The sequence below is a fragment of the Lepisosteus oculatus genome, chromosome 21, assembly GCF_040954835.1.
Source record: "Lepisosteus oculatus isolate fLepOcu1 chromosome 21, fLepOcu1.hap2, whole genome shotgun sequence".
Lineage (NCBI taxonomy): Eukaryota > Metazoa > Chordata > Actinopteri > Semionotiformes > Lepisosteidae > Lepisosteus > Lepisosteus oculatus.
The window spans coordinates 8429903-8574081 of record NC_090716.1 but is presented as its reverse complement, the minus strand read 5'-3'; the positions used below and the strand labels follow the sequence as shown (position 1 = coordinate 8574081).

The 144179-nt window shown below is 36.4% G+C and overlaps 8 protein-coding genes across 19 annotated transcripts in view; 3 read left to right on the top strand and 5 right to left on the bottom strand.

Annotated features, from left to right (window-relative positions):
• The window catches only part of LOC138224445 (uncharacterized), an 8135-nt gene extending 6422 nt beyond the window's left edge, over nucleotides 1-1713 (bottom strand). The window contains exons 1-3 of the mRNA XM_069181764.1: nucleotides 1400-1713; nucleotides 393-589; nucleotides 1-134 (exon numbers count right to left, since the gene is read on the bottom strand). The exon at nucleotides 1-134 is cut by the window's left edge and continues 4 nt beyond it. Of these exons, the coding sequence (XP_069037865.1) occupies nucleotides 1-134; nucleotides 393-589; nucleotides 1400-1519 (451 nt within the window). The 5' untranslated portion in view covers nucleotides 1520-1713. The remainder of the gene's footprint in view (nucleotides 135-392; nucleotides 590-1399) is intronic.
• A 4199-nt stretch (nucleotides 1714-5912) lies between these two features.
• LOC102682472 (uncharacterized) lies at nucleotides 5913-20662 on the bottom strand. 3 transcript variants are annotated; one of them, XM_069181453.1, is made up of 16 exons: nucleotides 20528-20662; nucleotides 17587-17712; nucleotides 14373-14460; nucleotides 13889-14082; nucleotides 13308-13445; nucleotides 12497-12635; nucleotides 10875-11052; nucleotides 10288-10431; nucleotides 9905-10046; nucleotides 9616-9774; nucleotides 9477-9535; nucleotides 9139-9314; nucleotides 8530-8930; nucleotides 8222-8318; nucleotides 7394-7595; nucleotides 5913-6635 (listed from the first exon to the last, which is right to left on the bottom strand). In XM_069181453.1, exons 3-16 carry the CDS (start codon nucleotides 14415-14417, stop codon nucleotides 6508-6510), a joined length of 2202 nt encoding a protein of 733 aa, XP_069037554.1. In that variant the 5' UTR covers nucleotides 14418-14460; nucleotides 17587-17712; nucleotides 20528-20662; the 3' UTR covers nucleotides 5913-6507. The 3 variants fall into 3 exon arrangements, with proteins under 3 accessions (XP_069037554.1, XP_069037553.1, XP_006642681.3); XM_069181452.1 differs by lacking the exons at nucleotides 17587-17712; nucleotides 20528-20662 and having other exon boundaries at nucleotides 14373-14535; XM_006642618.3 differs by lacking the exons at nucleotides 10288-10431; nucleotides 17587-17712; nucleotides 20528-20662 and having other exon boundaries at nucleotides 14373-14532.
• Nucleotides 20663-20765: 103 nt separating this feature from the next.
• far1 (fatty acyl CoA reductase 1) lies at nucleotides 20766-45145 on the top strand. Of its 6 annotated transcripts, none has more exons than XM_006642510.3 (12): nucleotides 20766-20871; nucleotides 29004-29226; nucleotides 29575-29750; nucleotides 30234-30413; nucleotides 32114-32291; nucleotides 32965-33009; nucleotides 33679-33806; nucleotides 34168-34235; nucleotides 35979-36150; nucleotides 39594-39723; nucleotides 40748-40875; nucleotides 42001-45145. In XM_006642510.3, exons 2-12 carry the CDS (start codon nucleotides 29038-29040, stop codon nucleotides 42161-42163), a joined length of 1557 nt encoding a protein of 518 aa, XP_006642573.1. In that variant the 5' UTR covers nucleotides 20766-20871; nucleotides 29004-29037; the 3' UTR covers nucleotides 42164-45145. The 6 variants fall into 6 exon arrangements, with proteins under 6 accessions (XP_006642573.1, XP_069037557.1, XP_069037559.1 ...); XM_069181456.1 differs by lacking the exon at nucleotides 20766-20871 and adding an exon at nucleotides 20948-21479; XM_069181458.1 differs by lacking the exon at nucleotides 20766-20871 and adding an exon at nucleotides 21880-22298.
• A 7527-nt stretch (nucleotides 45146-52672) lies between these two features.
• On the top strand, nucleotides 52673-67202 carry LOC102682878 (ovochymase-2). 2 transcript variants are annotated; one of them, XM_015338071.2, is made up of 24 exons: nucleotides 52673-52784; nucleotides 53173-53270; nucleotides 53643-53740; nucleotides 53916-54088; nucleotides 54515-54610; nucleotides 55426-55577; nucleotides 56152-56347; nucleotides 56712-56741; nucleotides 56965-57055; nucleotides 57477-57610; nucleotides 57691-57831; nucleotides 59146-59276; nucleotides 59691-59784; nucleotides 60131-60262; nucleotides 60602-60682; nucleotides 61374-61557; nucleotides 62057-62132; nucleotides 62230-62422; nucleotides 63430-63572; nucleotides 64218-64383; nucleotides 64662-64766; nucleotides 65720-65819; nucleotides 66097-66236; nucleotides 66746-67202. In XM_015338071.2, the coding sequence occupies exons 1-24, from the start codon at nucleotides 52700-52702 to the stop codon at nucleotides 66883-66885; spliced, it is 2979 nt and encodes a 992-aa protein (XP_015193557.2). In that variant the 5' UTR covers nucleotides 52673-52699; the 3' UTR covers nucleotides 66886-67202. The 2 variants fall into 2 exon arrangements, with proteins under 2 accessions (XP_015193557.2, XP_015193558.2); XM_015338072.2 differs by having other exon boundaries at nucleotides 52675-52784; nucleotides 65738-65819.
• A 376-nt stretch (nucleotides 67203-67578) lies between these two features.
• cyb5r2 (cytochrome b5 reductase 2) lies at nucleotides 67579-73175 on the top strand. Its single transcript, XM_006642622.3, has 9 exons — nucleotides 67579-67621; nucleotides 68815-68973; nucleotides 69205-69277; nucleotides 69704-69810; nucleotides 70005-70134; nucleotides 70937-71020; nucleotides 71277-71362; nucleotides 71999-72098; nucleotides 72956-73175. Exons 1-9 carry the CDS (start codon nucleotides 67607-67609, stop codon nucleotides 73126-73128), a joined length of 927 nt encoding a protein of 308 aa, XP_006642685.2. The 5' UTR covers nucleotides 67579-67606; the 3' UTR covers nucleotides 73129-73175.
• An 872-nt stretch (nucleotides 73176-74047) lies between these two features.
• Nucleotides 74048-76227, bottom strand: rep15 (RAB15 effector protein). Its single transcript, XM_069181861.1, has 2 exons — nucleotides 76137-76227; nucleotides 74048-75428 (listed from the first exon to the last, which is right to left on the bottom strand). The coding sequence occupies exon 2, from the start codon at nucleotides 75389-75391 to the stop codon at nucleotides 74627-74629; it is 765 nt and encodes a 254-aa protein (XP_069037962.1). The 5' UTR covers nucleotides 75392-75428; nucleotides 76137-76227; the 3' UTR covers nucleotides 74048-74626.
• ppfibp2b (PPFIA binding protein 2b) lies at nucleotides 76137-137995 on the bottom strand. Of its 4 annotated transcripts, XM_069181859.1 has the most exons (32): nucleotides 125142-125223; nucleotides 119850-120055; nucleotides 109609-109695; nucleotides 108472-108585; nucleotides 103502-103633; nucleotides 99103-99294; nucleotides 97113-97205; nucleotides 96675-96803; nucleotides 95162-95273; nucleotides 94419-94451; nucleotides 93492-93553; nucleotides 91122-91197; nucleotides 90697-90803; nucleotides 90522-90589; nucleotides 89221-89286; nucleotides 88309-88369; nucleotides 87587-87628; nucleotides 87107-87251; nucleotides 86134-86166; nucleotides 85671-85703; nucleotides 85298-85433; nucleotides 84157-84285; nucleotides 83140-83290; nucleotides 82674-82785; nucleotides 82451-82539; nucleotides 82181-82303; nucleotides 81041-81193; nucleotides 80506-80694; nucleotides 80120-80305; nucleotides 78019-78084; nucleotides 76810-76958; nucleotides 76137-76208 (listed from the first exon to the last, which is right to left on the bottom strand). In XM_069181859.1, exons 1-31 carry the CDS (start codon nucleotides 125203-125205, stop codon nucleotides 76896-76898), a joined length of 3252 nt encoding a protein of 1083 aa, XP_069037960.1. In that variant the 5' UTR covers nucleotides 125206-125223; the 3' UTR covers nucleotides 76137-76208; nucleotides 76810-76895. The 4 variants fall into 4 exon arrangements, with proteins under 4 accessions (XP_069037960.1, XP_069037961.1, XP_015193768.2 ...); XM_015338282.2 differs by lacking the exons at nucleotides 76137-76208; nucleotides 76810-76958; nucleotides 78019-78084 and having other exon boundaries at nucleotides 79437-80305; nucleotides 81041-81166; XM_069181860.1 differs by lacking the exons at nucleotides 76137-76208; nucleotides 85671-85703; nucleotides 86134-86166; nucleotides 94419-94451; nucleotides 96675-96803 and having other exon boundaries at nucleotides 76614-76958; nucleotides 81041-81166.
• A 2214-nt stretch (nucleotides 137996-140209) lies between these two features.
• On the bottom strand, nucleotides 140210-143381 carry olfml1 (olfactomedin-like 1). Its single transcript, XM_006642625.3, has 3 exons — nucleotides 142909-143381; nucleotides 141993-142278; nucleotides 140210-141716 (listed from the first exon to the last, which is right to left on the bottom strand). The coding sequence occupies exons 1-3, from the start codon at nucleotides 143032-143034 to the stop codon at nucleotides 140917-140919; spliced, it is 1212 nt and encodes a 403-aa protein (XP_006642688.2). The 5' UTR covers nucleotides 143035-143381; the 3' UTR covers nucleotides 140210-140916.
• Between the last annotated feature and the right edge of the window lie 798 nt (nucleotides 143382-144179).

The following is a 144179-nucleotide window of genomic DNA, read 5'->3' as shown; positions in this document are numbered from 1 at the left end:
TCGCCGATAGCATTGTGGTAACTGGAGATCTATTGAGCAGACTTGAATCAGATCGATTTCCCATATCCACATGAGTCAGCAGCTGCCAGTTTGATGTTCCAAGAACATTAGGGATCCAGCAGCAGTCTGCAGCCCTATTTCAGTCGGAAAAGAAATAATGCTGCATTCAGTAATACGAGTGCTTGTTCCTAGAAATATTCTCTATAAATCTGTTCATCATCAAACATTTGAATCAATGTAATTGACTTTAATAGACAGGCTATCTATGATAATTGATTTGTTACCAGATTCTAGAGTTTGGTAAATTAGTATGTTCAAAATAAAAATGCCCTTCAACTAGTTCGCCATAATGAAAATTCTTTGTTTTTTTTACATTTTCAGGATCTGCTTACCTCAATTCAAATGGCTTATCGCTTGAGAGGTTTCTTAATATGTATCCTTCTGATTGGCACCATTGCCCAAGGTTAGTATCCCTGGCTACATCCACAACTGCAGCATCAACAACCTCCCCACAGTCTCCATTCTGGCAGTTCCAGCTGTGCTCATGGTTGCAGGACCCATTGGAGGTCTCCTTGTAACGGAAGTCCACCTACAAAGCATGTTGGGGTATTTAACTGAAAGCAAATGCGGTATTCACCCACTGATATGTTCGTTTGCTTCGCATTTTCCATGTATTAAATTTTCTTTTAAATGTTTAGCCATATATCAAATATGCCAATGATCCAGCCAAAATTAAGAAATAAAAACAATCTTTTCTGTTACTGTCCATGAATATGAAAATGGTGACCATTATCTGTGTTTTTGTTCCAGTTTCTATGTCTAATTATTCTGTTGTCTTGGAACAATAATTATTGTTGTGTTTTTTGTTTAAAGAAAGTGTGATTTATTTATGTCTACAGTTTTTGTAAGCATTTGGAATCAACTCTGTAAAGCAGTCCATCTTTGAGTGTTAAGGCATAAGACATTTCACAAAAATTTTGTGCAATGAGCAGTGAAATACATACAGTATCCCAATCATTAACTTTTTCTTGTTATCAGGAAATATGGGGGTCATTGGACTGTACATGTGTATTTTCAGAACAAAGTAAAGAATCTTGTGTACACAACATATGCATTTTTTTAATTAAAAATTGAAATAAGTATTTAGAACACTGTTGAAATTTTTCATATTTTGAGTGGATGACAATTAGTGCCTTTAATATTTGAATTTAAGGGCTTATGTTTTTTTAGTACAATTCTACATTGTCCTGTATCAGTTTCAAAACTCAATTCAAAATGACTGATCAAATAAACAAGAAACTTTCTCACGTTTCTCACTTTCTCACGTTCTCTGCCTCCCCATGTTAAATTGAAACTTTCCTTGTCTCCATATGTAGTACACATTATGAATTTAACTTACCATAATAGAACCATCAGGATTTTTTCTAATGGGCATAAAAGTCATTAACCCGCCTTGCATGTGTCCTGCAGTGCCTACAGAGATCAAGAAACTAAAAAGCCATAACTCGTAAAGAGCCATTGTTGCTTGATGTCTCTCCTTCAGCAACTGAAAAGATAAAAAATCTTGTCCTTTGCTTTGGTTGTAAAATGCCCTGGGCTGACAGGTAAGAACAAAAGAAAGAAATATCACGTGCTATGTAAATATTCACAGCAATGTCTTCCTGCTATTCAAACATTTTTCTGACTGATCATTTTCATTTCAATTTTGCACTTGTAATTTACCACATAGGGACTCATTGTTCCTATTAAAAGAGCTTTGTTAATGATTTTTTAATGAAATTCTAAAATTGAAATGAAAATGAAAGTCTCCAAAAGTTAAGAATGTAGTTTATATAGAGGTAACTTCAGAATGCTTTCCAGACAAATGCACTAAATGCATTGGTTGACAAATTGTAAAGTGATATTTGTGCGAGACAGAAACAAATTAATAAATTCTAAATGTATTCAACAGATGAAATGCCAAATGAACACACACTTGTCGATGCTGAGTGCATTAACTGTGACAAGACTGAAGTAATGCTTATTGGCACCCCCCCATCAACTTCGTAAAGCCAGTCCTGTAAACCTATCTGTAGATGGTTTTGTAATTGAGCTTCAATCAAAATTGAAAAACCTTGGGGTTATATCCGATTCTGGCTTAACATTCGACCCACATGTGCAGCATACTGTCAAAACATCTTTTTTCACCTTAGCATAGCCCTATGCTATCACTAACTGTGGCTGAGAAGCTGATCAACACATTTGTGTTCTCTCGAATTGACTACTGCAATGCTCTACTCGCTGGGGTATCTAAATCTACTCTGAACAAACTGCAGTATGTCCAAAATTCAGCAGCCAGAATCCTGACCAGGTCTAGTGCAAATGATCACATTACTCCTATCCTGGTGTCCTTGCACTGGCTTCCGGTCAAATTCCATGTGGACTTTAAAATCCTCATGCTCACCTATAAGACTCTGCATGGCTTGGCACCTCAGTACCTGTCTGAACTATTATCACCCTACTCCCCACCTCGCAACCTTCACTCTTCTAATTCTGTTCTCCTTACTGTCCCCCCAAGCCCGTCTACATTGTATGTGTGACGGGGCCTTCTCCTGTTATGCCCCCAAGCTCTGGAACTCTCTCCCCAAGAATATTAGAGAGTCACTTTCTCTAAACTCCTTCAAATCCAGACTCAAAATCCTCTTTAGAAAAGCCTTTACTTAACTGGTTCCATTCTTCACCCCTCTGCTTTTCTTAGTACCACCATCCACGGTTTCCTCTATATATTGTAATTGTGTTTTATCTTGTGTATTCTTATTTATTGTTGTCATCCTGTAAAGCGCTTTGAGAAGCCACCTTTAAAGGCGCTATAAAAAATAAAGTTTATTATTATTTTAGTTCGTCCAAAAAGCTGCAGAACAACCAGGAACAATTACAAAAGGTAGGGAAATAATTAAAAAGGGTAGGGAAATAACAATGGCAAGATTAAACTGCTGACAAACCTGTCAAGTATTATACACAAACACCTATGGTAACTCATCTGTGTGAAAGGCAGCTGATGCAGAAACAAAACCAAAAGCAGATACCAGAGCTGAAGTCAGACCTGAAAATGACCCTTGACTTTGACTCGGAAAGCAGCCACCCACTGCTCTTTAAAACAAAGAGGTAATGAACTTTTACAATGGTTTTCTCATTGTTTTGAATGATCAGAAAGTGTTTTCTAATACCTAAAATGTAACCTATTCATAATCAAAATTGTAATTGTAGTTGTCCCCGTTTCCTTCCTTTTATCTTCCAGTTTTCTAGTGCATTTTTCACACACGAGATTTACTTCTTAATATACAGTATAAAACAGACACAGTTCAGACATGAAAACAGCTCCACAGCCAAAACGTTGCGTTTCTTTTCTTCTCTTTTCAGCATGGAATAAACCTTTACTTCTTCCATAAAATAGACATACTGTAGATGCCATCTATAAAGTTGTGTGAAAGTACCTTGTCTGCCTTTTCTCAGACATCCAGTTCCACCCTCAGCACACCAGCAGGCTACAAAAGGAGATACATACCTGGAGTTAAGTTCAAGGATGCCTGTTTTTTGTGATAAATCAAGTGCATTGCATTTAAAAGCAAATTATTTAGCCTGTGGATAAAAAGAAAAGTTTTAATTCTGTTTGAGTAAATTACCGACCTGTTTAGATAAATATTGCATAGGCTCAATGACAAAATTACTGTACTGTATAAATGTAAAAGTAGTCAAATATGTCCAAACAACTTTACTTCTGCTTATTGTCAACAGCTTTGTGTTTTTCAGCATAGCTGCTCTCAGGTGTGGATGAGGAGAAAGGACTTACTGAACCCTTTGCTTTTATTGCAGATGGAAACCAGATCTCACAGCTCCACCTAGTGACAATGAAATGCCTCCTCAGATAACAGCATTTTTCATCATTTTTATTAGGTTATTAGTTATAAGTGAGGTTGTAGTACCTATCAAAATTCTTAAACTTTTCAGCCATGATGTGATGTGGCTTGCTGAAACTGGAAGACAACGTAGTATTGCGTTTTATAAGGAATCTAATGCCAGTGTTTTGAAAATATACCATCTTGTATTTTCTTAATGTGTAATAAACTTCACATTAAAGAAAAAATAATGAAACCATAGCAAGGAAACAAATGCTTTCCCCTTGCTCTATAAGACAGAAAAAAAAGACCTAAATTCAAATACTGTTTATTTTAAACAAAATGTTATCACTTTGAGAATACAAACATTTGATTTGGGTAATTGTCATAGGTCTAAAACTTTTTTGTAGTTTTAGCCCCCCTTTGCTATACTTCTATGTTAGCCCTGCCTTTTAAGAGAACATCTGCATGTGACGGGAATGATGGAACAATACCTCAGGTGGACTCACATACACTCAAGTCCTCCTATGTGATGACTCAAGGGTTTGTCAGGGAGTCCGTCTTTGTACAGAACACCACTCGATAGGACTCAAATTGTGATACTTTGAATCCTGTTGTCCAATCACCCCAGACCTCCACCTGGAGTGATTGAAAGCAACCTGGCCACACCTTACCAGATAGATCACATCCTTCCAGTGGGTCCGCCCTGCCGTGGATATGCCCTCATATTGCTTGTATAACATGCTTGCAAGACAAAGGTGTGGATGCCCAACTTACCCAACTTGAAACCTGTTAAACATTTCGGACAAAAGCGAATAGGCACAAGCTTGTCTAGGTTCTTCGAATGGTACGATCACCGTAGAACAGCTCCAGTGCACTGCAAAAATGAACACTTTCCTACTAATCTTTGCACTTGTAGAGAGTACTTTCCTAACATGTCATGCTAACAGCTTTGCAGAGTCTAGTGTCTTGGGATTCATGGGAGTCACTGTTGCACTAGAAGCCTAGAGAACTTTGTCTGACTACTCCCAACATTAGCAGTCCTTTATAAAATGAGCCTGTGGGGTCCACTTTCTAAGGAAGAAGAACAGAGAGGCAAGTATTCAATAGAACTGTATACATAAAAAATAGTGGAATTTTACGGAAGCGCATTACTGCCCCCAAGAAAAAAAAATCCTCGCCCTTATCTCGGAATTACGAGATAGTAATTCTAACATACTTTATGCGATTGCATGATAGCACAATTGTCATATACACTACTACCTATATCAAGTAGGTACCTGCGTCAGCATGCATAGGCTGCAAAGGAACAAGTTAAAGGTTTATTCCATGCTGAAAAGAGGGTGGGAAAATGAACGTTTCAGCTGTGAAGCCCTAACAGCCAAAACATTGTGTTTCTTTTCTTCTCAGCATGGAATAAACCTTTAACTTATTCCTTTAATACCTATATCACTACGAGCAGAGTTACAGTTTTAAGTGATTGTATGTATAACTGTTCATAATGGAACCATCATTGCTTTGATCTCTAAATCCCACAAAACTGGTCCTCATGCTTGCAATGATTCTTAAATTTGTTAAAAATTGCAAGATTTCATTAGGACTAAACCCCAGTTGAAAGTAAATTAAACCGAAAGTGCCAGCCAAGTTCATGGTAGCTTCTACATGCATTCAGTGTACAACATAACGGGTTGTACATACACTGACGTAAGCAATGCTATCTGGTAATTCCAAGATAAGGCGGAATTGTTTTTTCCCCTTGGTGGCAGCAATGCGCTTCCGTAGAATTTCATACTAAGCCAGGAAAAGTCACAACTGACAATATGGTAGCTGAATCTTTGACACCTTAGCCTCCAACTTTAAAAGATAACCCCCAGTCTTTGAAGATTTCAGTCTGTGGCAATTTCAAAGAGTCACAAGCTGATCATGCACAAAAGCAGGCATGTTCCTGCTAGAACAGCTAACAGCTTAAGTGCATTTTAAAATTTTTGACAAAACAGAATTAAATAAATGTTTCCATCACTTACAAAGCGACTGCCATTTGACTCATTCTACCCCTTTATTCACAGCATAACATTAGTTTTCAGATAGATGACAATTCATTATGGCGTTTTAGATAAGCTACTGTATGTTGACTTTTGGGATAGAGAAATCTGTGCATAAGACATTATCAAGCCATTACGCAAATACAGATCATCCCCATTCTGTCTATGATGAATTACATGGATCAAATATATTCTAGAGATGAAATTAAGATGTTGCGCTGAACAGCATCATTCACATCTTCGTATTAGGTGGCCAAGTTCCTGGATTGCTTATGTTCCAAATGTCTGCAGAATGAATGAAAGAAAAGCAGTGGTGGGGGAGAAGCTCTACCCATACTTGTTTTACAAAAACCAAACAAAATGTCTTGTGTGGAGACATCTGCAAGCATCCAAGGCACTGCTAAACGGCAGCATTGAATTTTGAAGCATAGAAAGATGTGCAGGCTGAAAGAATCCATGTTTACCATCTTCCCATCTTTTACTTATCATAAAAGAAGAAAGAAGCCCTTAAAATCTGCAAGGACGACTTCCACAGCCAGTAAACTGAGTGAAAGAAGTGGCATCCAATGTCAGTCCATACTGGTTTCCTGTTACTGCAGCAGGTCGTATCGAATGGCCCTTCTGGTTTTGTAGATGACTGCACCACACACCATAGCAGTGGTGCCAAGAACAGCCCCAGCGACGACCACGGTGTTGACGTTCACATTCACTGCGAGATCTGCAGTGAAATTAAAAAAGTGGGAGAGAAAACTGTTTACTACTGCACTACAAAAGAAAATGTACTCATTATTAAATACATTTGGAATCACCAGTAGAGTATATTCTCAGCAGCAAGACAGTCATATCCTTGAAGTACAGGACCCGAAGGCTGCATCCCAGCTGTTTTCATTTTGAAAATAAATGACTCAGCATAAGTGATTGGACAGATAACATACAACCTAATGGATTAATTCCTTAATTGATTTTAAAAGGAAGGCTTCCTGCCATATGGAATGCTTACAACTAATGCATGGTCTTTGTGTAACCAAGTATGCAAGTCTTGACAAAGGCTACTGAATGTGGACAGCATTTAATACATTTTTTGGAGTACAGAGAGTGTACATCAAGCTAGTTTTTTGGTTTTCAACAATTTTTGCTGGACACCAATAACTCGGGTTGTGCATTATTTTTGAAAGCAGACTTATTAAAATTTCGGAATATAAAAAAATATGCAAAAAGGCCAGAGTAATTTGGGTTATATTAAGGTAACCATAGATTTTTCTGGCCTATAATCTCTGAGATTACCTTCTCAAGTGTCAAAATACAGGCCTATTAATCCATGATCTACTGTTTAAGACAGAAACTCTGATAAATTAACTAAACATCTGGTTGAGTCTTATCCAAGGAGGTTTTTAGTTAAGGAATCTGTCACATGACAATTATCTGGTGTTTTTGAAAGTTTCATCTGCACTTTTTTGCCATCAGGCCTGTCTTTACCTGAATTATCTGTAAGATTCCTATTTATCTGCACAGGTCCCTGAGAAATGTAGTGCCTCTCCGTTTGTATGCCCAAGGATCTTCTGTTCAAATGGCTTAGCCCAAGCTGAAGGGAGGAGGATGTGCTATTTATACAGCCTTGAGCACAACGAGTGTTGGGATTACCGGCTAGGCACAAGATAACAACACAATTGATATACACCTGTAACAACACATGGTGGCAATTAGTCAGCAGGCAGAAGAGAATTCACTCTGAAACAATATGCATCTAGAGAACAATCACTGCGGCACAGGGACCACATAACTCATGGACTCACTATGATACTGGAATAAAGCTGTTGTCTGTTGGTGAATTAATTTCAATACATTTAAATAATAGTTTACAGCAGAATTTCTTCAACTTTGTAACAGGGATGTATAACTTAATCCATAGTGAATTTAATATTTATTAAAGTTAAAATGAGTAAAGACAGCAGAGCATTTTCTGAAAATCCCCAAACTAAGATACTGTATGCCCATTTGAGACCCAATCGCTCATCATACTCTCTGTAGCACAAGGCAGTTGTCACAGATGTGGCATTCTCACTTCGTACTGTATGGGCTATTTCTTTTGAAAAAGGATTCTCAGCAGTCTAAAAACAAAATTCACAGTGAAGCAACACTTTTGATTTTAAATTATAAAAAGTTTATAGCAAATGCATACAGTCTTTAAAACAGGTGGTGGGGTAAGGGAATCGAATTCTGTTATGATCAGGATCTTATTTACACACATCTGTGATTAGCATCCAATTTTAAAATTCTCCCTCCCAGTAAATCTTGAGGTTTCACCTGGTTATACTCCCCAATGAAATTGAAAGCTTTCATTCCAAAGCGATAAACCGTCTGGTTGCTTGGGTAGACCACTAAAGTTTCATCAATTTTGCACCTACAAAAAAAATCAATTTAACAACAATTTTCACATGGGATGGATAGAGTTTAGTAGGAAGAAGAGAAAAAAACGAGAGTAGAAACAAGTTGCACAATGGTACTTGACAAGATTCTGGTAACAGGCAGTGTAGCAATTATGAACATTAGATATATTGACAAATACAAATAGACTAAAGGCCAAACACATCTTTAGAGAATAAATTACGTACCCATTTTTTATTATGTCATAATATATTGGATCATCTGGGTCATCATGAGGGGTTGCTCTGCAAGACTCCACAAAAAGCTGGGTAGTGTTCAAAGACGAGCGTACTTGTATACTCACGTACAGCATCTCTCCTTGTTCAGCCTTCACTGGGTAGGTGCTGGGCTTAATGAGCTCTGTGAAAGCACTACTGTTATAGAACTCAAAGACATAGGTGAATCTTCCAGAGCCTGAACTTGTGAATGTATCAACTGTCTTGTGCACAGTGAAGGAGCCAGATGTCAGGAATGTTTTGGGAAAGGAGCAAGAAAATGGTATCTCCAGAACATTCCCCCTGGTGATGACATTATGAGGCGCATCAAATGATGTAATTTCATTTTTGAAAACCAAGGAATTCTCCATTTCCTGAAAATACATTAAAAACATTATAGGGCATGTGGGAAAAAAAAACTTCTTTGGAAAGTCATTCATAATTGGTAAATGTATAAAAGGATCTTGTTTTTTTTTTTTTAATATGCAGTTTAACATCTTTTCTGTATGCATTAGGGAAGACACTGTCTAGAATGATGTGCAAATATTCAAGGTCAAAGAAAGCAAAAAAGAGGGAAGTTACCTCAAGCTCTGTCCCACATGAATTTAATGAAACTGAGGCAATGAAGTGGGATTTATTGGATGTCACTTTGCAAGATGGGTCATTGAGCCGCAAATTATTTTCATCAACTTCATGAATGGAAGACTTGTCCACAAATACGGACATTGTGCTTTCAGAACACACAACTTCGGCTTGTCCTGTTGATTACGTAATTACTTACAACATTACACCATTCAACAATTTAATTAGTCTAATACAGTAGGTGTAAGCAGTTACTCACTCATACCTAGTTAATAGCACAATTAATGCAGACGGCAACTGAAAAAGTAATAGATGTATATTCATTTGAACGTACTTACTCGTCTGTGTAGCAGCAGTTCCAACCAACACTACTATACATCTTAGGTCTGACTGGTACCTAAAAAAAAGTAAATTACACACTTAATTTTAGAAGTTTAGGAAATGCACAATAAGTAATAAATAACCTTAATAAATTACCCGTCTCTTGTTTCTGCAATAAAACACATAGGAACATGGAGCCCAACATCATTGTCTTGTGGTGTCCACTTTGCAATTATCTGCCCGATCTTACTTGTCCCATTGTAATGGAATGTTTTAGTAATATTCAGAGGCCCACTGACTTTGATATCATATACCCTTCAACAAAAAAAAAGGAAAAGATTTTTAGGTAGAACATAAGGTTACAAATAAGTGGAGGTCAGGAAAAAGTTAAATGAATGTTAAAGATGCAGTTTACATCACTTGAATGAATTTAAAACCATCTTACACTGAAAGATTTGCTTGTGCTGCGACAGCGAGCTGGAACTCGCGGCCAACTGTAGCTTCTCTGAAAGCTCCCCGAGGAGGAGTGGGCAAGAGGAACTGGGGCCTGAATTCTCCAAACTCACAAGAAGGCACTGGAGGATTAACTGAAAAACATGCAACAGTGTGATACTTGCACCTTCCAACATTAATAGAAGTCCAATAGGATTTTCAAATGATCTCTTCAAATAAAGTGTCGATAAAATTTAAACTATTAATCAAAATAAACAGCAATTAAATCACAAGAACCACATTAAAAATTCAGCTCCTGCAAACAGTAACTGAAATTGTAATGAGAAACTAAGTAATTGGATACAATAATAAGAATAATTAATAATAATTGCTTACACTTATATAGCGCTTTTCTGGACACTCCACTCAAAGCGCTTTTACAGGCAATGGGGACTCTCCTCCACCACCACCAATGTGCAGCCCCACCTGGATGATGTGACGGCAGCCATAGTGCGCCAGAACACTCACCACACATCAGCTCTCAGGGAGAGGAGAACAGAGTGACAAAACCAGTTCATAGATGGGAATTATAAGGAGGCCATGATTGATAAGGGCCAATGGGAAATTCAGCTAGGACAATGGAGTTACAGCCCTACTCTTTTTAAGAAACACCCTGGGATTTTTAATGACCACAGAGAGTCAGGATCTCGGTTTTACTTCTCATCTGAAGGACAGTGCCTTTTTACAGTATAGTGTCCTTGTCACTATACTGGGGCATTAGGACCCACATGGACTGTAGGGTTAGTGCCCCCTGCTGGCTCCACCAACACCTCTTCCAACTAAGCAACCTTAGTTTTTCCCAGGAGGTCTCAAAGGTCTCAAATCCAGGTACTGACCAGGCTCACACCTGGTATACAAACCTCAATGCTAAAACTTTTAAAATTTCTACCAGATCTTAATGTTTACAGAATCACAAGTCTCACCTTTAAAAACAAATTGCAAAGGAATTTTGCTGAGTGGGGAAGACTGCTGAGGAGTTCTATTGGAGGAAGTGCCATCTGTGTAGGTGAGGTTAATGTCTTCCCTTGGAAAGTCCTCCAGTACTATTTCAAACACATACACAAGCCACAAAGATTCAGAAAATAATAAAGTGCATGTTCCCTAAAAGAAAAAAAATCCAAAATTTCAAAATCTTCACAAATGTAAGAACGATCATCTGAATATCCTCAGTTCCATACACTAGGCTCACTTTTTCTTATTGCATCCATAGAGCATTACACGTTGCACACAATAAGGCAGGAGAAGAAAAATAAAAAATAAAATTTCAAAAGGGTTCAACATTTCATTTATCATAAAAATAAAATCCAAGATTAAAAAATAGAGTTTTTCTTAACTATATTGCTCGTTTAGTTGCTATTAACTTATTGGTTCAAGGTCTTCAAACTGTTTCTTGAACAGTAATCAGTTTCAACAGTATAGACAGACAATTTGCGCCACAATTATTTTAATCAAGAAGTAAACTACAGCACATTTTATTCTCAATTATTTTCGGGCCACCACTTTTTTTAAGGACTTAAGTAATTTAAATAAATGCTGAGTTAAGTTATTCCTTTTCTAAGAATACTCAAAACATATTTACATTCTAATTGGGGTTGCATATCTGAATTAAGACGTTCAGCATCACTACTGTCATAACACATTTTGCAATACAGTATATCCAAACATTCTGTTTGCTTTCTACATGTCTGGAAAATATTGCTTTTTAGCTAGACTGTCTCTTCCATAGTATCTACAATTTAATTTACCCGTACATGGTCCTTCCTGTTATTGTTTGTAACGCCTAATATGTCAACATAGTCCCATATATTCCAATTTCAGAATGAAGTGCAGATATCATTCCCACCATCATCATGCTCATCTTCACCTCATTTGGTTTTGCCCCATTTGCAAAGTCAACAAGTTTATAAGCTCTGTAAGTGTCTGGGCAAGGTTGATATACAGTACATGGAGCCTTCAGTCACGTACTAAGCCTTTTAGAACTGTAAACCTTGCCACTCTCCTCTTACAAATACTATTCTCTATCTTCACATTCCCAGTTTAGGAAAACACACTCCTAAACAAGCTGAGCTTAAGGAAATAACATCACATCTTAGGTTTTAAACAGCTCAGGAGCAATCTTGGATTACTTTTCCAGTACGAAAACAGTTTCTAGTCAGTTGAAGAGAAATTGATAAAATATGTTTACATTGACCTACAGTATAAGAATCCCTAAAACATAATACACACTGCATGATCAAAGTAATCCAAAAATGTGAGAATTATTGCTAACAGTTATAAGTTTACTTCTAGTAACAGTCTGTGATAGTTATTTGACAGTAGGCATACTTACACGCATTTTGAAATGAGAAACATTAAAAAGGCTGTAGGAAACCTTGAATCCCTATTATGTTAACTACAATATTAGGCATAAATGCCCAAGTGCTGTTTTTAAAACAGGAGTTCTAAATAAACATGTGAGCCAACACAATCAATTGTGAACTATAATTATGCTGTAAAAACAGCAAACCTTATACATCATGCAGATCTGTACGATAATTACCATTACCTGATCAAGATAGAAACCTGGATGTTGACTACATGCAACACACTCTGAATTGCTCTTCAGTCCATATCTGCATCTAACATGATCTCCATCTGGGTCATGAGCCAATAGATTGTATGTAGTTGGGCAGTTCTGAGGAGCCCTTGAAAAGATGAAACCCAAACAAGCTACTGTCTAGTTTTGATTTTCAGTAATTTAATCATCCAGAGTACAATTACTAAAACACATTAATGCATTCTAAAAAAAACATTCTCTAACCAAAGATTTACTCTATTTCTACATCATATTATAGTGATGTGCATAACCCATTTGTTGATAACATTCCATATTGCAGAACACTTAACATTAAAAACTGGATGCTAAGAATGGGATGACATGAGAGGTCTCTTTACCCAGCACCTTATGAAGGCTAAATGTCAGTAACAAAGTTAAATGCAGTTGATCACTAACCTACAATACGTTACATACGTTTTTCAGTGTGTTATCAGATTTGGAACACTTACTGCATGCGTCACTTTTGAAGTGTGACAGTCATGTCAAAAAGGGAACAAAAACTACCACTTTACACCATCTTAGGAAAGAGTTAAACTTCAAAGAAATCACAACCGAAAGAATAAACTAAATGATAACCATCCCGATTAGATGAATGATTAAGTTAAATAAGGCAGTATCTTCATCATAACGTTTATGAAGCAATTGCGTTTTACCACAAATATCCTTTACCAATAAAGAACAGTACCTAAGGCTATACAAAAAGAAGAGGCGTTCTAGGATTATAAAAATAAACTGACAGATGGAGATCTGACAGCAAAACCTTATTTCTGGCAGAATCGTTGTTGTTGGGGATCTGTTGGAAGACCGCGTGTCAGATCTTGTTCCTAAATCCACATAGGTCAAAAGCTGCCACCAATTGGCATTAGCTGAATTATTAACCCAGCAGCAGTTGGTTGCCCTGCATTGATGAAACAAAAAGAAGAATCTTAAAAAATGTAACAAAAAAAGACAATCTTAACTTTCTGGCCTTGAACATGTAAAGCAGTAGTAAATTTAGGATAAATAACTTCTCTTCAAAGGAATGAAAGAGAAAATGGTCTTGAACCATACAGCCACTAAACCTTCACTGCCACTTATGAGTTCTTACTTCAATGTCAATGTTGCACAGGGGAATAAGTCTTAGCATATATCCTGGCTTGTAGGATTCCACCTATAAATGACAGTCTTTAGATTTAATACAAGTCTCAAAATAAGACTATATAACTCCATAGCAAAAGCTGAATTCATATATTGGTATGCAAAAACAAAAAAAATCCTTAATCTGTACAAATAATGTGTGCTTGGCTACCCAAACAATTTAAATATTTCATATTCATCATGGTGATTTGAAAAGTAACTCACCTTAAAACAAAAGGTTTATCGGTTGTAACGTCAAAAGACATATACCCTTCTGCTTGACACCAGTTCCCTAAAATGTCATCGTCTATCTTCCCAAATTCATAATGCACGTTTTCTCCACAGGTACCTTTAAAGCACCTCAGATGCAATTCAGAATGGCATCCATTAGTGAAGGATTCTTTAACCCAATAGTCCACCTGCAAGTGACGATAGAAATTCTCCAATAAAACAGTGCTTAATGCAAAATAAAATAGTTTTCCAAGAAAAGAAAAATGTACTCATCCCCGGTGCATATTTAGAGAGTACGATTGATAATGATGAATTAATTTTATTGACACTGAACAAGCATGTAAAGTAGTGAACAATTTAGTGATGGATTACTAAACGTTTCCCTCTTATCGGCAATTTTTGGCTAGAGAAACTTTTGCCTGCATTTAAAATATTTAAACGCAGGCAACACGCCTTTAATTGAACAAACATTACTTACTCTAAACGTATCATCAGGATTTTTTCCTCGTGGTGTGAAGTACATAATCGCCCCCAGAATATGAGATGAAAAGCTAAAAGAAATCAGACTGCAGAAACGACACAGTATTAGAAGATTCATCGTTACTCTGACTCTGACAGTATGTTGAAAGTCGAGAGCGAAGCGTTCTTTATAAACTACGATTGCAGATGCTCGTTATTAGAATAATTGTTAATCAACTGATATATGAAAGGGGGGAAACTTAAGTTTGTACTCGTACATAGTGTTAAATAGACTTCTATTTCTTACAAATAAATTGAATTGAAAATAATCAAACTTTGTTGTGATTTGCCAACAAGCGTTCGCTTCCTGTCTTAACTATTCTTTATTCGTGATAGTTCGTAGTCGCAAATGAGATTGTCTTGAGCGCTAACACGATAATTTGCCCAAGATAGTGCACACGCAAAAGACGAGAAGCACGCATGATGTCATATTGTATGTATTTTGGAACACACTGGTAATCTCTTCCTTAATGACTGTCAATCCAGTTTGCAACATCACCTGGTAATAATTTAATTATCAGGGCCTGATCTTTTAATATACTCCAAAGCAGTGTAACGATCACAAAATAGAGCGAATTAAAGAAACTAAAAATAATATTTTTGAAAAGCCAAGGATTTATGAGCAGGATTAACACTGCTAAGTATACAGTTCATTCAGTACAACATTCAACTGAACCAGTTTGTCAGAATTGTTATTGTGTTCTTGTCGCCCTATTTCAGTTTTAACTGCTAATTTGGTAACTTGTTACAGGCTCCCAATTCCCTTCTTAGAAACATGGTCTTTCTCTCGGATTGTATTGTTTCAGCTTCCATGTAATAGCACATTGTATTACTGGAGCTGTCGTGCTGATCACCACAAAGACCTTTGTGTTAGAGAGAGAAAAGCGAGCTTCACGACGAACTGTACAGATTTTCCAGAGTGCAAGTGGGTCAGTCATTCGTCTGAAATTATTCCAATACGGAAAATCCAACTGTGCAACTGGTAGCAAGATCCATTTGTAGGTGTAGGGTTTTAAAAGATGATGTGTAAAATATTGCTGCATTTGTTTCCAAATACATTTTATTAAAATAAACTAAATATTGCTGCAGCTTTAAATAAGCTTTTATTAATGCAGACACAGTTTGGGGGAAAAAAACTTCAAAACTTTAACAGATCAGGTCGGAACTCATCAATATGATTTGCTTAACGATTGTGAGTGTACAGTCAATACAGGCAAAAAGGCATTGTATGAATGCACTGTAAAATGCACACTTGTAATTGACAATCTTGGTGCATTACATTTAATATATTTTACTCTGGGGAGAATGTGCATTCTGATCACCAGAAGCTCTGGGTCTCCTAGTCTATGAGAAGTATGAGGTGCACCTGAGAGCTGTCCTAATGTTAGGGTGAAATGATGTCATTTGTCAGGTTTTAAGTGGAAGTGTCTAAAGACGTTGTTCAAATATGATTTGAAAGGAGCATCTCCCAACTCATTGAACTACAGCACTTGTACTGCTGCTACAAAGTCTTAACATGGAATAGTTATGCAAAATGGATACCTATTAAAGGAACAAAACAAAAGGAAAACCCTTTATGATGCTGAGGCCAGGCACAATTAAAGTGCTGAAATGCCAAAAAGCTCTATGATTTCCTTATACTGTATACCTATGACAGCTCGTATGTGTCAGAAGCAGCTGAGGCAGAAATGAAACCAAAAGCACATGATAGAGCTCAAGTCAGACCGGACAATAACCATTGATTGAGTTTGACTAAGAAAGCAGCACCCCCTGCCCACTTGAACTGTTAATGAATTCAGCACTTCTCTACAGTACTCATACTGTACTAACACCTCTCTTTGGAACGTTTAGTTAGCTAAATTTACAACATATTGTTCTAATTAAAAAATGAGGTTCCTGGGGTTTTATTCTTAATATATAAATGCAAATAAGTTTCACCTTTAAAGTTTATAAAATTACCTTGTTCAGCCTTTTCCAAAAACCTGGATTTGAAACCATACTGTGTATTAATAGTTCAGAACTGCAATTAATAATGATCTCCTAAAAATTAAATATAGCTATAGAAAACAATACTAGTGTGGGCAGCAAGTACAAGATTGATCACTGACCCATGTAAAAAAACTTTTAGAAAAACATTTTTCTTAAATGTGCCTCTAAATATTAGATCTTTTCAGGCTTTGTAATCTATAAAAGACCTGTTGTGTTGCAGACACACTTATTCTCACTGATACAAACACCTACACTGTGACAGCGCACTAACTAATGCACCCTATGACACACACAAGGACATTGACACGCTTACTCACTGAACACAGTTCTCACATTAGAATGTGCAAGCATGCATCTACATACTACTTTAACTTAGGAAGTCAATAGTTTACAAGTCTGGATAACGTGTGACAAAATAATATTGATCAGGAAAATAATTAGTAACTACGTAATGAAACTGCTCCAGGTCTTGGGGTCAGAAATGTTGAACCTCAGAGCGTAATGTCTTTCATTTTAATAACAGGTACATAACAGTGATGCCGGTGGTGTATTTTCTAATATATGATGGATTGAACCAATTGAAACACTAGGTGGCAGTATCTGAAAACTTATAAAACACGGTTTGTAGTCCTGATGATTTCTGAAGTCCATTTCCTGATCAATTGCAATGCTTTCATTCTGAGCCTCTGGTAATTAACCGCAACAACAGCTTTCTGTATGAGTGATTCAAAAACTAAAACGAAATCAGTCATGCCGATGCTAGAAAGCATTTCTGGCTGCTCATTTAATATACACTCAGGATCCTCCTTGCCACATATCCTGTTGGGTGTGGTTGCTGTGAGCCTTCAGGCTGAAATGCACTATCAATATTATTATGGTCTATGACTGAATCTCATAGACAGAGTATATCTATCTTGACAAGAAGCAAATTACTTTGAGACCCAGAAGATTGTTTACAAAATTGTGCTGTACATAATCAGATACTGTACCTTATAACACAGTTCTATTTCAACTTCCCAAGAGTGTGTGGATGTCATTAGGTCCTATCAGTCATCTGTGAGTTCATGGAATACTTTCATCCTCGACTGTGAAGGATAGCTGATGAATGCCACAGCAGTAACTGGTAACATAATTTGTTACTGTGATGTGAGATACATTTTACAATAATAATTATAATTTCTTACACGTATATAGTGCTTTTCTGGACACTCCACTCAAAGCGCTTTACAGGTGATCCCCTCCACCACCACCAATGTGCAGCCTCCACCTGGATGATGCGACAGCAGCCATAGTGCGCCAGTACTCATCAGCTATCAGTGGGGAGGAGAACAATAGGATCTAGATAAAACGTCTCTGAGAAAGTGGTATATTTCCAGTACATATAAACTGCAAACAAGATTTTTTTGTAAAGCAGAAAAACAAAAAATGTTCCACATATGTAATTAATTCAGTGCTATTTAAATTTAAAAAGCTTGAGATTGCAAAGCTGACAGTTATGTAAATACATTGTAGGAAGATAATGTGATTCTGCTTTAGTTTTGTAATTGAACCCAATCCCAATATACCACATCTTTAAGGAAGAATAATAATCAACCTATGCCTCTTTGGGATAATCTACATCTGGATTTCATTAGACCAAAGAAACTGTGTCACATACTGAACATGTACAGTATATCCCTACAGCAGTTGCTTGAGGCCATCCAGGAGCAATTCTGGTGCTTAAAAGTGGTCTATCAATTTGGTGTGTATGTTTTCACTTAGCCACTTATGAAACCTATCTTTTTGCTTCTTGAATACCAGTTATCTTTTGTTCATGGGTTTAGTATTTTCTCACTAATCAAATGCTGCTGCTGTGCAATGTTTGGGTGATGTTTCCAAAAGAGTGGCAAGAAAGAATAAATATTATTATGATGTTCATTATGTTGATAACAAAATCAAGGCACAAAACAGCAGGGTGTTTTGTTTTCTTAATCTGCCAATTTCAGCACCTGCTCATGTGTCAGATTCGGTGCGCTGATTTCTTTATAAGGCTAGTTAATGAATGAGGAATTATATCTTAAGAAACTGGTATCTTAGAATGTAGAGTGTTTTAAGAACACTCAAAATGGTGTGACACAATGTAAATAAAATATATTCATTGAAAAAAAAAATATGATTTTAGAGTTTGATTCCTGTGGTGGCTGTTCAAAGAAATTGACATTGAGAGTTGAATGTTTAAAGTTAATGATTCACTGATAATGTAAGCTTTTGACGTTCTTTCAGGGACAGGCTTGGCTACCCATTGAGCTACTCAATCAGACCCACTGATATAAATCCATGTAGGGTTTGCCCATGGAAATACCTGAACCATGGAGTATTTCAAGCTAATACATATTGCTGAGGATTTCAGTTAATTTAATTTAATCTGACATGCTAAGAGTATTTCAGAATGTATCCGTTCCCTAGGAGGATGCATTGAAATTAGAGGGAGACATTATGAACATGATTAGGTGTAAATTCACTTCATAACTTATTATCTTTAGAGTATGACGAGACCTTCTGCAACCTTTTGAATTTAATAATAAATCACCTTACAGGAGATTTTTCCTTTTCTCCATGAATAATAACACGGAATTGATGCAACCTCCAGATAATTCTAACTGTGCAAACAGTCTTATTCATGCAAACATTTCTTACAGCATGAGGGTGGTTCCACAAAGAAACTGCATTCTAAGATTATGCAGAGTTACAGGCTGTATAAATGGCTGACCCTGAGCTTTTCTCTCCCTGTCTGTGTGTCTGTGTGCCTGTGTGTCTCATGGAGAACAAGCTGTGGTATGCGAAAATTAAAAAATTCTAATGCAAGAAATTGTAGATGGCTAATAAAGTGATGTAACAATAGCAAAAGTTGAAATATAGCCAAAAGAAGGAAAGATAGCAAAAAACAAGATTATATGTTTTAGGAAATTGAAAATAAAAACTGTTCAGTTGGTGGACATGGGTATTGAAAAAAAGGTGTTTTTATCTAAGTAGTTAAAGGTAAACTGAACTGTAAATACCATTCAATGCATCAAATAAGTGCCAGAAAACAGGAGGAAGTAGAATACAGTTTCATATACTGTGTACTGCCTAACATTGCTTTCGTTTTTTAAATTAGAAATTTGGATTAACAGACTTATACAAACTTTAAATGTTTTATGATCCTATGTAGAATTTTATATAAAGCTGCATTATGAATTGATAACAGCAACAGGGGGTGGGGGGGTGATTTCTGCATTTGAAAGGCTTAGTATTACTAATTCAGTGAAATGGTCTTAATTGTGGGCTTTAAAATGTAGTACATGTGTCCTTTCTATATAGGGATGTGTATTGGTTTAAAGATGTAAAGCATGTTTGTGGAGCATTTCTGTCATCCATTATCGCTAAATATCACTTAGCAGTGCATTAATCCACCTCTACCTCATGATCTGAGCAGCAGCATGTACAGTATATCGCTGGAGTTGGGTGATCTTTGTAATGTCCTTATTCATAATCGCAGGCTGTGCTACTTTACACGTAAGGTTTATTTCTGATGAGCTTAATATAGGGCCAAACAACAATATTAAAACATTCAAGACAGAAAAGATGTTACAGATTCTGAGGTTATTTTTCACATTTCTGATTCATGCATAAAAGTACATTTCATTATTAAAGATACAGTGTATCGTGTACCATCTCATGATGTTTAGAAGTGCAGTTCAAATACTGCATGACTAAAACCAGCAATCATTGCTTGTCCAAACAGATAAGATCTAGTTCACTAGATAGTGATTAAACTTGTTATGCAGGTTCGTTTCACTCAGAAATAAACTTGAACTGTCATAGATAGAGGGGGGTTTCTGCTCGTTGACTTCGGATTTGAAGTTGTATGACAAGAAAACATGTTTTTTTTTCATTCTTAAAATGGTGTTGCTGCAGTTGTTGTTGTTATTCGTTAAAATAAAAATGTATTTATTCAACGAACAACAACAGCTGCAGCAGCAACAAAATATAACACCTTATAACATAATAATAATAATTATAATAATACAATATAATAACAATAATATCAACAATAACATTAACAATAATAATAATAATAATAATAATAATAATATACAACCCCACCTTACTTCTGTAAATGCTGTGTACGTTTTTACCAATCTGATATATTCATTTTAGTAGTGATTCATGAATCCTTAAATATTATCTCTGAATTACACCCCCTCTTCTCCAACCAACCAGTCTAGCCGGAGCGTGCAGAACACGAAGCTCACAATTCGGCAGAACGGCGCACGCCTCACGGGCGCATCGATGAGACGGGCTCGATTAAACATCCTGCACAGAGAGCGGCGTGGCCTGATCATCCGCTGGGCGGTAAGGCTTGTGTTACAGTGCGGGGCTGACAGCAGTTACAGCGGAAAAGGGAAAAGGGAGAAGTAACACGGAGGAGGACCGTTTTTTTTTTCCAGGTACAATACTGCGGTTTTTTTTACGATGTTGTTTTGCATTGTGTAATGCGTGGGTTATATTTGCAAGGTGCTTCTCCACTCTTTTGTTCGAAAGAGGAAAGAGGGTATATTTCCAGGAAGTGGCGCTCGTCCGCGGCGCATTGCTGGGTTCATTTGCTACTTTTTTTTTTATTCTTGAATTCTGCATGCGTTTGAAGATGGCGTATCCTTTAATTTAATATCGCGAAAATATTTTTTTGTTGTTGTTGTTATGCGGACCTACACAGAAAGAAAAAATACATCTGTACAGAATTCTTCAGGGGCGCTCCTCAATAAGTGCGGTTATATAAAAAATCGATGCGTTTTGTCTGGGTTTTATTAAATGAGTTATGTATTAATCATGACCACTTACGAGCCAGAACCTGAGAGGCTGTCTTGATTGAGGCGAAAGGGGAAGTCACAAACACGATTTTCTTTCGCACCTTCGAGAGAGTGCGGGGAATCTTGATATAATTTGGAAGTTATATCGAGGGACAGTGCTCCGAAGAGACAAGGTTGTTACTAGAGGTGGATGAATTCAGCATGGGTGCGACAGTGTTCCTGTTTTCTGGTAACACTACAGTAGCTACGTAAGGTTGCTACTGTAAATGTTGGGCTGAACTTCAGCTGAATAATGGCAGTTATTGTTCCGTTAAATGGATGCACTTTTTTAAAATGAAAACCATCTGTGAGTGTCTGTTTATTTGAAATCAGAAGCTTATTGAATGTTTAAGAGTACCAGGCTGAGACAGCTACGTTTCTTGCTGCTTGTGATAGTTCATCTCCTTTAGTATTACAAGTTATTTGTACTTATTTCTTAATTTTGCATTAGAAAATGAGAGATAGTTGAATATTTCTGGGGTCCTGTTATATTGTAAACAGTAAATATAAATATGACAATACTCCGTGACACTGTCATTTCACTTTTGTGTATCCGTTGCTCGGATCTGAGGTGCGTCAGTTCTGTAATTGTAGACTAGTTCTAAAATAAGTATTTCTGACAGGAATGTGTCCTAGCTTTCTGTGTCATAATCTGTTTTCAACGTCCTTGAAATTTGAATGCTTTTAAGATTACAGTAGGATACACATCCTAGAAGCTAGTGTTCGAGTTAAGACTTACTTTTTTAAGATAGTGAATGTCAATTTAAAAGTGAGAAGCTTGTAGATACTGTAGTGAGTTATGTTGTGTATATAATGCAGCATAAGAATAATTGTCACAGTCTTATCCTTCAGTAGTTTAGAAGCACAGAAAGAATGGTGGAGTGATAATGATGGCACAGCCACAGTTGCATAGAAGTGCAATGGTGCTTATTGGGAGGAGCTGCGTTTCCAAAGTGCACACAAACAAAAAACACTGTGAAAAAAGAAATTAATCAAAGGAAAAAAAAACACAAGGAAAAGAAAATGGTGTAGGTAACTCTATCTTAGCACTACTCCACAAACTTCCTCCTATCTTATTTTTTCTTTTTCAGAGGGGCTCCCTTTTTAAGTAAAACACCCCCTAAAAGGTTCTGCTATAATCCAAAAATTAATTCTGACATAAAACTTTCCCATTCACAATTCACAATTAACATATTATTGATAAAATCAAAATGCCAATAATCCTTTTATGTATGTTTTTGTTTTTATGAAAATACTACCCCCACACAATGGTATCTTCTCATGTACCGAACCCTGGGACAGGCACTACTAAGCCAGCTCCTGTTGCTCTGTCATGGTTTGGGTTCATTAGAAACACGTGAGTTAACTAAATGTCTGTGGCTAAATTGGTGTTTTATTTCACTTATGATAACAAAGGATACAGTTGTATGATTTGAGTAAATATTTAATTTTTGATCGTACTTGAATTACCTTACTTTGCTCTGTTTGTGCACCCACAAAGGAAAGCAAAGCTATCCCTGAGATTTCAGACCAGTTAAAGTCTGTATGTGTTTGAAAACAGTTTTATCACCTTTGGCGATGAACTGTTGGCATATGTGTGTGTGTGGATACCTCACAAGTGCCAGGTGATGTGGAGACAGAGTCTCCCAGCACAGTACTAATATTAGCAAAACTATTGAACTCTGTTTTACTGATGAATTGGCAAATCACTTGAAACCCAGAGATATGCAAATACTACATTATGCAGTTGAAGAGTATGTGAGGTAATGTATGTTAATAGTCAGTTGCTGTTATTAAATGTGGTAGTGCAGAATGCATGATTCAGAGTTCTAAAAGCTCTCTTAATATTTAACTTTAAATTATACGCCTGAGAGATGTCCACATAAAAATACAGATTTACCCAATATTTACACAAAAGGGGAGTGTATGTTGTGAAGCTCACTGGTAAAAACTATATAAGAGTTTCCTACTGCAGGGCCACCATCATCTTTGGAGAATCAACACAGTGTTCCTTTGATTTGTTGAGGTTGTACTGTGCATTTTGTTTGCTATCCTGTACATTCCTAGTTTTGCACCTTATTATATTTACATATGTATTCCTCTTCCATACCTATTTTTAGGTTTTTACTTAATAATACAAATCAAATTTCTTTTGGTTGATGCTTCAGTCTAAAGATTCGGGTGGAACAGGAGTGTTTCACTTTGGATTTGAACCCACAAACTTCTAGTTTGATGTCCAGAACTCTGACCACTGCTCCACACTGCTGCCCCTGACCATGTCTCGTCTTTTCATTTTCCAGATTTAGGCTAAAGTTTGTGTTGTATAGTGAACTGTCCTAGTCTCAATGCATCTTAATATTTGCATACATTTTCTTAAAGAGCATTTCATTTGTTTAATTTAGTTTAAATATTGCAGTGATAAAAGTCCATTCAGTGGTAGTGCTGTCTGGGACCATTACCAATATCTTGATTTTCCTTTTAGGAAACCATTTCACTAAAAAGTTACACATGCCTTTGGAGAAAAGGCATGGCTAAAACTTTTTGAATTTTTTTTTCGTAGTCACAAGATTTTGATTTCATTACCGCCAGTCTTATGACAGACCCATTCACAAACCTGTGCCTTTCGGTATTAAGAATAGCAAATGAGGTTTGTTTGGGTGTATTTTAGAGACTCAAAAGCTCTAGGTCTGTCTGTGTTTTGTTAGGAATAGTTGTGGGTCCACACACTCTGTGTCTTTGTGTTATTAGTGTTGTACAGTAGAGATTTTGTGAATATGTATCTCAAAACTATGCATGTTCAAGAAACATTTTTATTTATAATAAAACTGTCTGGCATTAGAAACCTCTTCGTCAGACGAAGTAACAACAACCTCAACAACCTCAACCTAACGCTTTTATTCCTGTTTGTTACAGCTGGTATAACAAACAGTTATAACAAAGTAGTAGTATGGCAGCCTAAATTCATTCTACTGAGATCATTGTATCTGATCCTATGACACTTATGCTAGCATTTCTGCGCAGGATTAGATATTGATGCTTGATTTATTGTTGTCATAAATGATTTATTTAACATAATGTATATTTGAGAATACATATATATTGTACCACTTTCATTGTGGAAAATGTTGAGCTGTTGTTCAGTGTTTTGTAATGTGAAAATGGAAATGAAAAAGCCATTCTTGGTGTGGTCAAGTCCAGATCCCAAATGTGAGATGCAAATCTAAATTTCATTACATTTTACTGTATTATTGCAGACCAGGTATAGTCTGTGTGCACTCACAATGTGCTGACTTTGTTTTTGTGGTGGAGGATTAAAAGATCTCTATTTTTTACTAAACTAAATGTTTTCCTATGGAGATTCTTTAGAATATTAAAATAACATAATTAAATGTACCTTTTTCATATCGTAAAAGGACAGAAATGGACTCTTTCTAAACGTTTAACATCACTTTATTAACCCTTTACAATTTCTTGCATTAGGAATTATCTTTTCACAAACCCTAGCTTGCTCTCCATGAGACAGACAGACACACAGATAGGAAGAGAGCCTGGGGTCAGAGCGCAGGGTCAGCCATTGTACAGCACCCCTGGAGCAGTTGGGGTTAAGGGCCTTGCTCAGGGGCCCAACGGAGTAGGATCCCTCTGCCAGCTGCAGGATTTGAACCGGCAACCTTCCAGTCACAGGCGCAGATCCTGAGCCACAGAGCCACCGCTCCGCCCGAAATTTAAAAGAGTGAAAGTGGAAAGTCCCACCTGTTCTGCTAATTGTCTGCACCATAACTAGATAAATAACCTTTTTTGACTAGATATTAAATATTATTCGACCCAGACTCCCATTTCAGTGCCAACCAAGTAAATTGAGAAGATAATATGGAACAACAGTTGAGAAAAAGCTTGTCTGAATGGAAGAAACATGGCAATATTCAATTTATATTGTTAACTGGTACTCCCTTTCTTGTCCTCTAATAGTATAGAAATAAAATATGAAAATAAAGGTTCCAGGGCTTTTCTGATATGTTTCATTACTGCCTTCAATGAAACATTTATTCAAATAAGATGGGGGGTTCAACTGGAACTTGCTATGGTGTTATCTAAGGATTAGCGATTCTCCTACTTGCTGAAACAACATGCAAAACTGAAGTTATTTAAAAGAAACGAACCTATGTTGCATAGATCCTATCCATAGAATAAGTAAAAATGCATTAAATATTTTTTGTGCTTAAATTAAGCCCATACTATATCTTTCCTGTTCTGTCACCGTTTTTTAACAGGAAACTTATGTATTTTTTTTTGCTTTCCTCAGCATGGAAGCATCAGTATTTCAGAAGCTACTGGAGACAGCTGGAAGCAGATTCTTTTTGTGTGTCTTTCTCAAGTTCTTGTCTCCCCCACTACATTCACCATACAGGTTATTTCCCATCTGGAATAACTGCAGCATATTTCTTGGGAAGCACACACAGCTTCAAACCGTTGGCAGGCAGAAATAACTAACTCTGCTCTCCACAGCAAAGACATAGCTGCTGTCAGCATGAAAGTCCCGCAGGATGTACTCTTTTGCATATTTTGACACCACAGCCAGTTGTCTATTGTGAGTCCATATAAGTTGGATATTCCTTTTGCTTCTGAGCCAAAAGGTATGGCTTTCAAGGTTACTGGTCTCGGCAAACAGCACACTGTTTTTATTTTTCCTATTTTTCAGATTCCCCTGCAACATATGGTTCCTGTTATACACTTGGCATTTAAGCCTGTATTGAATTATTAGTTTTAACATCAGGGCCGGGGTGCAGGGTTGGTGGTGGTGGGGTCATTAATAGTCCTACATTTCTAAAATATGTCTGAATCATACTTAGTTGTTATTTGTTTATTTGTGTCTGTACATAGGACAGTTGAGGTGGAAAAATTTGTGAACAGAAGGTGGAGTTTTAAACTTGGCATTTCTTCATGCCACAAAAGCATGTATATGATGCGTATTCAGGGTAGGAATCCAGTGAAAGAAGAATGTGCTTCACCATGACACACAAGGCACTCCCTCTAAGTCGTCTTGTAGCATTGAGTCCATTTACAGTTCTGCCCTGCTTAAAGTGTTTACAGACCCCCTTTAGTATTGTTTGTTATTTTGGGGGATAATTAAATGTCTCTTCAGTTACTACACCACCATCGATCATTAATCGCCTCTCTCATCTTTAGAACAGTGAAAATCTTTTGAGGTCTTAGTTATGTAAAGAATTAATCTCATGTACTGGCCTACATAAACTGTACAGTGCCTTGCTACAGTTGAATTGTCACCAGACATTGAGTTCAGGGGCCTAAATACTTATACCATTGCCATATTTCATTTTCTGTTCTCTTTAGGTTTTGCTGACGTACCGTAACATCTTGTACTGTTGGACGTCTTTAGTTAGGGCATTCAGGTTTGAATAAAATATTAAGTTTAAAAAATGTGTATGCATATGTCACAAATGCATATGTTTTAATGTCACAAAATTTTGACCATTGGAAGGGCATAGATACAGTACTTTTGTATGGCACTGTACATATTTCTGGAGAAATCGTTCTCTCATGACTGCTTATAAAATGTTTGGTATACAGTTGTTGTAGACATTAAATGATGTTTATCTTTTTTGCATGTTTCTTGTAAACTCATCCCATGTACTGTTTGGTGAGTTAATTTCTACATTGGGGTGTGCTTTGTTTGGTTTACAATAGGGTCTGTTTTATTTGGCTCCAGATCTGCTTGTTTTAGGTTCCTACTGTTGTTGTAGCTTGGCAGAAAAGTTATGCATTAAAGCATTGACTACTGCCTCCAACAAAGTGGCACTGCTAAAATAGCATTACAGTACCTGCAAACTGCTGCAGTATGTAAAAGAGAAATGTAAGCAAAAAGTATTTTTTTATTCCAGGATGGTTTCTTTAGTATCATAAAGTTGAGACCAAGTAAGTTTTGAAATAACAAATCAAATTGACAGAAGTAAGATATGCCTGCATTTTTGAAAAAATGAAGCCTGCATCTTTAATAATATCACATTCACTATACAGTATAGTGAAATGATAACTTCTGATCAGTCTACAGTGACAGAAGCATGAGGGTTTCCTGGCAAGGGCAAAACCTCCTGACATTTTACTGTGCTTTTCCATGCAGATGAACAGGCTGGGAATCGTGAGCAAACAAAAATATTATACAAAAATATTTAAATATTACTAACTGGTTTTGCCTTTCAAGACTTTCTTGCAGTACTTAGGGTCAAGCAGGTTTCTCCATAAGTAAAAAAAAAACAACTCCTCTCCTGGGAGAAGTGTTAAAGGGATCCACTTAGTTTTTAACTGGATCAATTTAATCCATCTCCACGGCCGTCAGCTGTTTGACTTGGAGACCTAGAATACTTGCTGGATTCTGACATTGGTGGGAGCTGTGGGCCTACACCTTGTCACATCTAAAAGCTATTAAACTTTAAATTATTATTTATTTTATATATATATATTTTAATTAATATTAATATTTTACAGATGCGCTTCAATTCAGGACAGTTATCTACTACTAAGCTTTTATCATCCAGATACATAATATTTATATTTTATATGGCTTGATTGGGTCTGAAAAAACTTTCAGCCTTACTTGTTATCAGCATTTGCCTCTTCAGTGAAACTGAGGTTATCTAGAATCAGATTAGTTTGTCTTTACAGGGTAATAATTAACACAACTGCTGATTGGGAGCATGCAGTATCTGAGCAGGATACTGACTGTCCTATTTTACTTGCTGAAAGTAGTTGCACGTTCGTAATAAAAATGTTTGGACTTTTAAGATAGTATTATACTGTTTTTTAACTGCTTTTTGAAAATGTTCTCAGTCCATTTTATGACTATAATTTTTTGTTTATAATGCATTTAAACAATAGAATATGTTTCAGTGGTCTTTTAAAGAATTTATTACATTCCATCACTTTGTTTAAAACCGAAAAAACCTACAAACCTACAGTAATATTTTTTTCCTTTTTTTACCTTAATAATAATTGCTTATACTTATATAGCGCTTTTCTGGACACTCCACTCAAAGGATTTTACAGGTAATGTGGACTCCCCTCCACCACCACCAATGTGCAGCCCCACCTGGATGATGCGACGGCAGCCATAGTGCGCCTGTACTCCCCACACACCAGCTATCAGTGGGGAGGAGAGCAGAGTAATGAAGCCAATTCATAGATGGGGATGATTGATAAGGGAGAATGGGAAATTTGGCCAGGACGCCGGGGGTACACCCCTACTCTTTTCAAGAAACGCCCTGGGATTTTTAATGACCACAGAGAGTCAGGACCTCGGTTTTACGTCTCATCCAAAGGACAGTGCCTTTTTACAGTATAGTGTCCCTGTCACTATACTGGGGCATTAGGACCCACTAACACCTCTTCCAGCAGCAACCTTAGTTTTCCCAGAAGGTCTCCCATCCAGGTACTGTTTTCCCAGAAGGTCTCCCATCCAGGTACTGACCAGGCTCACACCTGCTTAGCTTCAGTGGGTTGCCAGCTGTGAGCTGCAGTGTGATATGGCTTCTGGCAATTCATACCTTACACTTCTGTGACTATCCCAGGGTTCAGAGAAAAAAACAAAAACTTTCCATCACTTCACAATTGCATAAGAAGCATGTACATGACAATGTTTTGTTTTGTTTGTATAAATGTATGAAATGTATGAAATGTTGAGATAATGCTAAGTTGCCATTCTGCTTTTATTCCTTCAGGGAGATACACTTCAGCAAGGTTGCCACGGGCACAATGGTTTCAATTCCTAAATACTACGAGGGGAAGAATGTCCTCATCACTGGCGCCACCGGATTCATGGGCAAAGTCCTGCTGGAAAAGCTGCTGCGCTCCTGTCCCGCTGTGAACGCTGTGTATGTGCTGGTGAGGCAAAAGGCAGGGCAAGCCCCCAAAGCACGGATTGATGACATGGTGAACTGCAAGGTAGGTTCGGGAATGGAGATAACCAGCTCATGATTTCTTAACAGAGTTATCGGAGCACTGCGGAAAATTCACTTTTCATTTTGGTTTCCTTCTTGAATGATGAGACGGGAGGGGGTCACCATGTGTCTTGCATCAGATGTACACTGTACTTTCACTTCTGTAGTTGCACCTGCCACAGTTGCTGTTCATGCTGTGGTTAAGAATCCCGCATTGATTTCACTCTGTCTTCACTCAAGCAGAAATAAAAAGCAAACACTTCGATGTGATTACTCCCCAAAATTCAAATTTCTCTCTTCTTATTTCAGTTTTATTGATTTTTTTTAAAGCATGTGTCCCTTCTTTCCTCAGCTGTTCGATAGATTGAGGGATGAGCAGCCAAATTTTGCAGACAAAGTTATTGCTGTGAGCAGTGATCTGACGCAGTCTGAACTTGACCTGAGCAAAGAGGACCAAGAGAAACTTGCCGACTGCATTCACATTGTCTTCCACTGCGCTGCCACTGTCAGATTCAATGAGCCACTGAAGTGAGTAATCGTAAGCGGTTTCTGCTCTGGTACCATTTTGCAGAGCATGGAAAGACAGTGCTATGAGTTTGCCTGTAGCTAATGTTGCCACCCCTTTGACTGTATTACAGGCATTTTCCCTTTGTAGATCTTGCCCATCAGTTCTCTCACTTCACTGCCCCTTCATCAGGCCACTTCCCTTCAGAGTTTTTATTGCTGTTTATTTGAAGAATTCCAATTGTTGTGCTCAAAGTGATTTAATTTAATTACAAAATTGCATTATTACACAATCACTGCAGTTACACAATTGATTGGTCTGTCATAGTCCTTAGCTATCAAAGGTTCAAAAAGGCTAATTTCTCATGAATGCATTTCTGCCAGCTAAATCTGCCTGCATGTATGTACGTGAATATTTTGAAGCCGCATTTTTTTAATACTTTGTTATGCACTGAAGTCCACAGCAGTACTGATGTTTCCGTTTCTTATCACTGTTTTCTTTTCAAGGGATGCAGTGCAGCTGAATGTTCTGGCTACCCAGCAGCTTATAGCCCTGGCTCATAGAATGAAGCAGCTTGAGGTTTTCATCCATGTTTCAACAGCGTACGCCAACTGCAACCGCAAGCTCATTGAAGAAGTAGTGTACCCACCTCCGGTGGATTATAAGAAGCTTATTGACTCTTTAGAGTGAGTTGTAATGGTGTTCTCTCCACCTTGTTCGTTGAAGAGATTCTACCTGACGTTTTTCCATCTTGCCCTTGTTTGGTCATGTTCATGAAATTGTTCAGCTTTCATGTTGCAATCATGCGTGGAAACATAATACAATACTGTACTGTGCTAATTTTTGATTTTCTAAAGGGCCTTTATTCTTGACCTAGATATTGAAATTAGCAATAGTAGTATTAGCATTAAAACAAGCATTTTGTTCTAGAAAATTATTTTAATTGCCTGGGCCTTTATTAATTCTGTAAAGTAGCACTCAATGTTTAGTAGTCATTTAGTTGGTTATAGTGTTGGCTGACAGGAGACTACTACAATAACCTTTTATATTAAAAGAAATTAAATTAAATTGAGTGGTTGCTGAAAAAGGTTTAGGGAGCTTAAATTATCTCAGAACTGTAGCTTTATTACATGCTTGCTTTAATATATTTTGTTCTATAGTTAGTGTTATTATATATTTTTGCAGAAATGGTGAAATACATGCCCTTTACTTTTATGTTTTGTTTTTCTTTCTTGTGCACGACATTTTTTGTCAGTAAGTAGATGTGTTCTTCATGCAAAAATACTGGTGCTTGCTTTACTAGACTAGCATAGGTAAAGCATTTGCCTTGTCTTCCCCTGAAGCACTGAGGTCACCTGTAAAGAAATGGACATAAGTTGTTCATAGTGCTCATTGTTGCATTGACAAGGAGAATTTTTAAAATGTGACAGTAATAGTACATGCATAATGAATAGTATATAAAACATATTTAGTCATCTGGGTTGTATTCATGTACTTGTAACGTCTTCTGACTTAATCACATTGAAATGCTTAGCACATCTTTACCAGTTTTCTTCTCAACGTAATGTTGACCTCACCTCTCTGCTTTTACAAAAATACCTGTTTTGCTAAGTAGGTCCTGGATGTAGTATATGTAGATTTACTGTAGAGTTATGCACACAAGCAAATTTAGCAGGGCTTTTTAATGGATTGATATTGTAGCACCAAAGTATTTTGTGACTATTTCCATCCTGGTTCCCCTTTTCAAACTTGGCATAACTGAAGACTATTAAAAGTCTTTCTGTTATTGTTATTATGACAAATCACCATTTGAGTCACTTCAAGAAATGCTCTCAAGACATGATTGAGGGTACCAATCTTTTTAAGGGTGTGCTCTGTGTAGTGTTTATCATCAGTCATAAAACCTTTGGCTGAGTACCAGCAATGTTTTTTTTTCTTGCCTTGCTAAGTTTGTATTGCATTGCAGTTCTGAAAGATGAAATGTCAGATTTGTCTTCATTGAAGGCCGTTATCAGCTGTTGTGTTTTGTAGCCACATGTAACTTTGAACATTTTCCACAGCTTAGTATTAGGTTAAAAATGCATTATTTTTCAATTACAGACCACAATCAAGTGTGATTTTGAAAGACTACATTAGAGTGAAGTAGATTAATAATTTTTTGAATCACGTTTTAAGAGGAATGGATGTATAAGGTATATTTGAGAACCTTTTTGAGATAAACTCATCAGAGCCATCAATTAGTTCACTTACCACAAAGGATCGATTTGGTGATAGGTGCTGTACAGTGGATATTTTCTAATTCATACTCATGCCTTAAGGGCTAAAAATAATAATAATAATAATAAAATTCTTATGAAAAGTCTGAAAGCAGTTTTGTTTTTTACAGGTGGATGGATGATAAACTCATTAATGAAATTACACCAAAGCTTATTGGAGACAGGCCAAACACGTACACCTATACAAAGGCTCTGGCAGAATATGTGGTTCAGCAAGAATGTGGAAACCTCAATGTGGCAATTATAAGACCTTCTATTGTGGGAGCCAGCTGGATGGAGCCATTTCCAGTAAGTGTATGGAAGAAAGCTATATGCAGTCAAAACCATTGATGGTAGGAAAGGAGGCTTATTTCTTAGGTAGTATCATTCTTCATACAGGCATTTGAGACCTTATGAGTCAATATTGTAATAATTGTTTAGGATTTGTTTTTGCATCTGAAGATTCATACTTGTATAGCACTTCCCAACCTGAAGCTCACAGAGTTCATTCCAGTTAAGGCACCTTTGGGCTACAGAGCGGAAGCTGTTCTGTGCTGAATCTGTGGGTAAGAGGTTGACAGTAAAGTGGAGTAGGACATGAAGGAGCTGGAAATGAAGGAATTCCAGGGAGCAGCCACAAAAAAGCAATCTTTCAAAGGTTTCTTCCACAATCCATAGATAAAACCTTTGTAAAAGTGTTTTCAAGTCAGAGCAGTTCTGTGTGGATAGGAAAATTACTGTTGCTTTTAATCTTGAAATTCAGAACATATTTCTGTCACAGGTAACATTAACTAAAAAGTGAATGCAGTTTCTTTGTTTTTTGTCTTATTCTCCTCTTGTATTGCTTTCACTGTGCCTTGGGAAGAACAATAGTGTTCTTTGTGACCATGTAAGGCAAAGACAGTAGTTTGCTACAGACATGTTAAAGTGAAAGAAATCTTTTTAAAACCCTTAGTCATCTTGTCTCTTTTTTTCCTCCTAGGGCTGGATTGATAATTTTAATGGACCCAGTGGAATATTTATTGCTGTGAGTGTTCAATTTTGTGAATGACATTGTAGCGGTCTTAGTTAACAATTAGATACCACGTCCTAGAATTAGCAGAATTTTGATGGGTTAAATTAATTTTTGGTAAGAGATGTTCTTTAAAAGTATTTTTAGTCATCTTGAAAAAAAAATCTGTGGCTTTATTTAGCCGTATTATGTTATGTGTCTCTGTGTTTCAAGGTTTTAGAAATGTGTCATTTTGCGTAAGCAGGGAGAAATGGGTTACATCGTTGACATTGCACCTAATACAGTTTATACAGTCTGGTTGGAAACTGACTATTTACTATCAATGCAAGTTTTTTTAAACCAAATACACTTTTTAATGAGGTGTGATTGTTTTGATTTATATTATCCGAATAGTATGAAAAACCTGTGGAGGCTTTATTATCTGCATAGTAGTGAGGACAGGCGTTAGTAGTGTCAGCCTTGTTTACCCAACCTAAGCCTGTCTGCTTATACACCTTGAAGAAACAGCACTTTGAGTAACAATTTTATATATTCATAAAATCCTCACCATATGCCAAGGTAAATAAATGAATAGAAGAAAAGTGAGGTGTGTTATTTATTTTCTTAGTTTACCCCTAAAAGATTTTTTAAAACTGTATATAGTATTGAGAAAAGGTTTTTTTCAGTGCTGTCTGTTACTTGTAGGCTGGAAAGGGAATCCTTCGTACAATGAGAGCCTCTAATAGTGCTGTAGCAGATCTTGTCCCAGTAGACGTAGTCATCAATACTACACTGGCTGCAGCATGGTACTCTGGAGTTCACAGATATACCAGGTGATTTCTTCTCTTTATTCTTAATGGCTTGAGATTTTTTTTTAAACTAAATAAATGTTTAATTATGTAAAAGGAAAGAAATCCTATTTGTTGTTTAAGAATCTATGTTATTGCCATGTTGCAAAATTATGTCATGATGCTCTAGCAAGGCATGATTTGATGCACAACCCCTTTTGTGTAAATACTGCATGTTTCGTACAAACTTCCCAGCCGCACTCTGAAGCTGTTTTTGGGAGATTCTTTGCGAAAAGATTAGATAAGATCTCAGGATCAATAAGAAACTAGCAAAATGAGCAAGAAGACCATGTGGCCTGTGTTTGTGACCTTACCCATGTTCTTATTCTTATGTTTGGCTTTACAGGCCAAGAAGTGTGTTGGTGTACAACTGCACAACAGGTGGCGTCAACCCCTTTCACTGGGGTGAAGTTGGTATGGATGCATTTTATATTACAAATGATCAAGAAATAGAAACAGTTTATTTAGGACCCTGTAGACAAGTATGCTTTTCTATTTTTAAAATTTCTCCAACAAAAGTTAGTGGCCCTGACTCATAAAGTGGTCATGTAGACAGATCATCTGCAGGGCCACCATTCTCATGAGTAATAGTTTTTAATGAAAGAGGATCTATAAAGATCTGTTCAAGTTTACCTGCATGTTTGTTAAGAGTCGAAGTATGTCATTTAGTTTAAACCCCAGTGCAGCCAGGAATCTGGATACCTCTTTCTACATGAGCGGATCATAGAACTGGCAAACAGAAGTCCTTTGTTTATATGCTGCACACCTGCTCAGCTGAAACAGGGAGAAGTTGCTGAGGTACTGAGTTTTGAAACCATTTCAGTTACCCTGACATTGCTTAGTCTGGTGTGCATCTGCTTCATCTGGTTATTATATATAATTATCTTCAGTCTCCAAACCCAAGGTTGAGCTGATTCCTGGTTCAAAGCCTTTGTTTTTTGTAGAGGAGGCCTGCAAATGGGATACGAGTAGTGTCCCACCTGCATATTTTGTCAGAATTAAGGGTTAAGGATTCCCACTCTGGGTATTGGAAACATCCATCCCTGCTTGGTTTGGTCTAACTGAGTTCTTAGTCACATAATTAAGCCCTTAATTGACCTAGTAATAGAATTTGTTTGAGACTTGTATTGTTTTCAGCTCTTTTTAGTCTTTTATGCTTCAGCCAAGATTTTAATCAGAAGAACGTCTATTTCAGTTTTCTGTTTTATTTGTGTTGTCCAATTTTGTTTCAGCCTCTAAAATATTCAGAGTTTTTTTAGCATCAACTTGTACCAAGTTTCAGAACTGCCCTAAGTTTAGGTGTGTTATCTGAACTGTAACCAAATGGACTTAAGCAGAAGGAAAAAACAAAAGCACATTGTGGGACTATTTCATATATTGACATTCCCACCTGTGTTTGTTCAATATCAACTCATCAATAATATTTTAATCACAAATAAATTCCTAATTAGGAAATTGAGGAGAGGTTGCATTAAATTCAATATGCTGGGGACATTTAAAATCATATGATTTAGTAGTGCTATATTTGAAATAAATGACTGGGGGGAAAAAAAACTCAAATCAGGCAAGCAGATCATTTATATGTGCCAGGTATCACCAGTGATTAAGGACTCAGTTGGAATTAAAACCAGCAGACGCAGTGGTCTCTGATGATCATTTATGAGAGCCACTGGCCCATGTCCACTTAATTACAGACCACTGCGCAACTTAATTTTGTGCATTCAACTCCCAACAAAAATGGTCATCCATATGTAACACATTTTTAAGAATGATTTTACAGTTGCTTATTGCATTTTCTCCAAAGCAATGTTTTGAATCATTAAGAGTTTTATAGGTAAGCATCGTACATTATGTTAAATATTTTCTCTCAAATGCCAAATTGTTTTTTATATGGAGTATTGTATCTTGCTATGCAGCTGTTTTGTTAACAATAAATAAGGCCATAGAGATAACCCTTTTAGTGTACTGCATTTGAAAAGTGCTAGAAAATGAAATTGATGTCTTGTTGTTTATTAGAAATGCACACCAATGTTTATAACTAAGTGAGTGTCCCGCAGCATATGTTAAAATAACTATCAGATGCAATAATTCTGTTCCACGTTTGAGGTTAGAGATACTTTGAAAACGTTATACTATCACAACACTTTTCTCTCTTAGAGTACCATGTTATATCTACTTTCAAGAGGAACCCACTCGAGCAGGCCTTCAGACGGCCCAATGTTAATCTCACATCCAGTCACCTAATCTATCAATACTGGATTGCTGTAAGCCACAAGGCACCAGCATTCCTATATGATATCTACCTCAGGATAACAGGAAGAACACCAAGGTAAATTCAACTTGCTCAGCCCCCTGTTGTTATCGTTTCAGCCCGCAGCCTTTCAGTGCAGCCAAAATGTTGCCCTCCATGTGTTTCATAAATACATAGAGACAAGAATGCATAACGTAAAGGACTAACGGAGTCACCATCTTCTTGCAAACAAGTAGAACTCTGCTTGCTGCCTTCTAAAGATCCAAGACTTCCATAGTCCTAGTTCTGCATTCTTACTCTGTATGTTATTTTATTTATTAAAGTGTATCTTTAAGGTTTTGATTATATTTTCTCTGCAGAGTATTATGTAAATGTGTCCTTCAAGATGAACCCCTTAGAACAGGCTTTCAGGCGTCCCAATGTTAACCTTCGGTCCAACCCCTTTACGAATCAGTACTGGACCACAGTCAGTCATACAGTACCTGCGCTGCTGTATGATGGGTATCTAAGGTTGACGGGTCAGAAGCCCCGGTAAGGCGATCAGTGCTGCAGTCCACGCTGGTGCTGGTTTTGTAGTGGTGGAGGAGGCAAGCAATCATTGCTTGACTTTATGGCATTGGACTTGGCATAATGCTATTAACACGCTGTGTAATGAAGCATGGGAATGGTTTCGCTTCATAAAAAAAAAAGGCAAAGCATGTCCTCTAGTATATGCTGGCTTTGTAGACAGAGAATTGAGTTAATGCTTTGAAAGAGAAAAGTATTCTCCCTACACCACTCCTACTGTAGTAGGAGTATCTTACGTTGACTTGTTTTGCGATGAGTGTGATCAGATTAAACATTCTGCTTAAAAAGGTTTTTCTTTTTAATTTTTAAATTTTTCTATGCTTAAAAAAATTATTGCCCCTATTTTCTTGAGCCTGGATCGGTGGAGCAAAGTAACACTGAAGCCATTCCTTAAGTAAGCCATGCCATTAAGTCTTTCGAAGTGACCTCTAAACTATCTCTAAGTGCCAGTCTCCTCTTTCACTCTGGCACTTTGCGAGGAGGAATTAACATACTCTTCAGTGCAGTCTGACCGATACTGGATACCAAGTGCCCGAGCACATTGGCTAGTTTTCTGAGTTATTGGGCTTTCGGTTATTGGACCAATACCAGATACTTACTCTTGTTTGAGTTTGCTATATCTCTACAGGTGTCTTATGTAGCTCTTATGACTGATCTTAAATGTGTTTTTCTGCCTACATTGTAAATACAAGAAGGCAGGGATGTGTTCACATTCATAGTTCTTCACAATAAGCAGAATAAACCGTGTAATAGAATTGTTTCCTTGTATGTTAATAAATGGTACAGAAACACCAACTGTGTTATTAATAACATTTAGTCTATATCCAAACAGTATTGATTTATTAAGTAAAATATTTTAGAAGAAGTTGTAACTAGTTGTTGGATGTGACTGTGGGAAATGTACAGCAGATAAGGATGATAATTCATTTCGCAGAGTCATGCTCAATTGATATTTAGTCCTATGTTGTTCAAAATGAACCTAGCTAGAAAATGGTGACATTGTTTGGATACTGCCTACTGTAATCTGCGGAATAAATATTTAGCATATAAGAAGCTGTTTATCTTTGGAGCTCTGTTTCTAAATAATACATTTAACAGTGCTATATACTGTATACGTTCATCTAAGAGTGTTACAAAATTAAAGTAACATTGCGTTACAAAACATAGGTAAAGCAATGAACTGAATTATTTTTACAATGCAAAAGCCTGTTAATTTACAATAATTTTCTTTCTTACTTGCAACTACTGCAAAGACTCATGCTATGTTCCTAAGAAGTAAAGATTTAAAGTTTTTGGGCTTTATTTGTATAATATATATATATAGTAAAATTAAAACGTAACATATCTCGAAATTGTTAGTATCTGGTATGGGTCTTTAATGTGGTATTAGTGTCGGTTCATCTTTTGTGTTAACATGACAGATCATTTCTGGGCTCGTCAGCAATCTGTCAGCATCCCCAATCAAGGCCCATTAAATAAAATCTTTATATTCTTATACTGATCACAATTTGCAACAATCAACATTTCCCATTCCTTGTGTTTAATGCATTTTTCTAATTTCCCTCATTGCTACAATGCTAAAAAATGTAGATCCAATTCAAGTAATGTTGAAACATCAAATGCATTTACAAAATGCAATTTGTCAACAGATGTGATGGATCATTTTTTTAATTTATCTTCAGGGATGCTGTTGTAGTGTAAAAAGCCATCTCCCCATTGTTTGAATTTCCCCCCATCACAATCTTAAATGAACTGGTTCTCTCTCCAAAGAAATTTTCAAGAAGCATTCAAAAGGGGGCTTTAAATATGGGGCTTGCTGACCTGAAAAGACTAGAAAAATGTTTTCCACCCTTTTCATTGCAGTCATTTCACAGAGGTGGGTTTGTGATATCCTTTTCTTCTCCTCACTTGTTTTAATCCGAATTGGAGTCAATCTTGGAAGGAAAGTGAGCACATTGGAAAATAAGCCTGAACGAAACAATTAAACAATCAATTCAGGATATTGTAAAGAATATATAGACATTTCAAACAGTTCACTTTCCTACCAGTTGCTGATTGGCCTTCCTGTTCCCTTGTACAAGCTAAATGTGAAAGTGGGACAGGAATATCACTAGCGTTGATTTTGTTGATTTTACTTCTTTTTTTTTCCCCTGATATATTATTGTGGAGAATAATTGTTCTGTATATTATTTATAAATATTGAGCTCCTGTAAACCAGTCCAGCTTACAATACACTGCAACATCAGGATTTATAATATCAAGCATGTGAAAAATTTCTGTTATCCTATATCAGTTTCTATTAATCCAAATTTATGGAGTAATAGAAATAAGGGTATTTTTCATATTTATGTACGTTAACATCTTGTTAAGATGAAAATTCATACACTCTTACGTCATTACTTCATTTTCAATTGAAAATATAAAAAATTGGTAGTTTAGTCTTTTTTATATTCACTCAAGTATGCAATTAGAATTTAATACTGTTGAGATTTTTCATTACAAACATTTCAATGTTTAGTTCATAGATGTTTGTGGTTTTGGTTTAAACTCACATTTAAAAACTCACATTTGCAAAGCCTTTGCAATAAAAATACATTTTATTGCAGTATAATATATAGTTTACAATATATTGTAATTAATTATATCATTTACAATATCATTTAACCCATATTACATATGTAAATATTTCCCAGTAATTGACAATTTTCTCAATAGAATTGATCTAATGTGATTATTATCCTCTTACAAATACAGCTATTGATGGAACATAGCTTTTTTAGGAGGTTCTGGCTTAATAGAGTACAGTATAATGATGAGATGTTGCAGAACATTTAATTCAAACACACCAGCATAAAACTTACACTGGATTGGTGACATGGAGTATGAGGTCTGATGTCTCCATTTTTAGCTGTTCATAATTGTCTGTTGCTTCTGTGTAACCTGATGCAATCTAGAATGATGAAGACCATCACTCGTCTTCACAAAGCCATGATGCTCCTAGAATATTTCACCAGCCACTCTTGGGTTTGGAGCACCGACAACACCAACATGCTTCTGAATCAGTTAACCCCAGAAGACAAGAAGGTAAAAAACTATAGGCTCACCTACATTATGTTACATAGTTGCACTACTGATCCTCTTTTACCACTGTGATTTCAAAGGGTCCCTTGAACTAATATCCATATGTCTTTATAATATTAGGAAGAAAAAATCAGATATGCTTTAATATAGATTCATGGGGTCTGATTCATGAGAGATATTCAAAACCTCTCCGTGATAATGCCTTATTAGATGAACTTTGTAAGTGGCCTCTTCTGGGATAGTTGAGAAATTCACTAAGTGGATATAAAGAGGCTTGTTTAATATGAATGGAATCATTGTGTATAAAGCCAGCTGAGTCCCTGGACTATGCAAATTCCACACAGGCTAGGTTACATTATTTAATTAAATGCTCTGTGTTTAGAAAAGAAAGCAAAAATGACCATACAATGTGAAAAAGGATCTTGTTTTCGAATGATAACGTGAAACAGCTAGTACTATGAGAAATTTACAAAAAGTCTTCTGAACAGGTTCCTCTTGTTATATATCCATATTTGTATTCAGAAATGTATTGTCCCAGCTGTGGTGAGTTCCAGTATATTGTTTAGACAGAGTACCAGTGGGGTAGAGCTGTACAATAAATTGGTTAAGAAATATGACTTTTGGTCTCCTAAGCTACAGCGAGAAATATAAATTGCTTCGTTCTTATTAAGCAATAATATAACCACTTTGAATGTTACAGTAGCATTATGGATTAAAATGTATTGTGTTTGGTTCTCATAAATAGACAGAAGTGTCAAAATAATTTAAGGATAAACCCCATAAGTTATTTTCTGAGATTGATTTGTAAGATATTGAAAGTTATGGTCAGGTTTTTCTTTCTTAGATTTTCAAGGTTTTAGATAATTTATTTTTATAAAAATGTTGACATTTATGGTAGAATGTTTTTTAAGAAGGCTGTGTGTTTATGTAAAACCTGCTAAATCTCCAACAGACTATGATGTTCCTGCCTTTCTGAAAGTATATATCCATTTGCAAAGCTAACGGAAATGTGTATGGTTTTATTCAGGTTTTCAACTTTGACGTAAGGCAGTTACACTGGGCTGAGTATATGGAGAACTATTGCATGGGAACAAAAAAATATGTGCTGAATGAGGAGTTGTCTGGGCTGCCAGCTGCAAGGAAACATCTGAACAAGTAAGCTGTCCTATTGTATGTACAGTACATTCAGTAAAAGGTATTAAGAGGACATTGAGAGCCCTGGAGAAGGCTCCACCAAAATGTACAGATATTGATGGTGATACCAAAAGTTAAAAATGATACATCTTTATTTGATTAATGTGTTTTCTAAGAAAAAAAACTATCAGTATCTGGCAACAGGTAAAGGTTTATTCCATTCTGACAGGTAAAGAAAAACTGAAAAATTTCAGGTGAAGAAGAACACCTTCACAGCTGAAGAAGCTCCACATCCGAAACATTCAGTTTCTTTTCTTCACTTTTCAGCATGGAATTAATCTTTACCTGGCCCTAGATACTGATGGCCCTTTTCTTAGAAAACACATTAATCAAATAAAGATGTATCGTAGTACTGTAACTTTGAGTAATCTGTGAAAGCACTGAGTGTTTTTGTCAATATGGTTAAAATGTGTCTCAGTCCATCTCCTCCAGGCTGTTTGAAGTAGGTCATGTGTTATTATGCTAGTAGATATTTATTATACATCTCTTGCATTTCTTTCCCAAATGTGTATTTAAAATGGTTTGTTTTATCAGATTGCAGTTATATTTCAATTAATATTATAGGCTCAGTTTGGAATATTTGTGGTCTGATATTTCTAAGAAAAAGTACTATTTAAAATTGTAATATCCAGAATGCCTGAACTGTCATGTGAGTGATTTCTAAAGGAAAAGTGTTTTTCTATGTTTACCAAATCTTACGAATATTGCATGGAAAAATAATAAACAGTATGTTTATTTATTGAAATAACAGTGACATGCCTTGATAAAACAGCAGACATTCTGCTGTATCCCAGCTAAAATGTAACTGGGTGTTATTTAAATTACAACTGAGAAGTGAAAAACATTATGTGCACTTTGCATCTTGATGATTTGGTACTGTAAATTCTGAACTTTCTTGTCTGCACAGGAAAGTGTGGTCTTGCATTGTCGGTTCATCTGTCTCTAATCTCTAGGATCTATATTGAGCCTGTCTCTCATGGTTGCAAACATATTGGTAGTGTTTTATTTCTCCCTACTCAACTCATGTTTCTTTCATGTTTTTATGCTGGGTAACCTTAGCTGCTAACCTTGTTTTTTATCTTTCAGATTAAGGAATATCAGATATGCTTTCAATACCATCTTAGTAGTCCTGATTTGGAGAGTGTTTATTGCAAGGTCTCAGATGGCAAGGAACATCTGGTATTTTGTCGTCAGTCTGTGTTTCAAGTTCTTGTCCTACTTCCGAGCATCCAGTACCATGAGGTACTAAGAAGTGCCACGCTATGCCCCCAGAAAGCTATGCATTTGATGAAATGCTTTACACAGCCTGGACATTGTTGTTGGTATTTGGTCGCTGTACTGACAATGTGACACCTAATTTCTTCTATGCGTGTTCTCTGTCTGTAAGTTATTTAACATGACCTTAAACGGTAAATGACGGTAAATGTAGAAAACACAAATCTGACTAGGTTTAAAGTCCTGGAAGTGCCCTATAATGTATATTAGTTCTACTGACTTCAGAGAGAGCCTTTGCGGATATTGTACATTTGAATATTGAACTTATAGTGCTTTAAACTATGCTGATGTCTGCAGGCATTGTTTTTCATTTGCATGAAATGCCGGGCTGCTTCTTCTGGGGTGACAGTAGTTAACTGCTGTTCTTTCTAGCATTGGGGTTGCTGATAGCAGTGATTTTCAGTTCTGAATTCTTAGTGAGAGCAAATGGTGGAGTGAATAAGATGCATGTATCATTATTGAAATTACTGTGTATTTTGGTCTGTTTCTGTTCTTTCATTTTTCCATCTTTATTTCATTACGCTGCACATCTTTACATATTCCTAGCCTTTTCTTTTGCTGTTATTAATTAAAAGACCTTTTAGAAGTTGATTTAGTCAACAAACCTATATTGCTGAAGAACCAATATTAATTTGAGCAAATATGCTACTTTCTTAATACATTAGAACCTGTTTTTTCAAAGGGGGTGAATGGGATAAAGGAACTAAAATGTACTGTTTCAGCAGCTTTAAGTTTAATGTCATCTAAAGAAGTGTTTGGCCATAAATCCTTTAGTTGTGTTGCTCAGGATATCACTTACAGTAGATGTTGCTTAGTTCTATATGGTTTTGTTAATGTATTTGTTTGTTTTCTATAAGTATCAGTAGCTCCTTTCCCTTGCATATAGCACTTATTTCCAGCCCAGGGACATAGGCACTCTGGGCATTAGGAATATCTCTTGTCAGATTTGGGCTTGGTCCAAACAGCTAGGTAAGGGATGTATTTACTGTATCTCCTTCGCTGATTCTATTAGTATACTTATACAAGTGGTGAGCCAAAATGTGTGACTATATATTAAATTCAAAGTTGAATGACAGGAGTGTCTTTCCCTTTTGGCTTTCAGTGTATTTTCAAATATAAGCACATACTCTATATATACGGTAGGGTTAATGGGTAAATGCTTGTTTAAAAGAGTTTGAGACCACTCAAAAGTGGAGGGTGATACTTGTGTTTTTTAGCTTTACACTCAAAGTTTACCCTTCACTTAGTATATATATTTGCCAGGATTCTTGGATTTAAAATACTGTTGATCTTTTTTTTTTTTACATATATGTGTTTATTTTTTGTCATACTCTGGAAAGTGAACATTAGGCTTTGTGCTTGCATTGTAACATGCACTTATGTGTATCACAAAGGAGAGCTTTCCATTTTGACTTGCTTGTTGAAACAGCGCTGTAATACTAGCCTGGAGACCTGTAGATACTAAAAGGCTTTTGGAAGGTGTGTGAATTATGCCTGATTTTTTTTCAGATGTCTAAAAATGTGAAAAAGAGCAATCAGATCTATGTTTTCTAATCACTTTGTGTAAAACTCTATTTAGGTAGCTAAAAATAAACAAGATTAGATAGAGGTTTAAAACCTGAGTTATAGAAGAAACTTTTATTTTTGTGCTTAGAAAATATAAAAAGTGATGTATTTATTTACAAAAAGAAAAAGAAAAAAACATTATTCTGAGTTAACTATAATGATAGCATTTGAGCTTGTCAGATAATTTCTAATGTATACCCTTTTCAAGAAAGCCAGTTTTTCTTTGTACTGTATTTTTGCCGCTAAAACAGTCTTAAGACATATATGAAATCCCTTTTAGATATCCTAGCGCTTATCTTGACCATGTGAAGTCATCTGAAATCACATGGAGTCTTGTCTGATTTTTCCCCCTCTAATTAAAAATAACTTTTACAACTGTTACAGTAGCTAGTGTTTAAGAATGTAAATAGAAATGTTGTTCTCCTCAGTCTGAAATCTTTTACACCTAAAGAAAGAAGAGGTTAAAATTATATAAAATGACTAATGTGTTTGGTGGCAATTAATGATTTGTATATTCAGAATGATGTTGATTAATGTCCTGTTGTATTTTTTTTCCTTAATAAAGTGTCAATGTGACTTCTTTGTAGTTGTGGGTTGGAAGCCATGTTAAAATCTGATGTAAGAAACAGTGACCAGATTGTTGTTTTTTTATTTGAATGGTCAGTTTTCTTCATTTTGGGTGGTTTAAAATTTGTACGCAGTTAACTTTTTTTCTTCAGCCAGTTAAAATGTATACAGTACATAGTTAATACACTGTGGGGTATTAGTTTTGCTGAATACAAGAAAATGAATTTGAAGCATTTGCTTTCAGAACATTTTTGTTTCCCTTGATTTAATTAAACAGACTTGTACATTTTCAATGTTATCAAAATGGTAGGTAATGACATTGTATTACATCTGTAAATCCAAAGATTTAGAGGAAAAAGTAACTATTAGCACATATTGAAGTTTGTTTTCTCCAGTTTTGTGCTGTTATTCTTGAGGGGGGTCATTATACACATGCATTAACACGAATCTTCAAATTCTCTTTTATTTATTTTTTGGTAGATTAATCTCTTTTATTTTTGGTGTGGAGTGTTGTTAAATATGGTTTAAACCCTTTTTGCTTGCAAAGTGATCGTAACATGTTCTTGCCCCAGTACAGTATAGGTATCCTGCCTAATATGTTACTGTGTAGTGCCCGGGTTCTTAAATGAATGTATCCCCCCTTCAATGTTCTTGCTGTGTCTGTATAACTACAATAGTCGTTCTCTTCAGTGATTTTAAAATGGTGAAAAAGGAGGGAACCTATTACTCGACTGTCAGTGTCAAGGAAAAATTTATGGGTGCCTTTGTTTGTAAACCAAAACAAAAAAATAAGAAAATGAAATAAAAAATAAACCAAGTAAAATCGTTGTTTATGGTTTGTGTTGTTTTAATGTCATTTGATTTCTCTGTAGTGTAAGTACAGTTTATAAGTCTGTTTAAATCGTAAGTAGTTTATAGCCTGTGATACATTGATTAAAATTATTATTCTTATTTGGCCTTGGTTGGACCAGTTTTAATAGTTTTTTTTTTAAGGTCTAATGATTTAGCAATTTAGGAAAATTCCTGGGTTATAGCCTTTAACAGCCAGGGTCAAAGAAGTCCAATATAAGGAACATCATAATAATAATACATGATTTCAAGAAATCTATTAATCCACTCTTCCTAATGATCACCAGTGCAGAGTGTGTGGTTACAGCTTTGTGATCGAATCCCAAGTAGAAAAACTAGTGGAATTTCTTACATGTGTAGATGGGGAAAGTGTTTTATAAGAAGTAATAAATAAGTGACTTGTATCTTCTCTTGGTTTACAGTGTCCTAAAAGAATGTAAGAATCAATATTTGACTTTGAAAGTTGCAGGTTTATATGTATTTAAATGTTTGAATTCTTGTATTTCTGTCATCATGACACCCCTTTTATTTCAGTTTTTGGCTACAGCTAATACTTATCCACTTTCTAAAGTGCACTGGAGTTATTTATCTCCACTTGTAAGTTTGCAGGTAATATACTGTAATCAAAGACAGAACAGAAGAGGCAAGACTCAGCATGGATGTAAGTATTTGGTGACAGTCAAACGTACTCTCAGGGCTGTGATATGACCTCTTAATGCCTGCCAGCATTTTGTTTCACAAAATGTTATTTGTAGAAATTAATATTTAATTTTAGATGACTCTGCAGGGTTGGGTGTCACAGCGGTTAGCACTGCTGGGGTCCTGGGTTCAATTCCACACGAACACAGGGGGTTGGTATACTCTCCCCTTGAGGCTTTCCTTTTTATTTTTCCTTTCATGAGTGCTTCGTTTTTCTGCCATGGTCCAGTTAAGTTAGGTTAACTGGCTTCTGGAAAGTTGACCCTGGTGTTAATGTGAGTGTGTGTGCCCTGCGATACACTGGCAGCCCATTCAGGCAGTTTCCTGCCAGGCGCCCATTGCTTTCCAGGCCAGGCTCCGGCTCCCCTACAACCCTGTACTGGATAAAGTGGTGTGAAAATGAACGGATTCTTGATTCTACTGATTTATTTATGAACTGTTGTTGTCAACAGTGGACATTTATACTTTCCTGTATCATCATCTTTGGAGTTTTCAAAGCAAAAAAAAAAACTAACTAGTTTGAGAAATTCCAGGTTTCTCCTGGGATATGTCAACGTTCGATTGACAGATGTAAATGCCTTTTTTGTCCCGTTTGATTAAATTCAATTCAGTTAAGAAGGGTTACTTGTAAAGTTTTGAGAGCTGTATTTAAATTCTTTTTGAATAAAGCAAAATGTATTCCCTTACTGCAGACATTCCCAGGGCTATAAATAAACCACTAATCCTGTTGTGCACATGAGCGTTTGTATTCACATGCCAATAATTCACAATGTGCATTAAGAGATGGAATTATTTCCATTTTAAAGGTAATCTCTGTCCAAATGCCACTTTTCTAAGGTGTAAACAGACCTTTTGATGTTGGCTTATTTTATTTTCGAGAGTTACAAATTATGTGTGCCATTTTTGGATCATCATACCAGGATTTCTCCGATAAAACTTAGGTATTTTTAAACCACCAGAACCCCCATGTGTTCTGACCTGATAAATTATGCTCCTAGTTAGCACACCAGTCCTCTCTGACACTAATTTAGTTACTCCCTTCAATAGGACTGTGGTTCATGGAGCTTTCTGCTGATATGTACTGTACCAAGCTTATGGAATACTCATCCCTATGAGATCAGGAATTCTTTTTGTTCTTCCTGAAGTTTAAAATATCACATGTAATCTTTCCTGTTACTACAGTGTTGTACAGTACTTTGAGAATTGTTATATGAAAATAAACTTAATTTTAATAAAAAGGAAATGATAAGTTCTTGTGTAATTCTCCTCTACTCTTCCCTGAGTGCGTTGGAGCTGTTTTATGTACTGGTTGCTGAGGAGAATGTTATTGGTATTCCATATAGCCAGAGACTTGCATCTCAAACATGTTGAGTGAGGCACAAATGAAATCCTTTCATTAGAGAACAACCCATCCTATTGACTGCACTGCCACTGTGAAAGTTACCTGGCTTGGCAAGAAAGAATATTTACTGTAAATAAAATCTGGAAATATTTACACTTCTGTCTTGGAAATGTGAAAGCCTATTAGTAATGTATGCTTTTATTTTCTGGGCTGTCTGTTTAGTGGTGTTCACGAGTGTCCACTTAGAGGTGGATTGATCTAATGCAAAACGCAGAAACTTGACTTATGTTAAAGTTAGCTTCTCTGTGTATGTCTTTATTCCTGCTTGCTACCATCAGTGATATATTACAGCTACATGGGGCTTTCTCTCAGTAATCAAAAAGCAACACAGCAGTTACTGCATTGATTTTTTTCTTTTGGCTCTGTCAAGACCTTGATGGACCTAATAATTTTGATCATGAAAAGTAATTTTGCAAAACACTAATCTTTCTACAGAGCCACCAGGTCATAATATATATATATACAGTATATATTTTTTTTAAATTAGATACAGTACCTGTGCTTAACACCAACACAGCTTGAAAGTTAGTAAGCCATAAATACCAGATTTAGATGGATGATTTTAGTGACCTCTTTTAAAATAAAACTGGCTGTATTCATAAACTGTTTTCCTTCACATTAAATTTACTACCCTATTCATCTGAAACTGGATATTCAAACACCTGACATCTAACCACTTCTTCAACTCAGGGTCATGGGGGAGCCAGAGCCTATACCAGCAATGACCTGGTGCAAGGCAGGGCACACCACACAGGGCAGACACACACATGCAGGCACACATTTACAACAGGGCCCATTTTTGGAGAAGCCACTTAACCTACCAATATTTTTTGGGAGTGTGGGAGGAAACTGGCGCACCCACAGAAAACCCATCTGAACACAAGGAGAGCATACTGTACAAACTCCACTCAAATAGCACCCCAGGTCTGGAATTGAACCCAAGGCCCAGCGCTGCAAGAAGTATTATACTGTATGTGTATAGAACTGTTTAGTTTGCAAAAAAAGAGAAAATTGTCATGTTGTGGAAGTTTGTGTGTTTTCTTTTATTTGTATGAGAGAGGGTTTAAAGAGAAAAACGTTTTGGTTTACCCAGAGTTGGCACCACCATGCCACCAACTCTTAACATGAAATAAAACATTTAAATTTCTTTAGCGCCTCTTTAATTAGTATCCTGCAAGTCACTGCAGTTTCGCTTTCCAATGTTTTTGTGCTGTGTTCTCATTAGGAAAAAACAGGTGTTAATTATCACGGCGGTAGATGATTTATAAATACGCCCAAAGCATCTTAAACAAAGCTTGGTGTGTCTGTTTTGCCGTGGAAGAGAATGCTAAATTATCTCCACATAACATTACACTGTGTCAACACTGGCATTTCATTCATTCTCTTTCAAAGTTCATGACTGGTTAATTGTAGATTTGTCCAAGCTGAACACAAAAGTTCTTGTTTCAGTGTTTAAGGAAGAACAAAACCGAAAACACGATAAACCTCAGTATGCTTAAAATTTATTTTTAAAGCTCATGTTACTCTAATTATATTTCTTATGGATTTTTTTACAGTGTGAATTTTCAAAAATGTTAAATTACTTCTGAACTGAAGCCTTTGTCTTAAAACACTAAAGTTATTTCATTGAAAATATAGCATTCACTATTCTTTAATCCAAATAATAATAAATATATACTCTTGATAGTGATACAGTATCTGGTATATCTATAAACTTTAAATACATACGAGTTTTATTTGCCATGAACCTCAAGAGGGAACTGTGTAGAAGGTTTTTATGCTCTTCCTTTCAGGAGCAGTATTAACTCTGAATAGTAATGCAGTACAACAAGTGCCTGGAAGGTGGGCAGATGTAACCTATTTCAAGTTGTGCTGTCTTCTTCAAATAGCTGCCTGTGCCTTGGTGTAGTGTTGTTGCCAGGCAACATGGCACAGAAGACTCCATTTGGGTAGTATTACACAAAGAGATCTTATTTTGCAGCCAGGGTTGTGAAAGGTGCACAGGTAGTGACTTGGTTGAACCTGCAAGAAGAAAAGAAAAACTTGTTTTGGCACAAAACAGTTTTAAAAACCAGTTTGCTCGAGCAGACGGGACAAATGTCCTCCATGTTTTACTTTTATCTTTCAAAATGTATGAATGATGATCCTTAAAAAGTGTTAAAAGGTTGGGATTATCACAGGAAAGCTTGAAATGCCACAAATGTGATGGACATTGTGAGAAGGAAGGAATCCTGAAGTCCTTGATTTCTTCATATATGTTCTGTTTATTTTATTTCTTTCCTCCTTGGTTCATTTCATACCTGAGATAAAAAAACAAAGGCCCATGAAGAAAATGTGCTTTCTTAGTTAGATATGTTTAAGAAACCATATTTGTTCACTGTAATGTTTCTACTCCATTGTTAAAACAAATTTCACAACTGTTTTATCAAAAACAACCAAGCACAGGTAATACACACTCAAGGGGGAAAAAAAACTCTTTACATTAGATAAACTTGTTTGAGAAACCACGTAGTTCATTGTCAAGTTTCTGCTTTATCAGAAACATATTTCAAAATAGGTTTTCTATTGTATGGCCATCTTCTCTTTCAGTTCTCTTTCGGATTGGAACTGCATTTTTAGCTAAAACCCATTGATATACTGTAACTAACTCCATCAACCTTTGTTTAAGGTTAAGACTCTGCAATGAAAAATATGGTTGACATAGTAGTGTTCTGTTGCTTCTGTGATCTATGAATGCAACTGTCTACTTTCTGACTCCTTTTCAGTCCACTGACTTTTTTCTGTGCTGTCTAATGGGCTGACAAGATTAACTTTTAAGAAGGCGGAAGAAGAATAGTATTTTTAGTATAGTATAGAAGTATTTTTATCAGTGGATAATGACCTTATATTTTTAATGTGCTATGCTGTGCTGTAACCCACTTAATAATGAGATTTCAAGACCTGATATGTTAGGTGGACATCTCAATGACATTGGCCATCAGTAAGCACTTCTGGTTCAGACCTCCTTGCAACCCATCCAGGGTGCGGGCTACCTTACCCACAGTGTTTCTGGGATAGACTGAGTGACTATGACCCTTGCCAAGAGTGCATTGATGTCTGATCATGGATGAATGGATATGATGGCCATCAGCTTATTCTGAAGCAATCCACATAGACACGCCAAACAAAATTTAAGTCTGATTTTATTTTTGTTCTTTCCTTATTTGGCATTGGTGATGTGGTTTGTCTGCTTGTCCCAGCTGGCTAATGGCAGCTCCATCTGGAACAATTCTGGACTGTAACCTTAGTGACATTGGAGTCTTCAAGTAAGACCTTTTCATTTGAGCTGCAGCTCATGCAGGTACACCTATGCTTGGTTTTAAAGTTGATATAACTGCTGACTGCTTCTCTGGCACATGCGGTTTCATAAAGACTGCAGTGGCATATTTAGAAAAGCTCTGTTGGGATGGATTCAATTCTCGCACTTACTGAAAAGCCTCGTCTGGCAGCAGATATAGCCTGACGCATGCTTCTGATATGAGAAGCCTCTGTGTACTACGGCGACAAGGATTAAGGTTAGCCTTTCAACCAAACGTGAAATTGTATAGCACCATGATGTGGGAAGAACACAAAGCAGTCCTGCCACAACTGAAGAATTAGATGACGTTTGCTAGCGGCAGTGGTTGATAAATTAAACTCTGTAGCTTCGACAAAGGCATTACAACCTGGAGCTGGCTGCAGAGTGGAAGGTATCTGCACAGGGATCCCTGGTGCTGCGGCTCAGTGGTGCCATATTTCCTGTACGAGTTAACGGAAAGATTTCAGTGTTCCATATAATTTAGTATATGATGTCACAATACCGCATCTCATGAAAAACCAAGGCTATCCAGAAGTGTCGTGGCTTCCTTTTAAGGATTTAAGATGGATTTAAAGTAACAATAAGTTCCTGATTACCACACTGTTTAAAATGTGAAATTAATACACAATGTGTACGTACAAAATCTCCAAGTGTCCGTCTTGTTATATTTAATATTCAGGGCACAATTTAATTCTGTGTGGGTGTTACAAGGACTGCCCATGTTTAACTGTCTGGTAAATCCAGTACACTGAAATCAAACACCTTGAACATGGTCAAATGAATTGATTCTGGGTCAGTTGCTTTATTGCTGTTCTAGCAGTGCTCCTTTTAAGAAGCAAAACAAAGGAAGTACACTTTCAGGTGGAGTGTGTTCTGCAACGTTAGACAGAACAAGAACAATGAGATGCTGTTATGGAAACTAACTTCACTGTACCAATATAAAATAAGTACATAGTGAGAGAAGTTAATTGTTTTCATGTTTTACTGAGGACTGAAGGAAGAAAACCCTGTTCATTCAGTTCTAATGATTCTATTTACGCTTGCCAAGATTGTGCTCGTTACAGTGGTAATAGGAAAATGGAGGGATGTAAACAGCCTTGCTGTACATTCTTGTTTCCTGTCCAAAGCCTCCTAAAATTTTAACTCAAATGTCAAAGGAAGAGTCATCAAAGGAAGACCTTTGTGCTGAGCGTGTTTAAGTGCTGACATCTGTTTTACAGTATAAAGTGAATCACTCAGAGAGAATGACAGTAAAACATGTGATGCCTACTAACGTTATGTAGTGAGATGATCATATTGATAATCAACAGCAAACATCATTTCCCATGCAGGAGAAAATGGGTTTCTAAAATTGTTAGATTGTAATCATTTATGTCAGAGTGATCTGGTCATGCCCCTTTAGCTGCAGTTGTTATAGTTTTTTTGTGTGGTTTTTCAGATTCAAGAATGCAGAGGTCACGAGTGAGTGAGCAGCTTGTGTTTCTTTGAAATATCTTTCTTTTATGTTTCATTTCTTGGAATGTTTTAAAGCATGTATGACCAGGCCATTGTTTCAGCGGGACTCCTCTTAGTATTGTCGTCATGCTAAAAAAGAATTGTAATTAAAATGCAGAAAGCTTATACTTTCTCAAAAACAATGTACATCTTCAAGACTGGTTTCTTTTTGATGCAGGTTTCCAATACAGAGAAAAGATATGCATATTAAAGAGGTGTTAATGCCATGATTGAAAACCCGGCTTTACGCCCACTCTTGAATCACTATAGTGTGCATCTCAGCACCGTCCTCTGACATGCTTCATTTTGTAGAAATTCCAGATGTTTTTATGGATCCTCTGAAAATCAGAGATATCATTTCCCTCAGCTGATGACAATAGCTGAATTGGAATGCCTCATATAAGAAGCCTTGGGTGGCGTTCTGCTTGACTGAAGTTATAGCACCTCACTGTGCTCTGTTTAACGCCCCGTGTCCTGGTTAACAAATAACTTCCCCTCCTAATTAAATGATGCCTGCTCTCCTGCTGGGAGAAGTATCCTGTCTTCCCCTATAAATGCACAGCCTTTTGTCTAATTGGGTTCAACACAGAAGCAGGATGGATGGTGCTTTAGTGATCTACTATGTTCTTCTCTCATTGTTCTGTCCAAAGACTTTCACAGCCTTCCTGCCCTCTGAAGAAGGTAAGTTCAGGTTTAAAAAACACAGAAAAACCCAGTATCAAATTGCTTGCATTCTCAGGGTTTGTTGATGGAGAAAATCAACTGTGAGATATACATATAAAAGTTTTAGAATGTTTGTACAGGCAGCACAGGGAAAATATTTGCTTTCATAAGCATATCAACTAATTTATACTTACAAATACTTTGAGATCTGTCTTTGACATCAAATCCAGTTTCGCATTACACGGTACCTGTATAGATCATTTTCATTCCCTCTTTTTGACCTATTGCTAATGCTAACTCTGTCTGAAGAAGGGTGGTTGTAGAATCCATGTCTTGCTCACGACTTGCTGGGTGGAAAACTAGCTGAAACCAATACCTGTGGTGGCTGGCTGTGTTGTTTTTCCAGGTTCTAAATGTGGGTTTTCTAAAGTGCACCAGCTCTTGGACCAGTCATCAAGGATTGTTGGTGGGAATCAGTCCCAGTATGGTGCACACCCATGGCTGGTATGTTTCAAACACCATGAATATCACCAACGTTTATAGACTGGTGTGACGTTACCAGCTTTGACAAATGTACAGGATGTTTAATCATTTATTGAACATGTTTAGTACACATAAAACAGAATTAGGAGTCTTTTTAGATGGTTATGTCTTCTAGCATTTTAACATTTTCTGAGTTCATTAATATTCATATATAATATGAATGCTTGCCCTTCAAAACATAATAAACAAGAAAGGTGTAAACTATGAAATAATGTGTTTCATTTCTCTTACGAATTTACCAAACTGTAATCATAACAGAATCTTAAGAATGATAGTGTTACACTGGTAGGGCTGATGCAATACTAATGCTACAAATTTTGAATTTTTTCTTAGGTTTCCATGAAATATAAAGGGTCTCACTTTTGTGGGGCAACAATACTCACTGATCAATGGCTAGTGTCTGCAGCCCACTGTTTTCCCACAGCAAGAAAGTAAGTAAACCTTTGCTTGCAACCTCTATTGATATTCTCCTGGTGTTAGTAGACGGATTTAGATATGATAATAATATGACCTAAAGTTGGAATCATCTCTTACATTATATTGCCTTATATTGAATTTATGATTTGTGATTTCAAAAGTTATTCTATAAAATCATTTTTTCTTTAGAGATTTTTTAAAGAATATAAGAGTTGTTGCTGGAGAACATGATCAGACATCACTGGATGCTGAAGAACAGAGTCTAATGGTGAAGACTGCTGTAATCCATGAATATTACAAGCACTCCAATCCCATGAGCTATGATATAGCTCTTGTGGAGGTAGATGGCAAGATTACATTTGGTAAGACCTTTTTTCTTTTCATTAAAATGCAGGGTGCCCAAAAAGTTGTGTAGTAAGAGTCAGGGGGAAATCGACAAGAACATGATGTAATTTTCTTTCGAATTAGAATTCATTGCTATTGAGATCTTTTTAATTACATCATAATGGCGCACCAGTAATCTACCAGTAGATTGACCATGCTTTCCATTAATACCCTTTTAGAAAGTTATTGCAGTACAGCTGAAGCCTTTTTTTGGAGATAGTATGCCTTTGACCACAAAATCACCATGATACTCAGATGATTTGAACAAAGCAAGAACAATATCGGCAGTGAGATTTCTTGAGTTATTGTGACAGACACATTTAAACCAAGAGTAATTGCAGACTGCAGAATGTTAAGTTCTATTAAAAGGACTGGAGTGTTTTGGTGACATTATCTTTTTTCAGGTGCACATGTACAGCCAATATGTCTGCCCCTTCCCAGTGAACTTTTCACACCTGGAACCAGCTGCCTTGTGAGTGGATGGGGACGACTGAGAGAACGTAAGGAATTCTACAAAACCATGTGATGTCCTTTTTGTAATAACTGCTTAATGGTTTTAGAAAACAATGGTTGTTCAAGACAGTAAGCCAAAGAATATAATATCTTACATAAGAATAATGCAACACCACTGATAATCTTATAAATCAATCGGCAGTTTAAAGACTGTGTTCAGAGAGGGCTTCTCAAAAACCGACCTGCTGTTTTTTCCAAAGGACTGAATGAAGAAGGGTGAATAGTGAAACTGCTGCACTCTCTGTGACTGCAATTTAACTCCAGGTATCAAGGTTCTGAAAGTTAAGACGGTTTTACCTTGTCTTGCATTAGCGAAACCTTCCCAGTGTGCATACTTATCTTAAATTATCGATGTTTGACTGTGAAGGATGTGCCTTACAATAACAGGCTAAAGTTTTCTATAAAAATGTCTTGGTTCTCAATAAACTTAAAGGTTATGTGACGGTTATTTTTGTGTTGGGTGTCATGTGACAGTACTTAAGTTTTTCAAAATCTGCAATTGCTGTTGTTACATACAGCTCAGAAGTTGACACACATAACGAAAAACTTTCCTGATAGTAAAATGTTATAATGGGGACACAAATACTAAATGACCAAATTTACCTTCAAATCAAATTTTTCATCTGAACTGACCTTATGATTTGATCATTTTCAAATCAGATCATTTTTATTTGAAATAACCTTCAAATGCAAAAGAGTGTAATCTGTATTAGTGTCAACAGATTTGAATATGTGTTTTACTTGCATAGTAAGAACCATGTAAAAACAGAGGGATAAATATTTACCATCTTCTTTCATTCAGGTGGCCCCCTACCTACTGTAGTCCATGAGGTAGAGCTGGACCTTGTTGAGCAGGACAAATGTAGGTTTGTCATCAGAACAGTAAGGCCCAGGCAGAAGGAGTTCACGGTCATATGTGCTGGGCCAGAGAAAGGAGGCAAAGATGCATGCCAGGCAAGAAACCTTGATTCTACTGTGCTACTGCTGACAGAATCTCCAGAATGTTAGACTGTGCACTCAAAATTAATATACTTCAATTATTTTTTATTTAAATTGTGGGTATCATAGTAAAGGATTGTCATTTTATTTTCAGATTTGTGTCATTTATATCACATTTATAGTTAAATATGTTTACACACACACACAATCAATAAAACGTTGTTCACTTTATATGATTGTTGATATATTAAAGGTCTATACTCTGCCCTCAGTATTGTATTCAAGCTTTTGTTGTATGACATGAAAGTGTACATTAGATTAGTACTTTTCAATTTACATGGGTTGTATTTTACATTTACCTTATGTGTACTAGCTATGGAAATAAGATTCAATTTATAAGGAAGGCAGCTAAATGCCACAATCCAAACACTCTGTCCAGCATGTCCAGCACGTAGTCCGATTTGTGTAGGTCTACAGTATGATTCACACCAGACACAGTATATTGAAAATGGTGATTAATTGACATAGTTTCTAATTTACCAATGCCTTTTGTCTCCATCTCTTCCTGCTTCGTCTCTCTCTGCTCCAGGGAGATTCGGGGGGTCCTCTCGTGTGCCCCAGGAATAATGGTCAGTGGGCCCTGATTGGGGTGACATCATGGGGCAGAGGCTGTGGCCGTAGTTGGGATGATAACACAATGAAACCCATGACCAAAAGAGGATCTCCTGGAGTCTTCACAGATGTAGTCCAATTTCTGCCTTGGCTAAAGAAGCAGCTAAATGAAAGTAATCAAAATGTTATTTTTCATCATGTGTTATTAGACTATTATTTCTTAAGGCACTGAAATAATCTCTTACGAGAGAAGGCCTCAGCTGTCAAGTGCACCAGAAAACACAGGTTCTTGCCAATGAAATGTTAGATGGTTTTTGATAGACATTCAAACAAACAACATAGTATCAGACACATCACAATTTTAAGAAGTCTTACAGTAAAGATTTACTCTGCTTTCAGCTGATAAATCCAATTATTTTTAAAAATGAAGACTAGCTAAAACTGCAATAATTTTTGTTTTCTAAAAGCTACACAAATGATTTTTAAATTAAGAGAAAGTTTTTAGTTAAGCACATTCTGTTTTCTTCTTCTTTTCAGGGATACAGCCAAACAAGAAATCCACAACAAGTAAGTTAATTAATGTAATTTAGCTAAAAGTGTGTTTTGTAACAATGCAGTCATGTAAACCAGTGACCATGGATGAGCACATGCAAAAATTTTAAATATTAGTATAATTTGTTGCAAAAGCTTCATTTTCTGCATTATTGAAAATCTAAACTTTTAAATGTTTTTCTTTTCACCACATTAGAGGTGTTTCCTTGCTCTTTTACTGATTTCTCTTCTCTTCAAGAGCTATGCAGCTCAACAGATGGTATCCTGACAAGTGTGGAAGGTCAGATACACAATCCAGAAAAGCCCAATCGCTTCTATGAGAACAATCAGTAAGTGTGCGCAGCTCTATCTCTGTGTACAGTCTCCTTTTATTTAAAAATGTCTCTATTAGAAACTACATCTACTCAGAATTTCACAGCCTCAGAATACTCCAGCATGCTCTCATTTGCTTTCAGGCAAAGTGCACATCACTATTTTGCCGCTGCTTTGTGGTTAACACTAAGTTCATATGTCTTTTCAAATTAAGAATGGCAAAGTCACTCTCCATGACTTCACCGCTTGAAAATCCCATAATGAAAAGGTTGATATTCTGAGATAAAGCATACTGAACCTAATGATTCTTCTGTCAGGTATTCCTCTTAGCCTGCAGATGCTTGTTTAAAAATGTAGATACTGTATATCTACATAATGTACAGTACAATTTAAAGTATTCTAATTACATTCCTTAAATCAACATATATTCTTCTGCAGACTTTGTTTCTGGTCTGTACAAGTTCCAGCTGGGAAGTATATACTGCTGGAGTTTTCCAAGTTTGATGTGGAAAATGATACTCTTTGCAGCAGTGACCAGTTGGCAGTATTTGCTGGGACAGACAAACTTATAGGTGAGTATGAAGCAGTGACAACCATAAGAATATCTCTCCTCCTCCTTCTGCTGATTGATAATATTGTGATCTCTATTCAGGAAAATTCTGTGGTAGCGAACTGCCTACTCCCATCCTAATCAGCTCCAGCAGTGCTACACTCAAGTTCACGTCTGATTTCACCGGCTCAGCAGCAGGTTTTTCTGTGACATACAAAGCAATTGACCCGGATCCTCTTTTAGGTGAGTCTGCAACAAGAAACATCCAAACCTGTGAATTGAAGATGTCCAGACTCAGAAAATGTAAGAGATAACAGCTTTTGTCAAATTAAGATTATACTATTGTAACAGCATGATTTAGTAGAATTCTGTTGCCTGTTAATTGTAGCACACATTGTGTGAATGCTGCATATTTACCATATTCTAAACAATAGATGGACCTCATTAGTAAGCCTTATTTTATTCCCTCACAATCCAAATAACTTAGGACCTTCTAAAATAATTTTCTGGGGTGTTGTTTTAGCTAAGGAGAATACATCAAGAGAACTCCACTTAAGCACCTGGGATCTGTCATGAACTACAGTAAATTCCTCAAGTGTATTCTCTGGAAAACATGAGCACTTGGAGTGCTGCAGTGCGATCTCCCAGCAGAGGAAGACACTATGGTTACACATCACAGTAGAGCCCATGCACCTTTACTCTGCCTCCCTGTTGTGTTTCCTAGGAACCCATAAAACTGGAGTGCACCTGAAACCAAAACAAATCAAAGACACAGCTGAATAGCAAAAAAATGGGCCTTCAGCTTGCACTTGAGTGTCAGTTTTATGCTACAAGGTGTCTGAGGGTATTGCTTTGCCCAAGAGTAGTATTTTAAGTATCAGTCATTTTCTTGACTATTGATATTAATATAACAAATGTGACCTAACAATTGAAGGGAGACATGAAGTCACTGTGCAGTTCTGTGGGGTTTTGAAATATGTTTATTATAAAAGGCCCTCCAGAGAGCCGATCAGGGGAACAGTATTGTTTTCTCCTTCCTCAGATGTAGAGATTAGGTGTTTCTTGATGCTTTTCATACCTACATCAAAAATGAGCAGTCACATGTGCTGCCATTAAAGTTGTGTTAGAAAAAGGGACTTATTTGGAAAGGTGTATGTTTAAAAGCCAGCACAGAAAGAACATTTCTGACTCCCTGAAATGCTAGCATTACACTGTGTTGTGTTATGTCATCACATACTGAATCTCTCATAATCCCAGTAGGTTCAAGCACAGACCTCTTTGCTACTGCACCACATGACAATTGTCCTGGTTTTAAATGTGTCAGAAAACCTGTCTCTGCATCACCAATCAAAATTAACTTAATTTAATAGAAAATAATGCTAAGCTACCAGTGTCTGATATAGTCATTATCCATGTGTGGTACCAGAAATACTGTATACAGAATTTGTTTTTAAATGATGGACCCATTGTCGACAATGTATGTCTGATGTTTTTAAATGCACTAGTTACATCTTATCTCGTATCGTTCTTTAAAAGCTCTCCTTTGTGTAATTGTAGCCTCGGGCTGTGGAACAGTGGCAGTGCTCCAAGCGGAAGGTATTGTTCAGAGTCTGCACTACCCAGACCTCTATAACAACAATGCAGACTGCCACTGGATTATCTATGCCCCTGAGAACCATGTTGTTAAGGTAACATTACAGTAATTTAGTTTGTTCTTTGTTTGAGTTCTGAGTTAAAATTGCTGAGAATAGGTTAGCCAGCATCATCCCATCATCTTGATGGTTATTATCTTCTCTCAGGAAAACTGATAATGTTTTGTATGTGAAGTGAATTTTAATCTTTCCTTAGACTGTGTGTGTTCTTTTCTTTTAGAAAAGGTAGTTTTTTTGTCTACTTCTTCTTTAATAATCAGACTAGAATTATTGACGAACAAAATGTAAATGATTAAAGGATAGATTGTTTTACAATTTTATTAAATTAAACAGTTTTTGGGCTGAATACTTATTAAAAAGGCACCCGTGTTGCTAATGTATTGGCAAAACAAGGAGAAAAAAATAATGTTAATTACTGGCTTAATGTAAAATTAATGTCTTGTCTTTCAGCTGGAGTTTCAAGATTTTGAGGTGGAGCTGTCCAAAGAATGTGTGTATGATTCGCTGAGAGTGTTTGGAGATTTGGGAGGAAGAGAAGAAATAGGTACTAACATGGACTACAAAAAGCTGTGCATGCATGAATGACCAAGGACTTGGGATTTTTTTGTTTTTAAGAAAACACCAATATTTGGTAGTAATGGATAAAAATAACCCAAACAACGAAACACTTCTTGAATATCATTATACCGATACTTATATGATATTATAAATGTTCTAAAATGAAATTTGCTCCCCTGAATGAATACTTTGTTGCTCCCCCCACACACATTCTTTACAGACGTAAAAAATTATTCAGCATGGAATTTTTTCAGTGGAATGCAATTCTTACTACTTTGTATAACATGCAGATACAGTATCTTACTACAATGCTTTTAATGTTCTTTTTGAAGCAATATTGTGTGGAACAACCATGCCGCCCCCTGTGTTAAGCTATGAAAATGTGATGGTAGTACAGTTTGCCACTGATGACAGTAATTCCTATAGAGGGTTCCGTGCCACCTTATCCTTCATTAATGTGAAAGGTAAGTTTGAGTACAGAGCTTAGTATTGATTGTTCTTATAACTGTTTATAACTACACCAAAACTGAATATTTTCATAGCACATTGATATTGACATTTCCTTTTTTTTAATGAATACATCATCTTCTGCACCATATCTGTTTTTGTTTTTTGATTATTAAGTGTAAATAATCACCATTACATATTATGCTATTGGGAAAAATATGCTATCATAAAGAAAATGTCATGCATATCTCACTTAATTCTGCACATATATAGCTCAAAAAAATTAACATTTAAATAATTATATTTCAACGTATTTGTGAATGATTTATTTTACACCTTTTTAATAATATCAACAGATTTGCATGAAGGAAGCCTCTCAGAATCAGAAGAGAAATTGACTGAAGACTATGAAATTTCATTCCCAGATATACCCTTTGGTTTGTTCGTTTATCCTTTATATATTTCTAGATATACACTTGTACTGTATATACAGGTTTGGAAGAAGTTATCTACATAACTTTTCTTAACTGGTTTGTTGTGTGCCTTGTGGAAGCACTGTTGTACATTTAAAAGCTATTCAGATCCTATATTCCTAGTAGCTTTTCTTGTAAATGTAGATGAAATTTGTAAAAGTAAATTTAAAAGATTCATACAGTACACAGTTAAAACAAGTATTTTGTAAAAATGCATTTGGGAATACTTTACTTGAATGAGATATTGTTATTCACCTCAAAGTATATAAAGATATATAAAATGCATCCTTCATTTTTCAGGTACAATTTGATACATGACCTAAATTTATAAAAAGAAGGAAAATACTCACATAAGTCAAGCCCTTTTATGAAATTTCTTAAATATGAGTGTTTATAAAATGTTACTTGTACACTCAATACTATGCTTGGCAAATTTCTTTATTAAACTCGGAGTTAATGTTTCAGTCCCAACAGGGACATTTTTCAAATCGAATGTTGGCTTTCTTACGTTGCTTGTGGGTACATACAAAGGGAGGGGTGGGAGGCAGCAGAAAAAAACATTTTTCTCTATACATGGCTCTAATTTCTTTTAGTGTAAACTGTCTCAGCGCTCGAGGTGTGACGAGCACTGGTGTAACACTCGTGTCCTCTTCAGATGCATGTGGAATTCCTCACGTCCCTGCCAGGTTTCTGTTCAGCCGAGTTATAGGTGGGGAAGAGGCCGCCCCTCACTCCTGGCCCTGGCAAGTCCGTCTTAGTCTTCTCGATGAGCACATCTGTGGAGGAGCCATCATCCAGCCAGACTGGGTCCTCACTGCTGCCCACTGTGTGTATGGCATGTAAGCATGTGCATCTTGTCTGTTGCAGGTTGTGTGCAGCCTGATGTGTAGCGCTATTGTGTGGGAAAACTGAGTGCACTGTGGCAGTAACTTCCATGAAGGCGTCCATCGTTTGTTTTTTTTTTACTCCTAGACATAATTGACAATCTAACCTGCTATTTGGACATTTAAATATTTTAGGCGAAGCACTGGTAAAAGGGTCTCAGTGTAATTTCTCAGATATGGCTCTGTTCTTTTGAATAAGGATATGGTCAAGCTAGTTTTTGGCTACAATGGTCCTTCCAAACAGTTCCATCAACCCTTTTGGTCTCTACAAGTAATTGCCTCAGTTTCAGAAGACAAACATTGCTGTACAGGGAAAGTGGCCTGCCATGGTTAGCAACATTTCATATTTGTTTAGTTTTATATAAAACAACTCTGAAGGCATACATTGATTTCTTTAGTTATAAGGGACATTAAGTAGCCCTGCTTTTAACAATGTACTTTGTCTTTCTTTCAGTGAGAAGAAATACTCACACTTGCTTGTTGTTGTTGCTGGAGACCATGACATTTCAACTACAAATCCTGAAGAGCAGGTGAGGGGGCAATATGAATTATATATTTGACTTTTTTCTGTCTTACTGTACTTATATCTTATGCTGAATTAATTGCTGAATCGTATCTTTTTCCCAGAAAAGACCTGTGAAAAGGATCATTCTTCACTCAAGCTACAATGACTCTTCGTTGGACTATGATGTTGCCTTGCTGCAGCTGGCCTCTTCACTTGTGTATAATAACTATGTCCGTCCAGTCTGTCTTCCAAACAAGACCCTGGAAGTAGAGCCCTCTGCGTTTTGCACTGTCTCAGGGTGGGGAGGTAAAATAGGTACAGAGCACGTCCATCCATTGTCTAACTGCATTTTCCAGTTCAGGGTCATATGGGGGGCAGAACCTTTTCTGACAAGCAAGGCTGCAAGGCATGCTACATCCTGCACGGGACACCAGTCCATCACAGGGTTGACACACTATGTACCGTCTGAGAGCTAGCTAAATAGCTAAATACCTGTATATGAGTATAATGACAATAAACTTGAACTTGAACACATACTCACACATAGTTGTGGAGTGTGGCAGGAAACCCACATGAGGATATACGATATATATATAAGATATAAGATCCATGCAGATAGCACCCCAGGTCTGGAACAGAACCCAGGGCCCTGCACTGCAAGGCAATGATGCTAACCACTGTATCACTGTGCCACCCCATTCTTAGAGTTAGGGCTAATGCTACACAACATTTGTTTTTAAGAGATCAACAACACAGAGTAAAACAGCTTTATTGGTGTCTATTTGATTTGCACCACTATAGAAAGTCATAGATTTATTATCTTCAGGTTTACTTTTGATGGAAATGTACAATAATGCAGTTAAAGGCACCTTCTTTCAAGATAAAATGTGTAGAATATTACATTATGGGAGAACAAAAATGAAATTATTAACAAGACCCTTATTTTGACTCTTTTGGGAATAGAGCAGGAGGGCGATTTGATTATCTACTTTCAGCAAGGTGTTATTTTCTTGTTCAAACACAGGTGTTCAACTGGTGAATTAATTGGATATGGCCTCTTAGTTTTAAGAGCAGCAGTGAAGAACCAAGTATTAATAATTCAATAGTATGGTTATCGAGCAATGACTATAAAGACCTTCAGAAAGAAACATAATACATAGATATTTTTCTTTAACTTACTTGGTTATGTAATGGGATATATTTGCTCTGTTATTTAATCTATTTACCAGAACATATATTTCATTTAACCAGAATAGCCAAAACTGTAATCTGTATGAACCTAAATTTCCTATGAGACATTTACACAAGAATCTTCTCATAAGGTGGGCAATGGAACAGTACTCTGCAGCAGCTGGAGGTCCCACTTCTTGATGCCAGTGACTGTGAGCTCCTATACCCCGGCAGAATCACAGAGAGGATGTTCTGTGCTGGTTTTCCGCATGAGGAGGGACATGACACCTGCCTTGTAAGCATGCCTCAAAATGTTGTTTTAGAAATGCATGAAAAATATTGATGGTATTTAGAAAAAATACATTTTTATTGTAGGCCTAGTTCAGGACTGGGCAAACCTCATTCTTCAGGTCTGGTGTACCTGCAGGTTTTTCTAGGTCTCTTTAAAGCAGTAGTGGAAGATTAACTGGGAGAGTTTATTAAATGTTAATAAGAAGCTGATTCTTCTTATTAAGAGTTGGAATGAATGCCTACAGTCACAAGCCATCCAAGACCCATATTGATTCAACTGGGTTTGTTTTTAAACGTTTGTATTATGTTCTGCTTTAAAATATAGAGCCATCTGCTGTAGGCATCTGGGATTACACCTAACTAACAAGACACATACTGTAAAGTTGACGCCCATCCCTGTTGACATCTGTGGCGTATGAGAAGAATTTCATTTATCATTGCAGTAGGGTGACTCTGATTAGTTTGGGTTCTGCTTAAAAATATTAACTCTTCCTTTAAAATATTGGTTTTACATGAAACTGGAAACATTAAAATCTGTTGTTCTTCCAAAAATGAAGATAAAACTGGAAATAAGGAGATATTACTAACAGTTTTTGACAGAAAAATGAAAATGGAAAGAATATCAAGCTTCATCAACATGCTTTGATAGGGTGATTCTGGAGGGCCACTAGTCTGCCATTCGGAGCAGTCTCTGCAACCCAGTTATTTCATTTATGGAATCACCAGCTGGGCCTTTGGTTGTGGAAAACTGAGCAAACCAGGAGTCTACACTTCAGTGCAGGTCCTCAGGGAATGGATTCTTCAACAGCTCAGTGGTGAGTTTAAAGTACCAGACACACTCTTCTTTTCTCATCTCTAGAAAAGAATACATGGTGTTTACTCAGTTTCAGTTTCCTTATGTGGATCAAATGCTGGGTATATTTGTCTTATGTGGTCAATAAAATTGTATACATTTTAATGATTGTTATCTCGTTGTTGGTTTTGCCTAGAGAAAATACAGAATCTTTCATTTACTTGAGGTATCTTGTGATGCAGACAGCATGTACTGTATCAAACTGTCATCCTCACACTTTTTATTGTGTTTCTCATAAAGCCAATATGGAGTCAACAGTAGGAACAGAAACTAAACCTAAGACTGAATCATCAAAGAAGAATACATATCTTGAAACCAATACTACACCAGAATTTTCTGGAGAAGGTATGCTTTTTTTGGTCCTGGAATTACTGTTATAAAGTCATCTCCCAATCTCTGTTATCTTTTTCATCTCTTTTTATAGAGTGCAAACTTTTTTGACAATGCATTCTGTAGGATTGCCACATGCGTTAATTATGTTACTTATGCACTTAATACCAACACGCCTGTCAAAAGTACATGATGAATGTGCATCATTCATACATTCACTTATTGGACTTAGAACAAACTATACTGACACATTGTTAAAGCAGATATCATTGCCTTTATAAGAAACAGCTGGAACAGATCCTCAAGTCCATTAGGCTACCAGCAAACTCCTGTGCTACAATACAGTAAATGGCCATACAGTATGTTTCACTTGTGTTGCTTACGTCATAAGAAATGTAATGTTCACTGCCTTCCCTGGTCATTACTGGAGCAAGCTTTAATGTTGTGATTATTATTTACAAGAAGAAGGCTTCCCTATAAAGGTTCAGATACTGCAGTTCTTCTTCCCTCTATCTTACGACTGAAAATAAAAAAGACTGCTTCCAATAACTGAACTGCGAGGTCTTTGTTTATTGAAAATGTACTCTGTTGTTGACCCACATGTTTCAGGATGGGAGTCCTAATGTGCCTGTATAGAAGACTTTGACTGGAGGAATTAGCATGGACTGAGTCATCCCCCTCAATCTCAAATCTCACTCCCAGTCAACCTTGCACTGTTGCTTGGGGAATCTGAGTCTCACTGACTAATAATGTGCTCCAGGAGAACAGCTGATTTGATGAGCTATAGGAATCTGCCTTTGCTCTAAATATATATTTTAAAAAATAATTTCAATCAACAAGGAGCTCAAATTGTTCTCTTTTAAGAAGGGTGTTTCTCATGCACCACATAAAATCCAGTTGACCTAAATGCTGTTTTTTTATGCAGTTCAGTTACACTTGCAGCATCTTGACATTTTCAATGCTTTCAGATGTTCATTTCTCTTCAGGGTGTCAGAATATCATTTTAACAGAAAGTGAAGGAGAAATACAATCTCCAGGCTACCCAAACAACTATCCCAATGACCTGAGGTAAGACACACTCACACTCAGTGCTCAGTGCAATGTTTTTTTTTACGCCATCTGTTTCATTTAAATATCTTTTTTATTTGGCAGATTTGAAAATTTTATGTTTGATTTAAATGAAGCTAAATATTTTTTAAATGTTGACAGTAATAGCATTTTTCCTATTCCAGTTGTATTTTTTGGTTAAATGTGTTTAAAATGTATAGCTAAAGTATATATTTATTACATTTAAACTGTTTTTGCAAATCCTTCATTAAAAAATATTCTTCAATTTTCATTTTAGCTGCCAATGGCGAATACTTGTCCCCCAAAATCACTTTGTCAAAGTGGAATTCATAGAGTTTAATCTGAGTACCGATGGTGAAAGATGCGCTGATTTCATTACTGTGTATGATGGAATGAACCAAGATAAGAATTTTGAAGGTGGTGTCGAGTTTCTTCTAAAGCTATCTGCGTATTTCAGCTAACCCCTTGATGAAAAATTAAGATAATAAACCTAGTTCAGTGTATTATTTTCTCCTGATTTCTTATTAATTGCTTTTTTAACATGCTGATGAAAAAGTGTCTTGACAATTTTTTTATTGGAATTAGAGAGTTGTAATTAAAAAGAAACTATTTAACCTAATACTTTTATTTCAGCCAAAAGTTACTTCTCAAGAGAAAAATGTTGTAAAACAGCAATGGAGATTATTTCATTGATAACTTCTTTTACCCTGTCTCAAAGACTTAAATGCTTTCTTTTGTTGATAGAGAGGAAATAGATCTAGTTTAATCAGCTTTCTGTAATATTATCTTCACACAAGTTTGCTTATCTTCCCTGTGGCGTAAGCTGTATTGAATCATTTTTTAGTCATTTTCATGCCAGTAACACATGACCTGTGACTTGAGTTTAATGCACCTGTTTATTTACCTGTTTATTCTTCTTCCTACAGCCAAATTCTGTGGAGGTATCATGCCACATCCAGTGTGGTCCAGTAGCACAGCTCTTACTGTGCACTTCCATACTAACTCCATTGGAACTGCAAGTGGGTTTAAACTGGAATACAGACTCTATGATTTAAGTCAGGGTTGACATTCTTTGTTTTCCTGTGAATGTTAAGTTAGAATCTGAAATACTGATTATAACCTAAAAATATGTTCTCGGAACTTGAAATTGATCAATATCTGCATGATAATATCTGATATGATTTAAAATAATCTTTGTTGCTCTTTTGACTGTGATTTTCTTTCCTAATAAAATAAAAAAACATGATTTTAGAGAACAAAACACGGATACTATAATTTAATATTCATTGTAATAACAGATACATTTATAATGCCAGTGTCATACTCTGTGAGATTCAGATTTAGACTAAATAAACCATTTTCCAATGGCTTCATTATTTTTGATGTGTGTCTCCATTGTGTGTTTCTTATTAAATTATTTTTGGGGGATTGGTAAAGATACTTGAGCAGTATTCTGAAAGTGGATTCTTCTTTTCACACACAAAACTCTTACACTTTGTCAATGGTGTGATCTGTTGCCTTGTTAGAGGCATGCATGGTTATCGATCTCTGATACATTTGAAATGCTGAATCATGCTTTCACCATGACAAAGGCAGGACTTCAGTCTCTGGGACAGAGCTTTCGGTGACAGAACACATACATATGGTATGGTTTCCTACAGACACGTTTCTCTCGCTGTGACCTTGTACAGATCAGGTTCACAGATTGTATAGGAAACTCTCCACCCACAGCAGAATGGACTCTGACCACTGTACTGTATACTGCAGTCTGGGACAGCTCAGGCAAGATGGAACAGAGTTTGGTAAGGCTATTGAATTTGTTTTTAGATACTGCTTCCAGTAATTAAATAGCACCCTTATTTTTGCTTTCGAACAATGATTTTGTGACATACAGTACATGGCATACATGTGGGAGTGTTCCATCAAATGTTTGCAAAATTGTTTGCATTTAATAAAACTGGAAAGTCTACATATCTCAATTTCTGCAGGATTATGCAAAATTTGCAGTTATATCCTTTCATGCATCTGAAGTAAATGCAAAGTAAATCAATCATACTAATTCTTAATGTGCAGTAGGCTTATATGACTACAGGTCTTCTGTCTGTGTTGGGAGGAGGGATTTCCCACACATATTTTAACAATGTATGCATTTATTTCTTTGGAGTATTGCGTCTGAACTTTTTATGCTCCAAAGACACTTTTGCATTTAATGACGAGCACAATAATCAGCTTTTTCCAATAAAGGTCTTGGCAAATGCATCATGCCAGGAAAAACCTACTCACAATTGCACAGAAGAGGAGTCTGAACTCTTTCACTGTTGAAGAGTAGTGCCAAAAAGCCAAGCACAATTCGAGAAGGTTTTGTTTGGGGGTGTTTCTGGGGTTTGAATTTCTTAAAGACATACTGTAGGCTTTAATAATTTATAGGATGTCATTATTTCTACATTGTGATAATTGCTAAGTGTATGTTACAGCTCTTCTCTTAATGAAAAATATATTTTAAATATACTGAGAACTAACATATGCCTTTAGTCCTATAGGGCTTGTTGTAGAGATGGTATTATTCTAAGATGGCAAACTTTTTTTGAGCATGTGAGATGTGAGTTTTTACAGTACATTGGAATGTGATTTTTAGAGAATGCATGTGCAATTTCTTCTCTTCATATAAAATAACATTCAAATTTATAACAGTGCTGCAAGTGTTTTAAGACCTTGGGATAAATTAATTCTAATTTTGAACTAAGACAAATTGACCATCAGGGTCTGCAGCAGACCATTTCATGTTACCGGGACTCAACGGAAAGCTTATGATATGCGTTCACGGAAGACAGAATTTAGAGGTCATTTTAAAAATTAGTGGAACAAGTGTCTGGATTTGAATATAACCAAGGATTTTACGTTATAATTTTGTTATGAGTTCTTTTAAAAATATTTTCTTTCTTACATTTTGATGGCCTATATTTTTCAAAGTACATCTACATCCTTGTGTTTCCAGCTGTTACCGGTGGTGATCGGGGCGGCTGTTGTTGCTTTCACCGTGCTGTACTTGTTCTTCCAATCAGTGAGCTCAAACCACAAGAAGAGAGGAAAGAAATCACCCGTTACATTACAGGATCCCTCTGCAAAATATGCATTGCCTTTAATAGATAAAAAGGTAAGATTCCTTTCTGGGGACCTTTGGGACATGTTTAATTTTGCTGTTTGCAACATGTGACTCAGTCGAGACTAGACAGAAACAAATGACTACTAATTAATAAAGAGAATCTCTTATGCTCAGTTATATGCATTGTAAAGATTCTTTCATGCTGCATTTAGTTTTGTCATTGTAGGTTGTCTTTTATAAAACCGTTTATGTTGAAATGTCTCTCACTTGGTCACTTGACAGGAAATTAATCACGATACCAAGAGGTTCACATTTGGCCTCCCATCTCCAGATCATGTCCTTGGCCTGCCTATAGGTAATTTAAATATACATATGGAGAAGCGCAATATTTTATGACTATTGATGTGAAGAAATGACTTCAATGTGCTTTCATATAGTATAATAACAGACAAATTTGAATAACTCATCATACCAAACACAATGTTTGCTATAAGGACACGACACAAGGATTGTGTTAGTGAAGTTGTATTTGACCTGACCCTAGATTTTTTCACAATAGTGTGGCCATGTTTCTTTTGTTTTACCTTATTTGAATTGTTGTGTGGTGCTTTGTGAAAGTTGATTCCATTGGAATGTTATAGTATAATAAATTGATAATGATATTGCATGTAAATCCAGAAATAATGAAAAAATAGATATCCATAGCATCTGTTCTCTTATATGGATGCACTAATCATTAATCATTAATTACCTAAGAATTAACCATTTGTTTGTTTTTGAGGACAACATGTGTATCTGTCTGCTAAAGTGAATGGAAATCTGGTAATCCGAGCCTACACACCAGTCTCAAGCGATGAAGACAAGGGTTTTGTGGATCTGGTTGTAAAGGTATTTTTATTATTGTAACTGTACATTTTTGTTGATTATGGGCTTTTATGGAAGTGTGCAAGATATTCAGGGGAAATTTGTCTCCAAATGACTGAATTTCTCTCTCAGTACACATTGTAAGTGCTGGAATGGTACTGTAAATCCAAACTCACATATGATCTTTCCAAACTTTCACCTCTTTAACTGTCATCCAGGTGTACTACAAAAACATGCACAAAGATTACCCTCAAGGAGGAAAAATGTCCCAATATCTGGACAACATGAACATTGGAGATACAGTGGATTTCAGAGGCCCTAATGGACTACTTGTATATAAAGGAAAAGGTAATGAAAGGACTTTTCTCTATTGAATTGAAACTGCAGCCAACCTGCAATGGATGTCACTTTCTGTTTGCCAGTCTACATCTTTCTGCCCAGCAGGAATATCCTGCCATCAGGTGAGAAATTGCAGCTTGCCAATTTGTGGATGAGCCCATGTTTTTCTTAAAACAGGCCTGATAAGGCATTGTCTGCAAAAACCTGTAAATAAATTTTATAGCACACTGTCAACATCTCCTTACTTTGATTGGTTCAGTAAAATTTATTATTAAGATAAACCAAGATTAGAGACAGATTTCTGAAGGGCATGGTGCAATTTACTTTTTTTTTTAATTCTATAAACGATATACACAGACCACATATGGAGCTTATTCATTTAAACAACTTTTTAAATTAATTTTATTTGTTCTGTGTACTACAGTGAGAGCAAGTACTGTAGATGGGTTTGGTAAGTTTTGGCCAGTAGAGGGCAAAATTTGCCAACTGTTGTAGCAAGATCTTTGAAATGATACCTCTGCCAAAGAATTGTATTTATTAATTTTGTATCCAGTTTCTCTTTGCTTTGAAAATTTGAGGTTTTCTTATTGGATTATAAAGTAAGTTTATTAGATTTTTATATCCTATTTAACTAGACAGAAAATTATATAAAAAACGGAATGTTACAGAAATGAACAAATCGGTTTCTGGGTAGTCACAATCCAGCAGATTTATAGGCCTCACCTTTACTCATCAATGTCTATACATTTGGAAGAATTTTATTTTGTTCAGTTTTGAAGTTTGGAAATCATTTATTCTTTTGTTCATTCAGGGAAGTTTGAAATCCGTCCAGACAAAAAGTCAGAGGCAAAAGTGAAGCACATTAAGAATCTTGGAATGATAGCTGGAGGAACAGGTAAGTCCCTTTATTAAATTTAAGACATACTGTACCTCATTAAAACATTCCTAGACATGAATTGTCCTATTATTATGCATTCTACTATTTCAATAATCATTTTCTTCTTTTTAATTAATATAATCTGTCCACTGAAGGAATTGCTATCAGATATCCCAAAATTGTTCAGTAGTTTTTAGAATGAGGTGGTAATATCAGTTAGAAGCCTGACGGTTTAGGAATAATTTTGTATTTCTTTGCACTGTTTCCCATGCAGGAATTACTCCAATGTTGCAGCTAATCCACCAAATAACAGCTGATCCTGAAGACAAAACAAAGTGCTACCTACTTTTTGCAAATCAGGTTAGGACATAATTGAAAATAAGTGCTTTTAAAATGTAAATGTTATAACGATGGTCAAGTGTTTAACTTAACTTATGGATATATTTTGCCAGGACAAGAGCTTGTTTTTTGTTTTACTTTCCTTATTGCATGTACTATAAAATTGAGATACCTGTATACTGTAGCTGTGGACTGTATAGCAGTACACAACAGTTTTAGAAATTCAAAAGGGGACTTTAAAAGATCTACTGTATGGTTATCCTGCATTAATTTGGCTGGCTACACCCTATAGTTCAATCACATTACAGATTGAAAAGCAAATGGAAATAATCCCTCAGTTTTCTGATTGTATTAATATTTAATGATGCAAACCTACAGCAATATGAGTAGAAAACAGTTGTAAAGTATACACAGACATGCTGATCGGAAACCATGGTAAATATATTAAATAAATAAACTTGGTAAAAGTATGATACAGATGTAGTAAGATCTGCAAGATCATTAGCTTAAGATAGAACTCCTGATTATTGCTAATGTCATAATAATAAAATAGAATAATAATTATCATTACTCAATATCATTTTCATAAAATAAGTTAAGGAAAATATTGCTAAATTCCATTGAGATTCTAAGAACAAAGGCTTTTTATGTGCATAGAGTGAAAAGGACATCCTCCTGAGAGCAGAGCTGGAAGACGTGGCTCGGAATCACGCTGATCAGATCAAGCTGTGGTACACCCTGGACAAAGCCCCGCAGGGTAAGAGATTCAGCACACCAAACACTCACGTCAGCTGCTGCTTGGCTTTGTCATGAATGCACGATAGTCGTGCTGATCAAGCTGTCTGATTTCTGTGATAAATGTAAGGCATGAAAACACTGATGATGCTGTCTGATTTTTGTGAAAAATGAAAGACGTGAAAACCCTTTTTTGCACACCAAATATGTTGATATAGATACTTTATTGATCCCGTGAGGGAAATTGCAGTGCAACAATAGCTTAGCACAGTCAACACAGCACAGTGTAATGAAATTATCTAATAATACAACAATACATACAATACTGTCGGTACAGACAGTGAGAAGAGAAGTAAAAAGTCAAAAATGGATTACACAGAGTTGATTGCTGTGAACCCATTTATATATGTTAATTGCAATGAAACCAATCAGTAAACTAATAAGTTGCATACCTGAGTGCTGTTAATTTGTGTGATAGCATACAGAATTAGGTTTGGATGTGGGAGCAGAATTATGTTGAATAAATGACTGAAATCAAAACTAAATAATTGAATAGTTATATCTGAAATACAGCTTCTTATTGTGTATGCTAGCTTAGAGCCAATCTTTATAGTTTAAACTCAAGCCTCTCTCTGCATATACATTTATCTTCAAGGACAATGATAATGAGGTTTTTCAATCTGTTTATTGAAAATATAGCAAGGCTGGTCCTAGCCTCATGCTTTCACTGTAGCTTTAAATGGTCAGTAACGCCCCAGGTTTATTAGGGTGGAGCTAATGCCAATGTCCCAGAGTAGTAAAAACAGCATTCAAATATAAGACAAATTCCTGCTTCTAAATTGTAGACCTGAAGAGTTAAGCTTGTGTTTTGTTTCGCAGGTTGGAAGTATGGCACTGGATTCATTAATGCCGAAATGATTAAAAATCATCTGCCTCCTCCAGCAAATGATGTCCTAGTTTTAATGTGTGGTCCACTACCCATGATTCAGTGTGCATGCCAACCCAATCTGACAAAACTGGGATACAAGATGGAGGACATGTTTACTTACTGAGAAGCAGCCTTGATCTCATTGAGGAAAGTGTATGACACATATTCTGTTTCACTTATTATTTCTTATAATAAGACAAATTATAAGAAATGTGAAATGACTTTCCTCACTCTTGAAGACAGTTATGACTTTCTCTTTATGGACTAATATATGTTAAAATATAGGAATCTGTGTTTGTAATACCTTTTTAAGAAACCAATACCAATAAAGCTTAATTAAAGAATAACTGAAAACAGTTAATCCAATCTCATTTTATTACATCAAAAATATTTAATACTGTTAATGTAACATGAAAATATGCAGACACAGGAATTAAACAGCTGTTGGGAAAAAATATTTGTATATTTGAACTACTTTAATATTTAATTTCCTAGTTCCCAGTTAGATAGAGCATGAAAACAACAACATCAGTAATTAAAAGAGAAAAAAAGATCTAATAAGCATGCATTTTTTACTTTATTAAACTGAAATGTAGAATATTAGACAGGATATTAGAAGTGCTACTTTACAAGGATTGAGCATTGATTATAGGTGTTTAAGCAATGCATGTAATATAATTATAAATAGCAATTTGATAGTAAGAGCAGATTTAGAACCATTTTACTTAAAACCCATCTGCGTTAGACCCTCCAATCTTATGTTGCATTTTATAATGTATGATATTTTGTGTTACAGGTACAGAAATGTAGCGGACAATATAATTTGGAAATCCTAAAAAACATGATGCCTGTTTAATAATGTTCATGGTCAATGGTTTTTTAATTACAGGAGGCGCGTAATTAACAGCTGTGTATATGAAAGTCCCACTCCCAGGTGTGCAATAAGGTGTTACTTTAAATTCATTACCTTAAGAAATTTCACACGGTCATCACGCACTGTTTCCCTGTTACTTATTAACTCCACACATGACCTGTAGAAAATGTAGGTAAACATGATTTTATTTATCTTATTACCATAAAATTATAAATCTTTAATACGTCACAACAAGTGTCTTCTTCAGATCTCTTTTCTCTCTTTTGATGACAGTTGGCAATTAGCAGTGTGACTTAGCGGGTGACTTATTTTAAGTGAAGTGAGGTGAAAATGTTTCCTCTTACACCTCAGAAGGAATCTCAGGAGGATTCAAAGGTATTAATAGTGCAGTGAATCGTCATGAGTTCTATAAAGGAAAATGTTGTTTTGGGGTAGTTTCAATGTTCTCCACGAATATTGGAAAAATAATTGGTGTGTCTTAAAAAATGTGGACAGGCTTATGGCTTAAAAGCCTTGTAGCTGGACTGCCCATGTGACTGAAGTCCTTTGTCCTGGAAATTATATACTATAAATTACATAAGGGTTTGCACGCGATCTTTGGACTAAAAATTCAGATTGCAGTTGGTTGTAAATCAGAAACCAGAAACAGATCAAGTTCAAACAGTACAGGGAGAGACGTGTAAAATAAGTTGTAAATCTTCGATTAGCGGGTTGTTGCTTGTAATAAAAGGGTTTCCAATCCAGGCACTTAGGTAAACTTGATGACCATCGTTAGGGGTTCGTCGTGCTTCTTTTCTTTTTGAGCAATGGTCTGCAACATCTTTGCTGGGGTTACAAAGGTTTTTGATCCTTTGAAAAAATTCTCAACGAACGCTTGGTCGATTTTAGCACCTTTGCCAAAGGCAGCCTGGAAGTTATTGCTTAGCACACCATAAATGTTGCCCGGATCATTTTGACGACCAAAGAAAAGGAAGAGGGCATAACAGTCCTTGCCGATTGAGGAGCAGAATTCAATCATCTTCTCTGGCTTTGATTTATCAGCCGACTCCATCTTGGCGATTTCCATACTCTCAGTTAACATTTCAACCTGGTCTCCTTTAGCAGGCTTGCCCTCTTCTTCTGACAGGTGAAAGACCTGGACTGCGATCTGGACTTTGGGGTTCTTGCTTGGTGCATCAATGAGAGCCCAAACCCAGTCGGCACCCAGTAGAATCTCCTGCTCTTTGGTCATTGTAGTACAATTGAAGGTTTCTGTCAGCTGAAGGTAGACACTTTGGTTGATGTATGTCATGAGAAAGACTTCATTGAGGGTAGCAGCACTGGGGCGAAATGTGTTTTCAGGATCCTGAAATAGAAGGTATTCTTTGGTTCTGTTTGAGGCATACTTGACACTCTCTCCAAAGTTTTGTGTGAAGTCGGCTTGGCTTGTTTTCTTCATGATCCCCTTGAATTCATTCGTGATGAACTCATTCATGAGGGCTTTGACTTCAGGTGTTGCCTGTGTTTGACCCATCACTGAAGAATGCTTAGATTGTTGTCTCCTTTATACACTGAAATCAAATGTTTAGATAAATATTTAATGTATTAATTTTTATCATTTGCACAATATGCCTACATCAACAATAATATGATCATACAACACAATGATATTGCTGTGAAAACTTTGGATGTAAAAACAATATAATACTTTATATGCATGGATCCATTCCTGGGACATTTGGTAGATTAGTAGCTGTGAATCTTCTATGTTTTGGAATACTGCTGCTTTTCTTGATATAACCTTTAAATTATATGGGGTAACATATGGATAAGGATGAAGAAATTATTCAATGCTTTTATACTTAAAATATTTGCCATACTTCATATATTTCTACTAATCATATTCCAGAATTTATCTACAATCTACCATGATCATATTGAATGTCACAATAAAATACAGGAAGTCCCACCTAAGAAGATTGATACAAACCTTCTTAAATTACTAACCTTTCATTCGCTAATGTTCTACAGAACCTGCCATGAAATTGCAGTAACCCAGTATCCCCAGTATTGTAAACCCATTAATAGAATTCTGCGTTTTAAATAATAATATGTAACAATAGGTTCATCCTTTGCTTCCCAGTATACATTTGATTCCATTTGGCATTACGCTGAGATCCTCCTTTATGAAATATACATTATACTCTATTCTGTGAAGAGAAAGAAAACTATTTCAAATGTTTTTTTTCTCCTTAAAATCATCGAGAGAGGATACTTACCAATGCTCCTATACTCTGTGCGTTATCCTGAGTGAAGAGCACACAGCTGTCATCAAAGTCCTTTCTGAATACCTGGCGAAAAACGCGTTCAGGCTTGAAGCAAAGGCACAAACTGGAAACTCGGGGGGGTATGTCTAATACACATCTTCACCTTGCTTTGACTTTCAAATGGTGTGCTTTTCTAATTGCGTGAGTGTCCGCCCAGGGCTTGGGCATTCACTCTGCTAAAAAAGCTGAGCATTTAGTCTTTGAAGATTGCAGTTCCCTTTGCAAATACATGACAAGCCAATTTTCAATGTAAATCCCCAAATGGGAGTAAAACCTGTTTCTGGTTTCCCAGGATAAACAGACATTTAACCATGTTAGTTAATCACAGGGTGTGTCTGACAGTAATTCTATATTGTATTCAATATCAAATAATGGAAAAAATAAATAAATCTGAAATGCCTATTGTATACAATTATATTTATTTTTGTTTTATAACATAATATAAAGCTTGTGTCACAAATAAATAAGAAGGAAATACTGGAGATGCAGAACTTAACATTTGCCAAGTTCCCAAGCTTAGAACAAAACTTAACTTCAAAACTTTTGTAGTAACCGTTATCCAATGTGAACTGAAATGATACAAATAAATACATGATGTCAGAAGATGTTAAAGCAGGTGATTTACAAAAGCTGCTGGTCTTAGTTTCTCAGTATAGTTGAGGTATTGATGTTTTCCCTGGTCAAGCGGCATGTTAGTCTGGCACTTTCTTCTCAGAGTGTTGCTGTTTGTCCCCATCTGCAGTCCTGCAGCAGGTCGTCGTGGCTTAGCAAATACTGAAAGCAAGAAGTGTCAGGTGTTGGTGTTAGCTTGAAGCATGGCATGGTTGAATTGTCATTTATGTCTCCTGAGAACCTTAGAAACTCCTATTCACAAAATACAGTTGTTCCAAAAGTTTTGTAAATTATACATTAATCATGGAATTTAAGGACCTTAAGTGCTTCATTTGGAACAAAATGATGAAAAAGTGGTTAGCCCACTTACTTAACCTACATTATAGAGACAGGTGAGCACTGCACTAACTCTGTTTTGCAGACTTCTGCTGTCAATAACTGAATACAGACGTGGTTAGGAATGTATTTTACTCTCTAATTGTGATCTTGTTGGTTTTATAATTGTAGTCATATAGCACTGTACTTAATATTGAAGTCCAAAGCTCTCCATTTTATAATGTTTTACGTTAGCAGGATTATGGAATTAGGAATATGCATTTTACTAATGATAGCCATCACTTGATTACTTGGTTAATTATTAATACATTAATGACAAAACTTAAAATTATTTTAATATATATACAGTGAATATATTGCATACTAAGCTTCAAAAGAAACATACTGTCACATACTGTATAACTACAACAAATTCACAAAGTTAATATCTATTTTGTAATGGGTACACTGACATTCATGATACTGATGAACTCTCATCATCAACAGGCCCATAAGAAGAGCAGAAGTGTGGTCACAGCCCTTGATCAATGTAATACCTTCGGCTGCAATCAGTTGCTAGAATTAGATTATATAGTGACTAGACACTTCTGACTAGTCCTTTATAGTTGGACCTCCCCATCAACTGGCCTGTTATTCACATTAATTAGCATACAATTCTGCACACGTGTGCCATACTCACTGACATTCATCTAGGTGGTCTACACAAATACTTAAGTCATTGCTAAAACATACTGGACACCACAACTGGCAAGACCTCCTGAGCTAGGGGTCCCCAATGGGAGATAATTATTCAAGCTGCATACTGTACATGTTTATATAGGGTGAGTTTCTTTAGATGCTCAGTATATATATCTTTCTGTGCATATATTTGTCAGGGGGTACTTACTGTAAGGTTATTTATGCCTGCTGAGAAAGCCCCTATCTGCTGTACTGTTCCTTCTGTAACCTCCATCTGTAAAATCAGGCAGCAACTGCATCAAACCATAACAAGGTCTGTTTTTATAACTTATTTCATGCACTTGGCAGAACACTGATCTATTACACAATAAAGAACGTTTGAGGTGAGCATAACATAAAAGGATTCTAGATAGGTTGTCTTTAGTTTTGTTTTAAAAAGACAGAAAATAGAAGACATGTATATTGTAGGCCTTTTCAGTAATGGATTATCTGCATTTTGTTCCCCATGCTTTAAAAACTAGTTTAGCAACGTTTTGGATTATTAATTTTATTGTTAGCACATTTCTTGCTTGTCCTAAAGAAAACCCAGAGAGCATGCTCTTATCCTGTTCTGTTTGAGCTGAAGAAGAATACTCAGTCTGAGTTAAGGAATGGCCCCAGATCATTTTTTGAGATATAAATCAAAACAGTACTGTTTAAGACACACAATTATCATAATAATTAAATGTGTTTATTTTACTTAATCCTGTTATTTGTTTCTGATCAGGATTTATAAGAAAGTGAATTTTTTTTTAATGAGCTAGCCAAAACTAGCTTCATGCTAATTGGCAGGATCCTACAGTGATTCACTTTTAGATCAGGGGGCAATCATAAATGTTTTGATTATATGATTGAAATTGAAGAGAGCTGTGATCAGACACCAGATGAACTTATTTCAGCACTGAACAAGACACTGCAGAATGAAATGTCAACAACATGGAACTGGTGCAAATTGTAACAAAAAGTGTTATAGCTCATACCTTTCAATGAGCCCCTTTAAGATGATGGCGGCGTTTTCCTTTCCCAGCATGCACTTAGTCATCTTGCATAAAATGGGCAACTCAAGTTTGACAAAAGCAGGTTAGGAATTGATTATTTTTTGTTAATCGTGCACTTTAGAATAGGAATGTGACCCTGGTGTCCTAGATAAATTCCTCTCTGGGTTTGCACAATCTGGTCTCTCTACATTTCTCCCTTCCTCTGACTGCTTATGAACTTTCTCACTTTCCCACGTGCACAGCTGGACTGTTGGTGCACAACTGCTATCCCAGATCACCCATGTAGTGGATGATGTTTGTTCACTCCTGTATGTAAAGCATTCTGGCATCCTTTGGGACAATATAATGCAATCTATTCATTACTTTTATAATCCCACATTCTTGTTAAAAACCTTACAGTTGTATTTATACAACATTTAGCAGAAGGAGCTCAAAGAAAGATGCATAGAAGTAGAATACATTTCTGCTAGGTAATATAATTTTGGGGATTTTAATTGTGAATTATGCACAGAGTACAAAACTACAGTGTACTGTTGTAGGATCCATGTACATGTTTTGAAAAAACAACTTTCCAAAACTAACGCTCAAAGAGATTCTTTTATTATTTTATTCCAATCATTTTTTAAGTAAAATATACATAGGAGACGTATGCTTAATTACCATAGCAAACCTTAGTTTGCTACAAAAATATTTTAGGTTATATATAGGATATATTGTAACAAATAAACAGAGCATAAAATAGTGACAATGTATTTTCTCTTCAAAGGTACATAGCCACAGGATGGTTTAGCGTTTGTGTGCTCATATAATACAATTAACCAACATAAATAATAAATACGTTCCCCAAAGTGCAAATATTGCACAGTGTTTATTATAAAAGAACTGTTTGTGAAACAGCTGGTTTGGAATTTAAAACATTTAAATTTTTGAAGTCTTATAATACAATTCTAATACTTTTGGACTTATGTGCAAAATAAAATATTTATCATCTTAATATGCACAAAGCAATGAGCACATCATTTGAATTATAAACATCAATGCACTGTATTAAAGTAATAAGAAACAATTTCATACTAAAATGCTGAACACATTTTCAGACTGATTTAGGAAATGACAAAAATTCTTCCAGTGAACATCCGTTTTAGTTTGTCCTGAATAGCATACATGCCCATGGTTCAGGAGTCTAGGTGTTAAGTGATGGCACGGGGTTATGGTTGGCAAGCAATGATTCCTATCTTGACTGGGTGGATGACATCAGCTTTTTTGTCCCACCTGCTCCGGTCTCTCCATGTCCCTGTCAAAAATTGGGCTCAGTCCCCTGGTTCTTCCAAAGCCCCTGTGACCTCCATTTGAGGCAGGCAACTGCTGGGCTGTGTCCACTGGGCAAATATAATCCGAGGAGTCATCAAGCTTCTTTTTTCTTAAGTGCCCAAAATTTGAAAATCCAAGTTTCTTTGGCTAAAATGAAAAGGCAAAATACAGTCCGATTGATCAAACAAAAGATGTCCAAGTGTCCTCTTTTTTTCTGGTCTTTCCTGTTATTGTAATTACTTAAACTGATATATGGTGACTCATAAGCACTTTTCAATTTGAAATATCTATTACAAATGAGATTAAACAAATCTAAATGTGATTTTCCAATGAATGAAAGTTCCTACCCTGACTTTTGCAGTGGTGGTAAGGGGCGTGTAGCTGGAGGACTCCATAAATTCTCGCTTCTCTTGCTGTGCCTCTGACCCTATCAGCATGTTGAAGTTTGTTGCCAGGTGTCTCCTCAGAAGAGTTTTTTGAGGTGGGATGTTCAGCAGCATTGCTAAGGTGTCGGAATTAAATCGAGGCTCTAGAATCTACAAAAAAGGAGGTAGAGTGGAGGTAAGGATAACTGTATGAAATTCTTTTTCACATTGACATTAGTTCAAAACACCTTCTCTGGCCGAAGGCTCTCAGTCTGCATTCCAGAAAAAAGAATATTACCTTTTTCCTGAAGAAATAAAGACACCATGCTACCCTCCTCATATTAGATATAATATGTAATTGAATTTGGTGATTAAAAATGATACTTTTAACAAAGAATCTGAACTTAAACTAATAATAAATTTGAGAAACTTGTCAAATGAATGGTATTCAATAGAATGGCATTCTTGCCATGTAATGCATCTGTAATGTTTTTGAACAAGGTATTGATATACTCACAATCAGGCCTCCGTGAACTCCACTACCTCTCAGATTGGGCGCATACTCTGCCAGGTCCACTGAGCGCAGCCACTCCATCACCCGATGGTTTGACCACTGCATCACTTCCAAGGGAGAGCTCTTGTTCTGTGCCATACACACACACACTTTATTCTAAGGAGATAGTAAAATAACTCAATTTCAAACTGATCTTCAGCTCTTAGCATTGAGACTGACACCAATTCCCTTGGCAATGCTGCAGTGTAAAGGCTGTCTCACTGTCACTTTCAAACTGTTTACATTTCTTTTTAATATGCTGTAATTTTCATTATTAAGGTCAGCTTGTTCTAAATCATATTATCCCATGTAAAAGAGAACTGCAGTCCCAATTTCTCAGACCGGTTATTAAATCTCCATAACAAAATTAATTAATTGACGGTCTAGAAAATGTTTACTAATCCCAAATTAAATGTAACATTGTGATCATTGTGAAAGTACTGAAAGAGTCACAAACTTGCCATAGGCAAGATTCCTGCTCACTAGTAACCATAATGACTAATGTAATGTAATGCACGAGCAAATAAATTCAGGTTGTGCAGCAGATATTCCACTGCAGAAATGTTATTATGTGATCTGCATGCAGAGTTAACAAGTAGTATTTGTCGGCAAAACCGCTGGTCGGCAAAAAAGTCGAGAGCAATATTTCTGCTGGATTAAAAGAGATGTTTATTCACAGCCTGCCTGTTTGTAATTTAATAGGGCCTGAATGTTTTGCTGCCTCATTCTGAATCAAGACAATGACAGCAATATCATTTCAGAGGTTTTACAGGTTACTGTGTACATTTTACATTTTACTGGTTTGAAATGCTAATTCTTTCTCACCCTGCCTTGTTCTGAATCACAGAATATGGCATTGCAGACACCTGTAAACTTAATCTATTTTGAAATGTACAGTAAATTGGAGGTTTTACAAGTTACTGTGCATATTTTACTTTTATTGCGGTTTGAAATACACTCATCAATGCTAATCCTTTCTAACCACAAATAAAAAAAAAACAGTGTTGCTATTCCCCTTTATACAGTAGATACTGTAGAGGAAATTAGAAGTCAGCCAAAAACAGGCTGCACAGAACAAGTACTATGCAAGTCTGTTCTGCTTACCTCATCTGCAGGCCTGCGTCTCAGGCAGTTAGCATTGAAATTGTTGACATGCAGGATGTGAATGGCACATTTGATGCTGTGATGATGGAGCTGGCTTGTGACTTTAAGAAACAGGAGGTCATTCTGTGAAATTAAAATAAAATTGTATGTTAATGTTCCACATTATTTTCTACAGAAACCAACATTGCTGCCATGCGCTCTGCACCCAGCATTGCCAGCAGGTACTGTACAGTATGTTGATTTTCTAACCAGTGAAACATGAGCACCTACCACTGTCAGGTACTGTAGCATCCTGCCATCCACCCTTGCTTCATTGAACTGATCTTTGTACTGTGGCAAGCCTATGTCATCTAGCCAACCTGCAAACAGGAATTAGGATATGTTCATTTTAAAAAATAATAATAATTCAAAAATGTTTAGCTCATGCAATTAGCAGACAGGAAGAAACACGACTGATTATTCCCATATGAAGTCAGTTTAATCTATAACTTACGTGTTACCCAGATGTGGTCCAGTTCAGATGATTTCTCGGTCTGTTTTGTGCTGAAGGATCTGAGAGCCAGTAGGCACTTCTTTCTGTGCAGGGGGTGCTTTATTCCCATTTCCTGGAATTTGTTCCACACTGAATATTACCTGGAGGCTTCATGTTACATACAATTCACTCTGTTGTGATTTTTAGATACCGTGTATTGCTCTATTATGTGCTGAAGACATTGTGTAAACAGCAGTAGTGTAAATATTAATGGTATTAATGTATTCTATTACTAGAATTACTTAACTCTTTCATATAAAGAAATGGTTAAAAATGCATCTAGAGAGGATTCCCTAGAATTTGCTAAACAAGAGTATGTATTTCTGCTACATTCATAAATGGGAAAATTAAAATAATTGCCTGATTGGGAGTATTATGTGTATCAGGAGTTGCAGGCAAATATTTATGAGCAAAAGATTCCTTGTACCTTTTCAAGCTCCTGGGGTGTTGCAGCTAAGAGGGTTTGCCCATTGTTGACCCATTGCCTGGCCAGGCTCACATACTGGCCCAGACCAAAGTCCTCCAGCCAGCTGCACACCTGCTCTGTTGTCCACTTCGAGAAGGGAGTATTCAGGTCACTACAGGACAGAGTCAATGACAAGATGTATAACCTTTTAAACTTCACCTTTGAGTGATGTGTAAATAGGTCAATTGTAGCACCATTCAAACACATTATGGTTATAGAAACTGAACAGACAAAAGCAGAAGCCTCATGTACTGGACATGCATGGACTATAAATGTCATTTTCATTATCCAGTTTAAATGAAACAAATAGTAAAGCATTTAAGGGAAATCAGCACCCTCCCCATGATGAAAAACTCTAAGGTTTATCCAGTGTGTTACTTGCAGTTAATCATATCATAGGTTTTGTTTAACAAATTTCTTTTGTGCCACCCTTACAGCCTTGATAAACTGGAAAAACATTTGAATGGTAGGAGCCTACAAACAGCAATTCTGAGAGGTATTTTGAAATTTGAAAACAAAGGCACTACAGAAATGAATACATTTATGAATTAAAAATAAAGTAACACATATAAAAAAGAAGCTATCTGTATAGACTTACGTCTACAATATGTCAGAATGCTCTCATTTATGACCACCTTTCCAGGATAATTGTACTGTAATTTTGGCTCACTGAGTTTCTACTGCTGTTGGGTGTGTACAACAGTGTTATCTTCACTGCTGTTGTCTCTACATCAGTAGAAACTCTACAGCAAATTAAATTAATCTTATCTTTATCTTATCTTAACTCAGACAAACAAATAACATTGATGAAAGGGATACAATTTGTATTACACATCTACTCAGCCATCATAGTGTAAAGCAATGGAAGTCTGGAAGAATGTAGGAACCATTGGCAGCTTAGCTGTTTTAATACTTTCTTGTAAATGGATCGATTTTGGCAGCTTTACTTTAGCTCAGTGGAGTCCCACTACAGCGTACCAGAATGCACTGCTGGTTTCTTTAGTCCTGGCTAGCCGAGGCCCAGCTGTCGCCCGTAGCCCCCCTCTTCGGAACTCAGACGGCTCCAAGTCATCTGCCTGCAGAGTGCCAGACTGGGTTCTTCTGATCCTGGGCCATAAATGGAGATTTTAATGACAATTCAGAAGGGATGACGGCAACCAAGGTCTCCCTCATCTCTATTACTCAAACTCATAATTCTCCATGACATAACGTTCTAAAAAAACCTATAAATACACTTGTAAGCCTCTCTCTCCCTCTTGCTTCATCTTTCTGCTTCCCTCCTCCACCCAATTTCCATCTTTGCAGCTCCCCCTTGGTTATGATCTGCCTTTTGATTTGGGGGTCCTGACTTCCTCATCCTATGGCTAAGTGGTCGGCCATCAGCCGAGTGGGTTAAGGCAAAGCTTCGTACAGCCTAACTCCACAATAAACTATAAACATTCTTACACACAATTTCTTACTGGGTGAAGTTATTCTTCGCCAAGGGGAAAACAGCATGCAATTGACAGACATGGAGTTTACAACTACTGTATATATTTCTTTCAATTTCAGATGTAAAGTAAAACCATTTGGCCCCCACCATCTCCCATTATCTCTCACCCCCTCCACAGATCTCTGCTTGGGAATGTGTAAAATAAGAAATAAGAAAGCCCCTGCAGTCCCCAGCAATGCCATGAGAGGGAATGTGGAGGCTCCCAGTACTCTGCTAGCAACATCTGAGCTGCCTGCAGACCAAACAACCAGGTTCAATTCTGCTGCTACCAAAGAGGCCCCAGTAAGAATCTATATCTAGCAAAACTACCCTGTGAGGTCAGGCAATATCCCCATTTAGAATAATGGACAAAGAAGACAAAAACATTTCTACAACTTAACCCCTTTTAAAAAAGAAAAGGTGTTTTTTTAAAGAACAAAATGTTTGCTATATCTTTAAACTTTGGCTAACAAAATATTTGCCATAAAGTAATGTAGAGCTTATTAAAAAATGTCAAAACATAGAACAGTAATCCCCTACTTAGTTGTCAAAACAAATAACAAACCTCCCGCAAGTATGCACGCCTGCTTTACATTTATGTACTTGCTTAATTCATTTTGTGATGTATATGTGGTCATCCAAACTCACTTTCCCCAGAATTTCTTGATGCCTTTTGGATTTTTCTTGCTATCTGGGGAAACAGGAGACTGTTCTCCAGAGTCGACGCCAGATGACAGGGGTGAAAGATCAGACAAGGCCGTGTCCTCGGTTTTCTCTGTCTTTCCTTAGAAATAAAAAGAAATGTGTTCGTTTTCCATTTCTTTATTCAGACCACTCCACCCTTCAACACGTACACACACACATAGGGACAATGTAGAATAATGACCTAATCAGCACATCACTGAAAGGTGGAATCAACTGGTGAAACACATTTTGCTATCCTTTCAGTAAAATAAAAAGTACACCATTTTAAAACAAACTTCAATCCAAAAAGGCACACACAACTTGACTATTAACCCACCACTTCCAAAAAGATCTTGTTTCCCACGAGATCCTGGACATGGGCAGGCAATGAATGAAGCATACAGAGGAAATATTCAGTTACTGTTCAGTCATGTCAATAGTTCTTAGGCACACAAAATAGGTACAATTATGGATGAAGCAGAGCTCATTCATTAAAGGTTTCCAGCTACCTTACGATTCAGAATTAGTTAACAAAAAACAGTCATAAGAATGCCTTCATTTGTTACAAGTTACACATTAAAAAAACAGCAATTAGTGTGTTAATTTGAATTTCTTTTAAAAGCTTGGGTGGGTGAGTGCTATGCTTATGTAAATGAATCTATTATAATCCCTGCACCCTCCTTTGGCTTTCCTGTGTGTTGATATGAATCAGGTCTGTTTTAGAGTTACAGTAGATGTCTTAAGTCTTTAATATACAGTATTGATCCTCTGTACAAAGCCATAGCTGCAAAGTACAATACCTAAAGCTGGAGCACTGGCACTCCTGCTGCGATCTTCAGCCATTCCATTAAGCAGAAAGCACCACAAAAAGCAAAGAAGAAACACTAGCAAATTAAGGAGTAATGGAAAGCAAATATTGAGAACACAGACCCATGCAAATCCCTGGCAAGAGAAAGACTCGGAATAAAATTACAGTAGTTTATAAGACAGGTCAAAAGATTTCAGCTTTTTTTTCAGCCTGTTTTCATTTAAATTTACACAGTTTTGAATGTAGGTCATAATCTTTGGTACTGTATTTAGAAGTCAAATTCTGTAATTTAGAACAATTTTTAAAATTGAAATGTGATGATGTACTGCACTTTATGTGTCAGAATTACTTACACGATGACATTTTCTAAAGGATATAAATATATAGTATATATTCACATTGTGATCACGCACACAATAGTTTTTCTAGCAAAAAGGTGAAAAAGCTGACACACGATAATGCCATTAACATAAAATTGGAAGAAAAGTTTAAAAGAAAATACTTTAGTCCACATAGGACAGCAATGTGTTATTTTAATGTAAAATCAAAGCTTAATTTGCTTTTTGAAAATGTTAATGCAGTTAAATCAGCGTTATTATTTATGGAAGCACTGCTCCTTAAATTTTATGTACTTATAAAATACATCTGTGATTGAAGCACACACATATGATTCTGAACATTGTGCTGTACAGTGGTTAAGGCTCTGGCCCCAGATAAACCTATATTGGTACACTTTTGAGCAGGATACTTCACACACATTGCTGCAGTAAAAGCCCCAGCTGTGCAAATGGGTAAAGATGAAAGTCGCTTAGGGTTAAAGCAACAGCCAAAAAATGAATAGTTGAACATTAAGATGTGCCTTTAAATACTGCTAAAACCTAATAATACCCAAACAAGAATTTCTGCATTTTCTTGATATTATTCATCTAAGTATTGTTCAAAGATTTCAATTAATTTTGACATACTTAAGTTGAATTCATTGCCTGCTGCATCCTCTTCTGACTTCTGACTATCTGATGACATATATTTCTCTTTGTCTCCATTTTGGTTGGAACGATACAGCTTCCCTGGTAAAGTCTGGTATTTGTTACTTTCTAAATGTTGTCGATTCTGTAAAAAAGTTAGATAGAAGTTAAAAGTATATAATATTTTGCATTACCTTACAGTATCATTCTCTCAGGAAAATACAACGTTCTTTACAAAAGGAGAATGAATAATTGCCAAAGTGTACAAAAAGACACCTGAAAAATTAAAATGAAAATATACTTATACATAACATATACAGTATATGGCTGACTCTGTTGTTAGATATTTATATACATGTACAACACAGATGCTTTCGTCTATCCTTCAAGTGGTTTTAAATTAATTGCAAGAAAGAGGGAGCACTCAGCAGGTGAAGGGTTAAACATTGAGCTGAAAATTACATCATTCAATTAATGTACCTCTGTTGAAACAACAGGTTCTACTGGTTCCTCAACTACATGCTATGGGTTGGAAGGGTGGGAATGAAGGAACAGTCAGTGCATGTAATGAAGAGAACAGACACATGGTTAGTAAAATGATGAAAACAAGCGTTTAAAGATACAGTTAATGTGTAAACAAATTATAATTAACACTTTACATACATGTTAGCCACTTGCCACAAAATAAAGATTTGCTTTATAAGCCATAAATACAATATTAATTGAATTAAACTGTTAATAATTGTTGAATGCTGGAATGGATTTTTAAAACTAGGGCCTAGATCAGAAAAAAATATAATTCACCATTCAACTACAAATTGTAAACCTACTACGTGATGTTAAGATTCTTTTCAAAGCTGAAAGGCACTTTACATTTCTGTTGATTCAATATGTTAATGCATATACCTCCATTCTCCTTTCTATAGATTTCATAAAGCCTTAGACAACATGTTAGTTAGTAGATGGAGCTATTTGAGTGGAAGAAACACCAAGAATTATCCCCAGTTAGAAGCCGTGTACAGACAGATTATTTTAAGGGCGTGACAGGTTAACAGCAGGAAATAATGATCTACTTCTTTTACTGCAATCCCTTCCCATTACTGGTTATTCTGCAAGATGAAAACTGAAAATGCAAATTATTGCGGTGGTTAGTTTGATGTAACATTTTCACACTTATTTGTACCATTACAAAAATGTCCAACCTTTTGTAATGATCCACTTTGCAATTCTTCTAAACTGCTGGATAACATCCTTTGTTGAGGCCTAATAATTTAAATTGCACATAAAAAAAGTTACAAGTTACAAAATAAAAAAATAATGAAATCATGAATATCCATTTTGATCCACGAATATACTTAATCAGGCTAATTTAAAATATATATGTGTTTATAGCCAGTATTATTTTTCAGTTGGAGAGAAAGGACTTATCTTCTCAAATCCCATGTCTGTAATAGCGCCTGTACTGAAATTAAACATGCTTTAGGCTTAAAGCATCCATATATTTATCAATTTTAATTCCAATCAATTTCCATTCTGGTGATTTATAAGCATAATTCATAATTAAGCCTGGCTTCTCAGCCAAAACGTTGTGTTTTCTCTCTTCTTTTTTCAGCATGGAATAAACCTATTACTTGCTCTTTTGCAGACTATGCATGCTGACGCAGCTGCCCACCTGAACTAATTCACAATTAATCAGTTGTTAATTAAACAAGTTTAAAATTAAAATTAAGTAAATCTTCAAGAATTGTTGTACAGGAATAGTACACAGGATAATATGAATTTAGCAACATCTTCAGTCACTTACAGTCAAACAAAAAACCTCCATTTAGGATAAGCCCAAGGGGGAGCAATACAGCTATCTTTTTACGTAGACTTTGGCTGCTGCTTTGTCAGATATTTCAGAGCTGCCAGCAGTAGTTACTCTGTTGATTTTACCTTACGAAGGGTTTTCATTTTAATCTGATATGGCAGTCATTGCTCAGCATTAACCAGGGTGACTTCTGTATTCTGGCCAGAGACATTAGAATGACAGGGCCCAAGCCATTTTTTTCTTGCTATTAATTAAACCAAATCACAACAAGTCAAAAGCACTCCATCACACTTTCAGTACTTGCCACTGTCCGTTTTCAAAGCTCTCTTCACTGGGGGAAAGTAATGGCCCTGGAGACAGACTTTTGCAGCTGGAAACACAGAGACAAAACAATGCTTTACATTAACTCCAGGTATTTAGGAAGAATTGACAGAAGAGGATTATGTGATTTAATTGCTCATTAAGCCATAATGAAACATTAATATCCTAAAGACCATAAATAGTAAACTATTTTTGGACCCCTTTAGTTCAAAAAGTCTCAAGATGTTTTTTCTTTCATGAGAACGTTACTGTTTTCAACCTTGATGAGCCTACCTGGGATTTGTGAAAACAATGTGATGATTCAATTGGAATTATATACAACTTGCACAGTCACAGAACAAGTGAGTCTCCTACATCTGTACACATGGTCAAAATAAGCTTTGGGTCTCATTACATAGGGAAAACCAAAAATAACAAAGAATTTCCCTTTCAAAGTTTGTAGGACAAACAAGCCTGTAGGAAAAATATAATTTTGTGCGTTCATCTCGATAAAGTTCAGCTGGTTACTGTTAACACATGAGAAAATACAGACTGGGAAAAGCCAGTGACTGTTGCTATACTACTCCACAAACTCCAGAGGCTTGAACATGCAGGGAAAATAATAGTTTCACCACTGCAGGCATGGAATGGCTTCGCTGGGTTAGAGGCAACAAGGTAATCTTTTAGTAGCCCAATACTGATGTGAATGACACGTCTGTCCCTGTTACTAATTTGGTTTTCCTTGACTAGAAGAGGGTAGTGCGGCTATGAAATGCTTTTTCTTTTCACATATGAATCACTCTGTGCTGTTGAAGAGCATGTCTCATTCTTGCTGCAGTTACAGCAGGCAAGGACAGGGGACATCTTTGTTCCCATACTGCCTTTTAGAGGTGTGTGGAGTGCAACAGTATAAACCTAGTTTCTGAAGTTCTTAACAAATTACAAAATTTGTTAGATAGCCAGCAGCTTTAGTACATTTTATTTTAATATGTGAGAAGCTAAATGTGCATAGCCCCCACCTCATTTTTGCAACTTCTTGCAGGATTAAATATTCATCAACAGTCTATAAGCAATAATTAATTACTGCTGTGAAACATTTCTTAAAACCTCACTGATATCATTGCACTTCTTTACTGCAGCACTCAATGCTTCCAACTCATTAGTCTCTCTGTATCCGGACTCTTAAACCAGGCTTGGTCCTTTCATGCATCTGACCCTTTCTATACTAAGAGCAAGCTAATCTGCTGCTTAAGCACTGCTATCCTTTTTGTGCAATTACACTCTTTACTTCAATACAGTACTTGCCTGGTGTCCAGCTCCTTTTGTGTTGATGAGGGTGAAACCAGAATTGGTGAGGAGCCCCTGGAAGACATCTGTAAAGAAAGATAATAACGACAGTAAATCACATTGACTTGGTTCACCAGACAGTTTAAATAATACTTACAGAAATAGTAATATGGGAGAGGGGTGTGGGCCTCACCTCTGATCTGGCCTTTTCTGTGTGAGTCGTATGTGCTGGGTTTCTAATTTTCATATTCCCACTGAGTTCTTCCTCACTGCTGCCAGACAGAATTCTTTCACCCGAGCCTGCGAAAACCCACACAGTTACCTAGTGGTACTAAAGTATAACCCTTCTTAGTTTAAAGTTTGTTTTTCTGATTATGCAGGTGTATTTAAGTATGTTTCTTACTTCTTAATACTTGTGCAGATAAAGAAATACGTATAATTGTTCTTAGATACAAGGTCCTGTACAATAATACAAAAATTCTTTGGAATATAATGTATAAAGACATTTTTCATGATTTAAGACTACATATATCCAGATAAATATATTGCACTAATATTTCATCCTTTAACTGGTCAGTGTGGAGATAAACAGGTAATATTTGAATGAGATAATGATACCTTGCGTTACTGCCATGACATCCTTTCTTTTTCTATATTGGTTTAAAAGAATTGTCAACTCCTCTATACGACGGTCCTGCAAAGCAATGTGCAGATTTCAGATCTCATAAAACAGGTTTAAAAATGATCATAAATGGGTTTCAAAGCTTCGCTCCCTTTTTTTTAATGCAGCTAAAATTTCCAAACTTGAGTTACCCTGTGTACACATTTAAATTTGTACAATTGCTTTCAGGTGCATACTGCATGAAAAACCTTGAAAAATCACCATTTTAGATTGGTTACTAAATGTGTTTTGTTTTACTGGAAACTGATCAAAGATTTAAAAATGATTGTTACAAGAATGATAAAGTATTAACATCAATTCAAGTAACTAAATGTGATTCACAAGAAAATAATACTTCTAGCACATTTAAGTTTGCATACATGTTTTTATTCAACTGCTTTTGGAAGCAATTCTATTAAAATAAGCCAGATGTGTCACGAAGAGTGTACTAATTATTTTCAGTTCTTCAAATTATAAACAGACTGTCCAAATTTCTTTTTGGAAAACATGAACAATTCTAGTTGTTGAAGACAAATGGATGTGCAGGTTTCTTTCAATTTCTTTGTGCCTTGCATTAGACAGTTTCATGTTTCTCCTTTTTAATGATTTTTATGATTTACAGTAGTTTATTAGCAAGTGTCCCTGAGAAAAAAAAATCGGCTATTATGTTATGCATTGTGTCTTTCCTGTGCATAAAATAAATGATTGTGGCTAAGCAGTGACTGCTTATAGTGACTATATATTGTTGTCAGTGTAAATCAGAAGTGATTTGAAATTTGCCAATTGTTTACATGTAATAGTTCATCCAAAAGCATGCTATGAAGCAGTAAAAATTGCATTCAGCTGGAGACTTGTGAAATTCATGCAAAGCCAGTTTAACGAGCACAATTTAAGTATCCATACCAATTATATTCCAATACATATACTGTGGCAAAGTTTCCTGTAATAAACTATAACTATGAAACTATGGTAACATTTCCCTTGTTAAAATAACTAAAAAAGAAAGAGGATTTCCTATATTTAAGATTGTCAGTATATGCTTTTCAATTTGCCAGCAATTATTAAGATTTTTAATGGAAAGCAACATGATGATTGAAAACAATGGGAAAAAGCAGAGACTTGCAAATGACAAGCTCATAAGGATTTGCTCCCCAAACTTTCAGAAACCCCTTAATCCCTAACTGTTCCAACCACTTATTGTTTGTATAAAACCTTGAGGTGTTGCTTGGATAGGTTTAGATGCTAATGGAGGACTCTGAGGCATTAGTTTCTCTTTGCTTAATAACCAATATACCAATTTAATTAACACTCAATGAAGCCACAGGTGTGTTTAATTTTGCAGTTTATGTTAGTTTTTCTCTTTGCTTACTAACCAAGGACTTAATGTATATCTAAGATTGGTGTTTAACTTTGCAGCTGATTTTAGTTTGCCTCTGCTTAATAACCAAAAGTCTTAATGAACACTTTAGGTTACTACAGGTGTGTTTCTTTGTAGTTGATTTTGCTCACAGTTGCCTGTGGGAGGAAGAGTGGAGCTGTTTTTACTTATCATTTCTATCTTAGAAATTCTATCATTTCATTTCTTTCTAGCATTATAACATTTGACCTTAAAGAATTCACATGATCTCAAGTCAGTTCTTTAACCTGCTTTGAATGAAAGTGAATATAAGGTAAACTTTTTACTAAATAAAGATGCACAAAACAGGCCTTCAAATATTAAGAGCCCTGCAGCCGAAAAGGGAGTATTTTTGTGTGTGTGCTCACCAGTGGACACAGATAATAAGAAGTGACTTTTCAAGAAGGCTTGGATCTGAGGTGAAGAATTCCCGAAGTAAGTGATAGAGTTGTTTTTTTTTTTAATTTATGGTTGGCTGGATCTTGTCCTGTATTTGTGCATATAGGTACATTCTTTTTTTTGGAGCAGAAATGCCTGACATTTTTTATGGTTCTTTTTGTAATTTTAAAGTATTAATGCTAAACTGTCTTGGCATACAGTATAAGGTGTTGTTTTTTAGAAATGTCCATTCTATTTGGTGGATGTGTGAAAACTAAGCTTACTCTATTTTTAATAGCTTAACATGGGTGATGATATTTTTCAATTCAAGTCTTTCAAATGAATATTTGTATATATATATTATCCACATACTGTAGACCACTAGTGAAAATAATAATTTAGCAGATGCTTAAATTACTAGTTCTAACTATGTACATCGAGTTTTCTTATTGAGGTTTTCAATGTCCAAACCAACACCCACAAGAAAAGCTTATCAAGACTTAGATATGTCACATTTCTGAGACCAGTTGCAACTGTACCAAATTTTACTTACCTTTTCTTCATTTGCTGTTAGCAAGGAATCCATGCCTATTTTCAGTCGTTGTAGTTCCTGATCTAAAAGAAAATGGATCAATTAATGAATGCTTTTTTTAGTCTAAAACTAAATCGTATGAATTGGAAATGTGTCTCTGTTGTTTAGATTACTCATGCATTTAATTATTGATTATTTTTGAGGGGTTGTCTAAATGCCAAGAGTTTATATCCTGAGGGTAAGGGAAGAAGCGTTTTCAGTTATGAGGGAAAAGGAGGGAGTGTTTTTTTTCTTCCTTTTACTTTAATAGATTGGAGAGTTAGGAGAGTAAGCGGTGCAGTATGATTTTTAGCAAGACATGGAGATTCTGTATTTTAAATAATATTTGAGATCTTTCATTGAACATCTCATCTCGGTCCATGTTCTTCTGTCTATATTAAAATATCTGGATCTCAAAAGCCAACCTCACTCTTTTCATGAAGTTGCATTGTCCAGACTCTTCCCACTGGTCATGTATTGCAATGGTTAAGAAGATCCATAATGTTGATGTGGTCACAGCTAAGCAAACAGAGTGGAAATATATGGAAGCAAACAGATGTGGTGGGGCCATTCAGATTCATGACAACAGTTAAAAACAGAAGCAAATCTAAGTCTGGTCTGCATCAAAAGGTTGAGTATCTTTTGCTTTCAAATACCACAAGATTGTAGTTAAAAAATTCCATTGGGCTTAAAATATCTAGTTATGGATTAGATAACTGCGGCCCCCCACTTCTTCTGAAAATGTGTTTGCTTCACGCAGGCAGAAATGTGTAAGGCAGCTGAAACAGCACTTTGGAATAGCTTGGATGCTGCAGTGAAAAGCAGGGCAGATGTTCATCGGTAACAAAGCCGTTGATTTGGTGGGATGTAAGCATCATAGTAAGGCCACAAGAGAATCTAAAGGCTTACGTTTTTCTTTCAGCCTTCTCCTATACATCTCCTCTATGATGGTAGCGTTGTAGGAAGTAAAATGAAGGAGGATGGAAAAAGTCACCGTTAGGAATGATCTCAAACAAATTATATAAACATGCAAACCAGAGATGGATAAGATGCTCCCTAAGCCTGGCTCCAGGTGACCTAATGAAAGATGTCTGTTTAGGTATACTCCTGTAAAGTGTCAGGTTCCAACTTGTCTAGCGTAGCTGCAGGCTCTGACACTTCCCAGGTCTGAGATGAATATTACTGACATGTTTATCTCTTTCATCTCTAGTAGAAATAATTTCTTAATGTGTATCCTATTATTACAAAGAAGCAGAAAAGTATAACCTTTCTGTTCGCCAACAAATAAAAGTTGTTGGATACTTGCTGGTTATATTAAGAATGATTTTCAGGTGTGATGTAATTTGTACATTACACCTGAAAAGCACAGAGCTCTATTTCACTTGTGTTTTTCTTTCACAAAAGATTTAATACTGAATCTAATCTTGTTAAAAGTAGATTTGCTGTTCCGTTGGACAGAGCTATGGTTGGAGCTATTTGTATTTTATAAACAAACTGTGAAATTACAGTCATGAAACCGTGTGCTTTGTTATATAAATTTGAAATTGATTTGATTGTCTGTGGTACCTTGGTCTTTTAAAAAGTCTAATGTGATTGTTAGCAAAAAATCATTCAAGGTCATGCATTTAAAAAAAATTTTGCTTTATCATTACCTCTTTCTGTATTGTCATTTGACACTGGAACTCGTGACATTAGTTGACTCTGCAGGCGTTCGATTTCAGCATCTTTGGCAGCAAGTAACTGCTGAAGGTCTGCTATTTCTGCCTGTAACACAGATGAATATTATTTTACCTTCTCTACATGTAGTAAAAAGTTCTGGATATTATTTAAGGCAGGGAAGAGACTTAAGTTTTCCTATTATGCCCTGTAAAATTACTGTGATTGATAATTTAGTGGTTGGTGCTACGTTTCTAACCATTTAAGTGTTACTTTAAAGGTTATGTTAGAAGATGCATTTTAAAAAAGAAGGATACTTTCTGAAAAGCATAACTTCTTCATGGCAGAACAGTATTTTATGGGTAATTCTATGGAAATTAAAAAAACTTTACTGCATTCTATGGTTCAGGGAGGGGAGTGTGTGTGAGGGGGGAGTTGTGGGCTCTTAAGTTGGAAGGAGAATAAAAGGACATTGTAAGGTTTTGCTTTAAGTAAAAAATCATGTATTGTAACAAAAAAGTGTTCACATGTGGAAGTAAAACTGGAGTTAAAAAATTGTTTTTTTTAAATCCCCGCTATTGTCATGCAGAATAAATAGGAAGGTGCACAGTCCAAGCACTGCACATAAATGTAGACAAAGATTTCATCATTAAGGAATTAGGTTGCTTAATGCATAGGAGAGGAAAAGTAATTAACAAAGTACCGTTAAAATTATATACTGTACATGCATAATAAGGAACCTCACTTAACCAATTATATCTAAAATCAAATGCACACTTAAACATATTTGTAAAATCAGTAATAGGCACTGATTAATTTTGTTTCCTATGTCTATTGCTGACCACAAGGTGTTTGCCTGGAAAAAATACCAGTGGTAGTAGCCTCCTAAAAGGAGCCAGTAGGGATTCATAAACTAGCCTTGATTACTTAAGGTAGTATGTCTTTCCTTCAGCAGAACTTAGAGATCCTTTGTATCAACGAAGAACTCTTCATTGGACTCATTTTTGTAAGGGAAACTTACATAAAATATTTATAAGCCATGAATTCCGTAAGAATGTCTATGACTTGGAGAATAATAACTAGGAGATTCCTAAAAAATTTTTACAAATACATTTTTTCCCAAATTAAAGTCTCGCATTGCAAAATGGAAATTTTTAAGTGTGTTTTTCTTTCTGTTTAAGGACGATTTTTTAAAGAAACCTGTCAACTTAATATTATGATTTGAGAACCTAAACATGGCAAGTGACTAGTAGATTATGTGAGGAAGGAAATTAAGTACCATTAAGTACTTTAAAAAAATCACAAAGTATTCTTTACAAGCAGGAAAACAAAAACACTCTAGTTCTTGTAATAACAAAACTTATTTCCATTGTGTCTGGAATTGGATGAGTGAGATTCCACTGACAAAACACTAAAATTGAAAGGAAAAAGACCACAAAACAGCCAACACAATACTTAAGAGCAAAACATCAGAGTTGCCCAAGTAATCTGATGAGCAAGAAAAAGCACCTGAGCAGTTCTGCATTTGTCCTCCCAGTGTTGTTTCTCTACCTGCATGTGTTCAACTGTGAGTTTCAGGCTAGAGAGCTTGGTCATTAAGGACTGGTAACAGACATGGAGAGAATAAGAAATTGAAAGCTAGAAAGAAAGAGAGTCAGAATGATGGCATGTAAGCTAAAAGAAAGGAACATCATAACCTACAAGCAATATAGCTAAGAGCAAAGCCAATAAATATGAAGTTCTAGTTTAAAAAAAAAAAGAAATTGTGAAATTTTAATATCAAAATGTGATTTTTTTGTTGTTGTTGTTGAGTGTTGTGGTGATTATTTAAAATGGCAGAAATCTTTAAAAATACTACCCCTTCAACTGTAAATGTCCAAATTAAGAAAACTGCTATAAAAACCCTGATATACCCTCTTCGTTAGCAATTGACACATTTATGCCCACCTTTGTTGCTTTCAGTTTTTTTTCATACTGGCATTTTTCTCCCTCCAGTTCATCCACTTTGCTCTGCAGAACTCTCAGTTCCTGCAGCAGGCCCTGAAAACATTAGGAAATCTGCTGAGGCATTCTCCTTTGAGCTCTTACAAGGAGGAAAAACATGGTTCAAACAAAGAAACCACCTCACCCATTAGTGATCTAGATGCAACTACATTGCACTTTTAATCTCAGAACATTTGAGGGGTGCTTATTTTGAGGAAATTGATCAACAACAGCTTTGCAATTTCTTTAAAATCAAGCAGGGCTTCTCATAATGCAGTTAGAATGTCTACTTATGAATGGGAATTGGAGGCTATTCAAAATCACACAAACCACAGAGTAATATTTAGAACTTTTAGTCACCTCTTACAAGGGCTTTGCTCTCCAGTTACAGTAATGTGTAAAAGAGCAGAGTAGAAGGCAGAACCTGAAATTAAACAGATTTTTGTGGGGTGCAGGCTGAAATGAATGCAGTGAAAGAGTTAAGTTTCTGAATTAGCATCATGCCTCCCCCCCCCCAGTCTTAATTCCAACAACTGTCTTATCTTTTATGAATGTATAGTCTGTGTGAGTTTTGCATAGCTTTTCCTGAAATGCACTTTTTAAACCAACTGCTTTATTCCACTACAACAAAGGACCATAAATAGTTGGATAAATCCCGATAGTGGATTTTCGGGTAATGTCCCAGATCTTTCCGCATTTAGCGAAGCTCAAGAGGTCAATGCTGCTGATGATGTTCCTGATTTTTTACACCCCATGTAATGCATTAGATGCTTAGCCAGTTGTGCACCACTCACAATTGTTAACAGTAAAGGTTCTGTGCTTTTTGGTCACTGAGTGTCTTACTCTTGCTGGAATTCTACATGTTTTTGCCAGCTCACTGTAGAGATGAACATGGTGTTTGAAGCCACCCTTAAATCAATCAGCGTGCAAGACCGATCTTTGAATTGCTATTGCTTGGAGAGCTAAAAAAGGTTTGCTTTCTCTGATCCTTCTAAATAAGCAGTGCTTCTTTTAATGCAAACCTCTGGTTAAGTAAGACAGTAGTTTTTCCTCATTCTGGAGACTTTGTGGTAATAAGCACCACTTGTATGAGTAACGGAAGTTTTGCTGAAAATGTACTTTTCTTTAATGTATGTATTCTCGTTGAAAAAAGTTGGGTATTGGCTATCAATTTCAATCCTGGCTTAGGGGGGAAACTTCAAATACCACGTACTCCAGACTGGAGCCAGGTTGATAAAGATGTGTGGAATTCCAGCAGAAGTAGTACTTGCAGTATTTCTTGAAGATCCACTCCCAAAAATCATCTAGGAAACGGTGTAAAATTTTTAACTTCATTAAACCTAATACCGACAGACAATGAGTTATGTTGCCCATGCCCATGAGTGATGGCTCAAAATTCTCTTAAAAAACTAGAAAACTGATGAGTGAGACTTCACGGCTGTGTCCGTTTTACAGCATTTGAATTTCTTATAGTAGATTTCAGTCATGCTGTAATCATTCTCTACTTGGCTTTTATTTTTCTGAAGCAGTTTTAAAGTGTGCAAAACTAGCACTGCACGTGTTGGGTGATGTTTCTCCTCAAGGGTCAAATGTTTCATCAGTGCAGTACTATCAGATCTTTGAGCCATCTCATTATTGAAGGAAAGCCCACGGAAAATGACCAGATTTCACATATAAGCCCATAACATACTGTACATGCAAATATCCTAAGGCTTAAGTGAGATTGTTTTGGGGGTGGGGGTGGGAATGGGATACCTAAATAATATGTCAGGTAATAAGTGATTGCTTTTCAATTTATTCAGAATCCTGGTGATCACATATTATTTAGGCACTCCAGATAGGCTATTAGTATGAGAACGCAGATCTTCCAAAAGAGAAAAGTTATTTGAACAGGACTCTTAAGTGGTTAGGTCAAGCAGGGCGTGCATCTGTTCGTGCACAAAGATTTGCCTACATTCTCTCCTCTACAGCGACAGCAGTCTTCAGTGTTTGAGCTGCCTAAGTTTGTGTCTGTGCTGTGGTGTGGTTCCTTAGCTTTAGTATCAGGATTATTTTCCAGTGCCTTTTTCTCCTGGATTCTCGTATTGATCTCCTGCTGAAACTTACACATCTGCTCCTGTAGCTCACTAATCAGATTTACTACACACTGAAGGAGAGAGACAGACAGACGGGTAAAGATAAAAAAAAAAAAGTGAAACAGGGGAAAAACAGGAATCAAATGAAACTGAAAAATTAGTTCTGATCAGTTCAACTTATATCCTGTTAACAAAGGTAAAATCGGAACCATTTTGAAGTATTACGACAATCTCTAATAGTATCTGGTGGTAAAAGATCTGTTCCCAAATACTGTGAAATTGCATATAATAAACATTAAAACTAAAATTAAGTTTTATTGAGTAGTGTAAACTGATAAAAATGTACTGCTTAGGTGGATATAATCTTTACTTTTCTGACCAACATAGACTGTGTATCTGTGATCCCTGGACAGAGGTGAATTTGAAGACTACTAAAACAGATTAGTAACTTTTTATTTCCATTCAAGATATGTTGGAGGGCAGCCCAAGTGACATTGTTTGTACAGTTGCCAGGTTTACTTTGCAGGGTTAATTTCAGGGCAGCAAAGATTTAGCAGAGATCTCACGGCTGGGCCCCATCGGGATGGAGCTTAATGGAATGGGATCAGCTGAAAAAAAACATCTGAAGTTATGAATGCTTGGGAGTTAAAAGATCCCACAGGGGCTTTAAAATCAAATGCCATACTATCACAGAAAAACAGATATTTGCCAGTGTTTTTACTGATATGTTTAATGCTGGCCACAACACAAATGACTCTTGACTCATTGCAACATCGTGGAGGGTAAAAAGAAAGTGGCAGCGTTTTACTATAAATATTACTAATCGCTCCAGGCGGAGTTTTCGGATATTGCTTTGTAATTATTAAATGTACAACACCCACTCTCCACATTCAGGAACTAGGACGGGGGTCTTGTTCTTACTTCATGCAGGGCATAGTGTCTTTTTGTTTTTGTTCTTTAAAAGCTCTGTTACACTCCTAATCTAGTTAAATTAATTTGTATAATAGTTCTAACCAGGCTCTGGGGTGTTTTAGATGTAACTCTGCCATTTAATGAAGAGAATGCTTTGAGTAATAAAATGTGTAACGCATTAAGAAAAACTCACGTCTAAGAAAAGTAGGTTATTCAACTGACTACTTGGGATGGAATTAAAACTAGATGACACCAGGTGTGGAGGGAATTGGCTTTGAGACTCCTCAAGCAGAGCGACAAAGACATGTGCAGAATATCCTTTTGTTGTGAAACTTGTTCATGAACATGGCTTTCTTCTAAAAATAGAAATAAGGGCTAGCAATAACAAGCCATGGCGGTTTTCCTGAGTGAAAGTGCTCTTTGGAATGTTTGAAACTCATTTTTGTCAATCCGATCACTGATGAGGAGTACAGCTGCCACGTGCAGTGTGGGGGACTAGTGATTGCCGACCGGTGCAGACTGGGCTGAGTGGAAGTCCAGTTATATACTGTAGGTCGCAAGAGGAACAATGACCTTATTTGACAAATAAGCACTTTAGTACTTTTATGTAGCAGAAAAAAAAACAAATATCAATTATTCTGCCCTATTTAAAAATGCAGATGTTAAAACGTCATTGCAGGTTGCATGGAAAGATCTCAAATTATAACCATCCCCTTAAAAAAGAGCAGACGTAACATTTTCCTCTATTCTATGATTTCATTTCTGCACACTGTTCCTGACTTAGTCCTCTCTATGGAAATTTAAAACAAAGATACAGTATGTTGGAATATAAATCTTGATCCTGTCCTTTTCTGTCTGTAAAACTTATTCTCATTTTGTTTCATTTTACATGTACTGCATATTGCTCAGAAAAAAAATCTCAAATCTGTTTTATTAACCTGAATATTAGTCATTGCTCTCTAAATATCCCTGGACCTTGCATTTTTATATGGTAATGAGTACCATCCTATCTTAATTTCTCATTGTCATTTCAGAATTGCCAGATTTCTTAATCTGGCAGTTCCCACAGTTACTTATCAATCCATCTCTCTCCCCAGGGGAAATTTAGAAGATGTGGTTTTTGAAACATTTAGTTCATTAATGGATTTAAGTTATGGGTGACCAGTTGTGGTTCTTGAGAGCTATGGTGCATTGGCATTTACATTTCAAATAATCTCCAGTTGGGTGGAGCGGTGGCTCTGTGGTTAAGGATCTGTGCCTGTGACTGGAAGGTTGCCGGTTCAAATCCCGCGGCCGGCAGAGGAATCCTACTCCGTTGGGCCCCTGAGCAAGGCCCTTAACCCTAAATGCTCCAGGGGCGCCATACAATGTCTGACCCTGCGCTCTGACCCCAAGCTTCTCTCCCTGTCTGTGTGTCTGTGTCTCCATGGAGAAAAGCTGGGGTATGCGAAAAGACGAATTCCTAATGCAAGAAATTGTATAGGGCTAATAAAGAAACATTACATTACATTACAGTTGACCCGGCTGATTCATTTGCCTAAATGAAATAGTCCTAAATGTTTAGAAATTAAAGTAAAGTGACTTTCAAAGCCTGCTGGACGATGGGTCTTTTAGGATCTTGGTCTGCCATCCTTTGATTAAATCATTCTTTAACAATTAATATTACTAAAGCAAGCCAAACTGTATGGTGTGGTTTGAGTTAATCTGCAAGACAGGCAGATAACCATTCAGCTCCTGGAAAGTGATTCATTTCTCTGCTGTGAATCCATACTCCTTTCAGTAAACACAAAAAGCTTCAAGTGACTGCTTTCTATGCTCATAAGTGAGGCAATCCAAATGCTTCCCCTCCTACTGCCCAGGTGTAAAGAAGCAATGTAAATTTCCAAATAATTATACGAGTGCCTTTTCAAGCAGCCGAAAGTCGAACCAGTAATGCATTAGCCTTGTAAAATAAGAATTAAATGGACAATACATGAGCCATCACAATATAAAGCACTTGAAATTAATGGAAATTGTTTTAATTAACCACTTTGCCTTGCTGTAGATCTACTCTAGAATGGGATGAAGAGACCTACTTCTGTTCCTTATGAAGTAGCTAGACAACTGAACTACATACCAACCAAGCTTAGCATGTGGAAGGAAACTGAAGCACCCAGAGAAAATCCATGTAAAGTCACAGAATAGACTGTAGAGCTGAGAGGCAGTTGACCTCCATACCACTACTGTCCCCTATTTAAAACGCTTTTAAAAGTGCTCGTGTTTAGATTATGACCTAAAAGGGTCATGATTTGGACCTGCCCTGTGATTTCTGCAGACCTTCACGTTAAGAATGATTGGCTAGATTACAGCCTACGCTTTGTCACGCAGTGTATGAATGGGACGTGATTAATGTCAGGATATTGACTTGCAGACAGAAGAGATCCTGTCTGACAAGTGATGAGTCAGGAAGAATTCCTGTGTGTGGCCATGTGTACCATGAGCAGCAGTCTGGTTAGAGCCAGCAAAGTCAAGCTTTTGGACCCCTTTGAGAATGTGTTTTATGGTAGCTAACTGACCCTTGGCAGTTAGTAATTGATCTGACTGTGATTTGCAGGACATCAAAGGCCCCTGTATTGAGAGGTGGCTGTAATTTAAGAAACAGCACCTTTTAAAGGTTGACATATACCTGTAACACACCCAGCCTAATTACTAAATGGCTCATAAAAATGAACTGGGACTAAAACCTTTTGTTAATGTGAAGATTAAATATTTAATGACATAGGAAGCTTACATAGGTCCATTACATTTTTTTTAATTCATTTGAACTTTTCATACTTGGCAACAAAGCCAGTGTTCAATTTAGATTTTTCTTTTTAAATGTTTACTTGGTGTACAAGTAAATGTTCTGAACTAGTATTAAGTCTTGAGCTTCAACTGAAAATCAACATCTGTGCAAACTAAATGTTTGCTTTGGGTGTGGTATATGCATTTAATGTTCACACAAACAGAAGCATAATTCCAAGAAAATGAAAAACCGTCTGGTAACGGGGTCAGAATTCCCAGCTGCCTAAATGTCACCTGCTACCAACGGAATGTTATTTTTGTGAACACTCCTGTCATTCCAAACTGGTTTTAACTTACAAAAGGAATCTATGATAGAGTGTAAGGGATCACAACGCCGCAACTTGTTTAACAGGATTTTGGACGTTTGTGGAAAAACTGCAAATTTAAAAACTTTCATAAATGAAATGTAAAACACCTTTTCATTGTCTTTCTTTGAAATTCTGAGCTCCTTCACGGTTTTGTTTGTCTTACAGTCTAGCCACTGAGATTATAGTTTCGTTCTCATGAATCCTTTTCTCGAAGGGAATTCACTGTACAACATACCTCAGCTTTGTGCTGTTTGTCCTCACAGCCATTCTGTTCCTTCTCCATTCCAACTAGTTTCAGTTTCAGATATGAAACTTCATCCATAAGATCCAATTTCTGAGTTTCCAGGGACGTTCTGCTCAGCAACTCCTACCACGTGAGACAAAACATTTCAATGTCTTCCTCCGCAGAGTACAAAGTCTATCAAACAAACCTTTCATCTAGGATCCACAACTTCTAAATATAAACTGCTATGGACTCTATTTATATTTTCACTGTCGCTGTCTGACATGCAAACAACCAAGCTAGAGTGCATTTGCACACTTCCTTCTGAGGCACACAACCTTTCTGAGCTAAAACAAATTGTGAGAAAGATTCAGTTATAGCAGAAGTACCATGTTCCTTTTGCTTCATAATCTTAACTATTTAAAAAAAATAAAATATTGTGTACATTGTACTCTATCCACAAAGTTAAAATAATTTAGGTGCTTGTAAAATAATTGATTCAACCGATACTGGTACTAAAAGTAGATTAGGACTAATTGCTAAGTTATCTACTAACCACTTTCCACTATTGTACATGAGCATGTGACCTTTTATTTTCCATCAAGAAAGCAGAAGCTCCTACAAGAAGAGCTATTGTTTTCTCCTGTATTTTAGGCAACGTTTCTTTTTTCTTCTATGCTTGGACAAGGTCTAATCACATGTGCTTTTTCTTCATCTTTTCCCCAGTAGATCAGCACTTGTTTTTAATACAAACAACCCACACTTTTTCACACCTTCAGGAACTTGTCCTCAGCCAAATCCTTTCAACCTCAAGGGCTGGGAACTACACAAACTAAAAGCCAAAAAAATCAATTTACAAAACTGAGAGGAAAAGCCTGAAAGATCTCCATGCCTGTAACCTTTATAATCATCTCTTTTAAAATGAAAATGTCCAATGTGCCATTAGTGACTAACAATGACTAAAGGGGATCTGAAACTTGGCTGTATGGCACTTCTGCAAATCCTAGCTGTTTCTTAGACCACAGCTATACTGATCCTGTTAATCATTTTATATACTAGCAATAGTTCTTTTAATTAATTAATGACTGGCCTTTTCAATCTTAAGTTTTACTTAAATTGTCTCTGTGCATTGAGTCTGGAAGGTAAATCCTACTGTGTTTTCCAGTCTATGGAAAATAATGGTAATCCTTTTACTCAACTATTGTAGAAACCTGTACCCTAATTCTCATTGCTTGGAACTGTCGCTGACAAAGAATTAAAGCTTTCAGGCTTGTTTTGTTTAAAGGGTAGAGAAACAAATGGAACGTTGGTTGTGCGCTCCTGTGTTTTTGGAATGGAAACTTTCACAAAGACTGGTATTTATTTACCTGTCCAGTTGGGCATGGTAGGCAGAATCTTAATGGTGCCTTTAATCAAATGCTGGACTGTGGTTATATAGGCAAAAATGTAATTGTGATCCCTTGGATATAAATCTAATGAAACTATCATTACAATGATTTCCTAATCAAAACAACTGGAAATATTTCCATTAAATTTGCTTACATTTTGTAGTTTATCGCAGTATAAGAATCTTCTAAGATATATTTTTAGCAAGAATTCAGAACAACAGGATCCTAATTAATCCTGAAACCAAAGAAGAAGCCTAAAGGAAGTGACATAAATAGTTTTATGCCTGACTACATTCAATGGAAAAAGTTCAAAAGCTGAAATTGAAAATATTTTTGGGAAAAAAAGAAAACATTTTGAAAAAGGATGACTTTTTTGGTACTTCTTAAAAAATACATCTTGTAGGGAAATGGAGATATATAATGAATGTCTGTGATTGTACTGTGCTTCATGTATATTGTGTTTGAACAGTGAATTTGTAGATTTCTTTGTAACCAATCTCAAATTTAGAAGATGCTTTAAGACTTAACTTCTGGAATTCAGAATTTCAACAACAAAAAAAGATAAAACTAACTCTACCTAACTGTAGAGCACAGGAAATTCAATAAATACCTCAGACATTGAGAAAGTTTAAGAATCCACATTTCAGAAATGTGAAGTTTACAAAAGACTGTTGCTTGACCTGCCCGTAAATACTTTCAAATACAAAACATTTTTGTTCCTTAATTTAAAAAAAAAGTATTTTCAAATTTGGAAATGAAGTGCTTTATCTTTAACTTTAGACGTATTGTTGCTGCAAAGAATGGAGCTCAAACAGAATGTGGCCCTACAAACATAAGACAACTGTACCCAATAAGAAGTTAGGCAATTTCATTAGCCTCTCTTTCACTACTTAATCTGAGTTTGCATCTCTAATGCAGACCTACTTGGCAGCCAGTAAATGAACTGATTGAGTAAAACCATATTCGTTAGTGCTAAAACCAGAATCTCCATAGGAATGGCCTAAATTGCAGACATTTAAGCAGAGGAAAAAAATAAGATCTGATAAGCTTCTGAGAATGGAAAATTAATGAAAGAATGCAGGAAGAGGAATGTTGCCCAAGCATGATTTGTTTGCATGTAAACACTCTTTTAGGTTTATATGAGGAGACATAAGGTAAATATCACTTTAAATGGAAACCTCTTTTATCTCCTAACATGGAAACATTCTGCTTTGTTGTGGACTTAACCGGAATTGTCAGACAGACCAGTCCAGATTCATTTCATGTGCTTTGTTTGCTTCACAAACTTAATTCTTAAGGGACCTTGCAGAATGACCACAGCATTTCACATGAACATGAAACAAATTCCTGAGGTGAGCTGCTGCATTTAATATTAAAGTAAATATTTGACAATGTTGTATGACTTGGTCACATTAATTTCTGATAAAGCCCAAAAACACATTAATTCCCACTAACAGAGGTCTTTTAAATTATGTTTATTAAAATGGAGGCAATACTGTGCATAATGGCACATTGCATAATGTACTGTAGGGAATAGCTTGAAGAATTCAATCAATTTATTGGCTCCTCAGATGTGGCATTAGAAGGCTACACACCAGAAAAATACTGATCAGACCGCAACTTCAAGCAACATGTTGATCTTCTGTATACGATTAGAGCTACAGGGAACAGTTACTGTAGGTCCTCTAAAGGATCAAGAGTAGATATTTGCCTTGAAATGTGTGGCATCATTACTCTGGACCTCTTTGCCAATAGAAAAGCTTCACCTCCTTTATGTCCATACTGAAGCAAAACCGTTTTTCCTGAATTTCCCTTAAGCTTCTACCTTACTTTCAACAACTAGAATATAATTTAACTGCTGAATTCCGTTTCCTGAGCTATTGTATCTTTTTAACTTTCTAAGTTTTTGTGAATTCATATCCATGCTGCAACCCATCCTTCCATTTTCTAACCACTTCTCCAAGTTCAGGATCGTGGGTAGCCAGAGCCTACCCTGGTAATCAACAGGCAGGGTACAAGCAGGGCTGGGCAGATAGACATAAACACGGACACACTCATGCTTGTTCCCAAAATGTTCCCAAAAGCCAATTAATCTACCAGCAGAAGAAACCGGAGCCCCTGGAAGAACCCCACCATAACAAAGGGAGAACATACAAACTCCACACACATACCACCACAGGTTCGGAATTGAACCCGGGGCCCCAGCACTGTAAGGCAGCAATGCTAGCCACTGTACCGCTTTACTGCCCATGCAGCAATCAACAATATGCAAAACTAGGAATGGAAACCTCTTTACATAACGGACTCAAACACCGTTCAGGTTATTTGAATATGGTATGCAAACATCTGAAATCCACATGATGTCCGATAGAGTACACAAAAGAAACACGAACAAGAACAAGCTCATCAGGAGAGCAAGCTCTGTCATTGGGTCTGACCTGGACCCCTTGGAGGTAGTGGCTGAGAGGAGAATTGTGTCCAAACTAGAGGTCATCATGGACAACATCTCCCATCCTCTCTATGACAGGCTTTTAGAAATGAAGAGCATATTCTGCAATAGACTGATTCATCCATGGTGCGACAGGGAACGCTACAGGAGGTCATTCTTGCCTTCTGCCATAAGACTGTACAACGCATCCACCTTGCATCTGGGCAGAGGCAACATTGACAGTGACCTGTTTCTGGACTGAACGCATCTACTGCTACATCTGTTCTCTTTCTTTTCTTTTCCCGTTTACAACCATTTTTTGTGCAATATATGCCAGGGACCTGTGCAATACATTTATATTTATATCTATCTCTATATTTACATCTAAATTTATATTCATATGTGTGATACGATTTTTCTGCGTACTGTTCTGTTCTAGTTTGTTCTTTGTGTGTCCGGACTGTGAGTAACTCTTTTAGTGCTCCCCTCACTGCACTGATTGGATTGTATGTATTGTATTATTTTTATTATTATTGTATCATTTGTTACACTGTGGCTTTGTTGTCTGTGTAAAGCTGATGTAGCACTGCAATTTCCCTCACGGGATCAATAAAGTATCTATCTATCTAAAGAATGAACTGGGGATAAACTATTTTACAGTCTCTACAAAGAGACTTACAGGCAGATTTCTCAACACCCATGATTCAAATAAAACTCACATGTTTGTGAAAAGCTTTCATTAATATTCAATAGTTGAACTCCTGTTTCTCTACGGTACATGTGTATTTCTGGCAAATGCATTGTAAAGCTGAAATCCTCTGTAAAAGGATAACTAGTACTCTGAATAAAACCACACCCTGTTTAAGCACTGAGCACCTTTGGAAAGAGAACAAACCAACCAAAGTAAACAAAGCATACAAGCAAAAGGCTGGTTCATTCATTTCTTTGCACATACTGTATAGTATAAAAGCCACTGAGATGTACAATGTCATTTTCACACATTCTAACATTTTCAGTTTGTATTTTACACTTCCACATGAACTATAAAAAAGAGCAAACTTTAGAAATAGTACAAACAGACCTTTTCATACGAGTAATTATTCTACTTAAAGGTTATTCAGTTGTTCAGCATTCCCTCGAAGTGTTTAGGAAGATTGAGCCCCTACCTGTTGCAGCATTTCTTCAGTGGAGTTAAGCTTTTGGTGGTGTTCATCTAGTGAAGTCTCCAGGTCTCGTATCTTCTCTCCTTGAGCCTCCACCTGGTCTGTGAGCACACTAACCTGCCAGGCCAAACATGCTGCACTCAATCACTTGAGCTTGTCTCAACCTCCCTGTAACCCACCCACAGAAGCCTCTGTTGACCTCCCAGCCTTGCAAAATATGCTAATTCAACCAGCTGAGGCTGGATCTTTGTCTGCTTTCTCAGCAGTTTTTGTTTTACTGATCTAACTTTCTGTTTTAATAGTTATACATAAATTGTTTTTTTAAATACCGTTAAGAAAAAGGTGCATACTTATTCACATTTTATTTTAAATGTTTTATTAAATTAGCATACTAAGCCATGACGAATAGTTCCTTTCCCTTTTAAGTTTCAAGTTCCTCTAGTCTTTGACCTATGAAAAGGCAGGTAAGAGGGAAAGCAAAGCACCTTTGAAAAAGCTCCAGCCAATCACCTTCCCCGTAACTTAACACAGGGGAAAGTTTCACCTATCATCTGTGCTTTTCAGAAGTGGTGAAAGAATGTTTGGCTGTATATTAAAGCCACGTATTGGCACCAGGCTGCTAGCATTACTCTGGAGATCTTCCAAATTCAACAAGCCGCAACATGAGTGAGGACAACTCTGTTTTTCCCCAGTACAAGTTAAGACTAAGAACATATATTATGGATCAAAATATGTGAATCATCCCGTTTACAGGAACTATAACCTTACCTACGCCCCAGAAATATTATGAACAACAAAACATTGATATTGGACATCTCTAAAAAAACACATTGCAGTTTATCTTAACTAGGATAATTACAGCTGCTGTACTTGAATGAAGGTGCAATGCGGTATGTAAAACATTGGCTCCAACACCCATCTCATCTACTTTAGACATCTCGCATACTGTATTATATTAGGTTGTTGTTTACATCTGACAGGACTCTGTCATTTGAACATACAAAATATTATCCAATATCTGTGAAAAACGAAAGGTGAACCAAAATACAAAAACAAAATTTGTAACCTATTTTCAAACCTCACACATTTATTTTATTTTTTTTTAGTGTGGGAGGTCACATTGTGTATTGGGAAATGTACCTGGAGAACCAGTGATTCCTTATCACCTTCTAAACGAGTCAGACGCTCTTGATAGGTTTCATTGTTCACTGGGGAGCGAAGATTTACCTAGACAAACAAAAGAGCAGTCTTCCGTTAGTGTACGTGCATAGCGCATGAAACGAAGATCCAACATTTTAATTCCACAAAGTTTTTTTTTATATATACAAAAGGTATAGGATTATACAATTGACATTGAGCTTCCTTAAGCTGAATGGACACTGAAAATGTTACACTGCAAGCTGTAATCGGTCCCTACAGCCACCTAACAAAGTGGCTATGCCTGGAATTTTATAAGGGTTTATAAGGGTTTTACCTTCCTAATCTTGTTATAAAAAATCTTGTCTACAAAGCTTTTATATTTCTCGGTAAGCAATTGAGTGCTGTTGCTCAAGGACTCTTAAGATGGGGGTATTTTCTCCATTTCAGCAGCTTTAAATTTGAAAGGGCTGTTTGAAGTTGGTAGGAATATCCATATCCACACTTGCAAAAGAGCAGGCTGATTAGCAAACATTTAACACACATTGCCATCAAAACACATTTTAAGTTGCCTCAGGCCATGTAGGGGTTTTGATCACAGTTTTAACTAAGAGTGCAACATTCAAGGGTAAACTAAAATCCTGCTCTTACACAAGAGATTAGTGACAGAGCACAATTTGGAATAATACATTCATTGGTGTGAATCGCAGCTGTGAAGAGGGGACATTTTACTGAGAGATTTTACACAAAAAAATAAAATAGCTACCTCCACCTCTATTTTTTTTATTTTTAGAAAGGTTGTCTGTGATTGGTTTGCATAAAACTGGCATGGAGGACCAGTGTGCTAGTGGTTTTATTCTAAATTGGCCAAACAAGCTAAATAAGCTTCTGGGTTAATTAGACCAATCCGAAGCAGTAACAGCAGCACACGAAGAGCTGGGAGAAGTTGTTAAAGAGCCCACTAGTCCAACTCAGTGAGGGTGGACAGCTTTGTCTTGCAGAGATCAGTACTGCTGTATTTTTTTTTCACTGAATTACTCTATCTTGCATGTGTATGCACTTTGTTGAACTTGATATTCTATGTCATACATATAAGGGTAAAGTACTGCAGATAGTTATAAACATCTTCATTACTGTATATTGTATGACATCTAAAATACTTAAAGAATTAGTCTAGTGCATGTTTCCAAGCCACATTTTCCCACAAACTAGATATAATTGTTAGTGGGGAAGCCAGCAGCTGCTTGTCTGAACATTGCAGCAAACACTGTATTAGATGCATATCAGAAGAAAAATAATTCCTGTAAATTTTGTGATTTCAGAAGAAATTGGAAAGGTTCGTTCCAGATGAAATTGGGAATTTTGAAACTTTCACGTGAGCTGGGTTCCTTCAATATTTTGAAGTTTTGACATGCATTTGAAGTCAAGTATGACCTAATTTTGTAAAGACCACAGTTAAATACAAAACCATGCTTTTATCTCCAAAGCAAGATATACTCCATATATAGTCTGCTTATTATGTAGACCAGGACTTGAACTAAGGGCACCATTTATAACTTTTACAGATAAAGATTTCCTTTCTAAAGTTCTGTGAGGACACTGTGGCAGGTAGCAATATGTTCAAGATGCCTCTGTCACCTGACTGCTGATGACAGCGCCTTGTTTTAAACTTACAACTTGAGTGCTGGTCAAAATATAAATCCCGTAGTGTGAAATTCTATCTTTCCACCACTTAAATGCAAAATTGGCAATTTTGAAGATCTTGATTCTGCCCAAGGACTCGAGTGCAATTTATTCTTCATTATTCATAGATTATTTCCAAAATACGTAATGCCATTCATTATTATGATGTATAATTTGCTGGAAATTCTAGGACAGAGCTGAGATCATTTTCAGTATTTTAATAACAGTGCTTAAGTATTACTAATCTTAGATGAAACATGTTTAAGTTAAACTAAAGGGGTATCTATTAAAAGTTTTGCCTTTTTAGCAATTTTCTTTGAAAAATGTGCAGAATCCTTAATAGGTTTATACCATCCTTCCATTTTCTATATACGTCTACAAGCTTGGAGTCGCAGGAGAGCTGGAGCCTGTTCCAGTAAGCAGTGGGTGCAAGGCTGGGTACACCCTGGACAGGACACCAGCTCATCACAGGGCAGCCACACAGGTGCAATCTCACACACACATTCACACCAGGGCCAGTTTTCCCAGAAGCCAATTAAACCCACCAGTATATTTTTGGACTGTGGGAGGAAACCGGAGCACCCGGAGGTAACGTATGTGGACATACAAACTCAACACAGGTTAGCACCCAAGAATTGAACCCAGGTCCCTAGCAATACAAGGCAGCAATGCTAACCCCTGCACAGCTGTGCTGCCTTTACTTTCTACTATTCCTCTTTTAAGGTGGAATATAGTAAGATGGAATGAAAAATGCAGCTGGGAGGCTTGTGTATGGCATCACATAGTTTGGAGGCCTATGATATTTCCTCCCACATTTAATGTGGTTGGGCTATTACATGGGTATGACGGATCGGATACAATGAAGCACTTTTAAATAAGAAGGGAACTCTGGTAAAGTTATTGTTAAGGCATTATTTATTTGTTGTAAAAATCAGTCATAAGAAAATGCTATAATATTTTAGAACGGAAGTTTTCAATCTGGTATCTAGGGATATCTTGTGGTTCCTTTTCCTTTTTTTCCCCCCTGTGGCTTATAACTTGGAGGGTGTACCAGTGAGGTGAAGAGAAGATGGAGGATTTTCCCCCCCAAAAAAAACTAAGACTAAAAAACTGGAGGGGTCCCAGAAACAGAAGCTTTCAACCCACGACCAGTATTACACAGTATTATGATGCACCCATCTTTATAGCTGGGTACAGTACCTTACTCAAGAATAAAAGCAGTGTCTTGTGGGGGATTTGAACTGACAACGTTCAAGTTTGACAGCCAGAGCCCCAACCTCTACTACATATGCATAATGTACTCATACAGAGGATCGGCTCTTACAGGGTTTATGGTGGGTCTATCATTTTTACAATTAGTAGTATTGTATACAGTATCAACTTCAATTTCCTATTTGAATGGAGTTTACTGATTGAGAACAATTTCCAGCAACCCTGAACTTTTAAAACCTCCTGGTTATCAAACAGGATTTTACATTTGTTAAAACATTTTGGATTTTAAAGTACTAGTTACTTAATCAGCACAAAAAGTATTTTGTAGGGTCTTATAATTCTCTATTTTTTTTTCTATGCTGTTGGTTTGTGTTCATTCATGAATTCCCAATTTCATGCAAGATATTACACGTATGGAAGATGTTGAAGACCTGAAGCACTGTGACAGAAACATTTCTCCACATGGTGCAAGAGTGATTAGGCAGGCTTTGCAGACTGCCCAGGCTTACCATGCCAGTGTGCTTTAACGGTGCCCTGGAGGGACAGTCTAACTGTGGTTAGATAATGAGCAATTTCAAAGTACTTTTTAACCTCTCTTTCAGAGACTGCCTCTCTGACGTTTGAATCCAGTAACGTCAAACTGTGGTTTTATGATCTATTTATAGGAGAGAAAGCCCGATTAGCATATTGGGGAAGGATCAATTCTACATTCGTGGTTCCCTCTAAAAATGTAAAATACAAAATTTCCCCCAAAAGAACCTTCTGGTCAAGGTAGAGGGAAATTAATATTTTGATGGCCACCTAAAGGACAAACAAAAAAGCTGAGGGGGCTTTCACAATAACTCTTATTTACTGTTGAGGTATTTATCAAACAGAATAATTTAGAATCTCAATAACCACTACATAGCTGCCTGGAGACGTGCAACATTGTTATGGTTTCTGTCTCTCAATGAAAATCATACACACAATTAAATATGGCAGATTTCTTCTCTGTACACTGGGCTGATCCTGGACTGTCTTAAAAATGGTTCAGGAACTGAAATGGTTGGGCAAAGAAAGTCTCAGAAAGCTCAAGTGGCTTCATGAAATCATAACTAGTTAAAACATTACTGCTGTATGAACTTGAAATACTAAAGTTATTTGCTAAAAAACATATGGTAGAAATTAGGGAATCGCTTCTCTCTCTGTACATTCCACGTTCTCAAAATGTCTGATGAAATGGAAATTTGGAGAGGCCAGTTAATGGGAATTTTACATAAACTTCTTTTTTAAGGTCTGAAAAGCCACCTCATCCTTTTGTGAATTATTTTTCAGGCTGTTAAATCTTTTAGAAGGCACTGTGAAGCTTTACACAGGCTAAAACTAAAACAATTTACAGAAGACATTGAGGCCCCTCTTTCTGATGCAAAGCAACCCACAAGTACTGGAATTTCCCTTAACCCCTAAAGTGCCAAATATCTAACCTCTAAAAGCAGACAGTGTGGATTTTCATCACAGCATATTTAGGTTATTTGATTGTTTTGAAACCTTACTGAATGAAGCTGAAACTGTATTTATTTAGATCTATCAGTTATGCAAATGTATGACACTGGCATTCATTTAAGACCAGGCATCACAGAAAATTATTATGGTAATATTTCAGAAAACATATACAGCTCCATTCATTTTTTTTATTTTTCATTGCAATTTTTCTTTGGAAGCTGAAATAAACTCGGCTTGCCATGAACTTAGTACCTGTCACATTACTAACCATTATTTTTTCATCTGACTTAAGCCTGCAGTTGGAAGAAAACTTCTCTGCAAACTTGTATGTACATATACAGTATGATCAATACTCAGATTTTGGATGTTACATCTAATCCTGAAACATAAAACCTTCCAGCAACTTCAAAACGTATTTGTGTTTTCAAACAGCATTTGTTTTTAAATAAAAAAGGTCTATCTAAATCTAATTTATTATTTAAGAATTTAAGAGGATTTAATCTTGTTCTACATAGAACAATAGATGCCATTTAAAAAATAACCCAGATTGTAGATCAAGATGGCACAGAACAGTACAGCAAATTGTTTTGTTACGGTGGTCACAAGCCTTCTAGTGTAATGTGACTTCATAATTATACCTCCCTACACCCAGAACAAAAAAAAAACAGCAGTTGGCATACCTTCTTACTTCCTTATTCATCTTCATCAACAAAAAAAACAACAACAAAAAGATAGATGTTGTGTATCCCTGGTAGCAGTCTGGATTAGAGTAGACTACAAACTGTTCTACGTGCAAGCTTTATGGGGATTTTGGAGTTTTCAAACAAAAAAAAAAATCTCACGAGAAAGACAGATGATCTTTGTCCTCATGTGCTCTGCACAAAATTAGATTCTCATGAAATTCTTGGCAGTGCATTTGCATTTCACAGTCATGTTTTCTGTCCAAAAAAAAAGCTAGCTGTCAAAAACAATACCTGTGGAACTTTTGCAAAAGTGAGAAAAAGAAAAGATAGATAAGACTGCACTTACCTTTTTAAGCCACGTAAAATGTTTGTAAAAATCAATATCACTGTCCATGCTTCAGGCCCATTGTTGCCTTAGCCTGTGCTTAAGTCTAGAGTAGCTTGTCTTGGCAGAGGATAAAGCAGTGGTCTGAAGTGCTCAGTTTCTTTGTAGTACTGCTTGGAAAGAGATACTCGGTTCAATTTATTCTGTGGATTCTTTCCTCTTCAGCCAAGCTTGCGCTATGCTCCCTCCTGACACGAAGGAGCAACTGTAAAAACTCTGAAAGTGTCGTCTGGTTCAAGCCACTGAGCATCTGGTTTTTAGAGCAAAATGCAGAGCTAAGTGACAAGCTCTAATATCATGCTGCAGACTTTGCAAATAAATCATGCCAGCTGGCTTCGTTCGTGGGGCTGTGTCTAATAAACATAAGTCTCAATACATGTACATGTCTAAACTCAGCTGTATTCTATGCATTTTGTTTTGGTGGAAAAGAAAGCAAAGTTATTCCAACATGTATGCTCTTCACAAATAAATCCATTAATCATGACTAGTACTACAGCTCTGTTTAAACACTGGCTGGAAGTCATTACCCAAAGACCTTATTTCCTGTTGAAGGTTTAGTTATTCTCCTTAGCAGAAACTACCCCCACCGTTTGCCTCACTCAGTTGAGGACGCCTAAGAATTTGCTTTATTCATATTTCAAAAGAAACAAAAGGGTCTCGCACAAAAATACAATAACTAGAGTGGCTTATGAGTGGAATCAGAAGCAGACTTTCTTTTATGGCACTGAATATACAAAGATGAATCCAGAATGTTCATTTTAAAATGTGCCAGGCTCCTGCTGGTCGTCTTGATGTCCACTGCAAATTGTGAAGAGTGGAACAAAAGCGAGAGCTCTGCTATAGACGGGCATGACGATGACACGCGTGTCAACATTTCTTGGACTTTCCTGTCAATAAATTTATGCAGCAGTTCCCAGATCACCATTACAGTCTCGAATTCCCCTTTGTATTAATCCTACTCTTAGCAGCGTTTCCTTTTTGCTATCGAAGCAAATTCAAAAGCAGAATCTCGATTACTTGAACTCAGGCTTGGTGAAACTGTTTTATGTGCTATGTAGATGAAAAAAGGAATGTTGTCTTTACTGTAGAGAATAAGTTGAACCTACCAAAAAGCAAGGATAATACTGTAATTACAAGATTTCAGATCTTATTGTTATTTGTAGAACAGCACATTTCAGTTTAATTGTGCCACCTCAATACCTTAAAAGTGCTGCTGCCTCACAGCTTCAGGTTGCTGAGTTCAACCTGGATGACTTTCCAAATTCTCCCTGTGTTTATGTGAGCTTCTGCCACGTGCTCTGGTATCCTCCCAGTGATGAAGGCTAGGTTTTACTGGTTATTCTAAGCTTTCTCTCCATGACCCTGCAATGAACTGGTGTTATGTCTCAAAGTGCATCCTGGGATAAGCTGCAGCTTTTCACTTGTCAGATGTATTATTTTCTCCTTTTTTCATGCACATTTACCATACTGCAGACTTCATACCATAAATATATGCTGGGTGATTTGGATACGAGACTATCAAGCAAATGCAAGTATCATCCTCTTGGGAGTGGATCTGTAGCTATTGTTTGATTGTATATGACAGGCATCAGACTAATGTCAAACTCAGTTTTTATCAATGAATCAACTCCACAGGATCCACATATACAGAACTGTTCTGTCCTGCTGAGGTTATGTTTTTTACATTGTCTTCATTTTATGTTCTGTACCTCCTGCATTAACATTAAGAATTTATAGTAGCTTATAAGCAAGATCTGCAAGTTTCACAATTTACATTTACAAACAATTACATAGGAAAGAGTTGTACAGAGTTGTAGAATATTTTAGCATTATTTTGGGTATTAATCACTTTTTAATAATATTGAGGGTAGGCCTGAGAGACTGGTAAAAGATATAGACTTTTTCATGGCATTTTAAGTTTCTGATATACAAAAAAGAAACTTGCAAGTAATGTGAAACCTTTTTAAGCAAGTTCCTTTGTCATAAAATCTAATTTTAAAGCAATATGGTAGTAATGAAATTGTTATACAACATGGTAGTAACAATGACTATCTGATTCTTTTGTACTTTTAATCAAATTGAGTTCTGCTACAGAAATGATTAACAAGTATTATGCTGGTGTATAACTGCAGTAGTATTCTAGCATTCATTACAATGATATGAGATATTGCAGATGTAAGGAACTGCAGCATCTATAAAACATTTTGCACTAAGTATGTAATGATAATTAATAAATATTCAGAATAAAGCATCACAAATGACAAACTGGAGAGGTGGCTGTAATTATTCACACAGGAATATTATAGAGTATTTTCAGGTTAACCAGATTAATACCAGTCAGGTTTGTATTTACTGTAACAGGATGTATAGTTTCTGAGCAATTGCAGTTTGTGGGACCATTTTTGTTTCAACCTGAATTGAATGACCTGTTGCAGATGTACTGTAATAACATATACATTTTGGGAGGGAACAGTATACATCCGAGTGTGTGTTGACTTGCCATGTTCACATTCTATTGATTCCAGATTTCTCATGATAATTCCAGAATAGGTATTTTTAAAAAGCATTGGTTAAGCCATCATCCAAGTTGACGTAAGATCAAGGTTGTTGTCGCGTATCAATCAAGTATGAACTTGTTAGTGTTCAGCCAGGGGAACTTTTTTTCTTCTCAAATCCTATTGCTATGGGCTGCTGCTCTTGGATGAGTGAAAAATCTTTTTAACAGAATATGAAGAAGAAAATGAAGGTGTAGCACTTAAGATGGCAACATTCACACCAGTAGACAGAAACCTCATTACGTATACTGTATAAGACAGGCTCTAAATGAGAGGAGGTAATTTGTCCCATCTGGCATATCTGGCTATAAAATTAATCCTGCCTCATGATTACACAGTCATTACACCTGCTTGTTCCTCTGACTTGGGCAGCTGCAAGGCTGAGTACTACTTATTAGGCTTTTCCCACAAAACGGATAAGAACACATGCCATCCATTCAAATGCTGAATCTATCTTTGTTGTAACATTTTAGAAGTCATAAATATAGCTGACACTTCTTTACTGCAACTTGCAGTACAATATGTACTGTACATAGGCAGCTTAGGACCTCCGAGTAACTTGTCAAAATGGCGAGTAATAGAAGTCTTTTGGAGATGGTATTGGTCACAAGCTTTCAGACCCAAAGCTTTTTTTTTTAACTCGCACTTTCATTTGAAAGAAAAAAAAAAAGAACTTCCCCTTCACAGCCCTCTCCATTTTCAACACAAACAGCTCCAGCATTAATCAAGGCTCACGTGCTTTTGCTTTGTTTCTAGGCTACAAGGAGGTTCCCTTCTACTAAAGGGCTGTGGTGAGTGAGACCTCTGGTGCATGGAATGTGGTAGAAAGCCACAGAGCTCTCAGTCTATATGTGGAAACAGCCTCCCTTTCATCAGTTACTTAGCTCCAGCAACAGGTTGTTTACAGCCTGGAAAAGTTAACGCAGCTGTTCACTCTCGAAAACCTCGACTTACTGCGCTGCTGTGCTCAACCATGCTTTTCCCTTCTCATTTCTGGGAAAACATGGTAAACCACACTCTGATTTTTTTATACCATTTAAGATTTTTAAAAGACTGTGTATTATGCATGTTGTGGACAATGGCATCTTTACATTTATGAATTTATAATATACAATTTTAGTGAACTATTGGGTTTCCTTACAAAAAAATATACAAAGTAGACAACAATTATAAAAAGAATCCTTTAGTATCAAAATATTTGTCTTCTTTTGAATGTATTTATTATAACTTTAATAGGCAAGAGTGGTACACTATATAGACATACTGTAGCTATTTTGAATGTAAATGAAAGTCAAATGAACTCATTGTGTCAATTTTGATTCTGAGTATGCAAATATACATCTTGCATTATATATAATAATGCATTTTAATGCTTTTGGTTGCTTAAAATGTACCTGAAATCCCTGAACTTCAAACCATTTAACATTAAATGTGTTTACTATGTAAAGACATTTGAGCCAAAATGATTAATTAGGGAAACATAATAAACATTTATTAATTTAAATAAGGAGATTTTGATTTGATAATGGTAAGATTATATAAAACATTTTGCAGAAAAGAGAAGGAGATGTACTGTAGCCTGTTACTGCAGTTCATTATTAAATATTCAGGTAATTTTCATGTGAATGTGCCAAACATCCCACTTTTGAGTCATATTTTCAGAATATTATAGGGTTGAAGCTCAGTGCACGTCATGCACATCTCTAATCCTGGACATCAAAGGATAGCAAAAATAAACTGGCACAGTCGCTGAAGAACCTTAAACCGTAACAGCTGCATACAAAAAGGCTGGCCTTATTGCATTAAGACTTCATGTAGTCAAAGCTGCTCTTCATTAGCAATAAGTCAATCCTACCTAATAACCCATTAAATGTCTTCTCTGAATTAATTTATTTTGGGTAGCAGAAGGGAAGTCTAGATCCCACATTGTTTTGAGAGAATCGGGTAAAAAGACTTAAACAGGAGGGGAAAGTTCTTATTCTGCAGGAGTATAAATGGGTAACCCTGACAACTTCATACAGTACATCCAGGTATCCTCTCATAAATTTACATTGACTCCCATTTACTGTACATTTACTTTTCACATGGAGCATAAGAAAGCTTATCCTTCTCTCAAACGACACTCTAGTAGGTTCACATGGCAAGTAGTTCAGAACACAGTAAAAGTATAACCTTTGTGTTTTAAAAACCTGTAAAATCCCTCAAATAAAGAACATGGGTCAGGATCTGCATCTGGATACTTACCACACCTTTTTCCAGCCATTCCATGAGATACTGTGCAGTTGCTGCTGGGATTTGATTTCTTATAGTCTCTTTCTCTTCTTCATTCGCCTGTATTTCCAAAGCTATTTTCAGCTCTTCCACCAGTTGTAAAATCTGCAATGATCCCAGATACCCTGGCGAGCCCATATCGAACATGCCATTGTTGTACTCTGCCGCAGCCTTGGAACCTAAATGAAAAACAAAATTATTTTGGACTTTTCTTTTCTTGAAAGCATCACAAAGCATCCAGTGACCGTTGCTGGAATGGCTAATTTATAGTGTGACAGCAAATTAATACAGCCAGCGAGTCATTACTTTTAAATGGTTAAGTGTATCTTGCAACTGCAACTCATCAGTGCTGGAAAGAGAATAACTGCTAGACAACAACCAAAAAAATACACATCTGGAGAATATTAAACCATCACAGTGTTGCACGTCAAGCAGAATCTGTGCCTAAGTGTTTCAGATGTGTGATACTATTTGGGGACCTAGTCAAAATCAATATACTGACACCCCTTCTTTGTCAGAATTATGTTGGAAAATGAAATGGTCATCGGATGAATAGTTGGAATTCTATTAAAAGGTTATAGTTTGGCCATCAGACAAGAAGGAACACCTTATTTTGTGGTCTAATAGTAGGAAGGAATTGTCAGGAATTTCCTCTTCCTTTGTTGGAAACTGAGTGGCCAACTGAGTGATGCTGCAAGAGTATTCCCAGGATGCAGTAAGTCTTGCAAAAGGATCACCAACATATTCAGTGGAATCTGATCTAGTGGCCCAGCAGTTGGATCCAGTGTTGGTGGTTCCAAGATGGTCTGATTAAGCCTCCTCTCATTTCTAACTCTTTTCACATTTTGGCTTATTGCTGAAGACATTGATCAGCCTGACACACAAGGGCAAGGGGCCACCTTCTGCTGTGCCTGACTGTGAGGAAGACTGCTCTTGACATTTTTCACATCGTCTCAAGAATGCTGTCAAAGTCACAGGAATTGCTGTTGCCCACTGTGCACATCCACACATCTGAGAATAACCTACATTCATCACATACCACATGGCACCCAGACATCACCAGGCTACTTCCTGACATGGAAAATGCTGGTTTACCATGAGAGGTCATCATACGCCAACTCTTTTCAATGAGCTCTCATTTACCCAAAGAAACATCCTCAACCAACTTGGTCAGCATCAGTTACCAAGGTTGTGCAAATGCATACTGTACATTGTTACCCGTGTCAATTTTTGGGGTTTAGCATTTTTCCATTAATTGGTATTCACATCACTGTGATTTCACTGTGAAAGCAACAAGGTCGTATTTGCTCTGCTTGTTCTTGTTCTGGTACTTGGTACTGAGTTTCGTATACCAGGACTTATTTGCGCACAATTCTAGCTACTGTTTCTTTTAACTTTTACAAGTTTAACAAATTTCTAGAAAAGATTTAATTTATCCTCTCTATACATCCTGGGTTTAACTTTACTTTTAACTTTAACTTTTAATCTTCTAACATTCACTGGGTTTTTAGCCACTACTTTCTGGACTGTAGCGTTATGGAGCTTTGCTGCCTTTATTCTGATTCTTTCAATGAATGTAATAAAGGACAAATGAATACACATTAATACCATAATGAAGTGAGGGCTGTACAGTACGTTTGGAAAAAACTTTGAGAACTTTTATCAACATTGACTGTTCAGCTAGTACCTAAACTGACCAGAAGAGGGCCCTTTAAATATGCTTGATGGCATTGAATCTGTGGGTTTGGGTGACGGCTGCCTCATTTGTTTCTTTGGATGTACCCTGGGCTGGGCTGTGTACTGTCCAGCACACGGTCCCTGCTGGCGCTTCCAGGATTTGGCTCTGAGATGTTGAGACCCGTACCAGGAAAATAATAAAGTAACATTCTTTAGAAAAGATGTGGCCTGAAACACAAGAACCAGGACTGATCTTTCAGAAAAGCTTCATACAGAGGGAACGTCATTTAGGTTTTTTTTTTTGTCTTTATTCAAAATAATGTTTAGTTTTAAAACTAAAATTGTAATTCTAATTCTTTGCTACAAAGTTCCTCTGATTGACCCAACAGTTCCAATATTCATATCCAATTTACTATTATTTTGTCTTTTTCTAAATTATTAAACCACAAACTATTTTCAAAAAGTGAACAAACAACTCTTTATTTTGGTTTCTGTTAACTAGAGACTATGCTTCAGAACAGATATACAGAACAATATGTCCTTGATGCATTCATTTAAACCTGATGTAGCGTGTTTGGAAGTAAAAGAATCATGGTATATGCCTAATTATAATCAATCATCTTTTTTGCTCAGTCTACCTCTCTGTGTATTCTAATCTTGAATAAATTGTCACATACAAGGAGAATGCACAGCTAAAGGACAATGTACTTCTTCATCCCTCTGTACAACAGTAGTATTAGGATTTCAAATAATGTTTAAATTGCCTCTTAACTAAATGTTTTATCAGATTAAGGATATTGGTCAACATCTACAACATATTAACTTATCAACATAATGAGACTGAAATTGTTCCAATCCAGCTTCTTGGTTAACAAAATGGTAAATGATTAAATCTTGCATTAGGCATCTTTAAATACTCAAGAACTAAGTATTCAAAAATACCAAGTGTTTACTATCCTAGTTATTACATTCTTACATTCAGAAAACCTGTAAGATGGATAACGTGCAAATAGACACATTACATTCTTGTTCAACCAGCCATGTCTTCATGTGAAGGCATGTTTGTTTCACATTAACTCAGGTTGAAAGTTAGAATTTTTAAGTGCAACAGGACTTGATGTATCAGACTTGGATGCATGACGTTTCTCTGGGCTCTCACAATGACTGCTGAAATCCTCTGCAGCAATTGTTTTTTTGGGAAGGTACTGTATCCCATCAGCAAACCCTGAAGACTAGGGAAAGTAGTAGCATACCTGGATGCTGCTCTGTCAGGGATACCGTTTTGGATTATGGGATTATGGTCAGTGTCGCTCGTCTACTTGTAGAGGTTATTACTGGTTAAAGTTAATTTAAGAATGAGAAATAGAGAAGGCTGTTTTTTTATTTCCTTGTCAATAGTACTGCAGGTACTGGGTGCCTAAAGAGGAAGGAGTTATTTCTCAGTTTTGCTTAAACAATTTCCATGTTCCATGTTTCCAAACATCTAAGTACTTTGGCAGAAACTAAAACAAATACACTGCAAATCTCATCGATGTCTTTTTTGTTCTTCTGGTACCATTTATATAAATTTCTGTAATCACCTGAGTGACTGAAGACGGCTCTTTCAGAAGATGTGCATCCAGCAATGGAAGTTAACAATGTGCAATTAGATAAGCATTCATATAAAGTGCTCTTCCGAACCTGTGAGACTGGATTAGTAGTGCTATTATTAGTACATTGTTGCCAAATGTTTGAGGTCATTAAACCTTTGCTATTTATAGTTATTTTTAAATTAGGTTCTTCTCTACAATGCTATTTGATATCCTTGTGTTGGCTGATAATCAGTACCGTCTGAAATGTATCGCTTAAACATGAAATTGAGCCATCAGAGGTACAAGAAGAGGCTAAACTAGTGTTTCCAATTCCTCAGTTGATACATCATAAGTGAAAAGGCACCATGTAAATATACTGGGCCAGACCTACACAGGGTAGGATGCATTTTTACAGAAATCTGTCTGAAGCTATTGCACACATCAGAATTAGATGTAAAAACAATTCAGGGCCAATGGGAGCAGTGTAACATAACCAGTGAGTCTCTGGTCTCATAACTAGTGGATTGTGAGTTCAAGTCCCTAATGCAGAGACTGCTGTTATTTTGAGCAAGGCACATTACCCCGAGTGCTCCAGTCCCAGGTGTATGAATGGGGATAGACTGAGGGAAGGCTCAAGAGGTGGTTAAATTTAGTATACCTGTTATGGGATTTTGATAATCATGCAAAATTGTGTTTTTGGTTTTATGACATATTGCTATTTTAAAAATAAGATGTGAATATGGGGTCTGTAGTTTTTCTATTTAAACAGTTGATTAGTTTGAGCCTTTATCTTTCTTTAACTGTAAAATATTTAATGTTTTCTTGCATATTATCCTGATATCGACACATTTATATCATACAAAAATTCTAATTAAGGAGTTTTATTCTAATTTGAATAATTTGATTAAGTACAATTATTGGTTCTCTCAAGGTGTTCAGGTGAATAACTGAGAATAACCAGGTGGCATGGAATTCAGAGGCACAGGAGTTACAAAGACCTGGACAAGATGCTATTGGATACAATCTGATCTGTCACTCGGTTTCAGAATTGTACATTTCTAAGCATCTTATTCCTTATTCAGTTAATGTCAAATCATTAGTTATTCAGGTTATTTAAACTGAAAGCAGATGGATTAAAAATCTGAATTGGAAATCCAGTTGAATGTTTTCCTTTAGAGGTTAAATTGCATAAATCTGATTTTCACATTTCCCAGGAAGACCTACTTTTCATATAATCACCTTTTTGAATCTTGGAGATGTCTGGCATTTTCACTTTTAAAAAGAGAAGAACAGAAAATGCAGATGGTTACCCTCACTACATCAATTACAGCAGGAAGACCTAACAATGAATGACATAGAATAGACTTTAAATGTCTGCTACTCCACCTACACTTTTAAGGGTTATACAATTTTTCTATTATCTAGATCCGAGTGGAACTGATGAATCATTCCCTTGTTTGCAAGTAAAATAATTTTTTACTTTGAAAAGTCTTTCTTTGAGACGGAATAGCCCAGATGGTTATTTATACAGTGCTCTTAATAAAGTCACTCATAGAGTATGTTTGATCTCCTCTGAAAGCATTTCGTTTACACGCTTTGAAGATAATTGTTAATGATGCATTCCTCCCCCCCATAAAAACCAAAAGCTCCTGATTGCACTGCATTCTGCAATTATAAGGTCTTTAGATAAATGGGAATATTTTACATGTGAGACACTGATCACTGACGCAAAGATGGTAGCCAGGTGTTAAGAATCACACTTTCAAAGAGGGCCTTCATAAAATTGTAATTCCATCCCAGTCTTCACAGTTTATCAAATTCCATGTCAGAGCAGGTGTGTGGCACAACCCTTGAAATTCAGAAATTTGTTACATAAATCATTTATATAATTGGGTTTTAAAATGACTAACTGTACTGTATTTGTGGCTTGTTTGTTAACACTTTAGTAAATCTCCCCATGGTTTGTAAAAGAAAGATGAGCTTGCAAAATAATATTCCAAGTAAAAACAAGTTTTACCTGCAATAATGTCATCCATTTGCTCCAAGGCTGCTTCAAGCATATGGCTAGCATTTGATGCCATGGTGATAAACTACAGCATCTGTTTTTCTGGATTAGTTCAACCTGCAAAACGAAAAAACAAGACTGCAATCATAATTAATCAGCAACTACAGCACAGATACGTGTAGTCAAAATAATTGTGCAGCAGTTGTACTAAAATACTCAGATTAAAACCTAGGTTTACTAACAGAAAAGGTAACTTACTAAATCATACCTATTACTGTAAATGCAATCCGTGGATTTAAAAGGGCTACTCAATAATGGATCGTAAGCAAGTTTAGTTCGGTCAATATTATTAACCCTGTGTTTTATCACATACTGAAGCTAATTGCAATGAATTAGAAACAACTGATGCCTGTAATGGGTCTTACAACTTAAAACTTTGGAGGGACCCTATATTCAAGTGATGGCACTGTATTCTCACCTCCTGCAGCAACCTCCTTCACACCCCTATACAATCCTCTCCTACTATTCGCATTACCATAATGACCTTTTCTGACACTAGAAGTGTATGTTATATACTGTGTGTCTCAGACAAAAAAGGCAGTTTCTTGTGGGGTAAGAGCACTGGAAGGCTATGTGCAGCACACCCAGAATGATGTCACTCAGGTGATCTGTGGAATCCTGTTACAAACTTGATTGAACCCTCTACCATGTACACTTTTTACAGTATTTGATATTAGCAGATGAGATCCAGAATATGATAAAGCAAAAGTCACCTGATATTTGTATGAAGAAATAAAATAAGTGTTAATATTTAACACTTTTTCATCACATTGTGGTGCTTATGGTTAAGTAGTTTAGGTTTTTCAAGCACATTTTTCCCCAACAGTTTCCTTTTAAACAACATCAGCTCTGAATATTATTTCTTTATCATAATTTGTACAGCACAGCTCAAGTAAAGACGACATCCAAAATCATCAAACTGACAACACAGACCTTATATTGCAAACTTTCACTGATTTTTACATATTCTATATCTAGATATACAAAATATACGGACATCATAGGTATCTTTGCGTGACGATCTGAGATTTGGCTACTTTAAATGTCCCGAGAGAATAAATTGGTTTGGTTCCTTTTAGTTTAGATGAAATGAAAGGTTAATTAGGCCTTGGAGGAAAGTCTGGTTTTAGTCTTGTAAGAGAGGTTGGAGATGACTTATCAAGTCATGATGCCTAGCAGTGATTTGAATCTAATCTCAAAATAGAAAGTGCTGTGCATCTTTTTTTCAGACAGTCCTCCTACAATGTCAATAGCTTTGCCTTTGCCTCAGCTTTATGTACTCCCAGAGTTGAGGCTGGTGCTGTTTAAGGAAGGAGGAGGATGTTGTCAAAATGAATTCTGTTACAGAAGGCAAAAAAATCCTAAATTGTGAACGAATGGCTTATGCTCTGTGATCCTAGATTTGGAAACTGATTACTTTGATTCTTTTTTTTTATTGCTTTTCGATTTTGGTGGTACTGTATGAATAGATTTGGAGGATGCTGTAAGAGCTTATGTCCAAATCTGTCAATTCCGTCTACATTTTAAGACAATATGTCAGTTAATTTTCAGAAGTTGCGTCTAAAGACATTATTTGTCCAAATGCAGCAATGTTAGTATGTTCAGGTTAAATAAAAAGGGAAGCTAACTTACAACTGTGTGTATTTGTGATCAAAGGAAATGCATATCACAATTAACTGACTAATGGCAATGTAGTACACATGCAATACAAAAGACAACTGTAGCGAAACAGAAAGCTGAAAAGACCTTGTGCGTCAATGGTGTTAATTATATGGCCACATTTAGTTTGACACCAGTGAGAGTAATGGTCCCATTCATAGTTACTGACAGTCATTCCATTTAACATTTCTGGAAAACTGGCTATTAACAAAGGCAACAGTAAAATGATAATAGCTGGGCTGATAATAGAAACTGAATTAAAGCCATAAAAATTCTATGTTGAGGTCAGTACCACCTAGTGCTGAGAAAGAAAACAAAAAGATTAGTATAGTTCTCTCAAGTAAGAAGATTGCAAGGCTCGAACTGTTTTTTTTAAAGCTAGTAAATCGACTAAATTTAAAGTATCCTCCTATGTCTCTCCACCCCTTCTAAAACAATCCTTTTTAACTGAACAGGAAATTCATGTCTTTTGAAAGCAGTAGAACTATAAACATCCAGCATTTGATAACTACTTTGTTGTTATGACACTTTTGTACCAAACAAGTACAAAAGTATAAGTAAGATGCTACTGCCATAGGGTGCTATGAATACTATTTAAGGTGGCTGTAAAACTAGTTTCCACACCTTGTTTGACTGTCTACACATTAAAACATCGGTGCATAGACAAAAACACCATCTCCGTTTTCTCCATTAAACGACCTTGTCAGTCTTGGTTTTCAAAACTCACTCCCTTCAGTCACTTCTCCGTGTTGCGTATACCCCTGTTCATTACTGCAATTTTTCAACTTTCTGGATCTTGAAAGTTTATTTCGTACTAGGTCACAGACGGATTTTGTAATGCTGATAAACTTCTCAATGATAAAGCCAAAAATTCAATGGATAAATAATGATTAACAGAAAAACATGATAGTACACAGAATGCAGATGCCACAGATGGAAAAACAGAAATGCCTTCAAACTAAACGGTAATTTACTTTGCTGAAAAGGTTTAAGATAGATCTGCTCAGAAAAACAAGGATTAACTGGTTGCATAAGATAACACCAAGCACTGCCCAGACATCATTCATTCTGATTCAATGTCACTGGATTCCATTTATTCAGCAGATTGATTTTTAGTCTTGCTTTAAACAAAAATATACATAGAAAAGCTACATGGATTAATCTAAGATACATAAATGTATTCACCATCTGGTACCTGTTGGGGTCTAAAACTCTTCTGGTCTTCTCTAGGTAGTCTTAGTCTCCTTTAGCTGTTAATCTCTTTGCGTAGATTTAACACGGAGCTTTTGTCATGCAAGGAAAGCAGCAAAAACATTTGCTGTCTTCAGCAGTTTTAGATTTGCATAGTGAATTCCACAGACCACACCAACACCGCATATTCTAAATTGTTTCCAGAATTCCACAAAATGAATCCAAATCTACTTCCAATACATATCTGTGGTAAATTGAAGTCTTTGAGGACTTAAACCACAAACCAAACTCTGCCCCTCATTTATAGCTTGCATTCACTACAAACATGTTTGTGGTAAACTAGTTTAAGCTCCAGTGTTAGAGCCCATGTGAGTATGTACTTTCTATTTGTCTTTTATACATAATCATGTGATGTTTGTATTTTTTCTATCCAAGATGGAGTAACCACGGGATTTGAAAAAAAAAGTAGACTGAAAAAATTCTGTTAAAATTACATGGGGAAAAAACATTTGAAGTTTCAAGAAAAACTGTACTTCCAAGCTTTCCAATTAAGTCTTTTACCCAAATCGATACCGAAGGTGCCACTACCAACCTAGCTAAAGATTAAGTTAATAATAAAAATACAATTTTGCCTTCAAAACAGCATTGAAAAGTATAACATTAACCATTTACCACTTGCAAAACAACAGCATTCCTCAGCAGTTTTTTTCTTTCCACTTTTAAGCCAGAATTCCAAATCTAATTTTATATAGGAATAATTTTAGATATTTTAATGAAAGTCTATTTTTCATTTAAAGTGTGACCATGAGATAATTCCTCATTAATTACAAATCCCTTCCAGCAAGATTAATTTTGCAGAAACCAGCATTACAAAGTTAGTGAAATATCACCAGGCTACTGTGAGGTTTTTATGCTATCAGGACAAGAAGATTAGCAAGGACATTGTCACAAGTCTGAGAGTGTTGTAAATGCTGTACATGACAAAGCCCCAACTTGTATCTCAGTATCTTGTTTCTGGATATCATCAACCTGGACAAGGCTGATAAGGTCTGAGAAAAGGACCTTTTAAAAAAGGAAAGCAATTAACAAAGAAGGACACAGACTATTTGTTGGCTATGCAAACAGGGTCATTTTTTTTTTCAAATACCAGCATTTCTTTATAATGTATATAACCTACATACATTTCTTTACAACCCCCTGGATCTTAAATACAGTTAAATGTATTTGTTGCCTAAATTCACCTCAAAGTCTACACTGTCCAAATATGGTCCAAAAATCTATATATACTGATGGGAATAAAATGCAACATTTTCTGAGTGAGAATACTATAGTTATAGCTTATGTACTTTCACAAAAAGTTCTCAATTTGTTTTAAGCCCTCTGACCAGCAATACAGCTTGTGCAGTGAGGCATTGCAACTTGCCAATCGCATGAAAGTTCGTTAGGTGCACTTTTACCCAACGAGATCCAGGTGGAACAGTGCCTGATCTCATCACCTTTTAAAAGGCCTTGATTCAAAGCTTAGATCACTGCAAGAAAAAGACCACACTTAGCCAGTTTTCTGTGCATTCTGTAATGCCTCAAATGTCACCAGAAGCAAGGGAGAGGGCCACTGGCATGCTGCAGATAGGCCGCTCCACTGTGTCCCGACTGCAGAGAAGGCTTCAGCAGACTGGCAGGACAGGTGACCGTCCAAGATTTGGTTGCCCTCGAGTGACCACACCAGAGCAGGACCAACACATCAGACTGGTCTATCTGAGAGATTGTCCAGACAGGGACTGTGATGGACTCATCAGCAGTGTCATCAGGTCCTCTTCACGGATGAGTGACTTTTCAGCCTGTTCTACGCAGACAGGAGGACCAGAGTGTGGAGGAGGAGGTGTTGCCTTTCTTTTTCCATTAGTATATATCCAAAAATATCTATATCTCTCTTAAATCCCAAAATGTCAGGAAAACAGCATGATTCTATGTGATCTCTAGAGTTTGTCTGGTCCACGTATTCCCAAAAGCTTTACTTTAAACGCATAGGGCCAGAAAATGCTACTTCACTCTGTCAGGAGGCACTATGGGTAGATTCCCATACATTTTGGGAGTGTCCAGAGGTTATCTTCAGGAAAGTGGTCTCTTTCCATTATACATTTTCCTAAACGGACATTAGTTTATTTACTGTGCATTTAGTGCACCTGCTGGGTGATGACTCTAATCTGGGCTTCAAATGGTAACGGAAACAGATCTACTGTAGCTGCCCAGTATGACTGCAGGTAAAAAGGCTCTTGGCCCAGAATTCGGAGCCCCCACATTTCTGCTCTTGACATCACTGGATCCTGGACCATCTTGATATTATTTGAATGAATCCTTCGGCTTCTGGGATTCAAGGTGCTAGCAGGGAATATTGGAAGCTTGGAGTGCTGCTGCTGTAGGGAGGTTGTTGTCACAGTTGGGGTAGATGTGTGGAGGGGAGTACAGTTGAGGAGCACGGGTGAGGAAGGCTTGTGCAGGGTGAAGCATGGCAAAGCTCACTCAATATTAAATAGAAACATGGGAAATTTAGCAATGCCTGTTCTCAGGCAGATGACGGTAAATAAATGGAATTTGACTTTTCAACTTTTTTTTCCCCAAATGTAAAAATGACCTTTGCATGCTGGTCATTTGTGGACATTTATTCATTAACAGCAAAACAAAACTTTAGGACAAAGTCCAAAATGGGGAAAATATTGACAGATCATGGTAGCGGGTCACTTCCAGTGTGCACTATTGCAGAACATTTGCAGATATGTCTTGAATAGAAGTTTTAGGCTCTGGACTTGGTGGTGGTTTTTGTGGGTGCTGTGATGGTCTTAAGGTACTATATCTCATTAAGATTGTTTTTTAGTGAAATGTATAAAATTTAAAATCACCCATTATATATAAAAAATAAAGAAAAACACAGACAGCAAGTGAAGAAGTGTTCCTTTGCAGCATGACGCAGCTACTGTACCTACTAGATAATATACATCTACAGTATAAGTGTCAAAACATGTTTAGCCATTTTGTTCTGTTTATAGCATTGCTTTATTTGTTTTTTTCTACTCTTTGGGATGATAAGTCCTGTAACTCACCTGCTGAGTTTGCAGGGTGGAGCTGATTAAGACAGAATCTTCTTATATGTGACATGCAAATAAATCCATTTGAATCAGTAGAAATACTTGTTATTCACCTTAAACCATCATTACAATACCCTCAGTGTTTTAAACTTTGTAACATCGCAATTAGTAACTAAGACCTATGACTATGAAAAGAATCCATGCCTGGGCATAAACCTATCCTTGTATAAAGAAGAATTGATACACAGTGGGCATTTGATTTTTTTTCTAACCAAACTCCATTTTAGATCGAACTAAAATTCAGCGAGGCAAGCAAAACATGTAGAGGCTTGTTAAAGCATGAATAAAGCCACTTAAACATGACAGTTCTGTTCTAAGGTTTAAACTTCTTTGACTGCTGACATTTTGCATTTTGGTTTTCTCTTTGATAACAGTTATATAATTCTTCTCTTTGATTTTATGTCAGCATATTAGCTTGCTTTGCTTTTGTTAATGTTAATGTCTTTACTTCCATTTCAGGAACAACCTTTGACTACCCTACACCTTTCTCTAGAAATGAAGACTTAATAGTGTAAAGATTATTCTAAACCCTGTACATACCAACTGTGGTTTTGGAATATCTAGCACTAACCAAGTATCTTAAATATCTTTTATATTTCCTATGTATTTCTCCCTGTTTTTAGAACGGGATGTACCAACGTCCTTCAGCCTCTTGTTAAAACATGAACTTACATAATTGTATCAGGAAACAAAATCTGAAAAAAACAAAGCGACACCTGTGCTATAACCAGGGTTGGTAGTGTTTTTAAAGTCTAAATGGAACACAGAACACAGAACAGCTAGACTTGATGGTTGTGCTTGCAAATCTAAAATATATACTTGGCTGAAATATGATTTATGATTAATGGAGGATTTCAAGGATGGTTACATTCAGAAATAATTAGTGAAGAGGTGCGCTAATTAAAGAACAGTATTATACCATGATTTGTTTTGCTCTCATCCGGGCTCATTGGCATAAATTACACTTAATTAAGTTGTGGTTTGACTATTACTTTCTAATGTAACTTGTGCTAATGACCTATTACACGAGGGCACGATTTTAAATGACTTGTTGTGTGAATCACTTTGGTAGCCTCAATAGCACTGAAATGGGGAATTCCTTTCAATCTTGCCGTTACAACAGCTCAGACATCCTCAAACTCTAATTACTCAAAAGTGAAACATGATGGAAACCCAATATGTGATCTAACAATGAGCTTGCTTTTTCTGGCAGCTCCACAGCTATGATGTGAAAATCACAATGTAACCTTGTGTTTGCCATTTGCTGTCAAGCCTTTTTATCTCTTCAGCTTGCCGCTAGAATATTGTTTAGTTATCTGAAATGTCAGAATCAGCTTCGCCAAGTATAATGGTACTGACAGGGGATGTTATGTTGCGGATATGAATATGGGTATGCAATCAAGTCAGATACTGTTTGAAAATATATTGAGTAAGCATGAGGTTTTGTAAGCCATGCAATATTGATATTCTACTAAATCATATAAGTATGTAATATAATTAAAATTATGCTGATTGATGATTTATCTTGAAAGCCCCTTTTCCATTTTGATTACAATATATTTTATATAAAATGTAAATATGATAATACCCTGATACTACATTTTAAACTGTTTCTCTAGTGGATATTGATTTGTTTTTTCTTTTTGACCATATAGTACAGTGAGTGCAGTTATTTCAAATATAGTATAAGGTTTATTTTTCTTTTTCCCACAGCAATTTCTTTTGCTTAATGCTTGGGCAAAGACTAAATGACCAGCTCTTTATCCAAGTTTGAATTATTTATTTTTAAAATGGAATATTGTTCTGAAAGTTCAGAAAGCTTTTTTTTTTTTCAGGAAAGACACTTCAAAATATCTAACCCTGTAAAAACGGAGTAAAGCGCTTTTTTATGCAAAACCACCTTCATCAAGCCAAAAAAAGTATCAAGAAGGCTGTCGTGAAGCTTCTTAAGTGCTTCTGTGCATCAAAATAAATCTTAATGTGTAATAAAGCATTTCATACTGTATTCAAATGAACATTTCAGAATGTTTTATTGAAAAGTTTGATCAGTCAACAAAAAAGTTAATTGTGAATTTCGTCCACAGCATGGAACATGCTTGTGGAAAAGCTTGCATCTGCAGGGAACTCAGTGGAGAATAGTTACGTGTGACAGAGCCATAAAACAAACATGTCAACACGACTTAATATTACAACATCTAACAGAATGCATCAGCTCTTGCAAGACCATACAAAGTAACACAGAATTAAACTATTACAGGCGACTCTGAAAGCAGTGCATTATTCAGGAAAGACATATTACACAAACTCATGTGTGCAGAGTAGGTATTATGTACTGCCAGCTTAATTTTAATTTACAGTTCTCTAGCACCTACACTGACAAGATTTTGTCGGTTATGTTGTAGCAAGAAGTAGAGCATCAACAAGGAAGTCAATGGGTGAAGACAATGGGTGAAGACCTTGCAGCTGTTGTTTTTTGTTTGATGTTCAATGTAGCAACATTTCCACTAACATAATACACCATCACTTAACACTGCCAAAAAGACCACAAGGTAGTTTATTTTGCATGAATATTTTATTGGTCTGAACACGCTACAGATAAAGTACTACTTCATACATGTTTTAAGGACTGAGGTTTCACAGCTGTGCTTTTCATAAACATAATATTCCTGAAAATAAATATTCCAATGGAAGTATTCTATTTGAATCATGTTAAAGTTTATGGTCTACAGTGACGTCTTTCTCTTAAAGAGGCTTCCAAAGCTTCTGCAGTGAGCTCAGCAGATTCTACCCACGGGCCCAGAGCTCTGCAAGCTTACCTGCCACAATCTGAGCTGGCAGTTGTGACGCACAATGTGATGTGTCTGGAAGGGCATGAAAATTTCATCTGAGAAGGGGGCACTGAAGTGGAAGTCTTTCGCCAGGGCAAATGTCAGAAAACATTTAAAGTAAAACGAAATGGTGTATTCTATTCTGAGTAACTCTAGAAAAATACTAAGCCCAGTGATGCTTTTCCATTTACATTCTTTTTACAAACTAATAAGGACTTTTGTATAAGATGTTATAGATCACAAATCAGGAAGACTACAGTACTGGCACTATTCTTGTATAAAGAGGGCCCAATAGCGTTTTTTCAATCTGGAACTTGATTATACATTCTATGAGAGTACTGTAGTTATAAAATTCATAAGACATTGCCATTAAGACAGTTTTGAGTTTTGACAATAGAGATTTTCTCAGCACAGTAAAGTGGGCTAAGGAGACTGAAGACACAGAAACAGAGGTGTATACAGTAGCTTTGACTGTATAGCTAAAGTGGAATTCTAGGTCTTGGTCACTTAAAACAATCCTCTGGAAGAACAATACCAAAAAATGCCACGACTGAGAAGGAAGACTATTTTCACCGTCAGTAGTGTCTCCATATCTAAATAATTCGGATTATCTTAATGACAGGGATACTTGCTCAAGGAGGTTCCATTCTCTCGCTCTACCTCAAATAACAGGAGAACCAGAGAGGGACAAAAATGCAGTCAACGGACACAAACGGGGAAATAAATCTCTTTTGGAAAGTTGTTCTTTGCCCTGTTGTAACTAAGGAAGCCAATGTATCTTTTTTTGATATGTGAAACTATAATAGTTTTATACTTGTATTTTAAATTAACTTGAACCACTTTATCCACTTTTTTTTAGTTGCATGTTTACATGGTGAAAGCTATCTGTAAAACATATCAATGATCCCATTTAAGGTATAGTGTCTTTTTAGTGAAAGGGCCTTAACAGAAATGTCAAGAATTTCCTCTTCCACATTCGTATTTGAAAACGTTGAATAGTGTTTGATTGTGCTTTGGCTATTTTAAATACACAAATTTGCTGCAGATATCCATGATGATTTGACTATGGATAGTGGCTACTGATGCGTATTAAATATCACTTTGTATAGAACTGTCAGCCTCCAGGGTTTTTTCTGACACTATAATTATAACAAAAGAAAATCCATTCCCTCACATTTGCCGTCAACACAGGTTTAGTTTCTTTGACATGACTATTTTGCTTTCCTGAAGAAACAACTGTCCGCTACAGAACTGGTCTTGTGGAACTGGTCCAGTGAGTCATTCATTTACTCACAGGTACTGCTTACTTAGTAATGAAAAGAGAAACAATACAAACCTGTCATAACCCATCAAGTATGACTAATACTGTATATATATATAAAAACAAATGCTCCTAGTTCTTCACTGGAGCGTATTGTTTCTGCAGTTGCTCTTAAAATCTGCTTTCAAATCATACCATACTATCCGAGAAGGATATTGGTACACTTATTCTCTGTTAAACTTCATAACTGAGAATTTGGCAGAAACTTAAGAAACATGGAATCAATACTAAAATCTGACGAGTATGGTTTGTCAAGAGACAGACAAATAGTATAGATTTTAGGCAATGCATTTAAAATAAGACTAAAGATTGGTAGCCAAGATACTTAACAATTACAATATTTGTATTGTGTGTTTGGCTGAGATACTGGGATGTTATGTCATTGTGAAGACATACAATTGTGTTCTGTTTGCCATGAAAGCAGAGGATGACTAATGAATAGGCTTTTATAAACTTTATACTGCAGTCATTTGCAAAGGAAAAAGTGCTAAAATTTCTCAGGGACATGTGAATACTTTTGTGAATCCTTGAGGAGTGCCCCACAAAGATTCTACATGCTTATCTGTAGATGTTTTTCTTCATCTTTGTGAAATTACACAGGCAAGCAATAAGCAAAAATGAATCCTTGTTAGCAGAATGTAAAACCTTCAGTAACCTGTTCATTACATTTACACAGTGCTGAGCAGACCTCAGTTCCCACCTAGTCAAGTGTGTCTTATTGCTGTTTTTAATGTGCACAACGTATTTGATCCAAGGTGGTGTTAAATGGTGTACTAACAAGGTGACCTAAAGGAGTCCACTTACAGGATTACTATTTTGTTCATGCCATTATATATTCCCAAGGATCTAAATTGTTTAAAATAAGGTCATACTTTCCATTAAGAATACACTTACAGTGCATTGAAACTTTTAACTCTATTCTGTGGAATTCTCCATGATAAGCCATAGTCCAAAAAGACATACCCTGTAGAACATTCCATACCCTAAAGATGCTAATGCTATTACATGGCATAAAGTCACTGTAAAAAGGAGACATTTATATACATTGATTAACCTAGGTGCTGTGTCTGAGAGATGTGAGAAACCCATTAGGCCTTTGGGGGAGAACATGGAAAATGCACACAGAAGGCTCTCCAGTTCAAAGTTGAACCCATTACTTACTAGCTGTGGGGGTGCAGACCTAACTGCCACACCTCTGTTGTACCCAAACCATTGCAAGGATATTTTAGGTAGTACATTTCTGCCACACCCAGTGTACTGAATCCTGACAGTTCTCTTTATGAGAAGTGTCCTCACAATCAGAAAGCATCTCTGTAAGCAACAGCCAGCTGAGTAAACTGCAGGGACTGATAGTGTATAATTTACAGCGTGGTGCATTTGCTCAGGCAGTTTGTCTTGTGTTTCCTTAATGACATTTTAAAATTAAACTATTTTCTGCCGCTGCAAGCATGAGAAGATGCTCTATCATTTATAGCATACAGCAGGAGAAAGCTACAGTACCTGAAAAGAAAGCTGAAGGCATTAGGGGTGTGGGAGTGTGAGGAAATATCAGACAAGACTTTTCTTTTAGGACGTGGAGAGGTGGTCTCAACCTTTCTTTACCTGAAAGTTAATTTAGTTCCCTTACTTTAGAAGACTGAGGGTCACAACCTGAAATATGTAGGACAAACATGGGAAGAAATAAATACATTTATGAGTCCATTGTTAAAATTCACTCCATGGTATATAAAAGCTCCTATTTATATACTATATTATATTCTTGCTCAAAGGTACTACTTCTCTGAATGCAATGTATTTTACTGAACAGCATAACGTGTTATAATACAACATGTTTAACAAACTTTCCTGAATACTAACGTTATTTTCTAACAGGTCTGAAAACCTGTAACCATCAAGTTTATGATGGTTAAGTTCACATATATTGCTGTTAATTCATGGTGGTTTCATTTAGTACTGCACTATGATATTAATGTTGCAAAGTGTTACATTGAATGTTGTTTGTGAGGATGTATAAAAAAGTAGTCAAAGGACAAGGACACTGCATACCGTATACTCCCATCATGCAAAAATATCCGAGTTAGAATTTAATTTCTCATACTAAATTATCGTATAACCGTTCGAGAGCGCAACACCTGGAGTCCTTAAGTCCTGAAAACTGACAAAAACATCCGACGCCTATGCTATATACAGTATAGGCTAACCTATAAACATCTCAAACCATTAACCATATGCCTAGTTGCTATACATGACTTTTAAAGAGATGTATTGCCTACGGGTGACATTGTACACAGACAAAAACAAACGCTTATTAAAATAAGTAACACAGGGATCAAGATAAACGTGCATTTACTTAAGCATTTCCAGTATACCTCATCATAAGATTAAAAAAAAAACACTACAACCAAGAAGACAATACATAAATTTTAAATTACCAACCTTTTCCTTATAGGTCGTCTACTTTTCTTCACTTTGACTTAACGCACCGATAATAAAAGTCACAGCTGATGTATCGCATGCAGCAGGCGTTTCAAGAACTTCAAAACTGTGTTTGTACTCTTATTGTAACAGATCGTCTAGCGTCCGGACACTTCTTAATTCTAGTCCCAGAGTGAGTTGCTGTCGCCATAGTTCAATACTCAAGTCTTTCTTCCAATCACCTGTCATGTGATTACAGAGGCGTGCCAGGGCCAGCACAGTACAATACACATGCTGCTGCAATGGAGCGCTAACGCACTTGTGTGGTCCGGGGTTAAAGACTACGCGCTTGCTGCAGTTTACTGCGCTCCAGAAAGAAAGCACAGCTGGGTAGCACTGACAAACCGAACTATAAGGCAAACCCATTAAATAAGTCTTCCTCAGTTTCTTACACTATAGAAAATGTTTTTCTTTGCAAAACATATTTGCAAAACATATTTTATTTTCGTCATCACTGGCATTTACGCTTCACCCAGCAATGCGAAAAGTGAGCATGGATGTCTTGAAAATGTTGAGTTTTACATCGGGATGATTCAAATGAGTCTGAAATGACAAAAAGGTCTACATTGTCTAAATACCACGAAGAGAAATATTTGTGGGAACACTACGGTGCCACCTGGTGATTAAACCACTTGATAATATATTTATAATTGAACACATGGATTACAATAGCATTTCGGGCTAATTACGAAAAGTATGTAATCGAAAAGTAAATAAATGAAGAATAGTATTATTGTTGTTCAATATGTACAGAAAAAGTCTAAACAGTCAAGCAAGTAATGCAAAATGTCCCATTGAAGACCTTCGTATACTGTATGTGCGTTTTTAGTAATGATGCAGAAAATTCTTAAAGATACATTAAAATTTAACGTTTAAAGTATTAAAAAAGCTTTATTTGGTGTAGTAGTGATTTTCTATTAATTTAATTAGTTTTATGGTGTTAATTATATGGTAACAACGATTCAATAATAATTTTACAGGAATGTTACTAATGCTTTGATTCAAATAAGAGCTACAGTACAGTATATATGAAGTTAGTTCAGGGCATTCCTAAACTCAACGTAGCAAAACTTGGAGATGAGTAGCAGCTGGGAACAGGAAACGCTCCTTTTTACGCGTAGATGCGAATATCTAAGCAACCTTCCTAATCTTGTAGCCGAAAGTTCAAACTCTGGGCGCGTTTTAAAAAATCGATTGAAGACGTTATGAATTCAGATCATAACCTAGGAAACGAACACGATTAGCTGGACTTTAACTGAATGTCAAACAAATAAGTGATATCTGTTCTAATTAGACTTTTTTTCTGAAGTTCCCAACAATAAAGGAGCAACACCTTCAGCATCTTTCTTGTTGATGGTCGCATTGTCGTTAAAGTCAAATGTTTCTATGCAGGATACGAACATCGATAATACTCTTTTCCCTCATTTTCATCTTCCTGATTCCTGGTTTTAGTCTTGGTCCAAGTGGTCTATTATGTGGTGTCTGTTGATTTCTTTTTTAAACATGGGATAAACATGGGCAGCTGATGTTTTATAACCGTCCTGCTCCCTCCAGTGGTAGAAATAGTTTTGGCTGGTAACCCGAGCTCAAGGATGCAATAGTACAGTAGGTCACATTCCTGCACAGTTTTCTACTATGGAGGTAACTGTTACTGTAACTACATTTAAAATAAACTTTTCAAACATGATAAACAGTACAAAACAATAACCAAAACTCCTTAAATAAAACAGCCGCGTTAGATTGTTTCTACATAATTTTTTAAAACTCAAAATTAGCTATTCAGTGAATCGTAGATTAGATTCATAACCATTTGTGAAACATAATGTCTGAATCTTTGTTTCTTTGTTGAAAAGAAGTCACTTAGTGATTCTTTGCACCAGAGTATATTTCACTGAAAAGTCAGTATTTATTAATCTTTTATTGTTATTTTACATAACTATTCATTAGTGGGCTCTTTTGAGACATGACGCACCGTAAACGTGTTCCTTGCGCGTTTAATTGAGAACGTTCTTCTGATCGTAGCATGCTAGAACATTTCCTGGTGTTTTATTGACAATTAGATGCTTTTAAACTTCAATACCTGTAGTGAAACAGATGGATGCCACTTGCGCGAACAGTAGCTGTGGAACATTAATGAAATCTTCAGGCTCTGTAAGTGGCAATTTTCAAACAGCTCTAAACATTGTCTGAAACACTAGCACTGTAATATACAGTGCTGCCCGGATTACTGTATGTAGTGTACAACTAACAACAAGGGCTTAATAATTTTGCTGCCACCATAGCCTAGCAATATCCTCGAAATGGTATCAAAATGACCATCGGTAACAGCCACCTGCTGAAGTGCTTTGAGAAACCATTGGAATAAAAAACACTTTGCAAATGCAATGTACTAGTATTGTTATTGATCAAAAACGTCTTTATTAAGATGTATGATTTTCAGTCATCAAAAGTACAGTACACATTTAAAGAGCAAGTAGCATAGCTCGAAAAATACAGCGTTATACTTTGCTGCATGTTGCTACAACTGCAATTTGCAACTAGAAAGTAGCCTTAATACGTGTAGAACTTACTTTTTCACTCCCAATTTGCTTGACATGAAAGCATGGCTGTGTTTTCGATGTCCTATGACTTCACTTGTCGCAGCTGGATAACTGCAAAGTGGCGCCGCTACTTTACTGGAGTCTGAAGAACTGCATTTGTTACAGATCTGCTGTACATGATTACTCGAAACTTCATGCAGTGCTTTGAAAATTTTCAGATGTGAACCACGATAAAAAAAGATTTACAGTTACAGTATGTTTCTTAAACCGCTGTAACAACCTGTGGGGTTGTATACAGTAGATCTTATTTTTGGCAGTTCGCCATTTGCTCGTTCAAGTTCACAATACTACTACATGCTAAAAATAAGTTTATGTTAATATTCAGCTTTCCCCGCCTCGTATCTAGACTTTAAATACATAATAGAAGCAAAGCCTGCTTTGCTTTTTAATTAGTGCCTCTTGTAACTGCAATTACATATTTGCAAAATGGAATTAGATTTGAAGAGAGCATGCAGCATAACTTTTACGCGATAAGCTTGCAAATATCTGCCTGCAAATCCGTGCTTTGAGTTATATCGATCCTAAAGATCCTTCGTTTTTTTGCTTCGTAACTAATCTGTAAATGGTCTGGTATCCATCATCCCACGAGTAAATCTGCTTTTCCTTTGGGTTATAATGCATAACAGAGTGACTTCCATAACGCTTAGGGAAATATAAGATCTGGCTCTCCTCATTGCTTATCATATCATGAATATCGTACAAACACTGTATTCTCGATCTTCCCCCATAACGCGAATTGTAGACTACATACAAGGTACCGCATATTAAGAAAGCTGCTTCCGCGTCTTCGCTGCTACAGCTGGTATCCCAACTATGTTCTACAGAAAGACTTCCTCTGTCTATTTTAGTGATCACTATTTTACGACCAGTGTCTGGATCAGCATGAATAGACCACAATCCCAGCTCATCAATAGCCAAATCGATAAATGTGAATGGGGAAAGCTGATAAACTGGCACTCTGCCTGCCCCCGGCAATAACATGCTGTCAGTCACAGTTCTGTTGCGTATGTGGAATTTTATGATCTCATTTAAACTGCCACTCTTGTGAAAATACAGGAAACCATTGTACACTACATGCCCAGTTCCCTGCCAAGGGAATGGTAGAGTTACATTCCTTGCTACTTGGGTGAAGTTGCTTTCAGTAAATTCTTTAATGTTGGGAAATTCTAATAGAGTAGTATTTTTGGTCCCGCTGAAAAAATAAATTTTCGGAGAAGATTTGCTCGGGTCTTTCATCCATGAACCATGAACGTCTCCTGCTTTTTTCACAATCTTTATAGACTTTATACTTGTTAGCATGGCATCACAATCTGTAAAGATAAAATAGGCTTATTAGTGTATTGTTTTGTAACCCAGCGAGCTGTATTTTTTAAAAAAGAAAACACCCATTTATCACTGATAGAACAGACTGTTTTACATAATTTTATTCAGCACACAAAACTGATAAAGAACAGAGGGACTTGTTACTGGTCATTTGTATGAATATAAAATATTTCGTTTTTTTCCTTCATTGATACAACTTGTACAAAAAGGCCTAAAGCTTGTAGTACTTAAGGTGGGCATGTTTCTCTGCTGTTTTTCCTTACCTGTCCCCAGCTTGAGCTTGTCTGCCTTCTTGCCTTGTGCCTTTTTTACCTGCTGTTCCAGCAACCTGTCGTCTATCTCTACACATGGCTGCACAGGGCTCTGATTCTCCAGGTAATCGATGTCATGCTCGATTCTCTCCACTCTGGACACCACACTCTCCACTTCGCTCCTGAACTCTGTTCTGTAAACACCCAGGCCATCCAAACGGGCCCGCATTTCTTTCGAGAAGGCATACAGCTCCTGGACATACTTCATGATGTCTTGATCACATTTTATCAGCCTGTCCTGTTAAAGGGACATAAACACAGGGCTCACGAAAAGATCCAGTAATGTAGCATGTTTGCAGACAAACCCAGACACAAACACATGAATAAATATCTTATATTCAATGCACTAAGTTTAGAATGATTTTCCAGAAAAAACAATAAATTCAGTGTTGAGATTCCCATGAAAACACAAGCTCTGCAAAAGCAAGAAAGATATGTGTGAGAGTGTATTTAAAAAAAATGATTCAAGATGAAAAGATGAATCATTTAAATAAAACTTGAAAGCCTGCCACAGACATTGTGAAAAACAAAATCTATGTTTCCAGGGAGAGCATTCCCAGAAAACAACCCTGAATATGCTGAAGTTGTTGCAGCTCATAAGTTGTGCAGGGTGAAAACCCGTTTCTAAACAAACTATTTTTAACGTGCGTGTCATTATAAACATATGGTTGGTAACACCTTATGTTAAGCACCGTATATTAAGACTTTCTGAGGTTTTCAATTTTTTCCTCCTAACCAGCATAAAGTAAAAATGTTAAGAGCTACACATCACTCAAAAAACATATCTAATTTTCTTCACCTCATTTATTAATACCAATCCATCTATTTCATTGAAATACGTATTTCACAAGTTAAATTATATCCTTACCTCAAGCATTGCAATTCTGCTTTCAAAGTACTGCATAATGATGATATCTTGAGTGATCCTCTGTGCATTTCCAATCACCTGAATCAAAAGCACAACTATGAAAACTTTTAAATAACAATAATGCATGACTGAGGTTTAATCCAAGCAAAAAAAAAATCCCTTGAAGTTAAAGATTGATTCACAAGTCGCCTAAAACATGCTTGAAGTTTCACATTAAATGTGATTTTGTTGGTGACTACTTCGCTTGCATAAATCTGTAGACAGCAGGCAACTTATTTACTCCATAACCCTTCCCTTTTGCAGTACATTTAAATAATCCACGTGAAAGGCATTTTTCCACAGGCTGAAGTATCGTTCCAGATGGTAATCTAGTCCAGATGTGTTGTGTCATCTAAACTTGCAAGCCCTTTCACAAAAAGGAATATTTTCTGTGATTATTTGTATGCACAGAAAGATTTTGGAGAAATATGAGGTTGCAAATATGTAGAAAGACAAAATGGCTGCACAAAATATTCATTTAGCCCCAGGTTAGCTGACTGGTGAGCTATTCAGCATTTTCAAACTGACCACAAGTTGATTTTGGAGAAGGATGAGAACTTTTTGAACATTTTTTCATAACGTCTACAAACAACTTGCAGAATGAGCTGATTATTTCGTCTTTTTTCCTAACTGCACAAAAAATTGTACTGTTATGGTGCTCTTACCATTCCATAAATTGACTTGCCAAGATAATTAAAAGATGTATCTTCGTGCTGAAAGAAAAAAATACAAAATGTTGTTCACCTTGGTAGGAGTCACAGACGTCAGTTAATGCTTTTGGAAAATTTGCACAATTTGTAAAAACCTTTTACAAACATGTTTGCATGCTAAAGGATTCTAAATGGTTTTATTACTTGCTCTGTGAATGAGATCTGGAAACAAGGTGTTTTTTACTGTGGCATAATTTGAAAAATGGTTGGAAATTGTTCCATGGCTAACTGTCAGGTTTTTAATCCTGTTCCCCTGACAGTTAATAATAATAATGTTTCTTTATTAGCCCTATACAATTTCTTGCATTAGGAATTTGTCTTAAGGGGTTAAGGGCCTTGCTCAGGGGCCCAACGGAGTAGGATTCTTCTGCCAGCCACAGGATTTGAACCGGCAACCTTCCAGTCACAGGCGCAGATCCTTAACCACAGAGCCACCGCTCCCCTAGTTAATGAGTTAATGAACTTCAGTTGACTTATTGTGAGTCAATATTACTATATAACTATCAAATAACGGTATAACAT

Coding starts and splice junctions, on each gene's coding strand:
- LOC102682472 (XM_069181452.1), bottom strand. CDS start 14,492: ATGAATCTTCTAATACTGTGTCGTTTCTGCAGTCTGATTTCTTTTAGC. Junction 10,047..10,287: donor CAGAAAAGCGCTATATAAGT/GTAAGCAATTAT, acceptor CATGTTTTTCAG/TTAATCCTCCAGTGCCTTCT. Junction 9,536..9,615: donor ATTGCAGAAACAAGAGACGG/GTAATTTATTAA, acceptor ACTTTTTTTTAG/GTACCAGTCAGACCTAAGAT.
- far1 (XM_069181455.1), top strand. CDS start 22,539: ATGGTATCTTCTCATGTACCGAACCCTGGGACAGGCACTACTAAGCCA. Junction 32,292..32,964: donor GCTGGATGGAGCCATTTCCA/GTAAGTGTATGG, acceptor TTTTCCTCCTAG/GGCTGGATTGATAATTTTAA. Junction 39,724..40,747: donor TAACCCCAGAAGACAAGAAG/GTAAAAAACTAT, acceptor GGTTTTATTCAG/GTTTTCAACTTTGACGTAAG.
- LOC102682878 (XM_015338071.2), top strand. CDS start 52,700: ATGGATGGTGCTTTAGTGATCTACTATGTTCTTCTCTCATTGTTCTGT. Junction 53,271..53,642: donor ATGGTGCACACCCATGGCTG/GTATGTTTCAAA, acceptor ATTTTTTCTTAG/GTTTCCATGAAATATAAAGG. Junction 59,277..59,690: donor CTGAGAACCATGTTGTTAAG/GTAACATTACAG, acceptor CTTGTCTTTCAG/CTGGAGTTTCAAGATTTTGA.
- cyb5r2 (XM_006642622.3), top strand. Junction 68,974..69,204: donor TGCCTTTAATAGATAAAAAG/GTAAGATTCCTT, acceptor GTCACTTGACAG/GAAATTAATCACGATACCAA. Junction 71,363..71,998: donor ACCTACTTTTTGCAAATCAG/GTTAGGACATAA, acceptor TTATGTGCATAG/AGTGAAAAGGACATCCTCCT.
- rep15 (XM_069181861.1), bottom strand. CDS start 75,391: ATGGGTCAAACACAGGCAACACCTGAAGTCAAAGCCCTCATGAATGAG.
- ppfibp2b (XM_069181859.1), bottom strand. CDS start 125,205: ATGGCATCAAATGCTAGCCATATGCTTGAAGCAGCCTTGGAGCAAATG. Junction 86,167..87,106: donor AGGCAATGAATTCAACTTAA/GTATGTCAAAAT, acceptor GAATGGCTGAAG/ATCGCAGCAGGAGTGCCAGT. Junction 81,194..82,180: donor GACGCAGGCCTGCAGATGAG/GTAAGCAGAACA, acceptor CTATCTCCTTAG/AATAAAGTGTGTGTGTGTAT.
- olfml1 (XM_006642625.3), bottom strand. CDS start 143,034: ATGCATTATTGTTATTTAAAAGTTTTCATAGTTGTGCTTTTGATTCAG. Junction 142,279..142,908: donor GCAGAATTGCAATGCTTGAG/GTAAGGATATAA, acceptor TCCCTTTAACAG/GACAGGCTGATAAAATGTGA. Junction 141,717..141,992: donor CAAGCTCAAGCTGGGGACAG/GTAAGGAAAAAC, acceptor TTATCTTTACAG/ATTGTGATGCCATGCTAACA.